The following is a 144,179-nucleotide window of genomic DNA, read 5'->3' as shown; positions in this document are numbered from 1 at the left end:
TTACTTCCTTTATATTGTCATGCAGTTATAAACACAGCATTCGTACTCTTCTATAAAACGACACCGTGCAAAGACGTTGACAAAAAATAACATCACACGTTTAACACTTAAGACAGGCTCACGCCATGTTTGTAAAATAACACAGTGTTCACGCTGCTTACATCCTGACAAAAGTTCATACTGTGAGTGTACATTTACTTTATATTCACTGTCATGAGAAAATTAAAATGGAAAACAACAGTTTAGGAACATAAGGATTGATTGATTGATTTAGTGTTTTATGGCACAAAGCAGCAAGGCTATCTGCGCCAGACATTCGGTAAAAATGTAAAAAAAAATAAATATATGTAGTAATAGACATAAATGGAAATGAAGGTAAAACAAAAAAGTATAAAACCAATGTTGACACCTAGTCTACAATGTTAAGAAGGCAGAGTATAAGAAGTTGTAAGGTATTTACTCAAGCAAAAAGGTAATGATCATAACCTGACTAACAGGTAAGTTCAAGAACCACCATCAGTCACCTGAAGTTGGTCTTTCCAGTCCTGGTTCCAGGTTATGAGTCAATATGGCCAGTACTAAAAAGTTAAGTAGTAAAAGTGTGAAATGATATGCAGCAAAAGTATAATAACAACTCGCCAGGACAACTAACGAGTAGTTCAAACGGATAGTTCAAACAGTAGCGTTAGTCACCTGAAGTTGGCCTTTCCAGTCCTGGTGTTGAGTTATTTAATGTTCTGGCCATTGTCCAATGTCAAATTGAAGGAGAGAGATTAAAACTGTAAAAAAGGAACCACAATTAAAAAAGGTGTAATGAATAAATATGCAACACTTAAATGAGATTAAAAAGATTAATGACCATTAAAAAATTAAAAACATTATCAAGGTAGATAGAGTCACCATCACCAATAACTCTGTCCAATGTTACAGACTGACCATGGGAAAAAATATGTTTAAAATATTGCCGTCGTTGAGAATTGTAATGATGGCAAGAAAGTATAACGTGGCTGATAGTGAGTTGAGTGTTACACAAACTACACACTGGTGCATCAGTTCCAGATAAAAGAAAATGATGAGTTAAAAAACTGTGACCAATGTGTAGTCTAGTTAGAACAACTTCCTCCTTCCGAACTTTATGGAAGATAGATGGCCAAGTCCAATTTTGGGTTTGATTTGAAAAAGTTTGTTGTCACGTTGCTCACTCCAAGTGGACTGCCAGCTGGCACGGAGCCGAGCCTTGAAGACAACACCATAGTCCATGTACGGAATAGGCATAGGAGTGATGGTGCTGAAGCAGACATATTTAGCTGCCATGTCTGCAAGCTCGTTCCCGCGAATACCAACATGGCCTGGTATCCAGAAAAACTGGATTGAAGTAGCTGCTAATGAGAAATGGGCCAGTCGGTTTCGAATATCAGCGAGAATAGGATGTGAGCTAACGTGTAGCGATTCCAAGGCAAGTATAAAACTAAGCAAATCAGTATAAATAGTGCAGTTGGAGTACTGCTCAGCTGCAATATGATCCAGGGCAAGAGATATGGCATACAGTTCAGCAGTGAACACAGAAGCTGTAGAAGGGATTCTGCGCGCAACTACTGACCCATAGCAGAGCCCACTGAATTACCTGATTTGGAACCATCTGTATAAATGGGAACTGAATGATTGTTTGAAAGATATTCATTGAATAAAAGACGGTACTTCCAATCTGGAGTATCTGCCTTTTTTAGGTGACTGAAAGAAAGGTCACATTTGGGGGCTGTAATAAGCCATGGTGGGATGGGCCAACCTGTGGAATCTGCAATGTTATCCAAGGACAGACCCAATTCATCCAATTGTGCCCGGATGTGAAGGCCAAACGCAGCAATGACAGATAGTCTGTTCTGAAAAAGTACTGCCCACCGAGGAAAGGAAAACACATTTCCAGGTGGGATGCTTTGGTAAGGAATGAAGTTTCGAAGTATATTGTAAAGATAGTTGAAAACGGCGAAGGTGTAGAGAAGGTTCATGAGATTCAATGTCTATACTTTGAACTGGAGAGATACGGAAAGCCCCAGTGCAGATTCAAAGTCCTTGGTGATGAATGGGGTCCAGCATCTTTAAGGCCGAGGGTCTGGCAGAGCCATAGACCATTGATCCATAATCGAGTTTCGATCTAATAAGAGCACGATATACCTTTAACATTGAACAGAGATCTGCCCCCCAACTAGTAGAAGAGAGAACACGGAGGATGTTCAGTGCTCTTGTGCATTTGACCCGAAGCTGCTTTAAGTGTGGTATAAAGGTCAGTTTATGATCAAAGATAAGTCCAAGAACTTGGTCTCCGGGACCACTGGCAGCAAAACTTCACCAATATGAAGTTCAGGATCAGGGTGAATACCCCGTCGACGGCAAAAGTGCATGCATACAGTTTTGGAGAGAGAGAAATTAAAGCCAGAGTCCACTTTGCACACAATTGAGGGTGGTTTGTAATTGCCGCTCAATATATCTCATGTTTGACGACTGACATGAGATGTGAAAGTCGTTGACATACAGCCCATTCGCAACAGTGAGAGGGAGTTGTTCAGTGATGGCATTTATCTTTATACTGAAGAGTGTAACACTCAATACACAGCCTTGAGGGACTCCAAGTTCCTGTACAAAAGAACGGGAAAGTGTCAAACCCACACGAACTTGGAATCTCCTGTCCATTAAATTTTTTTAATAAACATGGGCAAATGGCCACATAACTCATATGTATGGAGGTCTCAAAAACGCCATACCTCCATGTTGTGTCGTAAGCCTTCTCTATGTCAAAGAATATTGATACAAGATGTTGGCGGTTGAGAAAGGCTTCTCTGATAGATGTTTCAAGACGAATTAGGTGGTCTGTGGTGGAGTGCTGTCGACGGAACCCATACTGGGTGGGCGAGAGAAAGTTGTTTGATTCAAGGAACCAAACAAGACGAGCATTAACCATCCTTTCTAATGTCTTACAGAGACAGCTCGTCAAAGCAATTGGACGGTAGTTTGAAGGAATCTTGGGATCTTTCCCTGGCTTAGAGAAAGGTAAAATAATAGCCTGGCACCAGGCATCAGGAAAAACATTCTCCTGCCAGATCCGGTTGAAAACAATCAGAAGGACATCAAGAGAAGCAAGAGATAGATGGTGCAGCATGTCATAATGAATATCATCAGGTCCAACAGACGTACTGGCAGACCGATGAAGGGCCATTTTTAGTTCCACCAAGGTAAAGGGACAATTATAGTCAAAGAAACAGTCAGTTTGAAAGGAAAGAGGTGATCGCTCTGCCCAAGTCTTGATGGCCAGGAAAGTGGAGGAACAAGCAGAAGTGCTAGATACCCGCAAAAGCTTTCACCTAGAGTGTTAGCGATGTTCCGAACATCAGTCACCTCCTGACCATCAGAGAGTAAGATCGAGAGGGGGACAGAACTGTAGTGCCCATTAACCTTTCGAATCTATTCCCATATGATCTTGGAACTGGTGGTAGAAGATATGCTGGTTGTGAACTTAATCCAAGATTCCTTCTGGCTTTGACGTCTTACCCACCTAGCATGTGCACGAGCCCGTTGGAAAGCAACCCGTTTGAAAGTGTGGGATATCCCAAAGGTATCCCAGGCCCGCTTTGAGCCTTCCGTGCTAAGTGGCAAGCAGGATTCCACCACGGACGAGGATATCGTGGAAAACGTGTCGAGGTTTTAGGAATACACTGAGCAGCTGCATGTGTAACACAGTCAGTTACCGCTGCTACACAGTCGTCTATTGATGGCTGATTTACGATGGCAGGATCAAGTTCTGCGAGAGCAGTGAAAGTGGACCAGTCTGCCTGATCCAGCTTCCACCGGGCACGCGGGTAGGGTGGCATCGACCACGGCCAGTCTCTCTCAAAAGGATCGGAAAATGATCACTGCCTAGTGGATTACTGTCAACCCTCCATGAAAAATGGGAGAATAATGAAGGGGAGCAAACTGAGAGATCAATAGCGGTAAAGGACTGACTAGGTGCATGAAAGTAAGTGGAAGAACCAGTATTGAAAAGAGAAAGATTGTGATCAGAGAGCATCCGCTCTACAGATTGGCCCCTCCCATCAATAATAGCACTTCCCCAGAGGGGATGATGTCCATTAAAATCCCCTAGGATTAGAAATGGAGATGGCAATTGTTCAACGAGAGCATCAAGATCTGATTGATCATATGTCTCTCCAGGGGACAGGTACAGAGAACAAACAGTGATGGTATGACCCAAGGAAACACGGATGGCTACAGCCTCCAAGGGTGTGTTGAGTGGCAAAGACAGGGTGGGCACATGTTGATCAACCAACAGTGCCACCCCTCCATGTACTCGACCATCACACAACCTGTCATTTCTGTACAGAGAAAACTGCCGAATGGAGACAGTATCAGTAGTTTTGAGAAATGTTTCTTGTAAAGAAAGACAAACAGGATGGTAGGAAGCAATCAGCATTTTGATATCATCCAGATTAGAACGTAAACCTCGAAAGTTCCATTGTATCAAGGTGGCCATTTGTAAGAATGGGTAGGTGAAGTGGCTGGAGAACCCTTCAGTTTACGACCACGTCTTTTTTCTTTACTGTCTTTAGTCGGAGGAGGTCTATCAACCTCCATGGATCCTGCTCTGTGTCAGGTGGGCAAGTTTTTGTTATTGGAAGGGGAATCTAGTGACTGAGGATGCAAACGAATAATTGTTTTGTCTCTTGTGGTGGGAGAAAAAGATGTATCAGAAGAAATGCCTGTATTTTAAACCGAAGGATGTGGATCTTGAGGTTTGTTGGAAGGTATGGGAGGAACAGAGATGGGTGTGGAAGTCGATTCATCAACCTTTTTAACCATGGAGGTCAAAAGGCTTTTCATTTGTTTTGAAAACGATTCTCTTGGAGGCACAGAGAGATCTGTCTGCACTCCCACTGTAGTTGTGGAATGAAGTGCAGCAGCATATGTCCGAGATGGAGTTGTGGACAGCAATTTCTGAGCCTCAGGATAACTAATGTTATGTGTCGTTTTCAAATGCTGCACCTCTTTTTCCTCCAACCATTTTGGGCAAGAATGAAAGTAAGAGGGGTGAGAACCATTGCAGTTTGCGCAATGTGGGTTCATGTCACAGTCATAGGCATCGTGGTCCTTGCTTCCACAACAAGCACATGTCAGGGAACCCCAACAAGATGTCTTTGAGTGGCCAAATCTCTGACATTGGAAACATCGAAGAGGGTTTGGTATGTATGGCTGAACCCTGCAAATGAGATAACCTGCCTTGATGGTGGCAGGTGCACTTGATGAAGTAAATGTTAAAACGAGGGTATTTGTTGGCAGTGTAACTCCATCTTTGCGAGTGGAGATGCACCTCACTGCTGAAACTCCTTGAGTGGAGAGACCAGTGAGAATCTCTGACTCGGGAATGTTCTTCAAATCCCTTTCAACAATAACTCCTCGAGATGAATTCAAGGTAGCATGAGGGGTAACCTCAATAGGTATATCCCCAATTGCCTTTGAATTCAAGAGGTGTTCACTGTGTTGGGATGTGGATGTTTCAACCAATATGTCACCAGATCGAAGTTTCTTTACTGACTTTGGAGAGCCAGCAAGTCCCTCTAGTCCCTTTTGAATTAAAAAAGGGGACATTTGCCCTAAAGGTTTTTCCGAAAGAGAATATAATATAAGAAAATGAAGTACGTGTGTTACTGATGTTGAAGATTGCTGTTCTGAGTATTCAAGACGTGGTCGCTTACCCATTGACTGTTTTTTCACAATTTTATTTAAATTTTTTAGAGGATCCATAGGAAAAGGAAAAAATTTCGGTACCCACCCACCATGGAGCCCTACAAGGGGACGCACTACAAAGTCACGCAAGGACAATGCAGCAACACCAGGGTCTCGTGAGCACTATACCCAAACACCAGCATCAGGCACAATGTCCACAACACCCGTTCAGAACTTCCAACACTGGTACTTGGTTGACTCTAGCCCAAGTGGACCAGCCGATTGACCCAAGGGGGGGGGTCACCCAAAGGCCGCCCGTCTACAGGAATTCGAGGCCAAAGTGGTGTGTTAGGGTTGGACCCCTCAACCACCAGGATCCTCTCCTCCCCTTCACGGGTCGCCACGCACGGCAAACACGTGGGTGGATGTTTAGATCCCAGAGAAGGTAACCAGATAGAACAGAACCTTCCCTGGGAGGTCCCCTCACCATGTACAGGAATCCACACCGAGGGGCAACATAATGAAAGGTGATGAAATATACTACATGTTCCAACAGAACATTGGTCTGTCTGTCTGTGTGTCTTATTTGGCTACCTGTTATTATACAAATATATCATACCTCTTTATTTAAGTGAAAAAAAACAATAAAACTTAGTATGTTTCAAATGGTAATTATAAATGAAATGAGTAACAGTTTAACTGTTGGTGGTTTAAAGACAGTTGTAAATGAGTATGTGTGTTTGACATGTTGGTGTATGTAAAAGCAATATTTTTATCAGTCATATGCTGCTATAACAATAATACAGGAACGTAGCAAAGTGGTTCTTTATTGTTTCCATGGGATATTTTTGCCCCAAGTTATATGCTAAACTTCCACACACTATTGTTAGAGAGATGGTTAAAAAACACAACTGACATCTATTCCAAAAAATGAAATAATTTTTAGCACCCAAATATTAAGAAACATCATTAAAAGTCATATTGACGACACATTTACACTTCTAATCTATTCATTATGCACACTTTAAGTTATCACGTAATCATATAAAAACTAGAAACAAAAAGACCCTGGTAAATGTTAAAATTAGCTTTGCAGGTTTGTACAAATATATAATCATAACACATAAACTTAAATAAGGCTTTATCTTTAACCATAAAAAAAACAGTTTCTTTAATTTATTCATGCATATATCAGGTTCAACAATACATTTCTATATTACAAAAAAATTGATTTAGTATGTGATAAAAACAAGACATAAAATAAAAAAAAACAGTATCTTTAAACCAATCAGATGACAAACGAGTCACTTTCCTTTTCAAATAAAGCTCAACCCTTCTTATCATGGAGTCACAGGCCCACCTGACAGAACAACTCATGAAAGGTCCACTTGCTAAACGTATAACATAAACACTTTTTGTGCCGAGGAGCCCATATGGCAATACTCAGTTCATGTAAGCCCACTTCATACATACATAGAGAAGTTTCAAAACACAAAAGCCTTCCTGAAACCTACAGGCATGTCATGAGGGGTGTAGTCCCTTGTTAATTAACAAATGAAGGCATTCCCTTCCACACACAGACAGACACCCACCATGTTACAACACCATATGATCAAAAGTGTGGTTTTCTTTAAATTATGAATAATGTAGTGTATTTTAAAGTAGGGAACAAAATATTCTTCCTCCAGCAATGTAATTAATAAATTCTCAACTGTGCTAAAAAGTATTTTCTAAAAGATTAGGAGGAAGATCTCCAAGTATTGTTTGTTTTAGAACAAAAGAGCATTGGGCTTTTTGCTGTGTTCTCAGATTTTAGTGTTGTAAGTCTGTAAACTTACTGTTGTCCCACCAAGGGAACATTTCTAATTACTTGTGTTATCCATATACCCAACTTGAAGCAAATTTAAGCCAACTAAATAACTTGGAAGATTTTGCAAGCTAATACAAACAATTACAGTGGATGAATTCTACTAATCTCTGATTCAAGTTTCTGTAAATATGCAAGTTGTTTCACATATTGAGTACATAAATATATCAATTTAAAAAGTGTGGACAATAGCCACCATGTCATAAACTATACTTAAGAATATATATTCAAGGGACCTCCTAAGTTCAAAGGTGAAAGGTAAATAATTTGTACTACAAATAAGAAAGGTCATCCTCATTCTGTACCAAAAGACCATTCTAAAATTTGAACTATAACCTTTGTTAGTACTTAAGAACTATTACTCTAGATCTAACTTGTGTACTTTAAAATCTCATGTGTTTTTAATTTGCACAAATTACTATTTCTATGTGCAAATGTGCAAACCACACTACATGTTGATTGACTAACATATCAAAGTGAGAATTTGTTTTATTAAATGCTCCATCTTACTCTGTAGATGAAACTGGTTCTGGAATTTAAATAATTCTTACAAAACCATTTTAACTCAACTGTTGTTTGTTGCTCTTAAGTACAAAGCTACATATTGAGTTACCTGTGCTGTGCCCTCCTTGTGTATCAAAACCCGTTTTCTAGCAATTGCTTTGTATTTTGGAAATGTTTCAGAAAAGAAAAAAAAACTAAACATTTTTTATTATTACAAAGCTAATCTGAAATACATTCTTTGCTTTCACTCACAAATTTTTACAATTATGATCTAATTTCTCATATTATTGTTACCTAAGGTTTGCGTTAGATCAGGTGATACAACTGAATTATCCAGTCTGTCTCCTGCACTAATGTCAGAAGTCAACTTGTTCATCAGATGTTCGTATGGAGAAGGATGGAAGTTAGTTTTCCCTCCCATAGTTGTGGTATTAAGAGGATGTGCAACTGGAGGTCTGAAAAGAAAATATTTATATTTGTGAGATCTCAATAATAATAAAAAAATACCATTGTAGAATTCCATTCACACTGTCTTCAAAATGAGCAGAGTTTGAACTTATGACTTCAAGTTTTTCTTTTATGCAGCACTGTGTTATATCTATGTGTGTGTGTGTGTGTGTGTGTGTGTGTGAAATTCAGAATAAAAGTTGTATTTTAATTAAAAGTCACAATAAAGATAAAAAAATGAAATAAAATACATAGTTATGAAGGAGTAAGTTAGTGTACATGCTTACAGAAATACCACCTCAGTCTGTACGTTCATGATACTGGCACTGATGTAAACGTGTCAAATACAGCCTATAGAATACTCACCGTGAGAAAGTGAAAAATGCAAAAATATGAATGGGAATCAAAACAATAAAGTTATTACTTTCATGAAACCTGGAAAAACAACATGATGAGATGAAGGTAAAATAAAAAAACTTTATCAAGACCAGTAGTGCATCTTGAAGCCGAAAACAAAACCAGCCGTAATGTGCTCGTAAGGGGACTAATTGTTTACAATTTCCAACTTGGATAAGACTGAGAGAGCCTGATCCCAGAGAATAGGCATCCTGATCAATAAAAAGCCAGAAGCAAGTGCATTGAGGAACAATTAAAGAAAACAAGGCAGAAAGGAGAACAGATGAGTATGGCCTTCCTCGGTAAAGCTACCTGGGTAGTGTTCCACGACCTCATTAAAGATACCAAACAAAGAAAGTTGGTAAGCAATACAGAAAACAAGGTTCAGTGTAAAAGAGAGTTAAAGTAGGGAGGGAAGAAAATCTCAACACTGGGTAAAGGGATTTAGAGGATAGAACGAACAGAGCAACACATATAAATACAAGCCATAGAGAAAAAATTTTAAGTCTGGGGAAAGCATGGCTATCAAGAGTCAACACAGAGAAAGAAAAATCAAAAACACTGCAGCAACCTCGCAAGGAAGAAAGAGAGGAAAAGTTTTAGGACCTTAGATGCTTGAACTAAGTTCACCAAAAAAATAGTAGAAAGAAGAGTAAAAAAAAAAACAAATGTTGTAAACCTGAGTTATCAGAGCAGTGAAGAACAAAGATGGGTATCTCCTAATCAGAAGCAAAGGCAAGATATTAGAAGAACTGTTTAAAACAGGCCCAGAGCCCAGATAATTATGACAGAACCAACCACATAATGTGGTATACAACCATACCATGCGTTTTCCCTTTGTAATAATATAGGAATATTTCGAAATTTGTATGGCATATGATGCAATTTTCATACAACACATTGGTCAAGAATGTCTATAAATTATTTTTACCCTGGGTCATTAACCTAGAGTGAGAAAAACAGATGCAGAGTTTCTTGTTGTGCAATGAATTTGCAGTTGACTTTCCTACTAGCAGAGAGTACTGACCTCTTTTATGTTTCATTTGGAACTACCAGTCACATGGGTAGTGCTAGTTGCTCTGGGTAAGTCTGAAGTTAAAGTATGTAGCAAGTAAAATGATATTTATTCAGCCTTACTTACATCCTGGTTCAAATAGGTTAGACCATGTTTAATCCTAAGTCTTCAGTAAATGTGATTATCCACAGTAAAAGTACATTTTTCACTGTTTATTATTCCCACTGTACATTTGTGTTTGCTTCCCTCTACTTTGTAGTAAATATCTTAATGAATCTCCAATTAATCAGCAGATCTACCTTATCACTCTCAGAGAAAATCAGTGTGATTTGAAAATACCACAAAGCAGAGTGGCATAACACTGCTCACCACCAATAACACCACAAAGCAGAGTGGCATAACACTGCTCACCATCAGTAACACCACAAAGCAGAGTGGCATAACACTGCTCACCATCAGTAACACCACAAAGCAGAGTGACATAACACTGCTCACCACCAGTAACACCACAAAGCAGAGTGACATAACACTGCTCACCACCAGTAACACCACAAAGCAGAGTGGCATAACACTGCTCACCATCAGTAACACCACAAAGCAGAAAGGCATAACACTGCTCACCACCAGTAACTCCAGTTGTCATTTATGAAAAAATAAGACAACTCTCATGGAACAAAATCTATCAAAACTTCATGAAGTTTCACAAACATGGATATGACTTGTGAAACTAAAGTAACAGAAACTATTATTACTAGTTTACTGTTCTTGTTTTTAGCATCTTTGGTACATCTATGTTACTTAAACCTTGGTCATTTTTGCACTGTAGAAACTCAGAAAACTTAACAGCTTCTAAATACCCAAACACTGAGTTAAGGATGATGAGAAATATTCCTTTCAAAGAAATTATATCAGACTTTGGAACACATGTCCAAAAATCTTGTAGTGTGAGCAAGAGAATATGTCAAAGTAATGTAAGAAAATATGATAACTCATAACAGAATCATTTTGTTTGCACTGTTTCCCAATTCTAACTCACATGACCACCTTCCATCTTGTATGTGTTTATGTGGCTGGTAATCAGGCTAAAAAATTTTTTAACTTCTCAGTAACTTAAACAGTAATAGTATATTACTATGAAAATAATAATAATAATGCTTTCATCAAATGTAAAAGTGTTTTTCTAAGTGGAAATTTCACGTTTTTTTGCGTTATGAACTCAATTTCTGAATACATTTGTTAGCTTATCTGATTTAAATGAAAGCTTATCTGATTTAAATGAAAGCTTATCTGATTTAAATAAAAGCTTATCTGATTTAAATGAAAGCTTATCTGATTTAAATGAAAGCTTATCTGATTTAAATGAAAGCTTATCCGATTTAAATGAAAGTATCATTATCATTTAACAACTCAGAAATTGTATCAGTAACAATACAACAATACTAGATATATCCAAATAATCACCATCAGCTCAAACTAGAGGAAAGGTATTGAAAAAAAGTTTTACAATGTCTTCCTGATGTAGAAGAAAACTACTTGATTGGAATTTTAATTGAATAATGATAAGCACTCCTAACCTAGAGCAGTAATAGATCCAACTGTAGTGAAAAATTAGAAAACATTGTAAAACTTAGAAATATTCTAGCTTACTGTCTCTGCCATTTTCCTGTGACAGGATTAAAGAACCCTTTTGGTAGTGGAGGCTCTCCTCTGAGACGCCTTTGGTGGTTTCTTCCATTGTAATGCTGCTTTGCTTGAGTCTCCGACGTAATGGCAACATCACAAAGTCGACAAAATGCTTCTTCTGGTTTGTCTTTCTAAGCATGAAACAACCATATTACATTGAACAGTTCGATCCAAATACCCAATTTTTCATGTTTTGTATAAACCTTAAGAAGAACGAGACCTCTTCTTTGTATGTTGTTTTGCATTCTCCCTTTTTACACTGTAAATAACATTATACCTTTTACAAAACAAATACACATACTTTCTGCTTAGAATACTTTAGTATTGTTATACCTAACACCGGTCAAACAAAGTGGACTTACAGGGTTGGCTTAACAGACTGTGAAACGTTTTACTTAGGAGTAGAGAAGTTCACTTCTACGCCAGTGACCATATTCAGACATTTTCTATCTTAGATAATGAGAGCATATAAAAAAAAAATTACTTCAAGTCTATTCAGAATAAAGTTCAAAGCATTTTAAAAATAGCAAATACTTAATGGAATTTTATTCTTCATCATGATGGTTTTTAATGTCTCAAACACCATGCTTCAAAGAAGTGTTACATAAGTAACACAGGCCTGTGATGGTTTTACTGTCTTGAAATTTCTACATGTTCTACAATAATTCCTGTATGCTAATTCTGAAAATAACTAATTTTATCCATCACATACAGGTTTTTCACAAAAAGTCACACATACTGTTACATAAGTGAATCATCTTCATTCAAATCAGGTACAAATTTGTTATGTTTAAAATACAATCACTGGCCATAGATTTCTCAAGACCAATTGTCACACGAGTCTTACTGATTGTTCTGAAACTCAAAAATAATAATAATAATAATAAATGTCCGTTGTAGTAAACAAAATAATAATTTGATCTAAGTAGGAGTTTTCTTGTTCCCGATTTCTAAAAAATCGTCATGTGACAGAAAAAAAAAATTATTCTCCAAATCTCTCCAGTTGGAAACATCTGTTATTAAAACCAAAACAACATGTATGAAGTTTAAATTCACAGGCCTGTGTTATTGGGCATTATAGTTTTACACTGTGCTAAAGTGTAAATGAGTTTAACTAATGTATCTCGGCACCTTATTAATAATGTGTTCTAGCAAGACATGACTGTTGTTGTTGTGAAGTAATGAGACTTCAAACAGTATTACTTGTGAAGTATATAAACATACCATGTATATTCTATGTACTAGTTATTTCTAAGTATGTGCAATTAAGTTGAGTTTGTTATACCTGCTTTGTTCAATTCTATCAGATCATCCCATAATTAATGTCCAAAAATGTAATACAGAAAGTGCATCATTATTTCTGTCTTTGTAGAAGGCTTTAATGACTAAAATATGTAGTAGGACGTGTATAAAAATGTTCAGACAAATAAAAGAAACCAACCCAACTCCACTTTTTCAGATCATTAATCAAATAAACCCTTATGAAGATGGATGTGTCTGAGGAACACATTAGGCTTATAATGTTTTATGAGTTTTGAAAAGGCAATAGTGCAGCAGAAGTTATACAAAACATTCAAGGTGTTTATAGTGCGGAGTCTCAAGGAAAGAAAGTGTCGAAGGTGGTTTCAGAAGTTCAGATCAGGTGACTACAGCTTAAGTGATGCTCAACATTTAGGTCGTCCTGTTGAGTTTAATGATGACTTGCTGCTTGCTACACTTGGTGAATATTGTGCTGTAACAGTTAAAGAACTAGCACAGAAGCTTAATACAACCCATTCAACAGTTCACCGTTATCTGAAACAGCTTGTAAAGGTGTCAAAACTTGGAAAATGGGTGCCCCATGATTTGACAGAAGCCAACATTAGAGCAAGACTGGACATTTGCACTGCTCTGCACTCTTGTGAATGTAATTCAGCTTTTTTGGGCAGGTTAGTGACTGGAGATAAAAATTGATATTTTATAAAAATGTTAAGCACTGCAGACAATGGCTCAATGCAGGTAAACTGGCTAAAGCACAGCCCACAATGGACCTCCACCATAGGAAAGTTTTGTTAAGTATTTGGTGGGATATTGTTGGTGTGATCCACTTTGAGTTGCTGCCACTCAATGTAACAACAACATCAGACTTCTATTGTCAACAGTTAGAGTGCTTGAATGTTGCACTAAAAGAAAAGAGGCCTCCTTTGATCAATGGTAAAGGTATTGTGTTACACCAGGATAATGAACAGCCCCATACACCAAGGATCACATCTTTTAAGATTGAAGAACTAGACTGGGAAAAACTTCCACATCCTCCTTCTTCTCTAGTCCTTGCTCCATCTGATTATCATCTATTCCAAAGTTTGCAGAACTATCTTGATGGAAAAAACTACCCTCTCTACATTTTTACCTCCAAATCCCAAGATTTTTATAGAAGTGGCATTCAGAAGCTTGTGAATAATTGGCAGGAAGTAATTAATAATAATGGAACATACATTATTGATTAAATAACATTAAAAGCATCTGAAATCCTTTCTCTTTTTCTGAACCTAAAATCAGACATCACTTAAGGGATGCCCTTGTAATTCTCTACAGATAACACCTGTTCTCCCATGAGAGGTATAGCTATAATGACATGCTGTGCAAGGATGTCAACAGAAGTTTCCTCCATTAATCAGTCAGGTGATACCATGTGATTACAACCTGTGTGTGTTTCAATTGGATTTACTAACAGTGACACAGGTGACACAAACATCCTCTGAATATAGAATTACAGAATTTAGTATGTAATATTACAATGTCTTAGTTTCTCTATCAAGCTCAATCCCTCAGTTTGGTAAGGGAAGTTGAATTCTGTTCTTTGTAAATAGCAGTTCTTTACTAATGCTTAATCTATAATTAGTTCTTAATAAACATCTTAATACATTGTTAAGAGAGTTTAAAGAAATAACTATATTGTAACAATACTGTCCTTTGCCCTATACATATTATTCAGATTGTGTTTGTGAGTTTCAACAGATTTTTACACTGTTTCTGTTAATTTTTGTGAAATCTCTTTCTTTCTCAAATTCAGTCAGAGAACTCAGAATCACTTCATAAGCATCTTGTTTAGTCTGTTAAATCTCTTCCTATTATTCAACAAACCTGTTGCACTGTTCAGAATACAATCAGTTTCACTGAAGAATGTCACATGTTCTTCACAAAGGATGTGACAAATGTTTGAACAAAATATTTTTGTGTTTAACAACTATCAAAAGACCACAATTTTTGAAACCCTAACTTTCAAAAATATACAACAATGAAAGAAACAAACACACATATGGAACTGCTAAGGAGCAGGACAAAAACCTTGAATACTAAGACACTTGTAATTTTTACTAAACATGACTGCAAATGAATGATCATGTTGAAACACAAAATTACACAAGTCTGCAAGTTTAAACTTCATAAAATTAATTTTAATTTTAATAAAAAAATTTCCATAATTAAGCTAAACAGAATTCAAAAATAATATTTTTTTCTATCACATAAAGATTTTTTTACAAACTGGAAATTAAAAAACTTACATAGATCAAATTTATTACAAATAGAATATGTCTGGGTCATTTACACAACTTTTTATTGCCATAGAAAAAAATAATTTATATTGAAAAGATAAAAATAATCTCAAAGTACATGCACAAACAAATGGTATCCAGAAAAAACACATCATGTGGCTTGTTAACCGTCTATATACCATTGGTGTTTCTTGTGGGTTCTAGAATGATGCTAAAGTACATACGGCATCTTGTATCAAATCTGTATGTAGTGGAGAAAAAAAAAATATTTTGGATTCAGCATAAAGCAATTACTGTAGAACAGTGGGTCCCAAACTTTTTGTTCTCATGGCAAACTAAGAAAGTAATGTTAATTTTGGGGCACACTTTTCTGACCCCACAAGCGAAAAGTGTCACCATGCATATGGGAATTTCCCAGTTACTCTACTTTGATGCCCTATGTGAGGATAATAAAGCCACGTTGGCCCAAATAAAGTTGATTTCATGAAGAACCATAACTTAATGTCATACATTTACAAAATTTTGCAGCACAACATTTGAGAACCACTGCTGTAGAACATGGAAACATTTCAAGACAATAAAACCACTGAAGGAATATGTTGTTAATGTTATCTGTAAAAAAAGAAAAAAATATTTGTCTGATATTAAGGTATTTTCTTAATTTAAATATAAAAATGATTTTCAATGGCTATCCAAAACTTGCATGTAAATGACATGAAGTCCTGAGAGATGGGGTTATATGACTTGTGTGTACTTTGTATAACAATAATAATGAAACTTGTATACTTAATAAAATCCAATCATTCAGATTGGTATGAAGTGTCCAAACAGTGTACAGACAATCATACATTACATTTAACCACTAAACAACTCTTGAACTCTGAATTTATAAAATAATACTAAGTTAATACAGATTATGAGAAATAAAATGTGCAAGGTTTATAAATTTTTTTGTAAAGTGTTTGTAAAAAAAATCTCTTATTTTTATTTGATGCATAATTCTCCCTATCTACCCAACTTACAATTTTATAAGTTTAATACCATACTAATACCATACAAGTTATTATTTAATGAATTTTTGGAACAAAAATGTCTGATTTTTGCTGTGAGGAAAAATGTGGAATATATATATAATTTATTTGTAATATAACATAAAACCATTGTGAAAATTCTATTATTTATAAAAAAAATTATATAACACCATCTTTTAGAACTTTTAAACACTTTTACTAAATAAATTACTTTGTACCAAGTTACAAATTGAGGAAAGTTATTTACACATGTTCTGATTTCATCAAAATAAACATTCTACCCTTTTTCATCTCTGAGTCTACGAACAGATAGAACCTAACTTACCTGATCGGCTTTTCCTTTGGAGTTAGAACTCGGGACAGGAGTCGTAATACCTTTTTCTAGTCGCAACTTTTCCAAATACTGCTTTACTTTTTTTGCATGATTCTTTCCTTCATAGTGAGAATCTGCTTGTAACCTCCCATTTAATTTTGCATCACACAAGTGACAAAAAAGTGGTTGAGTTAGTTCTGATGGAACTTTCAGTTCTTCAGTAACTTCCTGTTTTATATTGTTTTCAGTTTTCTGATGTGATTTTCCTTCTCCTCCACTCTGTACGCTTTCAAGATTCGATGAATCTTTTTCTTTATTACTTCCACTACCAACTGTTACATCAGAAGTTGTTGTTTTTTTTATTCTCCGTTTCCTGCGTCTTCCCCAGTTCCAGATCTGGGGATCTTTCAATATTCCTCGAGAGGAAGTGCTGTATGGAGAAAAACCATAACCGAATGCTTCCATTCTAGAAACATTTGGAAGCCTACCGTTTAAATTAGATTGAGAAAAGGGAAAAGCTGACAACCCATAAATATCTTCAGATGGTGATAAAGTGTCCAAGTCTTCCATCAGTAATCTACTGGATGCAGAAGAAAAATACTGTCTCCTTCCAAGTGGTATTGCTCCTGAAATATTAGAAAGAAATTATAAAACTGAACAACATTCTTGCTTCAAAAGTTGTTTATATATCATTTTTAAACTATAAAAAAATATTATTAATTACTACCTATGTGGCTTGTATAATTTTTATATAAATACCATATTATATTTCAAAATAAAGGTGTTTATACAAAACTCTATGAAACTTCTTGATCTTAATTGTCTGCAGCTTTATACTGTCACTATTAAATAAATTTGTAAATACTATTGTTTTGTGATACATAAACACCTTAAACATTACAGCTTTCAGTAGCTCATCCAGCTCTTTGTAAAAAACAGATAGTATAGCAGTAACTGATAAACCATGGTGTGAAGTGATGACTCCATGTTCAAGTCATCATAAACCTTCATCCATAACACTTTACTTGCCATATATGTGAACATTATCTTTACTTATTGTCAATGTCTATATACATTGTTGACTAATGGTTCCTAGATAGTGGTGCATCATGTCACTGTTTCAAGTGAATGTAATGGTTTGTGCATTTACATAACTGTAGAAACTTGAAATATATTAATTAATTAAAATTATGATCAGCTTAATTATAGTTACAGCCCTTGCAGCAACCAAACCTTACAAATTTCTACTCAGAATATTATTTTTGACATAACTTTCAGTTTGTTCTAAATACTTATATGTGAGATGTACATATAACCTGATAACAACTGTCAATTTATTGAAATGTTTTATGTCCAACCAGTAACATAAATATATTTAAAATTATATATACTTGTTCAATGTAGACATTAGTGCTAATGTGAATTCTCTGTGATTGCTGCCTATATTTAGACTCATAAGAAAAGCTTTTTGAATTATTCATCAATGAGCAATATACCACTTATAATCATTCATCATATTTATTCTTTAGATGTTTTTTTTAAATTTATCATGCTTAAATTATTTTAGTCACACATACAAGTCAATTTTTTCTAGCAACCACAAAGTTCATTTTCCATCCTTCAAAAAGAACATAATTACAATTAAATTATAAATGTAGCATCAACATAAATCAATGTTTGCTCACTTTGTCTACTAATTCAGTCATCTTTACATGTTAATCAATATGCCACTAGATTTCACACTTAATGTATTTGGCATTCTTAAATATTAGTTTTACACTACTTCATCATATGTAATGATTAACGTTTCACTTACAATACAAAACATTAAAACCAAAGTCGTAAAAATAATTTAAATTACAAATTGTACCACTGAAAAGCTGAAATTTACGTAAAGCGTTGACTATAATATCCTATTTACTCAAAACTGTTTGCACATTCCTTAGTTTAATTCAAAATCATTTCCTTCTTATACACGCTGTTCTGATAGTAACATACGTTTTTAAAAAGCTTACCAGGATTCCTTGTAGCCATGAAATAGAACTTTCGACTGTTTAAACTTAGTTTAATATAAAATTTCACTATCCTACAGTGTCGCGACTCTCGTTCAGATTATTACTGTTAAATCTAACTCTCCTTTAGTAAGTTCTTATTAACTCAGTAAAACATTTACATTAAACTCGGAGAATTGTGATATTAGAATACTATAAACTGTTCAATGTTGTGTGTGTGTACATATATATATATATATATATAAAAGTAAATCAAATCTATACACAAAGCACGATAAGCCTAGACAGGTTATATCACTATCATTCAGGCTTCTTGAATTAGGCTCGAAATCATCAGAAAAACAAAGATTAATGCAAAGTTCCCTATAATTAACAGCCCTATAGCATAAGTTTAAAGTATTATGTTTTACAGCCTATACTCCTCTAATAGCTTAACTTCAGAATTGTTTCTGTTTATACACATATATCTGAATATACATAAAGACTGAAAAGTAATACTCATATGTTTTCAACGAACAAGTCATTTCAGATCAAAACTAGCAAAACTTAAAGAGACACCTCGAGTTGAAATAAAGAATTTATAAATAACACAATTGTGAAAAGAAAAAAAATCTCCGCGTTGTGTGTTTTGTAAGCAACTTTGTTGATATTACTGTGATATGATCGATAAAAATTCATTTTCTCTTTTCTCAAAGAATATCTCAAATTTAAAAAAAAAAGTATTTCCACAGTACTTTACACATCCTTTGAGCCAGAATCGTAGAAAAATAAATAAAAATTTATCTCAAAATGGCTGGTATGGGTATTAACATTTTTATTGAAATGGAGGGAATAACATTTCAACCTTCCTAGGTCATCTTCAGAGATACATTTTCATTTCAAGTGAGTTTCTCATCATCAAGAAAAACAAATAAATGTAATTATATGTAAAACTTTTCATTAAAATAAATATGTTTGTTTGTTTTTTAATTTTGCGCAAAGCTACACGAGGGCTATCTGCGCTAGTTGTCCCTAATTTAGCAGTGTGAGACTAGAGGGAAAGCAGCTAGTCATCACCACTCACCATCACTTTTTTACCAACAAATAGTGGGATTGATCGTAACATAATAACGCCCTATGACTGAAAGGACGAGCATGTTTGGTGTGGCATGGATTCAAACCCGCGACGCTCAGATTACGAGTCGAGTGCCTTAACCACTTGGCCATGCTTGGCCCGTTAAAATAAGAAGTTTCATTCTAAATTAAAAGTACATTACACTTAAAGCAACAACTATAATTGCCGTACTCTATGATGTTATGGGAATATTTAGTAAATTTAGAAAATGTACAACTAATGCAATAAAGTGTCTTAAATGCGTCAATCGCAATGTATTACTTTATTGTAATTCATGACAGTCTCTCTTATATATTTATGTTTCAAATGGAAAAGCATCTTTTAAATAATCTGATCATTCGTATAGTGCTGTTAACTAACTCATCCAGTCAATTAGTTCAGAAGCAAAAATGACTATCTTTGGATTATCATTTTGTAGCTCTGTACAAAAGTCTGAAATTAACCCAAACGTTCATGTTTGTAGCAGATCCAAAGGAAATTATGCCACTGTTTCAATAGTTAAATGGGTGCGTATCAAAATCGGTGAAATTATTACTGTCCAATCAATATCTTTTGTTGCCCTACACATATTACTTTTGTGATATTTATTATACGTCATATTCTATCTTTTTAGTAAAACTTAAGATTTATCAGTTCAATATTATAGACTAACTTTGGTTTGAATAGTTCACGGTCACCTACATACAGCTACAAAGTATAAACCTTTTCACTTACGGCTTGTAATCATTACACTATACTCTCTTATTGTTAATCTAAGTTGTTGTGACTAACGGATTAGCTTGTAAATAGGCTAGTATTTTAAGCAGGTTTGTTTAGCGCATATTCGTATTTTGCCTGATTCGATTACGAAATGTAAGAATTAACTGCGAAGCCAGTTTTAGTAACAGAGATTCAGTTGTAACTTTTGTCACTTACTGTCTTGGTTGCCTGTTTTCACAGAGAACAGACATGTCAGTCTTAGTCTCTTGTTTCTTCTTACGTTGGTGTGAAACAGACATACTGAATAAAAGTTCTGTAGTTCCAGTTATTAAATAAAATAGTATAGCGATGATACAGTATCTTTCAGCGTTATAGGAAGGACTTGCAAGGTAGGGGTGCTTTACCAGACATGCAGATTTTACAACGAGAGACTGAAAGTGTAAGAAACTGCTAAAAGCATAAAAGTAATATAACGATATAATAAACAGTTGCCCCCCGCGAGAACAGCGATAAGTCAACGGACCTACAATGCTAAAATCAGAGGTTCTATTTCTCTCGGTGGGCTCAGCAGATAGCCCGATGTGGCTTTGCTATAAGAAAACACACACACAATAAAAAGTTGCTATATAAGTTAAGTATGAAAAATGGAGGTGTTACAGTACCCCTGGTTCTAACGCCTCTGTCTTTTTAATTACTTAACATTAAGGAAACATTTCGTGTCCCTTCAACCTATACCTGACAGTTTTTTTTTTTTACTCCAAACCTAAGAGGCCCGGCATGGCCAGGTGGTTAACACACTCGGCTCATGATCCAAGGGTCGCGGGTTCGAATCCCCGTCACACTAAATATACTCGCCCTTTCAGTCGTGGGGGCGTTATAATGTGACGGTCAATCTTACTATTCGTTGGTAAAAGAGTAGCCAAAGAGTTGGCGGTGGGTAGTGATGACTAGCTGTCTTCCCTCCAGTCTTACATTACTAAATTAGGGACGGCTAGCGCAGATAGCCCTCAAGTAGCTTTGCGCGAAATTCCAAACAAACCAATATTTGTTTTCTGTTGTATCTAACATCTATTCTACCTAAGAAAGTAATGACGTAAGAAAGAAAATCGAAGTTTAAAAGATTAACACTATCATTTTTTACTGGCTGTGTAAGTGTTATCTAAACTGAATAGCCAACCAATGTTGTGAGAGAACAAGGAACACGAGGTAATGCTACTGGACATAGAAACCGAGTTTACCTATTCATTTCAGGCGCACTTTCTCGGTTTACTTCTACTTGAAGATTTTCGAGACAAAACTTATTCAAAAATATCATATTTACTTCAACATAAAATGATCGTGAGAAAAAAACTTTTAAGTTTAAAACTGTTTACTAGAAGCTACTTTGATTGTGTCTGGTTTGATTTTCGCTTAAAACTACACGTCCCTAAGGTAACAGTGCAAGAGTAGAGGGAAAATAGCTAGTTATCACGACCCATCCTCAACTCTTGGGCTATTATTTTGCCAAGGAATAGCGAGATTGACTGTCACATTATAATCGCTCCACAGCTAAAGGGGTAAGCACGTCCGCTGTGACGGGGATCAAACACGCGGTCAGCGGAATATGAATCGAATGCCATAACCGCTTGGCCATGCCGGGCCGGTAGTGCCTGACCAAATACGTTTGTTGTTTACTCTTTCTGTCTGTCAAATAATAAATACTGTTTTCATTTCTATCAACTTCGTTCTGTCTTATAATTTTACACTAGGAAAACTATGATATCTTATTGGAATTAGAATCACTCTATTTTCTAAATGGGTCTGTAATCATTAGTGGCTTCATATATCTAATACTTTTTTGAGAAATGACTAGTTATTACTTGAAAACACCACAGTTACATAGTGCAGTTAGAAATATAGTAAATTAATAAAATAAGTGTTTTTAAAGCTTATTCTACTGTTAATGATTAATATGTGGTACCCGGTTGTTTTGTTGTTGTTGTTGTAATATGCTTGCTTAACTCAAATGAAGTTGAGTCAGTATTTTCTTTCGGTAATATATATATATAAAAAATTTACTACTTGTTTTTTGTTTTTGTTTTTTTAATTTCGCACAAAGCTACTCGAGGGCTATCTGTGCTAGCCGTACCTAATTTAGCAGTGTAAGACTAGAGGGAAGGCAACTAGTCATCATCACCCACCGCCAACCCTTGGGCTACTCTTTTACCAACGAATAGTGAGATTGACTGTAACATTATAACGCCACCACGGTTGAAAGGGCGAGCATGTTTGGCGCGACCCGCGACCCTCAGATTACGAGTCGAACGCCTCAGCACACCTGTCCATGCCGGGCCATAATTTAGTACTAATCAAAAAAGCCTGAAAAGTTGATGCTTCATATATTTCATTTATTCAAACGGACTCACAAAAATGAAGTTTTCATTATCTGAAATCTTTATTCATGTGGTGACATCACATTTGACAAATTTTGGTAAAGTTTTTGCTTTATTATATCAAACAGAAATAATCCATCTACATTTGTTCCAGTTCAGGAGAGCTGTATGGTTATCTTACAGGTAATCAAATATCACTTCTAAAGCACCAAACAATTGACTAATTATGGTACAAAATGCGGTCATTTAGAGAGTGGAAAATAATGGTCCTTTGTTTTGCTTCGTCTAATACACCATATTTAACGAAACGGATTTAAAGATTTACGAACATCAGTCTTTGCTTTTATTGAACTACCCAACAATCTTATTATAAAAAAAAAGGACAAGTTTGTTTTTCCAGATTATTTCCTTTCCTGTAACGGTTACAGTAGGAGAGAAATCACCAACACTGAATTATATTCTTGTCCTACTTAAAAAATCCTGAATCAATAATGTTACAAGTCAGCTAAAATTCTACTAGTGATAATTACTGTTTAATAACATTTAGTCCTAATTACAAGTAAATGAAAAATTCCATGACTGATCTGCCCTAGAACATCAATTGTGTGTCCTCGCTGCTAGCGACATCTTCGGTTCATAGTCCAAGAATACCTGACGAGGTTAGGCCTACTTAGCGATAATTGTTGTTAGGTTTAGCATACCATACGTCCCGGTGTGAAGGGTCTGTCTCGGTGCGGTATCCCATCCGGTTTACTAATTTGTCATGGTTGACAATGAATTGTCTCGGAATGTCCCGATTTTTGATGTAAAGGCATAAAGTCGAAAAAAAGATGAACGGAAAATATTACAATCTGCATAGAGTCCTGGCTTGGTGTAGACAAAAAATAATTTTTAAGTTTTCGTTTTATTAGTTGATGGGTAGAGGGAGACATAGTGCTGTAGCACGCAAATTTTCAAAGATATCAGACGAAATTCACAAACAGGTGATACGGTATCTATACAAGTATAATGATTCATTAGTGGGCGGCTACTAGGAATATGCGCGTAATGGCAGCTGATCAAGCGGCGAGCGGCAGCACACGCAAAGCTTTCTTTGAGCAAGTGTTTGTGCTTTGTGATTGCTTTATTTATTACAATATTTATTATATTAGTCATACGGTACATGCTGAATTATTTTCGTTCTTTTATTTTAGAAAATAATTCTAGTCATAATGTCCAAAGCTGGTAAAAGAAAGTTCACATTCAATAGTGAATTACAAAAAGAATATCCATTCTTGAAAGAATTTGTGACAAGGAGAACAGAGTCAAATGTTTGCAGTGTTCATCTGAGTTCTTTGTTTCACGTGGTGGCCGCTCAAACATAAAAGACCATTTAAAAAGTGCTAAACATGCTAGTCTTTCAGTAGCTGCTTAAAGTTCAAGAGTTGATGTGTTCTTCAAAAAACTGTGCCTGAAGAGAGTGACTTGTTAATAGCTGCCAAAGAAGCAACCTTTACTATCACAGTGCTGTCCATAACATGAGCTTTAAAATAGCTGATTGCTCTTCCAAATTGATAGCAAAGTTATTTGAATCAAAGTTCAGTTCTGCAAGAACGAAGAATGAGGCTATTATTTTGAATGCAATTGTTCCTTTAACAGCAGAAGAATTGAAGAGAGACATAATGGAGGTCCAATTCGTTTCACTTACACCAGATGCTTCAAACTGAAAAGATGCCAAAATTATACCTGTTATGGTGCGATATTGTTTGCCAGAGGAAGGAGTGAAAGTAAGACTTTTAGACTTTCAGTCGGTTCCTGGAGTGACATCAGAAATTTTGACAAACTGTTTAGTGTTCACTTTAAAAAACATGATTTATCAAAAAAAATTGTTGCTTATTGTGGTGACAACTGCAATACAAATTTTGTGGGTGTAAAGAGAAAGGAAAAAACAATGTATATAATTGATTGAAGGAGGAACTTGGCAGAAATATTGTGGGTGTTGGTTGTGGTGCTCATATTTTACATAACTGTCTCCAAACTGCAGTTGATGTTCTTCCAATTGAAATGGAAAGCTTAGTGGTCAAAATTTACAAGTATTTCTATATTCACACTGTGTGTGTTACACACCTAAAAGAATTCTGTGAGTTTGTAGAAATTGAGTACAAGAAGGTTCTCCAATGTGGAAATACGCGATTCTATTTTTGTTATCAGCTGTTGTTTTTATAAAGGGCTGAAGTCATATTTTTGTTCACAAGAACAGTGTATATTATTAATGTAAAGGTGTTTTGAGAGTAAATGTAGAGAAATGTATATATGTTTTGTTCATGGACAACTAGGCTTGTTCAACAAAATGATTTTAGCCATCGAGAAAACAAAAGCAACTGCAAGTGATATTGTTGCAGAACTTGATAAGTTGAAAACCAACCTGAATGAAAGACGAGATGATAACTTTATTCCCCTTGGTGCAAAAAAACAACAAACAAACCAGTGTGCTAGAAGAAGAGAGATGATGACAGGTAGACTTGATTAGAAAGGAATTTACCAGTTTTTGTGATTACTGCCTGTCTTTTATTGAGTTGTGGGAAAACAGTTTTGGTGGTGGGAAATACTTTGTTTAGATAAAAAACAGTGTTTTCGTGTAGCGTGACGTAGAAACAGCTGCTGAAAAAATTAATAAAACGCTTGGAAATGCTGCAATCAATATTGATGATCAATTTGATGAAGTTGTTCTTGTTAAGTCATTGTGGTCATCAAAATGTGACAAGTGGAAATAGGTTGTGAAGAAAAATATATGGAGCATTTCAACCATTTCAAAGATCAAAGTATATCTATACCTAATCTCAGGCAAGGTATGCAGTACATTTTGTGTTTACCAGGCACTTCTGCCCCTGTTGAAAGAGTATTTTCAGTAATAAATAGCATTTGGTCTCAAGAAAGAGGTCTAATGAATAAATCAACAGTAAAAGGACTGTTGCATTGTAAACACAGTATTGACTTGAGTTGCAGTGAGTAATTTGAAAAAATAAAAACATAATGATTTTTTGAAGAAAGTTCATTCAAGTGAAAGATATGAATGGTCACAAAAAAGTGTTCAGTGAAAAATGAATGAAATCTTGATGTTTCTTGTCTTGCTGAATTTAAATAAATGTTAGAGATATAAACTACCAGTATTCCTTTTTTTTTTTGTGGCAGCATTAAAGCTTAAGGGTAGTTAGATTATGAAAGCACTTCTTTATTATACGAGTACCGGTACCTATAATAAAAACTGAAAACTCTCCCGGTTTGAGGCTTGGAAATTATGGTAAGCCTAGTTGTTGCTATTTAACAAATTTAATGTTATGTATTAATATAAATATAATTAATGCTATAACTAACTAGAATTATGTAACTTTTGTAAATAAAAACTACACATACAACCTTGCATATTACTAGTAAGTGGAAAGTTTCAGTTAAATGTCTACAGACTCATTTCAATCCACCGCAACATTTGAGATTGGTCTCATAAAAGAAAGTCTGTTTCACAGCTGGATTGGCAATAGGCAGTTTTTATTACCTCTGCCAGCGAAGTTGACAGAAGTTATGTTTTCACTTCTGTGTGTATGTGTTTTTCAGCAATATTTCTCGAAAATGTCTAAATGGATTTGGACTGTGATTAGTTTTTATAAGGCCGAAGAAGGTCGAAACGTTGTTCGCTCCTCTACATAAGGTTTTCTCTATCCATACCAGCCGTTTTCTCGCCATCACGGATTGGTCTTTTATATACATAAATATTATGTTGATAGCAATATATCAATTTCTTCAATTATAACATTATCTTACCCTAAGTAAAAAGGGTAGAGCCACTGTGCTAGTCTCCATTTGGGGAATTCTGTTGATTAACTATGCAGACACGATTGACAGAAAAAACGAACAAAAAAACCTGAATCCCACAGTGGAAATAACAGCCAGCAGAGAAAGAAAATTCACATCAGTAAAACTTAAGAGCATGATGTCAATTGTCCTGAAGCACCCTGACACATCAGGGATTATTACCTTAAAGTTCGGGGTTCAATCCCCTGCATTTAAAGAAACAAACAAACGGGAGAAACACGACTGAAGCTTTGTAAATTATTTGCTCTTTAGATAGAAGTTTTTCAAATCGTGAAAAATGATCTTCAGCTTTTGGTAAAGGATATTTTATTTTACTCAAAAGGAATTATTAACACTGTATAAGAAATGCACTAGGTTTTGTTGTGTTTTTTCTTCGTTATTTACTAAAGTTAACTCTTAAATTTCACAAAACCTAAAACAAGATTCATAAACACAAACATATGTAGGTTTTACGTAAGAGATTGTTAAAAAAGAAAAGACAATGTTTTCCTTTCGCAATAGCTACTTATTATTACGTACCATTCACTTAAGGTATTACATGCGTTTTCTTTTAGAAATGATCGCTTTGTGTGGAACATACGTCTTAAATATTATATGTTTGTTTTATAATTTCGCGCAAAGCTACTTAAAGGCTAACTGTGCAATATATACTCGGTTTTGAAGTAATAGATTAGACGGAAGGCAACTATTGGATTACTTTTTACCATCAAATAGTGGAATTGACTGTCACTTTATATCGCACCTATGTCTTCAAAGGGCAAAAATATTCAGTGACGGAATTCAAACCCACAACTCTCAGATTGCTATTCAAGTATCCTAACCATCAGACAATGCTATAAGGAAGACCAATGATTTTTCCCACTGGTGGGTCACATGGTGGATAGAGGATGGTTCCTCCCTAGTTTTATACTGGGATTACATGGTGGATAGAGGATAGTTCCTCCCTAGTTTTATACAGGGATTACATGGTGGATAGAGGATAGTTCCTCCCTAGTTTTATACTGAGATTACATGGTGGATAGAAAATAGTTCCTCCCTAGTTTTATTCTGGGATTACATGGTGGATAGAGGATAGTTCCTCCCTAGTTTTATTCTGGAATTACATGGTGGATAGAGGATAGTTCCTCCCTAGTTTTGTACTGGGATTACATGGTGGATAGAGGATAGTTCATTCCTAGTTTTATACTGGGATTACATGGTGGATAGAGGATAGTTCCTCCCTAGTTTTGTACTGGAATTACATGGTGGATAGAGGATAGTTCCTCCCTAGTTTTATACTGGAATTACATGGTGGATAGAAAATATTTCATCCCTAGTTTTATACTGGGATTACATGGTGGATAGAAAATAGTTCCTCCCTAGTTTTATTCTGGAATTACATGGTGGATAGAGGATAGTTTCTCCCTAGTTTTATACTGGGATTACATGGTGGATAGAGGATAGTTCCTCCCTAGTTTTATACTGGGATTACATGGTGGATAGAGGATAGTTCCTTCCTAGTTTTATTCTGGGATTACATGGTGGATAGAAAATAGTTCCTCCCTAGTTTTATTCTGGGATTACATGGTGGATAGAGGATAGTTCCTCCCTAGTTTTATTCTGGAATTACATGGTGGATAGAGGATAGTTCCTCCCTAGTTTTGTACTGGGATTACATGGTGGATAGAGGATAGTTCATCCCTAGTTTTATACTGGGATTACATGGTGGATAGAGGATAGTTCATCCCTAGTTTTGTACTGGAATTACATGGTGGATAGAGGATAGTTCCTCCCTAGTTTTATACTGGGATTACATGGTGGATAGAAAATAGTTCCTCCCTAGTTTTATTCTGGAATTACATGGTGGATAGAGGATAGTTTCTCCCTAGTTTTATACTGGGATTACATGATGGATAGAGGATAGTTCCTCCCTAGTTTTATACTGGGATTACATGGTGGATAGAGGATAGTTCCTTCCTAGTTTTATACTGGGATTACATGGTGGATAGAAAATAGTTCATCCCTAGTTTTATACTGGGATTACCCTGAAAAGAATAACATTATAAATCTGTTCCTATTACAGTGTTTTCTTAATCTCAGTCAGAATGTTTTAGGTTATTCTTACATAATTCCTTTAAATAGTTACTTATAGATTTACTCAAATAAAGACACGTGTCACTCACGCATAATTTTTTCCCACATAAATCTTGTTTACATTGTCCTTTAAGTTGTATTCAGTCTCTTTCCTTTTTACAATTTAGTCACAAGATTCTAATTTACTCTCACAAAACGTCTTGTTACTTTGTGAATCACACGCTGAATCTAAGTATAATGCTTCGTTATGGGATCACTTTCAGGTTACCAGATTCTATTGTTTCTGTAGCATTGTTTATTTATATAATGCGCAGGGATATCATATGTTTTCTAATTACTTTTGTTATGTAATTTTTATTTATTTATTTTCATTTTGGGTCATATAATTTCCGTGCTGTACTGGCAGTGTTTCTGAAGTTCGTTGACATAAATTTTGTTTAAAGGAAGATTACTGATAGTTGTTTGCTCTTCCCGTTAGGGGTGATTTTGTTTGTTTGGGAATTTTGCACAAAGCTACTCGAGGGCTATCTGTGCTAGCCGTCCCTAATTTAGCAGTGTAAGACTAGAGAGAATGCAGCTAGCAATCACCACCCACCGCCAACTCTTGGGCTACTCTTTTACCAACGAATAGTGGGATTGACCGTCACATTATACACCCCCACGGCTGGGAGGGCGAGCATGTCTAGCGCGACGCGGGCACGAACCCGCGACCCTCGTATTACGAGTCGCACGCCTTACGCGCTAGGCCATGCCGGGCCTAAAGTTAGGGGTGATAAAGAACTATTGTTTTCCTTCAGTCCCGCGCGTGGGAAAGTTTTTCCAGTTGTAGTTATTTTCGATTAACTACTTGAAATCCTGTTGCTGGAAATTTGTTTTGTTTTGCGCAAAGCTACAGTTACGACAGAAAGTGTTCGTACACCTGCGTCCCGAGTGGTTTGTTGCTCATAACTTAAAAAAAAAGTATTACGATTTTATGTAAATTAAACGATAAATAAACTGCTTATAAACAAATAACCAAAAAATAGGAGGAGCAGAAAGTGTTCGTACAGTTCAGAACGTGTGAAAAAACTGATATTCCCGTAAAAGTTTGTTTAGTTTGGCGAATAAACTACATTATACCATTCCAGAACTAGACACTGGGTTCATAATTATTGGAATTTAGCCAGCAAAAAATGTACTTCCGGCAATTTAGCGCCGTTTCCGTCATTATCTGCTTGGTCATCACAACAAACAGGAAACAACTGTCCAGTGATTTTAAAAAACCGAATTATCGTAAATAACAAGTCTCGTGTGTCTCTTTCCGGTATTGCTACACAACTTGATATGCTGAAACCTACTGTTCAAAGCATAATTGCCAAGTTTAAGCTTACAGGATCAACTGCTAACCTTCCTCGTTCCGGACGCCCCACTAAAATTCCAGTGAGAGCCAAGAGGAAAGTTCTCAGAGAAGTTAGTAGGAACTCTCATTCAACACGTAATGACATACAGAATCTGGTAAGGGAAACTGGAGTTGAAGTAAGCACCTTTTTAGTTATAAACATGTTAAGCTCTTCTGAGTTCAAAGCATGCCTTCACTGCGGAATCATGAAAAAAGAAGAGTACGTTGATATATTAGGCACTTATATCAAGAATGATGCTCGGAACTTGCGGCTTGGGCGTCGTTGGATCTTCCAACACGACAATGACCCTAAGCACACATCGAAATATAAGAGTTCTGGAGTGGCCATCGCAGTCACCCGACCTCAACCCAATTGAAAACGTTTGGCATGAATTGAAGACCAGGATTCATCAGCGTCATCCAAAAAACTTGCAAGAGTTGGAGGCCTTCTGTAAAGAAGAATGGAAGAAAATACCAGTCGAGTACTGTCAAACGATCATGGAGGGCTATGAGGAGAGACTGCGCCAAGTAATTCACCTGAAAGGCTACACAACTGATCATTAGAGTAGACGCACGAACACTTTCTGCCCCTCCTATGATTGGTTATTTGTTTATAAACAGTGTATTTGTCGTTCAATTTACATAAAAATTTATGTAGACGTGTGTTAGTGTAATATTTATAATATACTATACTTTCATTATCCTTATCGTGATACTTTTTACGTTATAAGAAAAAAACTACTCACGACGCAGAGGTACGAACACTTTCTGTCGTTGCTGTGCACAAGGGCTATCTGCGCTAGCCGTCCTTAATTTAGCAGTGTAAGACTAGAGGGAATGCACCATTCACCGCCAACTCTTGGACTACTCTTTTACCAACGAATAGTGGGATTGACTATCACATTATAACGCCGCCACGGTTAAAAGGGCGAGCATGTTTGGTGTGACGTGGATTCGAACCCGTGATTAGCGATGTTTCTGGTGTGCAGCCTGTGTGTTTACTGGCAGTTGGTTTGATATATTGAGGCGCGTGTATTTTGTTTCTCCTAACTTCACTTCAGCCTTCTTCACAGTCTTCGTGTGTTTTCGTCGTTCATTTGTGTGTTGTTGTTCTTTTTTAATGTGGTTAATTGTCGTTTGTTGCACCATTCTAGATTTGGATTTAGTGATTCTGGAACTTTTGCAGTTGCAGATTGTGGGTTTCTAGATATGCTCCAGACGGCTATGTCGTGGATGTATTGGGAGTGACAGGCATATATTAAATTGCAGAATGGGATTTAATTTACCAAAATTATCTGTAGGAGTGATGAAAGAAGTTACTCTTTCGTTACTCCTGCAGTAACGTCAAATGTTTCAGATATATTATTGTTTACTTTAACTTGGGCTTTTCTATCGGACAGGAAATTGGATAACCATCTGATTACGATATTATTTATATTCAACTGCTTTAGTTTGTATTTGATGGCAAAGAATACTCCTATGATGGCTTGATTATTATTAAATTACTTGTAGACAGATTCTGTTGGCTGATTGGTTGTTCTGGAAGTAAGCAAAAAGCTACAGAAAGGGCTATCTGTGCTCTACTCACCACGGTTATCGAAACTCGGTTTCTAGCGATCTGAGTCCACAGACATACTTATGTGCCACTGAGGGAGCAGATTCTGTTAACCTCGTGAGATTATCTCTTATTTCTCTGTTCTTTCTTGAAACATTTAGAAAGTTTGATAATAAATTGTTTGTTTCACAGAATAATAAAAGTATATTGGAAATTATTTTTCCATCAGTTTCCCAATACAGCTTAACAAACTAATGGGGTGAAAATCGGATCCAGGTCAATGTGTCACCGGACAAAGTCTCGCTAGACAATGAATGTCTGACCTCTATGATCACTGACTATCGTTTTGAAACAATCTAACTTTCGGTGCTCCATTTCTATTCATAAATACAGTGTTTTGCAAAAAGTAGGTACTTTGTTGCGAAAATTTGGCGACACATTGATAAAGCATAAGATACATACTTTGTGAACAATTATAACTATAAGACGTGATGTTGGTAATCAAATGAAGTTGACCATCAAAATATCTCTCATTTAAAAAAAAAATATTTAAGAAGTATTTGTGAACGATGTTTCAGTTGTGGATAATTGCTTCAAGTTTTTCTGTATTTAAATTGAATCGTAATTTTTGTTTTGTTTTGTGTGTTAGTCAAAATTGTTGTTTGTTTGTTTTTTCCGTAAAGTATGCCATTTGTATTTTCCAATCATTCTTTGAAAATTTTAGTTTCTCGTATTCGACTAAAATTTGTTTGACAATTGTTTTATTGAAATAGAACCGTTTCTTTCTAATAATATGTCAGTTTTATGCGACAAAGTACCGACTTTTTTGCAATAATATATAAATTATCGTCTTGGAAAATACAATCTAAAATTACCGAATAACCTACCTAATTAGATTCTCATTTGGAAACAAATACTCTTTTAAAGTAAGTTTTCTGATATAATTAGGTTCTCACTTTGAAACAAAAAACATTCAAGGTGTTTTTAAAAAAGTAAGAAAAAAATATATAAAAAGATAGACCATACAAAAAATATTTGGGTGAGACTGTTTTTTTGTGTTTAAAAAAGAGAAAATTGTATTCACTAGGTGTATTTATGTTTTACAAAAGAGTAGAGATTGTGTTTGATAGGAGTGTTTGTGTTTTTAAAATGAGAATGGATTGCATTGCGGTTATTATCCGATTAAAAATGATAAGTTGATTACGTTCCTGAGGTGAGATAAAAGTAAGTCTGAAACGTTTTTTTCAGAACAACATTTCTTATCCCGAGGTAACCGTGAGCCGAATCTTTACGTTTTTATGTTCATATATACTATGTTCATAATTCTTCAAAAGTGATTTTTTATATTCTTGAGATAGTGTTCGTTTGTTGATAAGTTATTGTTTGACTTGTTGGATGTGAAACGCGGAGTGAAAATTGTTGGATTCGTGTTGAATCCCCAAACCCGAAATTTCATGAAAGGAATTTAGTTTTCAAAGGAAAGAAACTTTCCTAAACTGAGACATTTAACCATATTAGTATCCCTTTTCGCTTTTATCCTAATTGCAGCAGTATGTAGCATCCGGGTAACATCTTTTACTGACTGAGGTTAACGTTGTCGAAAGGTAACACCTGACCAATGATACAAGAGGAAAAAGTCACGAGGTGACGCTATCGATTGAACAAAGAAATAAATTTAACGGTTAAAGTCAGGCGCGCTTTCTTTGGGCAGTTCTACTAAGTAGTATTATGATGTAATCAAATAATTACTTAATTTTACGTTAGTCGTATGTGATTTGACGAAAGTTTGCTCCTTAAGGAGGTGGAGAGCCTAGTAAATACAACTGTCTTTTGAATCTTTGTGTGTGTGTGTGCAATAAAAAATTGTTTTTATTTTATCAACTTTGTACTGTCTAATTATTTTACTTAACTAGGTTAATGTATTCGATTCAGATCACTCTTCTTATTTCCTGAATGATTATGCAGGTGTTTTGGGATCTATTAATCTGATTTCCATTACACCAAACATGCTTACCCTTTCAGCCGTGGGGGCATTATAAAGTTCGATCAATCCCATTATTCAATGGTAAAAGAGTAGCCCAAGAGTTGGCGGTGGGTGGTGATGACTAGCTGCCTTCCCCCCTAGTCTTACACTACTACATTCGAAAGGACTAGCGCAAATAGTCCTTGTGTAGCTTTGCGCGAAATTAAAAAAATATATATATATAAATTTGGAAATACCAACATCACAAGTTAATTTTAATTTAATTAGTTTTGTTTGTTTGTTTTTGAATTTCGCACAAAGCTACTCGAGGGCTATCTGTGCTAGCCGTCCCTAATTTAGCAGTGTAAGACTAGAGGGAAGGCAGCTAGTCATCACCACCCACCGCCAACTCTTGGGCTGCTCTTTTACCAACGAATAGTGGTATTGACCGTAACATTATAACGCCCCCACGGCTGAAAGGGCGAGCATGTTTGGTGTGACCGGAATTCGAACCCGCGACCCTTAGTAAATAAGAAAATTAATTTGTTATGAAAGTGCATTTGTTAAATGCATAATAGTACCTTATATATCGATATTACAAGTATATATACCCAAAATTATATGCAATATGTGTATAAGTCTTCCAATCTATTTTTCTTGTTGAAGTATATTATATTATGAATTACTTAACATATCTGCTTTAGAGAGTGTTTGTAAATCATCGGCCACTACATCAACGTTGTTTAGGTCTTTGTATCCACATTCAAAATCTATTATTTCAATTTTATTATGTTGTTTAAATGATAATTGAATTTCATAAGAATAAACGACTACATTATTTTATTTAATGTTAGTTTCTAGGTATTGTAAAATACGTCTAAAAGAAACTGATATAACATAAATATTGAGTTATAAACTTAGTATGAAAAATTATTACCCTCATTTGGAAAAGGCCTGAATGATATAATCAGGTTAGTTTAACTGTAAGCCAATAGATGGCAAAACTAGAGCATTTGCTATATTTTCTTCTGTTCAATTCACCAATAAAACTCAATTTTGTCTCTACGTCATCCACGAATCTATTCGGCATTTCCTTTTGAGGTTGCAAGCAGTTGAACCTTTGTTGGCAGGGAATTATATGTGTATTATAGCAGTGAGTTAATGGAATTTAATCGATAGAATTTTGTTAACCATTAGTCTTAGCTTATTGAATAAGCTGATTTGCTGGAATAATTTGATTAAATTCTTAAATAGTAATTAAAATGTAGCTTGGCGAATATATTGTGTTTCGTTAGTAGTGATGTTTGAAAAAAGGCTTTTATCTGACGCTTGGGAATTTTGTTGGGCGCCATATTGTATTAACAGCAGGACAAGGAATAACTGTTGCCACACTTGTGAATTCCAATTGATTGTGTGAAATTTCTCATTTCTCCATTTTATAATACAATGTCAAAGGATATTTACGAAATGATGAATATAACATATAAGATATTTATTTTGAAAGCACCTTGTTTTTAAAGGTTGCTGTTTGAACTTCGAGCTAAAACTACAATGCCACGTTTCCATGAATTTTGGTAGAAAAAGTTTATCAAATAAGGTCTTTTCAATACATTTTTTAAAATCACGTTTTCGGTAAGAACTTAATTTTGAACTCTGAGGTATGTTGAAATACTTATTGTAATTGCCTTTTGTACATATTCGTAAGAATTGTGTGCAACTGCAAGTTGAAGAATGAGTGTTATCTGTTAGGTATCAATTGGTAATAAATGATTGATGATTTTAGCTATAGATTATGAATTTTAATGATATAGCTGTGATGGTATACCTTACGGTAAGTTTTCCGTGATTTTTTTAAAATAGAAGTATATTTCTGCTTTTAATTCAGAATAAAATTAAAAGCGCGACATGATCACATATTGAATAGTCTTCGACAGTTCAAATCTTAGAAGTAGTTTTTAATCTCTGAAAAAAAATTATATTTCGCCTTAATTTATAATAATAGTGACTGTTTTAAATTTTATTCGCTGAATAGTTGGTCTTGAGACTGGTGTATTAGATGTTTGTTAGTTTCCTTCAAAGTTAATCGATTACTTAAGTTGAAACTTGTAAGATGTGCAAGTTGGTTAAAGTTCAGATTTGTACAGATTCCCGAAACGTCATTTTTATGGAAATAAATTTGTTTTCCGACATTGTCTATTAAGATGTTATTATATTACATTATTTTTTTATTTTAATTGTTTAGTACATTCCACTGTATATGTAACCAAAAAAACAAAGTGCATCACATGATCTGAAACAGAAGCTATAGATATCTTGCAAAATTGATAATATTTTATAGTTTTTATTTAAAATTTTATACCTTTTCTTTTAGCTAAAACTTTAGAATGTATCGAAGATATTTTAGAAACTGTAATAACATTTTTCCTCGCTATTGTATATAAATGGGTGAGTGAGATGGAAAAAATTGAAATGTATTTACTTCGAGAAATATAAATAATTATATATTACTAAAATCAAATAGTAAAATTCGAGTTGAATTTATTTGTAAGGGAATGTTTAAAACAATGAATAAAAATGAAAACAGTTTTAAAGAGTCGCGCATGATTAATCTGTATTTATAAGCAGAAAATAGTGGTTGCCTCATCCTTGATTGTTGCTCTAAAATAAGGCTTGTGGAGCCACATTCGCATTCACTCGCACAGCGCGAGAGGTTGTTTAAAGTATAACGTCATTTGAACAGTGGCTATCGTACGTGTTGTGCGATCCCCAAACAAAATACATCGTGTATGAATTTGTCAGATGGGTTGTGTGAGAGGAAAGACACGAAGACTTAATGTGGACCCTACCGCAAGATGGTTAGAGAGACTAGACACCTCTGGATTGGAAATATACCGGATAATATTCGTGAGGAAAGGATATTGGATCATTTTAAACGGTACGTTTCTGTGCACTGTCAAATTTGGCGGATTGTTGTGCCTCGTTTAGAGGACGTGTTCTTACACTTACAACCTAACCGCTTGGTACGTAAACCCTTCGTAGAGAAAGCTTAAAAAGTGGGATGTGGTGAATAACTAAATGCCATGATTTCCACGGTATTTAGATTTTAAAATGGAAATGAGATATTGCAACGATGGAAAATTTACGTTTATATTTTTGGGCATTTTGGAATCGTATGGATTTCGTGCCGGCATGTTTTGCTACTCAGTGTGTTTAAAGGATACCCGCGCAAAAAGACCCTTGTGCTGAGATGCATTTTGTGGTCAACTAATTTTAGACTACTGTTATATTGTTTCTTTGATAATCCATATAACCTATTTCATTGAATTTTTCTTACGTTACAGTGATGTAAAATGAACAAGATTTACGCCTTTCGAATATGTACTTATAGCATTTTATTTTTTTTACAGCTCAGTCGTTTACAGTACAATATAATTTAAACTTAAATGACATTACAGAAGAACATTGATAGTTTGTTTTTTTCGGATTTGCACGTCAATAATTTTAGCTAGTTTTTCTCTTTTAATTTGCAATGCTTGTTATATACCCCATTTGGCATTAGAGACTAGAGACGTTCTTAAATTCTATATATATTAACATTACGAGATGTATCATGGTTTTATAAACCCCACGCACACTTGTTTTTATTTTTATAAATATAAGGTTCATTCCTGTTTTCGTATATAACATTTGGGGAGACAACCTGAAAAAAGGGCTTTTGTGTCGCAATGTACAAATTGAGCAAATAACACGTGTATCCAAACATTAATTAATGTTTCGAAAAGTAATATAAAAATATTGTCAATTGTATTAATAGTTATCATGATAAGTTACAAAATAACAGTCTAAAGTAGAATGAAAATGATTACCAGTTATATCCTTCCTAAAACTGTAAAAATACAAATATTTCGTAATTATTACTTCGTCTTTACCCAGTTACATTCAGTTATTTTTTGTATCTCGAAAAAGGCTTTAAGTGACACGTTGTACCGGTACCTCGCACTTGTATCGATTCTGCTTTCCATACCTCACTGTTTTAACACGTAAACATTATGTTGTTATTCATATTTTACTGTCTGTATTTGGACTGTAACACAAGAATAATCCGATGGATAAATAATTTGAAAGTTAATCTGCGATAACGTTCTGTTAATATTTCTTCATTATTTGGTTAATGGCACTAAAGCTGTCAAATAAAACGTTCATATTGATAACACGTGTAAAATCTGAAAGCTAGTAAAACCTTTTCTAGGTTGCTAGCATCTGAATTTATCGCCCTAAATCTGTCAGAATATTATCGGCTGGAGATATTTGTTTTACTCTTATACTTAAAGAATTCTCTCGCTATTATTTAATCTTTACTTTGGAACGTTGGTATTGAAAGCAATATTTCGGCCGCATCTTGTATTGTGTGTTACAAAGTATTGGTAAACAAAATTATTCACATAAGTGTACTTTGTAAATAACCTCTTAAAAATTGTTTGCACGATTGAAGAATCGGAAACTTTGATAGACAAAGGAAATTGACCGCAGTATACGAAATAAGTGATAAATTAAAATGTTAGTTAAATATTTAGAAGTGTTATTTGCCATTGGACTACTCCATTTTTGGTTTGGAAACATAAAATAGAGAATAAGGTATGTGCTTTGTTTACGATGAGTCCCTAAGTAGCACAGCTAGAAACAGAATTTCGATACCCGTGTTGGGTAGAGAAGCTTTGTGTTTAATTACAAATAAACCAAATATTTACAATAATAGCCATATTTTACGGGTATTTTTACTTTTGAAAGTATTTTGATATTGTTTGACATGAACGTATTTTAAATGTAATATTGTTCTTTTAAGTTCATTATTTGCATTCAGTTTAAAAAAAAACCAAAAAACTTGTACATAAACAAAATATATTAACAAATATATATTACAGTTATAAAACTTTGAAGAGGACCGAGCGCTTTCGAACCTTTACGTTAAGTGATGAAAAATTAAACTTTTTGGTTGTCACGTGCTTCAGAATTTAAGTGAAAATAAAATATTGAACGAACAATCTCTTATTAAAGTAACACAAGTCTAAAATGAAACAGAATAGAACATTTTTATGGTACAAGTAATGTAAATATCTGCTGGCTGTAACTGTTTTGAATTTATTTATACGCGGGCACATCGTCATTAAGACAGTCCTTTGTTGTCTGTTGTCCTCGCCATCCATTGTTAGCCCATCGTTCCCACACAAACTCTCTGCCTCCGGGTATCCAGGAATGACTAGGCGATGATATGTGCTACCTGCAGTATGTCAGTGGTTTGAATGTTCGACCACAAAACAGAACAAAGGACATAAAAAATAACGAGTGTCGGTTTGACTTTGCATTAGGACTAGTGTTAACTAAGAATATCAGTAATCGTATAAAATATATGTATTAACATTACATGAGACATAATTCATATAGTGGGGAAAATAAATAAAAAACGTCCAGAATTGTACTTTAAAAAAAAACACACACACACAGTGTACATTGGTTTGATTACGTCATCATATAAACAAAATTAGGGTTAGGATTAAACATGGAAAACAATGTTCATAAGTCTCGGTACTAGTATCGCCGTAAAAATTAAGTTCACGTATCCAGCACCTACAGAATTTCTTTCCTGGTTTTCGTTAAAGCCAATAATTGTTTATATGTATTTGGGAGCGAAACAAATCCATTTTTGGGAGTTATAAATTTAGAAAAATCGTTTATAATTGTAAAGTTCAAACATTGAAGCTGATGTACAAGTAATAATAAATTAGATGTTTTCGAGTTTTATTATACTTACTGATTTAAACATTTATTACATATAATTTTCGAAACTTATTCATGGTGTGATGGTTAGTGTTCTGTATTCTGAATCCATGGCTTATGTCTCTTGTCAAAAATATATTTGATACCCCAAATGTTTGTTATAGGAAGGACAGAAAAAAGAAAATTTCACACTTTGATGTCATGGGTGCGTTTTAAGGCTAACATTCAAATCCTGATGTTTAATTAGCACGAATCCAGTGGTAGGTGCTGTAGGCTAAACCGTTTTTCCTCTCGTCTCAAAGTTTAAAGTAGGGATATCTAATTAAAGGTTGCCGTTGTTTTAGTACGAATATCCATTGCGATATAAACGAACCCAAACATATATTTCTAAATATATGGTATTTTGATTTTATCTTTTGTAAGAAATAATATTACCGCTACTGAAAGAATATTCGGTGCATGTTTTGAGCGTTCTACAAAAAATGTCCCCTCCAAACGTACGTAAACAAACAAGAATAACATGGGACAACTCGTGATAACACGGGTTTTCTCAGCGTAAAATCTTGTGAAGTGGGTATGAAAGTAGCATTTGAACTTCTATACTGACAATTCTTTTAATAGAAATATCTTCACAAATGTATGAATCTTCAGAACCTGTGAATAAATAGCTACAGTAATTTTAATTAACACAATGTAGCAAGTGTTTTTTAAGTTGCTGTTTTAACACAGAAAGGTTTTGTTTTTTAAAATATTAAAACAAAAATTAGTGCATTAATGTGGCAGATTTTTTTGTTATATTTTCCCATCCGTTTAAACTATTTAAAAATAAGCTTTACGAATCTACAACTGACAAGACACCTCAAAATTTAATTAATAATAACTGGACTTTAATGGGAACTTAAGTAGTTGCACATAGACTGGGAACTATTTTGTATAGCGTATATAATTTAGTACAGTTAGAACAAATCCACTGCTTTACTTATTTGCTTTGTATGAAAAATACGCTTCAATTTTATTTGCAACCAGCTGTCTTTGTATATAGAAAGAATGGTCGTTAGAAGTGTGATTACACTGATATGGAAAAGGCTGGGGGGAAACTTGACGCAGTTTCCATGAATGTTTAGCCAGGCAGCTCTTTGACCCGCCTTCTATGGGTGTCGTGTGTTAATACTAGATTGGTCAAGCGAAAATAAGCGGTTCGTCGCTCCGCCTACCACGATGACTAAACAGCGAGTGGCTAGTAATAATACTTTTTTTGTGGTAGTTACTGTTTAGGAGCTTTTAAAATGTCGTCTTTTAATACTGGAACCATAGAATATATCATGCTATAAATAGACACATACAACTACATATGTACAATAGTTTACTCATTAGTTATAAAGTTAATATGTGCAAACTTTTTGGTAACTTGAAAACTACCTAAGAGGGTTGAAACGTTGTTGTGTACTTTAATTAAAGTTTTAATACCCATATCAGCTGTCTTGAAAATGTAAAGTTAATACACAATTATGACGCCTTGAGTATTGCAACATTTCATTTAGTGTTATTAGTAATAAAGTGAATTTTTTGCAAAATGTATTTTTTAAAAAGGTTCTATTGTTCAATTTGGTAACTTGTATCATAAAATAAACCCAAATATTAAAAACGAAGAAAAACTAACATACTTTGTGTGTGTGTTGGCTGTAATACTTTATTCTCACGAAGGCCTGGTCAGGCAAAATATGAAAAAAGTAGAACACGCCGAGGTAAGATTAATTGCGTTTTTAAGCTTACTCGGGAACACTTATTTGGTATGTTTTACAGTTAGCACCATCGATTGTTGACATGTGCACCGCGAGAAAATTATACGTTCGTGGAAACTTCGTTTCGTTGTTCACTGAGGTTGAATCAATGTAAACAACATGTACGTGGAAGCGGTACACATCCATGTTTAGTTTGTAAGGGAGGAACTAGTTTTGAGATACGCTCAATCATATAAATTTAACTTGTATTTCCGAAAGAAATATGTAACTTAAATAAAAATTAATTTTAGTAGAATATATACGAAGATAATTATCTGGCGAATATGTTATTATTATGTACTGTAACTTATATTATTCTAATCCTTAATTATATCGTGTATAGTATTTCGTTTGCATTTCAAGTGTTCGTTATGACAAGGTTCAACGAAAAGATTGCTTATAACGTTTGCCGAACTTACCACAGCAACAAAAACCGCCTTCAACAATGATGTACTTGGATAAACTACAATAAAAATTGACATGTCTAAATGTAAAATTTTTCTAGTTTATTTTGAGCGATGTTTCAAGCAGACAGACACCACCCTTTGTCAGGTAGTAATGACGGTATTACAATGGAATTAGGCTTAGAGAGAACTGCATTCCTGTATATTATTATTTGTATGTCAATTCACGGTACAAAATAATTCTGTACTCATATTTTTTTTAAACGATGAATAATATCCTTGGTTAGTTTTGCCAGCACAAGTTTTAGACAAGTAATTAGCTAATTAATACCTAAATTGATATTTTAATTAATTGTCTTCATTCATAATTTAAGTGCCCCCCGCTAGTGCAGCGGTAAGTTTACGGATTTGCAACGCTAAAATCAGGGGTTTGATTCCCCTCGGTGGGCTCAGCAGATAGCCTAATGTGGCTTTGCTATAAGAAAACACACAACACACATAATTTAAGTTCTGAAAGTAAAGAATGTTTTTAATGCTTAATATTATTACAACTTGTAGTATTATTAAGTATTGGTCTCAACAAAATGAATTGAAATGCATATTTTCTAAATGGTATATACGTAACATTTTTACCCCAGTTTATTGGGATAAAAATGTTGCAGGCACACGAGACAGACAACATATTTTTCTTTCATATATGCGAGAACAATATAAATATTCTAGTTGAAACTTTAAAAATATTAATATTGGTTTATTCAAAAGAACAAAATTAGTGTATGTGTTGTCGTGTAATGTCAGGTTTCAAGAACTATTTACGGAGTTGTGTACCATGAACGTTCAAGGCAAACGTATTGAATATAATACTTGCTTTACTATAAGTCAAATATGTCAACCTGACGAGTTTGTGATGTACGAGTTAAATAACGTTATAAAGATTAAATAGTTTGTTATATTAACTTATTGTTGATTATGAAAATCAACAAGTTATGTGACAAGCACACCTGATACAAGGTTGTGGAATGGCGTGCATTATAACTACGTTTTGGTATGGCTTATAGTTACAATGGTAGTGTGATGTCACGAAAACTTGATGGATTTTGGAAACAGTATGTTTGTTTGTATTTGAATTTCGCGCGAAGCTACTCGAGGGCGATCTGCGCAAGCCGTCCCTAATTTAGCAGTGTAAGACTAGAGGGAAGGCACCTAGTCATCACCATCCATCGCCAACTCTTGGGCTACTCTTTTACCAACGAATAGTGAGATTGACCGTCACATTATAATGCCCTCACGGCTGAAAGAGCGAGCATGTTTGGTGCGACGGGGATTCGAACCCGCGACCCTCGGATTACGAGATGAACGCCTTAACATACCTGGCCATGCCGGGCCTATAAAACAGTAAGTAACAGTTCTCTTGAACACAGATTGTTTATATAGATGTGTTGTCGATCGGAAATTTAGAATTTTCATGTTGCAGCGTGTTCTCAACACCACTGCAGAACAAAGGAATATAGATCAACTTGAGTTACCCGGACATCCAAAAAGAAATCTACAACAATGATAACCCAGCCGCAATAAGTAAATTGTAGTGGCTTGTTAACATATGAGATTCCACGAACATAAAAGGTCAGAGACAAAGGTAGTTCACGTGTCTCAGGCAGTATTACGTAACCCAATTGAGAATTTCCATCTGGAAACGCGATCAGCAGGGTGTGGGCTCGCCAAAATAAATATTCCAATCATGCATCCAGTTCAGTAGTCGCGTATCTCCGGCACCTGGAGAATGAAACCGAGTGTTCATGCTATGAAGTCTGCCGACAGCAGTGACTTTAAGATCAAACTGTTGAAACGGTCGGCGTCGTACACTAGATTGATTGTAGGAAGGAATGGTGCAATTTGAACATGACAGCACGTAACTGAACTCGGCGAAGTGGATGTGTTGGCTCCAAAATCGATTTAACATAACGTACTAATCAGTGTGTATATAATACATACGTTCTCGCGCGCGTTTGGAAAATTATAAATATCTTAAATATTCATTTCTGATTTTCACTAAAATAATAAGTAAAACAAACAAACTCGTTGTAAATTCTGAAACATCTTGACATAATATCAGACGTTTTTTCTTGAAGCGATTATTCATAGTGCGTGTGTTTAGCACTTGACACATTGGCTAACTCGAGAACCGTTACTTGGCAACGTGCCGAACATTTACTGTGCATAAGAATATCAGCTCGTGTGAAACAAAGCTGACGTGGCAAGTTTTTCATGCAACATCCAGGCTTTAGGGTCTCGTGACAAGTTATAGTATTGCAGGTACACTGTTGACAGTTGACTGCGTAATTGGCAAAATATGCAAACGTATATTACGTTTTTGAAGTCTGTTTTCTGCCTAAAGTTTTAACTTAAAAATATAACTATCCTCACTAAAAATAATATTTGCGTGTGTTGTAAATTTATTAGGATTTTCCAAAGTTTGCCATTACATCTATGATATGCAAATACTGATTTGAAAAAGTACAACTCCTTTAAATAATGGGCCGTGCATGCCCAGGTGGTTAAGGTACTTGACTTGCAATATGCGGATCACGGGTTCGAATCATCATTCCAACAGATATGCTTGCCCTTTCTGCCGTGGGGCGTTATAATGTAACGGTCAGTTTCCATTATTCGTTGGTAAAAAAGTTGGCGACGGATGCTGATAACTAGCTGCATTCCCTCTATTCTTTTAGTACTAAATATGAGACGCCTAGTGTAGATAACATTCATGTAGCTTTACGCGAAGTTCAAAGCAAACTAAATACACGATGACTCATTCGAACGTTTTTTTGTGTGTGAATGGTTAAGTGATATTTAAATAGGACTTGAAAATCGTTTCTTAGAGACTAGCCGTCTCTCAATGAGACAGTATATCATGTCTTCGGGTTTACAGTGCTAAAATCAGGGGTTTGATTCATTTGATGGACACAACAGGCACATAACTCAATGTGCCTTTGTTTAAACAAAACGCACACACACAGAAACTAGTCTTTGTTTTCGAAACTGGGGTCTTCGAACAATAAATAGTTCTGTTCTTTTGTTTGTATTTTGTCACCTCAGATTTACTTGTAAATGGGTTTATGTGTATTAATCACTAAAGTAGAATATCTTAACTTTTTAGAAATAACTGTGTATGTATATAGATGGGTTCCTGATCACAGTGTGTTATATGTGAGCAGGTTTCGTTTCGGGAAACCTTTAATTTTTGATCTAATTAATATTCTTATGATGTTAAAACAAGTCCTGTGGTATATATATAGCAAGACAACCCCCAACCATAATCGCTATTTCATGATTAATACGAGGATGGTCACCATATGTTAACTTAATTAATACATAGATTTCATATTATAGTTTGTTGTGTCCATCGTTCTAGAAGTATTCCTGATTGCCTTAAACTAAAAACTATTGATGTATTAAACTTATACAAATACATACAGATGTATATTTAATTTTAAAACTATATATGTGTGTGTGTGTGTGTGTGTGTGTGTTTATGAAATCGACCACAAGAGACCGTGCTATCTCGTTATGATGGCAGGTCAGTATTTATTAAACCGATTGGGCTGAACAACTTTCAGACAGGGAATTTATAAACGTTTATGTAAAAATGACCATAATATTTTCTAGAACTTTTAATTTGATTATGTACTGCTAAGTGAAAACAAAGGTAGCTGATAAACTTAACTTCATCAGTGAATCGAGGGAGAAAATGTGAAAATGCATTTAATAATATTTGATCAAATTTCTTTTGTTCTGTTTTGTATAAAATAGAAAGAGGGCGCCAAAGAATATTTTGCGTTTTACTACGGTAGTGTTTTACAACTTTAACCAAATGATCTAATTTAACAATTGACTCGCCAGGACTTGAGACACATACAACATACAATCATGTTCGTATTCACTTGTATACGATCTCCTGTTTTGTTGAATATATTTTGATCGCTTAGTTTCACCTGGTGCTATCGTGCGAAGTGAATGTGACAAAGTAGTACAGACTATAATAGTTAGTTAGTTAGGCAGGCTAGGGCTAGTATGTGATGAAAAACAGTCGTATCATATCCTGCAGGAGTTATTGTACAGTCAGACCAGTTACTCAAGGCCCTTTTTGTTACGCATGGCCTGGCGTTCTTAACGTGATCGCCCGCGCTTGAACTGCAAGTCCAGTTCAATACAAGTCTGTAACGCTTTTGACGTTCACTCAGGGCAGCGGTTTAAGCACTGTTGCCGGCCTGGTTTCTGAAAATAAAACTACATGTGTATTAAATAAAAAAAACTGGTAAAACACGTTTTTGTATTTCAGCGTTTTTTTACCACAAGTAATAAAGTTTTTATTTTAGTCACTGAAATTACTGTTCAGCAGACAACAGAAAATAAAATTATCATGATATAAACAAGCGAAATCCACTTGCGACTGATGGTAAATAGGGTTAACTGTTAACAATTATTTAGTACGTGATATGTTTATGGTACGGTTGATAATACATGTATATGAAATAATTTAGAATATAGGCATCATGAGAACCTCAACAGTGTCATGAAAAAATATTTAAAAAAAAAGGTATTGGTATAATGGTTGATCAGTCTTTCAAGCTGTGTGCTGTTGCTAGTGGTAGGGAAAATAGGATTTGGGGTTGTTGTATATAAATATTGAATACGAGTTTAGAGAGGTTTTAATTTAATTTTGTGGGTCGCTGGTTAAACCACATTGGAGTATTGTGTTCGGTCTTGGTCTCCTTACCTCAGGAAAGACGTTGAATTGTATAGAGTTCAGAGGCGGATTACTAAAATGATATGGTTGTTGTATAGAAGTTAGGTGGATTACTAAAATGATATGGTTGTTGTATAGAAGTCAGGTGGATTGGATTACTAAAATGATAGGGTTGTTGTATAGAGGTCAGAAGTGGATGCTAAAATGATATGGTTGTTGTATAGAAGTCAGGTGGATTACTAAAATTATATGGTTGTGTATAGAGTTCACAGATGGATTACTAAAATTATATGGTTGTGTATAGAGTTCAGCGGTGGATTACTAAAATTATATGGTTGTGTATAGAATTCAGAGATGGATTACTAAAATGATATGATTGAGGAGAGATTAAGATCCTTGAAACTGTTTTTTTGTTGATAAAAAAACTATTTAGAGGAGATCTGGTTGAAGTGTTTAACCATGAAATGAACTGGTAATCTTAATGAAATGAACTGGTAATCTTAATGAAATGAACTGGTAATCTTAATGCATTAGATTGTTGGTACTTAACAGTGAGAATTACAAAACTAGGGAACACAAGTATTGGTTAAGGCAAGGTAGACGTCTTATTGTAATGGGTTGTCTTCGGATTTTGTAGAGGCAGTAAATTTGAGTGAGTTTAAAAGAAATTTGATTGATTTATGAATGATAAGGGCTGGCTTTAATTTTTATTTACGTAATATTTTAGTTTGTCTTATAGTACGAGACAGACAAGTTGGACCAACATGACCCTTGTTTTCCTTAAACATTATATTAAAATCATGAAAACCGAAGATTGCTGGTTTCAGTTATAAATATTCCGTTTCTAAGCTGAAAGCAATACAAGAGTTTGTACAGGTTGTTTATTCAAGCTTCCTCTTGTCTACAAACACATGTGCAAAGCTGTTCAGACACTTTTGTCATCAGAACTTTTCGGTTTTGCAAGACCAGCTGAAAGGTTGTAATTTTATGTTGGCTTCCTCCAGATTTTATTAGAGAGTATAAGATAGATTTTGTTTCAAGAAATAAACTTATTATATTATTATTATTATTAATAAACTTAGAAAAAACAAGTTTATTCTAAAATTTGACTTGGGATATTTTTCAGTTAAAATTTCGTAAGAACGATAAGTATTTTTGCGATGTTTCTTTGCAGGTAATTCTGCTTTTCATATACCGGAACGTACGTTTCATTACCGTGAAATGAAAATAACTGGTTTGTTTTATGAGCTTAAATCCCCACCGTTACTTAACTAAATATCATACACAAGCGTAGGAAGAAAAATACTTTATAGTTTGTTTTTGAATTTCGCGCAAAGCTACACAAGAGCTATCTGTGCTAGCCGTCTCTAATTTAGCAGTGTAAGACTAGAAGGAAGGCAGCTAGTCATCACCATCCACCGCCAACTCTTGGGTTACTCTTTTACCAACGAATAGTGGGATTGACCGTCACATTATAACGCCCTCACGGCTGAAAGAGCGAGCATGTTTGGCGCGACGGGGATGTGAACCCGCGACCCTCATATCTTTTTGAAGGTACTTTTGTTAGGTTGGGCAGATTTCGTGGAAAATATAAATAATAAAGAAATAAATAATTTTATCAAGGAATCAGATTGATATAGTTCAAATGTAAAAAAAAATAATAATTAGAAAGCCTATATGTCTACGTTTTTGGTTACAGTAGATAGAATTAATATATTGTATAAGTTGTCTTATTTCAGATATAAAACTATAATTATTTTGAATCTATCTATCTATATATATATATATGAAATTTTTATATTTACTTATTTAACACTCCTACGAAAAGTGGAGCAACTTGAAAGGTTATTAATATTAGGCTAATAATTTTGTATTTAAATGAAATTGCCATTTAAATCCATTAATGAATGGATTAACGAGATTCCCACTGTCCCTATCTACTATCTAGCGAAACCACAGCCAGGGGAACGGGCTTGGAGAAATCAGGACTAGAAACGTCTTTTCGTAGTAGTGTTAAATATAACTTTAAGAACAAAAATAAATAAATTAGATTGTCCCTTGATACCAAAAACAATAGAATGATTTTAAAAGACAGTATTAAAACATGAAAACTTGTATAAATATTTACATTGTTATATTTACAGCCAGTAGCTTTTTCAAATTAGGAAAACACATTATTTTAAAATAAGTATGTGTGAAATATTGAAGAATGCGTGTTACATATGTGACTTCCATCCACATTCGTATGTGTTTCATAAAGAAGTTACAGATTTTGTTTGTATAATGAATTATATGGTAAGTATACATGTATATCTGTACATGTAAACACACAAACAGTCACACTTAAGAGATTAAGAGATGTGAACGTCACAAGTTCTTGTAGCAAAATGTTTTGATAAAACTGGTCATAACTAGAAACGAAAACAAGTATCTATCACTCATTAATTTCGATTGAAAGAATAGAATTATTTAGCGAGTTGAACATAACCGTTCCAATATCATGTTTGTTTTTGTCAGTAGCGTCACTATATTTGAACTGCCTTCATCGTAGGTTCGTTACACGTATATCCCGTTTCAAACGATCTGAATGAGAAATGTTTCCAGTATCAATTTCTCGAGATGTACTTGTATAAAACCATTTTATTGTGAAAGGAGGCCCGACATGGCCAGGTGGGTTAAGACGTTCGACTCTTAATCTGAGGGTCGCGGGTTCGAATCCCCATCGCGCCAAACATGCTCGCCCTTTCAGCCGTGGGGGCATTATAACGGCACGATCAATCCCACTCTTCGTTGGCGATGGATGGTGATGACTAGTTGCCTTCCCTCTAGTCTTACACTGCTAAATTAGGGACGGCTAGCGCAGAAAGCTCTCGTGTAGCTTTGCGCGAAATTTAAAAGCAAACAATTGCGAGAGGTACAGAAACGCAATTGTTACAATAATTATTATTTTAACTTGTTACACTTATTGTGTAGTTTTATATTAACTGTTTATATTAGCTTATATACAGAAGCGTGATAGTTTTGCTTTAAACTTCATACATGAAACTAATATCCTATAGTTATTTATCGTGTGTTTGCACAGTATTTTTTGCAGTAATTAGTTCGTGTTTATCTTTTTTGCATCATGGTCAACGATCACCATTGTATTATGAGTCGTTTTTGTTACATTTGGAATGTTTTCACTGTTTAACGCGGTCCACCTTAGTGTAAACATAAACCTCTGTATTGTAATAACATGTTCTATCGTTTGGAGTATTTTTGCAGATTGCGGTGCAAATATTGCAAGGCTTAGTCTACGTAAAAATAACGAATTAGCTTGTTTTGTCCAATGACGATCTACATACTACATAGATGTTAAAACAAATTGTAGGCCTACATTTAGATATATAAACTCGCAGTTAAATGTAAGCCTAACATGAAATACGCGGGTTCAGTATAATCTCCAAGACGTATACAAATATTAACTAATTTTGTTGAATTATTAAACATGTAATTCACCAACTAGCTGAATATCAGAACAGATAAATAACTCTTACTGATTACTAAACAATAACTCTTACTGAACGAACTATATTTCCTTACTTACAAGCGATGTACCTATTTAGATTTTAGTCACGTTTGCTAGACTTTTTTTTTTTTTAAATTTAGGTTACAACATTGCACCGTTCTTTGATTATGAAGGCCTTTGAGCACTATTAATACAAAATAAAACTACACTAAATTGTCCATTCGCTATCTTCTCTTGGTAGTGTCCTTCTCTCGGTGTTTTGGTACACAGATGGGGTGGACTCTTGTCCATTGTTGTGCTGTCACTTTGGAAGTGCGCCTTTTAGTCAAGATCTAAATTCAAACAATGAAAATATAGCTTATAACAGTAACACTTCTTACTTGTATATATATTTATTAAAAAGTTGTTAATGAATTTTATGGATTTGAAACGCTGAAATATGGGGTTTGGTCTTCTGTAGTGGACACAATAGCCCAACAAAAAGAAGGTGACATGGTGGGTTTATATATATATATCAAACATTGTGGACCTCGAAATAAATTTATCTATTTAATAAGATTCAGTATATGTGTGTCACGTAACTATTAAACCTCTGGTATCAATCGTCCTTTATCTGGTAGTTTTCACAAAAGCAAAATTTTCTACCACACGCCTTGGGAAACCCGGGAATTTCCCGAGAACTCCTTTGCATAAACTGCTGGACTCAACAACTTAAATGGTGCCAAACGAATTCGTGTTGGCCCCAAGGTTTGCACAAAAGTAAAGCTTTTCACTCAAACCTCTAGGGAAGCGGGTATTTCGTGAAAACGCTTTTACGGGGATTTTCCGAAAGTGGACCTCGAATTAATTTGATATTGATTTACATTAGAGCACGTAAATAAGTAAGCTTGCTAATTAACGTTCGTAACTTTGTTAAGTAAATTAAGTTTGAACTATGGTAGCAGATAATTAAGTTCAGGTTTCATACATTTACGTCACATTGTAGCGACACTGTAAATATAGGCCATAGTCCTACAGGTTCGCTAGTGACAGCATACGTAACGTTTACTCATGTTCGTTTTTTATCAAACACATCAATACACGAAGAATTATTTTATCTCTGCTCTACCCACAAGTGTGTGCGTGTGCGTTTTCTTGCAGCAAAACCACATTGGGCTATCTGCTGAGTCCACCAAGAGGAAGGAATCTAACCCCTGATTTTAGCGTTGTAAATCCGTAGACTTACTGCTGTACCAGCGGGGAACCCCCAACAAGTATCGAAACCCAGTTTCTAATGGTATAAGCCTGTAGACGTACCGTACATTGAGGGCCTCAGATTCAGTCAGATCAGTACGTAGATTGCGATTCATAATATCAGACATAACTTAATGTTAAGTCATCAACAACATTGTGTGTTTTATTTCACTTACACGAGCGACCTCTTCTTCACGAGACAACGTAATTTAATTCATTAATTTGAAATCAACATATAAATTAACGTTTGTATATGAATACGAGATGACGTAAACACCAACATATGTTCAGTAATTAAAAAAAGACCACTTTAGGTAACAGCTATGCTCTTTTATGTATTAAATAAGTAACAGGTTACGAAGTCCATGTGCAGGGTGTGTAAAAGTCCGTAAGGTGTTTAGTCTTAGTGGGGGGGGTAGTTTTTACATGACGTCAGCTATGTGTAAATATTAAGTCAACGTCCTCCAAATGCTATTAATAACCAGTCTGAGGTCAAATGTATCAAGACAAAGACGTAGAGAATAATATCACGCCATAAACCTTATTTCATAATGAAACTACAAAATAGACGGCAACTGCCTGTTGTGGAAACACAAGTGCAGAGGACGACGTTTCGAAAGTCTTCCGCCTTTCGTCTTCAAGTCCGAAGACGAAGTTTCATCATGAATGCTCTGCCTAAACAATATATCAAACAATAACCTTGTTTCATATATGGATTTCGCATAAATTTGCATAATTTTTAATAAAAAATTTTCTTTGTGCATAAACAAGAATATAAAACGTATTACTAAACTTCACAATCTCGCGATGCGGGAATTTAAAGACAATACCCAACAACTCACGTATTCACTGTATCGAGTCTAAACCGTGGATACGACAGGAAGATGGAAGTTTCATGAAATTTGTCTTACTCAGTAAAGAATAAAATTTGATATTTCATTCGCACAAAAAATTATGCCTTTCGTGATGAGGGAGATCAGAAAGAGATTGCCCAGTGAAGTATGGTGGGTGTATGGTAGTAAAAAATATGAGTAGGCGATTTGGGTGTGAGGGGTAATTTTGATTGGTCAGGTATATGTTTGAGACGCCATTTACACAAGGTCAATCCGGCTGTTCGTCACTGATGTAAGAATATTATGATTAACGTTTGTCTCAAACTAAAATTGAATAAAGCTTTTAAAATGTACTACGATTAACCATAAACGCCTGTAAAGTTTTTCTTTTATACAGATTGTAATTAAGGAATATTTGTGACGTTTCACGTGAAAATAATAATGTCCACTCCAAATATAGTATAATATGTAACTGAAAGATTATATACTTAGAAATATAGGAAGTTTAATTAACACAATTCGCCAACGATTATTGGTAAATCCATCGAGATTAGAACAGTGGAAGTTTCAGACAACGCGTTGGAAGACTTGGCATTGTTATCTCTGATCGTACTTTTGTATTTAGTTACAGAGGTAAAAAGTATTTCAAAAAACGCTTGAGATTACATGAGCTCATGTTCGCTGTCGTATTTTTTCCATGCTGTTTTATCTCTGTAACCTTAGCGTGTGAGACCCTGTATTGGTTGTGTTTTATTCGTATTGCAAACAGCGCAGTAGTTGCTTCCTGCCTGCGTTACTATACGTCAATGCAAGGCCTTTTTGTCAAGGCGAAACACGTCTATCGTAAACTACCAGTGCTGGCCCCGGTCGATAGCCTGTGCTTTCATTAGTTTGTTGCGTGACGTGTGCAAAACGCACCCTCAAGCCCTTGTTTCTCTGGTTTACAAGGTCACGTGATATTCTTCGTTTACATTAGCAACGAGAAGGTCGTTCAATACGAGTTTCGCAACATGTCAAACGTCTTACGAAACATCCGAATTCGGGGTGATCGCAAGCAGTGTTGTAAACGTAATACAGACTCTGAAAGTGTGTGTGTGTGTGTGTTTTGTTATAGCAAACTCACATCGGGCTATCTGCTGAGTCCAGTGAGGGCGATCGAACCCCTGATTTTAGCGTTGTAGATTCGTAAACTTACCGTTGTACCAGCGGGGGACATTTTGAAAGTATATTGAAAAGAAACGATACAAAGTTTTATTATTTTCACCATGTGCATATTATCCTGCCTCAGAAAGGAGCTAGAGTGTTATTAGTTGGGTTCCACCCCCCCTCACTAAAATCGTGTTTCATAAAAAGTGACACATCGTGTAACGAAACAACTAAGACAACAGTTTGGACACGTTCTGATAAATAACCATGAACGATTTATTTGTAATTAAACAAAAAGCTGCACAATGGGCTATCTGTGCTTTAACCACTCTGGGTATCGAAACCCAGTTTCTAGCGTTTTAAGTTTGAAGACATGTCGCTGTACCACTGGGGGTATCATAAACGATACTTTCACATTTTATTTTTTTAATTTACACAACTGACAAACTATAGTTTAACTGATTAATAAATAGCAAATACAGAGTATTTTATTATGTTGTATAAAAACAATGCAATTCATTGGTGGACAAAAGTTACCTATTTAAAGTATTTCTGGGAAGGATGTTTGAAATATGGGTAACAAATTACCCCAGACCAGCTCGTGTCATGCTCGTACTTTTGCGAAAGTACATACATTAAAGCTTATACAACAAAAACTACGTATGATTGATATAACTAAACCTGTACTGGAAAAAAACAAAACAAAAAATCGTTAAAGATGAGTAAAAATCATTCGTGCCAACTGTAACGTATAGTCTTGACGTATTTATATAAACTGCTATCGTTTTTATGGTGAATCGGAGATGGTTTTGCAGAAACTCTAAATGTCCTTCACTTCATATATGCAGTTAAGACTCGAGAGTGGACACTATTCTCTCACTATTTTTAAGGAAAGCTTTATTTTCTTTTGCTAGTTTTTGAAAGGTTTGGAATTTACTGATTTATTTTCGTGTTTATTAATTCCCATATATTTGTGCGCTCACTGTTTTCTGTAGAATTGTGTCTCTGTTGATATACTATAGCATGTATAGTCCATTGAAACTACGGTGTAATGAATATGTTGTGTACTTTACCTGGCGTGGAACAGAGAAGTATTTTTAAGCACTATGAAAGTAAAAATAACCAGCTATGGCATTACAAATAAACGACAGAAAAATTAGGTATATGAGCTGTACACGAGTGGATTACTAGCTAGCTAGTCGATGAGACAAGAGACAACCCGGTATGTTAGGCTTAAAAGTAAAGGTATCAGTGGGGAGCATTTTGAGCAGTACCAGACAATTTTTTTCTCTGCAAAAGTACTGTGCGTGTTGTGTCGCAGTATTGAGCCAGTGAACAGGCCTGTTATAAGGTTTATTGTGATTAATTTAAATGTGTTTAACCTCGATTGTTTATGGAAGGTTAAAAAAAACCGTAAAATAGTGATTCTTTTATGCTAAAAATCATCGAAGTATTTAATACATTTACAGATTGGTTTCAGTTATTTTATTGGAATGTTATTTTTTCTTCTGAGAGAGAGAACTGTTCTGCAAATCACAGACATTTTTCTAAGTTCGTGAGTTTCTCATTAAAAGTATGTTTCTGCCTATTTTAGACAACTTAAGATTAGTTTTGCTTCTAACTGGTGTTTACGTGAATTCGATGTGCACGTGCAAAGCTAGTTTGCCGTGATGATGTATTAGCTAATACAAGTTTGACGGGTAACACAACTACTAAACCTATAATTAGATGGTAAGAGGGTGTTTTTTTTGTTGTTTTTTTTTTAACCACATATTGAACGCATGCGCATTTTAAACTATTACACTTTTTGTACTCGCTGTTTGCTGGTGGGTTGGCTATGGCTGTCGCGTTTTGTTAGAAAGTGAATCTTCGGGCGACTAGTATTTCTCTGTTAACTGGTTTCTACGGCTACGGTATTAAATACAGCCTTAGGGAAGTGGTTGCCTGATATCACGGATCTTGCGTTTGAAAGATCTTATATATTGTGGAGGTCACCTTTCCCGCGGCATGTTGGTTTTGTAATACATCAGTGTGTTAAGGAAAGTCGTACAGACAAATACGTTGATGTCTTCGATTTTTTACGTTAAGCTGTACCTACTAAGAAAAGTTGATTATTACAATAATCCCAAGGTGTTACTTGGAACAAACACAACACTGTAAAGTGTTAAGGTTTTTGAGATTGTTTTAACATACGGTTTCACCTGTTCTTATTATTTTATGTCAATAGACGGCACAACGGCTCTGCATTATGAACTTTGCTTTGAATTTTTCATTGTCTTGTGGTAGGCCTGCTTGATTTTCAAGATGTCTAAAGCTGTGTTTTTTCTATGTCTCTGCAATCAACTCTTTATACATTTAAATTAAATACATTAATTGTTGTAAAGGTGTTTATTAAGCAAGTAATCCGTATAATTTTTTTGCAGTCGATAACGTAGAGCCGAAATTTTACTTTTTAAGCCTAAATAAAAACCACTTTGTTTTGTTCATGTTATTAAGCACAAATTGGAAACTGAGCTATTTGCTCTCATTTTTTCACAAATATTAGAAGCCCGAGTCTTAGCATCATGAGCCATCTGTATCAGAAACTCCGTGTTTAATTAATAAACATCGTTGAGCGCGAGTTCTGACAGTCCAAGCGTCATCATCATCGACACAATTTCCCGCCAAAACGTAGGGTAGACGCGAGTGTGAATTTTATTTTTTCTTCGACACCTGCTTGGTGAGAATTGTTCTGTCGTACTTGTGCAAGTGAAGATAACTCGTGCAGATCGTCGACGTATTTCCTTGTCGATGTTTTACACTTTCAAAACCTGTTCTACTTGTTCTATTACATGTTTACCACTTAATATCACAAACTCACTTATAAACCGACAGAAACGTAACTTGTTATGTATGGGGTGAACGCCTTCTGTAAGCAAGCGAAGCATGATTATAATTAATTATACTTGCCGTAGGACATTAGTTTTATCTCTATTATATGTGTAAAACTGCATTCTATTTTCGGTCCCTTAGGGTTTTGTCCGAGAAGTAAAACGGACAGCAATGTTTTAACGACAACACAATGCTTGGCATATCCATTGCCGACGACGTGTAGTTTCGCTCAAATACAGAGCTCATCAACAATTTCCCAGTTACTGCTATGTTTGTTATGTCCCATCTGAACAGATGAGATATGTATTGAATACAACGTGTCGTCGAAAGTGCATGTAGTGAACATAGTGTGGTTGAAATACTGTTTTAAACTTTTGTCTCAGAGATTGAATAAATAATATGGACAGAGGAAAATAGCGCGACAACAAAGGAATAATAGGAATATTTAAAAAAATATTTAAATATTAAAGTCTTCTTTCATTCATATATAATTATAAAGAAATATTGGTGTATTTCATGACGTTAGGCACACATACACGCGTAATAAAAAAACACGTTGAATTCTAAAATAAGTATGCGCGTTAACTGGGCATGTGGCAATTTGCCAGCGAGATATTTGATAGAAATCAGGAAAATGTGGTGGATTTTTTTTTAAATATGGATTTGTTTTTTTCGCGAAGTGAAATAAAATTGGAAGGTTATAATTGGCAGTTCCGTCATATGATTTTAACAAACCTTCGTTACAAAGTAACTGTGTTTGGAATGCCTTTCGGTTCAAAACGCTCTTTAAAACAGCCCAATCTCTAACGAGAGGTAACACTGGTTTAGGTCAATTTTTCTTCTTTGACTGTATAAGATTCTTCACTGTTGTAATATGAAGAATCATTGTTAAAACGGACAGGTTGGGGTGAACGACCTTCATACGTGCTTATATTACCCGGATGTAGCAACTTGTAATGTCGTGTTATCTGTATCATACAAACCTTTGTAGAGACGTCAGAGAGAAAATAATATATCACAGTTAAATATATATGATGTGCAGCTGAATCTAACTGAAAGGTTAATTACGTTCGGTCATTTAAAAGACAGTTAAAAAAATCTGATGTATTTTCAGTACACTGTCTCGTTCTCTGAACTGTCTATACCAGTCACCAGTAAGTAATTTAAGCTTCAATTTTGTACATTAAGTCATAGTTAGTTGTTCATGAATTATCTGTACCGTTGCTTCGTTTTTTTCACAAAGGTAAAAGGGCTTCACACAATATTTGTGTGTGAAATATTCATCATTCGTAGACGTTAATTATGATACTATTACAAAATGTTTTGACGAGCATATAGCACGAAGGAAGTCATATAGTTTAATATTTTTTGGTACCCCACCTGTCGGTAAAAATTTTAATTGTCTGTTCCACGTATATTTCAGTACAAATAGGTAAAAAATTATTTTAAAACACAACCAAAAATTTCATTTTTTAGAACAACACTGTCTGTTCGTAGGAGAAGACCGATATTGTCTTGTAGCGTTCTTCGCGGACGTAAATAGGCTTATAACAATATTAATAATATGTTAAAGAGAATGCTGACACTGATCGTTAATAACGCGATTTGTAGCTTGGTTTTACATACAGTGATTACATACAAAGTATGTTTACCGATTTGTAGCTTGGTTTTACATACAGTGATTACATACGAAGTATGTTTACCGATTTTTTTAACTATCTATTTTTGTTGCTGAAAGTGTGTAGAGCAACCCTACCGAATCCAACAAATAAAGTCATATTTTATTTAAATGCCATAAATAATTAAAGTAATAAAACAAAACATATTTAAATCAGTTATACATAATTATACAACGGGATGCTACAGGCAACTCACTTTAACAAAGAGTTCGTCGACGCTATGTGCATCTCGCAACTTGTGTTGGTCGACGGAAGAACCGTAAGACGGTGGCAGACTTTCTTCGGGTTGTCAGCTGGAATATTTGTCCTAATTACCAACATTAAAAACGCTGAATATACACATAATGCCACAATAATTTATAAGGTGTTTCCAATCTGTACATATCATTTATTATTATCAATAAATGACTGAATTACACGTTTTTGGTTCATTATTTTACTTTTATTATTTAAAATACGTTTTACAAAACGTTCCATTTTTTTGTACACTCATGTATGTGTGATGCTATCACACATTTGTGTTGTCAGTGTGTAGAAGTAGTACATTGACAGTTAATAACTGATTTAAATAAAATGTGACTTCATTTCCTTTCGCCTCCTACCGCTGGACTTAACTGTCGTATGCTTATTGTTCATTTGGATGTGTTTTACAAAAACCTGAAATGCTTGCGCAGAAATTTAATGTTAATTCTACCTTTGATACATATGTTCTATGTCACTTTACGCAAATAATATTTTACGACCTCTCATGTTACTCGAACAAAAATCGTATCGTAGTTACATAGTAGTTCAACAAAATGAGTGTTTTGTGTGTGGTCTTCCAACTGTTTCCAAGGTGTGTTTTCGTTATGTCCACCGGAACTTTAACTGGTCTGTCCAGTTATCACGAGTCCTTCAACCTGTCGTGGAATGCTGTTTTTCCAGGTTCAGAAACTGCCTGCTTTGTGACCGGGTTGTGGTTATTATAGCCAAGCCCTCTGTAATATCTACGCCTACTGTCCACGTGGAAATACAAGTACCCATGCTTTCAGAATGCGAGAAGGGTGTGTTTTAATATAGGTCACTGTACTCACGAGATTGACAGGGTTTTGATCGCTTGAATATGGTGTATGTTGTTACTTTGTAAAGCCCTGTTTTCAAATCTAAAAAGCCTGGGGAATTGTAATGTTAAAATTCGAAGATCGACAGTCGGGAGGGGACATATTGAAATTCACATTGTATAGGTAGGAGAAAGCAAATTTTGAATACCACACGTGTACAAATAAATTAGTAATTAAACCGTCACACGCTTTTAGGTACCGACCCGCAATTGTATTGTGTGCGTTACATACGATAGCCTTCGCTGAATTATGAGGTGACGTGAATTGTTAGTTACTCTGAGGGAGGAAACAAGTTAAAAGAAACAGCTGTAGGTAAACTGAGAGGCTCTGAATTTAATACTACAGGGGCGACAATAGGCTCCATATGAGTTCAGGTTATATTATGTTAACGATTTCCTGATTGGCCACAGATATAGAGAGAGGTTTTCATATAATTTATAAGCGATAGGGAGAGAGGGAGGTGTTGAACATTACTGGCATTACAAATTTATAGGTTAAGAATGACTTTTGTTTTTCTCAATGTTCTTATAATAGTGATTCGAGAACCCGGCGTATTTTCACAGGTATTATGCATAGTAGCCGTAAATTTTAAAAGTAAGCGATTAAACCATAAGGAATTTTGCGCTTATTTGTGAATTTGTGTGGCACGCATGAAATAAGTTTACGTAGAAAACCGCGAACAGCCGATCATAATTCATTGTAAAATAATTTTGATATAAACCTGTCATCACAGAAATATTAAAATATAAATTAAATAGTCAGTATTCGATATAAAACTGCCTGTTTTCCACACCAGTTTGGTTCAGTGGTAAATCTTAAGGCTGGTGACGCTAAAAACCGTGGTAGGCACTACACAAATGTTCTTTGTGCGGTTTTGTACATAATAAAAAATACCAATGACGTAATCAGAACTTGGAGGTAAGTCTAGGTTGAGTGAAATAAATAATGACGTAATAAAGTCTTTTGGGGTTTTTTTCCCACCGCCTTTTTACACATTTTATGAAACACCTTTCAAAAGATAGAATATGCTCCTACATTATCCTGTAGTAATTTATAACTAATTTGTTACGAAGCGAATAATTAAACGAAATACAAATTGGTTAATAAGAGAAATTGAAACTTGTCAATGAATGTTTTACTTATGGCTTGTAAACACTGAAGTCGTATTTTCTGTTTTCTCTTCACACACACATATATATATATATATATAATTTTTTTTTTTCATTAGAAGGGAAAGAAAGATTGCAAAACATCTACGGTGAAATTTTTATGTTTCATGCAACAGTACATCATTAAACTTTAATATGAAGGATTAGCTGCCGCTAAAAATGTTCACTTGTTTTAGCCCTAACGTTAGTTTAGCTTTTACTAAGCCCAGCTATATGCTACAAAGAAACATTAACTCTGAAACGTGGAAAGTTTTTCCTTTAGTTTTTAGTTGAGGCTAAACTTTTATCATGCTTAATAATATCAGTAAATACACTGTTAATGTCATTATACGACACAGTGTTACACTTTTTTTTTTTAAACTTCAAGCTGTTAATATGTTGCACAAAAGTCTACTGAAGTGTATTTATGTCCGCCTTTTATTTAGTAAGCTGGAGATATGCATTTTCAGAACAGACAAAAACTGAATATTATTATAATAGACTAACTTTTAGCTGTTAAAAATGACCAGGCAAGCTATACCACCCCAGCCCCTTAGTATATATACCCTAATCTTGTATTTCGTAGCTAACTGAAATAAATATATTTTACGAAATCGGGCCTGACTGATAGAGAACAGTAGCCATCCAAACGTTGGTAAATTATTTTATGAACAAATCAAAATTAAGATCAATCATGAAATTCGTGACGTATTCTTAGAATATTTACTGGTAAAAAATCAGTTAGATTAACAATGTCTAATACATAAAAAATCGAATACGTTGTGGTAAATGTTCCAATAATGTTTTTTTATATATTGTCGCTTAGCAACAAAAATATAAAGCATAATATTATTGTTTATAATCCAGAATTACAAGCGTCCCTTTCTCTATGTTCGGCCTGGCATGGCCAAGCGCGTAAGGCGTGCGACTCGTAATCCGAGGGTCTCGGGTTCGCGCCCGCGTCGCGCCAAACATGCTCGCCCTCCCAGCCGTGGGGACATTATAATGTAACGGTCAATCCCACTATTCGTTGGTAAAAGAGTAGCCCAAGAGTTGGCGGTGGGTGGTGATGACTAGCTGCCTTCCCTCTAGTCTTACACTGCAAAATTAGGGACGGCTAGCACAGATAGCCCTCGAGTAGCTTTGTGCGAAATTCCAAAACCAAACCTTCTCTATGTTAAAAGACTTATTGCGAGCTTTCAGCCCCTCTTACCAATATTATTGCTTAATGAAGACTCTGATAAGAGGGCCGAAATCTCGCAATAAGTCTGTTAACATTGTGGAAAGGCCGTATAATAATTCGGCATACTAATATTGTTATTGCCGAAATCATCCACTGATATGACGATCGTCTTGGGTCGCAGTTTTCTTATGAATGTACGAAATTATGTATCAAATTGTTACATATTATAATTTTCGTCGGAAGAGTTTCCGATTTATTACGTTAAGTATTACGATTTCAGATAACCGGAAATATGAGTTAGAATTTAGAAGTTAATTGAATGTCGATAATATTAGATTTATGATGTTTGTCAATTAGATTGATACAATTTTCTTTTATTGACACAAATATATTTTAATATACATACAACAATACAATTCATAATAGCGGTTATTACAAATAGTTATTTACAAGTAATGGTTTATATACAAGAGTTTTACAAAGTTGCAAACTATACTGAGTCTTCTACCTGGTCTAAAACTTAATATCTTATTGACGGTACACGAGAAGAGAATTAATTCTGAGTTGATATTGTTACACTTCGCTTAAGCTAACTAAATGTCTGTTCTTGGCTGGCCTCACACCACCTACAAGCTGACTTTTTACTGACAAAGATATTTAATGACTTCGTAGAAATACAAACTTCGGAAGTTATAATTCACTGAAGTTGAACGGTTTCTAACGTTCAAAATCTATGAACGTTCCTGGTCAAATTCTGTAGTTTTCCGATTAATAAGCTTTAATCACTATTATAGCTTCCGAGGTTTAAAGTATACTGACTGTAGCTGACCAACAATATTTTATTACTGTCTCATGGCGCGTCGATTTATAATATTTAGGCGAAGTTCTAGAAAGTTCGGTTGGCCTAACAATATTCGAAGGTAAGCGTGTGCTTTGGTGAAACATATTGCTGATTCTTAATCTCGAAAATCTACAAATTCAAATAATTTTGGAATTCAAAGAAGGAGGGACTTGCGAAATATACGGTTAACAATATACGTCACATATACTTCTAAATAGTTATTAATTAAAATAATATTAAATCCGTTAAAATATAATGGTAGTTCTGGTTAATTATATGAAATCGATTTCTCTGTTTCATTAACATCAATCTAATTTTAATCGGAAGTTCTTAGCAGTCATTTTATAACTGCGTAGAACATACCCTCGGTTCATGTATTTGGGACATATATATATGTGTGTAATATTTATGTATAAACTTAGTTTACTGAAAGTTTGTTACAAGTTACATTTCAGTATAAATACAGGGGGCGCAGATTTCACTGGCAAGATAGATTAAATATATCACTGATTGCGTTTATAAAGCTCCAGCCATTCAGGCTTATAAAATGCATAATAACGTCTTAATCTTACTCTGAGTCGATCTGTGAATTCGAGAGTCCTTGGTTCGCTGTCCAAAAATAGGAACGGGTAGTTGTTTTTGTAGCTTAGCGCTGGTATTGGAAACAAACCAAACTATCTTTTCTCGTTTGTATCCTGACACACTCACTAGTGTCATATTTGTTGTCAGCAGATAGGATTTTTGTTATTGTAAATTATCATTGTTGTAAGAAAGAGGTATTCGTAATTATGAGAAAAAGAAAACTCATTATTTCATTCATAAGCCTTTTGGCAGTTTGAAATGAAATACAGCATGTATACCTCACTACTGTGACGCAACCAGCAATAGCTTATATTTGATTGAAAGTCGTTTAATTTTAAAGTAATCTGTGTAAATGAAACAGAACAAAGGTACTTTTAAAATACGTTACACAAAGTGCTGATCTTGTATTTTTGTTTAAATAATTAAAAAAGTTATTTATGTACATAAATGTTCCAGGTGTAACGCCCCCTACAATCCCGCACCAGTTTATACTCTCCCTAAGACGTGTCCGGCAATGGTCAGTTGCAAACTCTCTTTCTTAACCTGAAGATGACTTATGAAGGTCGAAACGTTGTTCTCTGCTTATCAATAAAAGTGTTAATACCCACACCAGCTGTTCTGAGATACAGTTTTATGTGGATGTATTTAATGCTTTATGTAATACCCATACAAAGAACTACAATGGTTTGTTTGTTTGTTTTTAAATTTCGCACAAAGCTTCACGAGGGCTATCTGCGCTAACCATCCCTAACTTAGTAGTGTAAGCTAGTCGTGACCACTCACCTCCAACTCTTGGGCTATTCTTTCACCTACGGCTGAAAGGGCAAGCATGTTTGGTGTGACGGGGATTCGAACACGCGACCCTAGGCTTATGAGTCGAGTGCCTTAACCACCTGGCCATGCCGGACATTTACCATGGTACATTCACTTATCCTGTATTGCAAGGTCACACTGTTGTGGTCAAATAACCACAGTTGAATTAACCAAAACACGTTTTTGTTTAAGAGCCACTGTTCCAAGTAGGTTAATTGTCACAGTTTTTTTAACGTAAACTTTGTTGATGATATAAACATAGTAACAATAAACAATAGAACAGAACAAAGAAAACACCAACAATTCCAGTGGAAAACAAATACGGATCTTCCATTTTAATATTGTTGATTAATTAAATACAAGTCCCCTTTTCTTAGGTGAGGGGGGGGTTACACCGGTACCCCCTATTTCAACGGTAAAATTATCAGTTTTAGTGTTATATTACATATTTAATACGCTACAAAATATTTTCTCTTACGTTTAGGCATTCAATGCAGCTTATTGAAGCAATACAACGCTAAACGGACACTTTTACTTCGAAATAGTTTGCTCCAACTCAAGTCAGGAGCAACTGCGCATAATATTTGGTTGTTGTATTTTAATACAACTTTTGTTTAAGTCATTAGCATTATTAAATGATCGAATTTTTCTTGTGAGTGACGTATAATGTGGGATTGATATTTATACAGTGTGAAATGGTTTTATGTTAAGAAGAGAAGCAATCTGACACTGATAGACGGAACGTAGCTTGACGAACTTCATAATATTTAAAACGTCAAATTTGACACCTTTTAAATCATTTTATTTTTATATTACAACATAATTTGGTTATTTAGATAATTATTAACAACTTCTGATCAAAGTAACAGATACCTTCACGTATCGGTCAGGCATGGCCAAGCGTGTTCAGGCGTTCGACTCGTAATCCTAGGGTCGCGGGTTCGAATCCCGATCGCACCAAACATGTTCGCACTTTCAGCCGTGGGGGCGTTATAAAGTTACGGTCAATCCCACTATTCGTTGGTAAAAGAGTAGCCAAAAAGTTGGCGGTGAGTGGTGATGATTAGCTGCCTTTCCTCTAGTCTTACACTGCTAAATTAGGGACGGCTAGCGCAGATAGCCCTTGAGTAGCTTTGCGCGAAGTTCAAAAAACAAACCTACAATTCAAAATCAGAGACAGCGTTGACTACCGCGCAAATATTTGAAACAAACTATAAATACATATAAATTTTGCCAAAATATTATTGCAAATCCTTATGTGTAAATCTTCGATAAAGCTCACGTGTGCTGAAAATACTAAACTTGGGTTCTGTTTTCACTGATTTCTTTACAATTGTCATCGAAGTGTCACAAAAAAAGTTGAAATACCATAATAAAACGAAAGAAAGCACGTATTCCATCGCTCGGCAAGAAAAGTTGTCTTTGTAACAGAGTAGCAAAAAACAGAAGTTTACCATAAGATAAACATGCACGTGATGAGTTGGCCAGAAGATATTAAAAAACAGCACGTGGCAAGCTCGTCAACAACACGTGTGGAAAGGAATTATTTCAAAAATTGGTTAACCAAACATCCTTCAAAATGTAACCTTCATAATGGGTGAACTGACTGCAAGTATTTATAATCGTTGGTTACGTGTCTTATTTATAAAATAATTGCTTAAAATAACGTTCAACTTACTATTATAGGAGTTAAAATTATTCTGGAACAAAATACGAAAGCACACACACACACACACACACACACACACACGCACAAAGAAAAGAACTACAAACGTTTTGTAATATCAAACATCCGAGTTGTAAGAAAATCAAATTCATAAAATACGTGAAGGTTTGTTTGTTTTTCTGTTTTGAATTCCGCGCAAAGTTACACGAGGACTATCTGCGCTAGCCGTCCCTAATTTAGTCCCATAGTGGGATTGATCGTAACATTATAACGCCCCCACGGCTGAAAAGGCGAGCATGTTTGGTGTGCCAGGGATGCGAACCCGCGACCCTCAGATTACGAGTCTCACGCCTTAACCCACCTGGCTATGCCGGGCCAAAACATTGATTTGTTGTCAGCAGTGGGGTGAATTGTCGGAGTTAAAACGCAACTAGTCAACTGCAGGTCTTTGGTTCTTCGTTTAAGTTATTAGAGTTCAAACCACTCTCATAACCACTAGTAGCCCTAAAGTGCAAAGTCCTCTGATTTGTCGGTAATGAGATTCTAGTCATGGACCCCTGATCTACGGTCTGGCTACATATTTTGAAAGCTGTAAAAAACGTTATTGTGGTATTTAGTGGGCATAAAATATTAACTCGTTTTAAACTTTAAAACCGGTAGCATTATCTTTCCAGTAGAGGATTCATTGTTGTTTTTAAAGCTGGTATCAACCGTGCCTTTGTCTTTCATTGATGAACCTTCTCAGCAATTCCGACGGCCGTACAAAGAAAAAACATTCCAACAGGATGTGGTGTGGTACAGTTTTTATATGCGCTATTTGATTGGCTGATGCTGCCGTGGCTGGTTATTTGCATCAGTTCATCTCTTGGTGCTTTAGGCTATGTGATGAAATACTCGCATACCATCGATATGCTTGGGGGTTGCTGGTTTCTTTAGAAATACAGGTCTCTGTCTGTTATTACACTATTCGAATTTAATTGTCGTGTTTTTCAAGTTTGGATATATTAGGTTAATGTACGTGTATTAATTTGTATTTAAAAAGGACAGTTTTTCTGTTAAGCAGTTGTATCAGTTGGTTGCAAAGCATCATGTATAATGCAGGGTCGTGACTTCAGTCCGGATTAACATTCACAGACACCAAGTCTTGACAGAACGAAGTTGTCAAATATATATAAAGCTCAGCATGACTGGATACATACACTAGATTTTTGTGACTGTGAAGAGTTATATTTCACAGGTTATAATATTATTTAGTTTGTAGGCCTTTTATTTTTGCACCGCAATTTCAGGGAACAGTCGTTCCCAAAGTTTCGGCTCTATTATGGGATACTCAAATATATAAACAGGTAGTAAGTAGGCAAGACATTAAAATAGGACTTTTGGTCCCTCTAGTTTAAAATAGGTTATGTTACTTATTATTATTATTATAGGTTAGAAAATGTTTAATAGGCCTATTTTCATATTATTTATTTAAAATAGGATCAAAACGGAATGTTCAGCGTTGAACCTTTTTTTTTTCTAATGAATAAAAATGGCTGAGAATCAAAATAAATTGTGAAATAAAGGTTGTATTGTAAGTAGAACTTACAGAGTTTTCACGATTTTCAAAGTGTGAAATTAATATAGAAGTTCTCATTAAATGTGAAATATGTTTCCATATTAGTAAACAAAATTACGGGTAACCATGGTAATATTTGGATGAAGGAACAATTTTTTTTTTGTCACACAGTAGATGGGTTTTAAGTTTATTTGACTGCTTTAGTTATGTGTACGCTCTAGTAACAGTTACTTGCTACATTACATCTAGTAATGTTGACAAAATTCGACAACACATGAGCGTCCCCCAAATGTCAGTTGTCTAATGTTTTTGCCAACATATTGCGTTGTCTTATTAGAATCATGTGTGTCCAAAAGCAGTTTTATAAGAGGGTTAAGATTGTTCTGTTTCAACGTGACGAGACGTATTTTGTACAGAATGTTTTGTGATATTTAAAAATGGGCTGTTTTTATATACTACCTTGAATTGTTTACACAGAGCTGGTAATTAGTGAAGAAAAAGGCGTTACTTACTTAGGCTTTGCCACAAACGTTTACTATGATTTAAAATTATATCTTCCCAAATAATGGTCAGTAATGTGATATATGTTGTGTTGAGTACAAGGTTTTCACCTGTTATAACAGTAAATTGTATAATGTCAAGTCTAAGGTAGCGTTTCCCTAAGTGTGGGGTTCCCCACTGGAGCAGCGCTGAGTCTCCAGAATTACACTGCTTATAAGATCAGGGATTCAGTTCCCTTCGGTGGACACAATAGATAGTTCGGTGTGACTGTTGTTAGAAAACACCCACAAGTATGGGACGCGCCTTCTCAGGGGCTGCAGTTGATCTGTCAAGGGGGGTGAACGATTAGGGTAAAGTCAAAAGTGCAATTATCCAAAATTGAACGTTTTAATGAAAATAAAAAGTCATTACAATAACACACAACATTTTACCGTGTATCCATGTTATATACCTCGTCACTCAACTCTCTTACGCATTAAGAAAACAAGGAGAACACGTGCAAGAGACCATATTCATGAAAAGAGGAAGTCGTTTGTATATGTACGTTGAAATACATATTTGTAGAACGTTGTTTCATTGTTTCAACTTACAAGTGTAAAATAGTACAATAATACAGCAGAAGGAATTGGCAACATATACTTTAGTTTACCGTGTCAGGTAAATGTTGATGGGTCGAACATATCTTCTGGAGATTAGCCAACTATTAAAAAACGATGGAGTTTTCAAGTGTTTCGAAACTTCTAGAAATAATAGACTGTTGATTAGAACCTATTTGTTATAAGACGTCTTGTACACCTTTATACGTATTAATTAAACACATTACTTTAAATTATGTTCAAACGAGACGTTAGAGTTCAGTTTCACGTAATGTTGTGAGTTTACAATATCATGTGATACATCTCACCGTTACGGTTATGTACGAATAAACGTGTTTCGTTAAGTTTTATTACAAACGCCATATATCCCTTCCTTGTGTTTAGATGAGATAGTTACTGTACTGGTTTTAATTATTTCTTTAATGGTCAGTAACACACAGTACTCTTCAGAAATAACTTGGTTTTATCCTTTAATAACCATAAAATACGAAGCGAAATCACATCAATTTTTACATGATAAGAAAGTATTCGAATATTAAGTGTAAATAGTTAAAGACAATAGTACGTTACCAGCTACTTTGCAACATTGTTGTCTACTTAATACTTAAATTGAATTGCAACAATATATATTAACATAGTTACGGTTTAAACACCAAAAGTTGCGAAATGTTGAAAAAAATAATAGGCCTAATAATTGTTATGAAAACAAGTTAACTGCACAGTCCTCTCAATTTCTTCATTGCGACTGTAAATGAAAGGTGTTTTAAAAAACAACATATATTTTCGTCTCTCACAGGTAACTGTGTACTTGAATTTTTATTCGATAATAAAACTTATCAGTTGGGTTGGATTATGTGAAAGAAAAGATCCGATGAAATGCTTTAACCAGTTCAGTTCAAATGTCGAAAGCCGGCTAAATAATGAGAAACTAATAGGCCTACTTCGTGGAAAAACTGACGGACACGGTAATTTAATACTGTGTAATATGAATGATAGATATGGAATGCTTTTATATGTCTGTGATTTAGAATTCGAAATGGAATAATTCAGAGGAATGTTTCAAAAATATATTTGTTTAAGTTAATCTTAGAACAAATTTTATTTTTATTCGCGCTACGAATTTACATTACCATATAAACTATTTAATATAAAATATTATTACAGACCTAACGCTAAAAGTACAAATAAATATGCTTCATAATTCACTGTAATCGTTCTATTGTTTATTACGTTCCAGTATTGATGGTATACGAAATTAATTCGTATTGTACCGAGAATCTCAAGTTATTTTGTTTACTTTTATTACCGATAGGAGTGTTTGAAATGGTGAATTTCCCACCTATACATGGGAAAGCACAGAACATTTATTTAGGAATGACTCAGCTGTTGGCGTAATAAATCTAATTTAATAGCATTATCTTATTTTCTTTAACAGTTTTTTTCCGTATAAAGTTCCTTGCGTAAAACGTCATTTGTGTTAAAGCATAATGAGAATGTTATCTTATCTTTTGTTTAACGTTTCCTCCATACAAAGACAGTTCAAAAACACAACTTCCCCATTCATGTAATTAATTATGTAATAAGCATCACAAGCTTGGGTCACTATTTATAGGTACAATGATTTATGATGTACGAAAATTAAACGAAAAATATATTTAAAACATTAATAGTTATTAACAGAAAAACATCTTTGTAATATAAAGTTCCAAGAGCATAATGTTAGAATGTTGTTTTGGTTTATGCTATCCAAGATAGTTATAGTTTTTTTTTTATTAATAATAGTAATATGGCTTTCGCAGAAAACTAATTTGTAACGAACTTCTTTCCTTCTTGTAAGAATCTGGTTATTGATTTAGTTTGGTTTAGAATAATAATAAATCAAATCACTTGAGATAATCGAATCTTAATAGCAACCTTCCAGAACTCTTACGTGAGGAAGTAATAACGTGTTTGTACACATAGGAAATAAACGTTTGCGACAACCAGAATTTCACTAAAGACGCCTCAGAACAAGATATTCAAAGTTTGCAGCTTTATGAATTATAATGCTATAATTTTAGGTTGGATACGAGCAGTGGTCACAGCGCAGATCACCTTTTGTACACAGATTTGCTTTGCTATTTCAAAACTGAACTATCCAACCTATGAGGCAACATATCAAGGTAATGAAAATTTGAGCTTTTGCCTATCACATGTTGACTTCGTGTTGTGACAACCTTTAGATGTGTTGGTTCACTACTGACCCTCAACAGTTGAAGGATGAAAGAGATGACGCGTACATCATGCGACGTTAACCAGTGCATCTAGACGAGCATTTTGAACCTCTGGATGTGTAAATGAGTGATTTCTGTTTCCTGGCAGATAATTTGTATCGAAAGATGAGAAACTTAAAGCACTAAAATCAAGTATATTATATACACGTGTTTCTTATTCAGTGTGGAATTTATTTTAGGGTTAGCTTCTAACCATAGATACGCTTGTCTTTGTTTCTGAACATGATTGAATGGAAACAAAACGCGCACTTCGTTTTAGGTTAAAGTATACGAAATAGAAAACCGTAAATCCGGCATGTGAACATTTATACGGCTTTGTTAATTAAATACTCTGTATTAGACCGCGATTTAATGGATATTTGTTCTGTTTACATGTTGTCAAGTAACTTGGATAAGTTTAATTCACACAGGAAATAACTGTAACCGTATTAATCATCACATGTTATTCCCCAAGCAGTTGTGTTGACGATCAGGTTGTTATATGTTTCACACTATTAATTGATCCAAGTGGTTTTCTTAATGTGTTAGCACTTGGCCCGGCATGGCCAGGTGGGTTAAAGCGTTCGACTCATAATTCGAGGGTCGCGGGTTCGAATCCCCATCGCACCAAACATGCTCGCCCTTTCAGCCGTGGGGACGTTATGATGTGACGGTCATTCCCACTATTCATTGGTAAAAGAGTACCTGAAGAATTGGCGGTAGGTGGTGATGACTAGCCGCTTTCCCTCTAGTCTTACATTGCTAAATTAGGAACGGCTAGTGCAGATAGCCCTGGAGTAGCTTTGCGCGAAATGCAAAACAAACAAACAAACATCGACTGGAGTAAATCACGTGTAAAATACATCTGGTCTCCTGTTGATGGGTTGGTAATTCTATGTGTTGTTTATAAAAGAGGAAATAGTGTTTACTGAGTTTATCTCACTTTACGTCAGCTGAATGGCTCTGTTTACTAAATATCCTCTGATCAACCATCTCTTTTATCAGTTGTATAGTTAGGACTCTTTTCTCTGAAATTTAAGCATTGTCATTGGCATAAGGTTTGTAATATTCAACGAAGATGTGACGAAATGCCCTTGTTTCAAGGACGTGGGGTAGCCGGAAGTAGAGAAAAAAATGTTTTACATCTTTTAATCACAGGAAAGGTGATAGATAATTACCGGAGGTACTGAGTTCCGGTCACAGTAGTAGTGTGGTTAATGTGCTCAAAAATTCATATTATGTCTAAAGATTGCTCTAATTTTTGTTAGTGAGGAATTGTTTATCTTGCAAGCGGTTGAACAGTTTCATTTAATTATTTCGTTTAAAGCTTAATCTGACAAGTGACTATTTTCTATATATTTAATTGACGAAATATTTTAATGTTGTATAACGTAATAGATCTGAAATGTTATTTGTATACGCCTTTGATTTTGAATCTGAAAAGGATAAAGTTACAGAAGTGAGGTAAAAAAATTTTGTAAACGTTACTTTTATTTGAAATATTTGACATATAACAATTATTGTAGATGTCGCTTTCGCTAGGTGGCACTTGAAACACATTCCAAGTTTTCAAACCACATTTTTTTCGTGCCTAACTAATAACTTCACAACAGATCCAAGAAGCTTCCCATAAATGACTAAATACGTCTATGGAAAAATGTAGTTTCTTGATTTTAAGGTACGATTATTTCACCAGTTTTTATTTATTTATTCGTTTTGAAACCTGGTGTTCGTTTTGGACATGTGGACTACGCTTTCGCACACTAATTTGTGATATTAAATGAAAAACAGTAACATTCAAACACACACAAATTTAGGAGTTTTTGCTCTAACAATTCTCTTGGTTTAATATTTTTATTGTTGTAAATATTATATATAGTACAATATTTCCTTAGTCCTTTGTATATATATATAACAATAAAAAAATGCTGTTATATATAACTCGTTTTTTTTTTCCTTGTGTGTTCTAAAGGTATGGGAAGGTTCAGAGTGTGAAGATTTTACCCAAAAACGATGAAAACGCATCCACAGTGGCCGCAACCGTAGCGTTCATTGACATTCGATCAGCTTCTAAAGCGCACAACGCAGATAATAAAATAGACGAAAGGACGTTGAAAACTGATTATTATGAACCCCCGGTTTCTAGTGCAACCAGTTCTGCTACTTGTATTTACATCCACGAGAAAGACGACGCTTTAGGGCGGCCTGTTGCATCTTTGTACCCTGCGGCGAGGGCGCCAAGATACCCACACTGGTAAGTCATAGTGTTTATTGTTCTGCATTTTTGTGATTCTAATTCATGCTTGTGCGCTGTGCATTTTGTTTACTACGGAACGTTGTAAACCTTAAAACGTGCACGTGTCTTTTGTCGAGTGTCAGAAGATTTTATTATTAAACTTAAAATAGTTACATGTCTGTATGAACGGGCCCGGCATGGCCAGGGGGTTAAGGAACTTGACTCCTAATCCGAGGATCGCGGGTTCGAATCCCCGTCACACCAAACAGTGTTGCCCTTTCAGCCGTGGAGGCGTTATAATGTGCGGTCAATTCCACTATTTGTTGGTAAAAGAGTAGCTCAAGAGTTGGTGGTGGAGACTAGCTGCCTTCCCTCTAGTCTTACACTGTCAAATTAGGGACGGCTGGCGCAGATAGCCCTCGAGTAGCTTTGCGCGAAATTAAAACAAAAACAAACTATTTCAACGAAGTAAAACACCATTTATTAGCCAGGTTTATACACGTGAATATATTCGTGAACGCTCACTAGAACGCTTAGGAACAATAGTTGGAATTACATACCTCCTGTAAAAGTGAATTTTTTAAGTTTTTTGGTTTTTGAATTTTGCGCAAAGCTACAGAAATCAACCATTTGTTCTAGCCGTCCCCTAATTTAGCAATGTAAAACTAGAGAGAAAGCAACTAGTCATCACCACCCACCGACAACATTGGGCTACTCTTTTATCGACGAACAGTGGGATTAACCTTCAGTTATAACGGCCCCATAGTTGAAAGGGTGAATACGTTAGGTTTGACGGAGATTCGAACCCGCGACCTCCAGATTGTCATACTGGGCCATTTTATTTGTTTATTTATTGATCTAAAATCCCCAGTGGGGTAGCGTTAAGTGTTTGGATTTACAACGCTAATATAAAGGGTTCAATTCCCCTCGGTGGACATAGCAGATAGCCCCTGTGGCTTTGCTATAAGAAAACACACATATCTATATATAAAAATCTATTATAAAATTACATTTAACTGGGTAAAATACTTCCTTGTTTTGAGGCCTTTCCTTCAAATGCCAGGATTCGATAGTTTATCTTCATGATAAGGGTCGAAAGGTTCTCTGAAACGCTGGCTTTATATTGCTAGATTACTGTTTAAATGCAGAACGTTGTCGAAGTATTACAAATTAACAATTTGGTATTGATTGAAAGGCCTCTTGGGCTCTGACTTGTGGGAGACGAAAAATGAATATCTTATGTTGTTTTTACACACCCCTGACTCTTGAGTTTAAAATCAACAACTAAAATTAAAACGAATGTGGAAAAACAAAAGCATTTGCAGTTGAGGATATTTTTGTTAGAAATTTCAGACCGATTTAGCACCTAATGTTTCGCCAGTTTTGAGCGTGTAAACTTTTGTTATTTATCCTGATCAACTTTGTGTAAAAATTAGTCTCTTACGTAAAACATCATGTAATCAAGAAACAATGAATACATAAAACGTGTTCTTTTCTGTTTTAAAATATGTTTGTGATGCATCATGTACATTGTTTTGTTCACAAACAAGTTTCGTTTATAGTTTTAACAAATGTGCAAGTTATTGTTCCCGACTACGAATCATTGATTTCCTTAGTTTTACATTCAAAGTTTCAAGAGTACTTAGGTTTCTCTCCTTCTGTGCTTTAAAAATAAACAACAAAAACTGAAAGTTTGGTTTTACAGTCGTAACAGTTTGTTCAGTATGTGTTTTCCTACTTGTGTGTGTGGTTTCTGCTTCTGATTCGTTCTTGTCTCCTAGCTATCGATCTCGGATGCCTTTGTTTGCAAATAGACAATTCATATTGGTACCCCACGCCAACCGTAGTATTGTGTCAATAGTTGATTCAGCCTTTTAACGAAAGAAAAGATTCTTATTAATTTATTTACTTAAGAGTTCGACGAATTTGTTCTGTTTCATCAGTTTTTTGGGCTTGCAATTTTATCATGAACAATGTACTTCCCAGATAGTGTAATATTAGGGTCAATTTATTTTTGGTTACCCTCGCTACTAGCAGTTTTCAGCTCTTAACACAATACATGCTTAGCGCTAAAGCAGAATTTAGGTATAGATGTCGTGTATGCAATTATTTATGTGAGTAAACATTGACATGAAGATTGGCTTATGGTACAATCTAAACACCATTATTGTTAGTGGTTTGGGTAGCTAAGGAGGCGCTAATATTTTGACATTAGTGTTGTTTGTTGAGATGAGAAATTGTACATGAGTCTGGACTCCTGAGATTGTAAAGATGTCGTTGTTATAGTTGTGCTATAGGTTTAACTCCTGCTGGACAATTCTGCAGGCAGTTTGTTAAATCTAGTGGTACCATGGATCCCACAGGAATACATCCAGTTGTACATGTAATTACTTCCATTGAAGGTAAAATTAGATTGTTTACCGTTTTTACATTTCAAATAAAATTAGATTGTTTACAGTGAAGGGAAAATTTGATTGTTTACAATTGTTTACATTTCAAGTAAAATTAGATTATTTAGAATTTTTTTTACATTTCAAGTAAAATTAGATTGTTTAATAGCAAAGTTTTAAAACTAGTTTAGACACTACAATGATAGTGTACCTATATTATCTTCATTGGTATCATTCTCTTTGTATGCAATTCACGTTTATGAATGCTATAAGTATTGTAGTACAGTTTATGTACATTAAGTAAACGTTTTAACAGTTTTCAATGTAATTTTAAAAGTATTATTTTACTTTACTGAACTTCAGTTACGACCCCTCCACCTCCATAACCATAGTAATTTATCGTTAACGGAAAACGCGATACCTGACACTTGTTACACACCCCGTGTCAAAGCAAGCACGTTTCCAAAACTTCACCGTACCATGTTGGTACATTTTGAACTGCTACAACTGTTGTTGTTTTTTTTTTATTCTTAGTGTAAATACATACAGCTAAATAATTTATGTGATAACTTCTGATAAGAGCTGACAGAATTCTACAGTATTAATTATAATTCATGCCGCAGAAGCTTTCAACAAAATTACTATACAGAATATATTATCTTAATGAGAGTTCTGAATGTTGATCCTACGATACCAACAAAAATGGAACAGAAATTACAGCATTACCAACTAAAACAAGAGATCATAATTGAATTTGTTCGCACTAAGATGTCCTGTGTGAAGTTAAGATTCACAGAGAAGGATGTACACAAGATGTCCTGTGTGAAGTTAAGATTCACAGAGAAGGATGTACACAAGATGTCCTGTGTGAAGTTAAGATTCACAGAGAAGGATGTACACAAGATGTCCTGTGTGAAGTTAAGATTCACAGAGAAGGATGTACACAAGATGTCCTGTGTGAAGTTAAGATTCACAGAGAAGGATGTACACAAGATGTCCTGTGTGAAGTTAAGATTCACAGAGAAGGATGTACACAAGATGCCCTGTGTGAAGTTAAGATTCACAGAGAAGGATGTACACAAGATGTCCTGTGTGAAGTTAAGATTCACAGAGAAGGATGTACACTCGCAGTCGTTGTGTATGAACTGGTAACTTAACAATCAGTTGCTAATGAAATATATTAACTTAATATAGATATACAGCAGTAGACAACATACAGTTCAATAAAAAGATTTGTATGGACAGTTAGATGGGGTTGCTATGAGATTCATCTTAGCAACATATTTAGCTAACTTTATATTTTAATAAAAACAATGGCTTCAGAACTGCCTAGTAAAATTTAAACCTACATATTACCTCACGTATCTTGATTATATCTTTATTATCCCTTAGGATTATGGCCCAGCTTAGCCAAGTGGTAAGGAGGCACAGCTCGTAAACTTAGGGTCACGGGTTCGAATCCCCGTCACAAACATGCTAGCCCTTTCAGCCGTGGGGTCGTTATAATGTAACAGTCAATTCCATTATTCATTGGTAAAAAGGAGCCCAACAGTTGGCGGTGGGTGGTGATGACTAGCTGTCTTCCATCTAGTCTTACACTGCTAAATTAGGGACGGTTAGCGCAGATAGCCCTCGTATAGCTTTGCGCGAAATTCAAAAATCAAACCTTAACAGCATCTTGTTAGAAATATCCCTTCTCACCCCTGGTGACTTAGCGACAAGTTTGAGGGTTTCTTACGCTACAAATCGTGTTTGAGTATCTGCAGTTGTTTCAGAACGGACACTGAGATAGTTTATCGTATAGCTTTGCCTTTTGTAACGGACTTTCTCAGATATTGACATCACAACGATAATGGTGTTCTGAATCTTAGGTTGAACCATAAACCAACGTTCACGTACTTATTTGTTCATTTTGATAGGCATGTATCATTCGTATTTAACGAAAACTCACTAAAACTATTTTGTATCACGTTTAGAAGATCATAAATAACTGAGAAGTATTTAATAAAGAAGTGTTTAAAGTCAGAGAATATAGTGTACAATATACAAATATTGTATACAATATACAAATACACCAATTGCAGCCCACCCAACCTGCTGGTTAAGGCACTTGACTCGTAATCTGAGGGTCGCAGGTTCGAATCCCCGTCTCATCAACCATGCTTTCCCTTTCAGCTGTAAGGGCGTTATAATGTTATAGTCAATCTCACTATTCGTTGGTAAAAGAGTAACCCAAGAGTTGGCGGTGGGTGGTGATGACTAGCTGCCTACCCTAGAGTCTTATACTGCAAAATTAGGGACGGCTAGCGCAGACAACCCTCATGTAGCTTCATGCGAAATTCAAAACAAACCCAACCCAACCTGGTGGACATAACGTGTCCCCAGAAATAAACAAAAAAAAAAAAAAGAGAGAGAAATTGTCTCCAGTATTACTTATCTAGGAAGTATGACATTCATAAGAAAGGTCAAGGAACTAATTAATTAACAGAACAAATTCGAAAATTAAAACAACCGTGTTTTCATATTTCAGTACAGACATCAAAAACTTTCCGTTCAAAGATCGAATAAACAATTTACGTGACAGAACGGTCCATTTGTTAACAAGGGTATGTAGGAGTAGCTGGAGAATTTACTGGGAATAATCGAGAACCTATTCTTTAGAAACGTAAATCACACTCATTTGGAAGAAGGGTTGATTGGAACTTTTCGAGTAATTCACTTTCGTAAATGTACTTATCCAATCACTGTACGTATTTGTATTTGACTATGATTACAACACAATACGTGTCAGATATGGGGAAGGTTATGGCATGTTGACCACCGTATTTAGTTCCACGCGTGGTGAACTCGATCAAATTGCTCACTGAACCCTTCTGCCTGAGGACTACTCCATATAGTGTATGCCTCTTGAATCAGTTTGAATATTTATATGACTGTGGTTAATATTGTGACCAAATTGGCCAGGCCTGGCATGGCCTAGCGCGTTAAGGCGTGCGCTCAAACAAACCAAATTGGCCGTATGGGCTGTAAGATATTGTGCACTAAAATTGTCATCTAAGTGGTCATTTCTCTAAAAATTGTATGCTTCAAATAAGCTGTCAGCACATATGAGCCTAAAAGAAACTCGACTCTTGTGGGAATAATGTTTTGCGGGTGACTGTCCGTCTTGTAGGAAAAGGTTAACAAGTCGCACATGTGAAACGTAGGCCCATAAACCAATCACGACAAACCGTGAGAATGTGGAGATAGAAGCTAATACATGTTTCACAATAAAAGCGAATATTTGAACGAATGAGAAGATAATGAAGGGATTCGTGAATGAAGAATCTACTGAAAGAGGTTTAGTAAATATTTTATGAGGTTCAGAAATATAGAATATTAAGCCTTTTGTTTTAAGAGTGTGCAACAGGAGTTAAAACACGATAGCCAAGCAAAAAGGTTTTGTCATTCTCCTCTTATGGAGACTTCAAAAGGAACTTAATGCCATAATCTATATATATCCTTACTTCCAGGTTATACACTTTTCACTTGTAAGGGATTGACTGATAAATGTTTATTTTAGTACCTACGCTTGTGTCTTTATAGTTTTCTTTTTTGTATGTGTCGTATATTTTTGACTGTGTATTGCACAAGTCCCACCTATTCTAGAAACGTGTAGAGAATTCTCGAAAGTGACAATCAACAATATTTATTAAAACGTGCTAGATCATTGTTGAAAGTTCTAGAAACTCGCATGATTTGCATAAAAGCAACGTGCCAAGACACGAGATTATTATTATTATTAGACAGCTACAGTTAGTGTGCCATATTCCTAGGAGGCTATAATTGTGATTAACGCCTATTAATCGGAAACTACAGATGTTTTACCAGGAACGTTTATATATTTCGAACGTTACAAACTGTTCAACTTCAGTGAATTACTTCCGATGTTATTATGTATTTCTACGTGGACATTAAATATTTTCCTCGGTAGAAGTGAATTTCCAACCGGTGTGAGGCTAGCCAAGAAAGATATCGTTAACTTAAGCGAGGTTCGACAATATCAACTCAGAATTAATTTGGTTGTCGTGGATCTGATCGTCGATAAAATATTCAGTTCTAAACCGGATATAAGACTCAGTACTGTTTGTAAGTTCGTAAAACTCTTGTATATAAACAATCATTTTATAATTACTGTAAGTAATAACTGTTATTATAAATTGTATTGTTTTTAACTTTGTATATTGAAATATATTTGTGTTAAAAAAGGAAATTGTGTGTATCTGTCTTGTTAGCAAATAACATAAATTTAATACATATTAATATTTAATTAGCTGCTGAGCTCCACTAAAAATTTATGGTAATTTGAAGTAGTAATACGTAACGTACATTACACAGTAAATCTTAGGCTTTTCAGGGCCAGGTGGTTAAGACACTCTACATGTAATCTGAGGGTCGCGGGTTCAAATCCATGTCACACCAAACATGCTCGCCGTTTCAACCGTGGGGGCGTTATAATGTTATGGTCTATCCCACTATTCGTTGGTAAGAGAGTAGCCCAAGAGTTGGGGGGGGGGAGTGATGACTAGCTGCCTTCCCTCTAATCTTACGGCCCGACATGGTCAGGTGGTTGAGGCACTTGACTCGTAATCTGAGGGTTGCGGGTTCGAATTCCCGTCGCACCAAACATGCTCGCCCTTTTCAGCCGTCGTGTAGCTTTCCGCGAAACTCAAAACAAAACAAACTTAGACTTGTCCGAAATAAATATAACACGTAACACACTGTTAATGGTTCCAACAAGCTGAGTAATAGGAATGATATAAACTTATCTTATCTTGTTAGAGTACTGCTGTACCTTTGTTTCTTTTGTTCGCACAAAGCTTTTTTATTTTTAATTTCGCGCAAAGCTACACGAGGGCTATCTGCGTTCGCCTTCCCTAATTTAGCAGTGTAAGACTAGAGGGAAGGCAGCTTCGCATCACCACCCACCGCCAACTCTTGAGCTACTTTTTTAACCAACGAATAGTGGGATTGATCGTCACAGTATAACGTCCCCACGGCTGAAAGGGCGAGCATGTTTGGTGTGACGGGGAAGTATAAAGCTACACAATGGGCTATCAGTAAGTACTGCGCCCAATTCGAGTATAGATCCCGGTTTTTAATGTTGTAAGTCTTTAGACTTAAAACTGAGCCACATTGGTGTTGTGGTTTAATATTAATATGTACTGTTGCATTTTGTAAAAGCAATTATGTTTGATGTTATGTTGTAGAAAAAGTTGTGTACCTTACTTCTCGTTGATAAGTTGAGCGTGAAAACGTCACGACTCGAAATACCTTCACAGCTTTTCCACTGTTATTATTTTCCATTGTTGTTTCTCATACTTTTATATTGCTATAAATTTCGTAGGTTTTTGAATTTTAATTATGCCCAGATTAACGTAGCCTCTAATTAATACCTTATTGTGACCATCGTTGTTTTTGTTATAAAAATATTTCTAAGTGATAATACGAACTAAATATATGCTGTAAAGTGAAGAGCATTTGTACCGAACAAAAACGAATTATCACATTTTGGTAGATGTAACAAATGATGACTTAAAGCTACCTACGTTTTAACAACACGAATGTCACCGAATGTTGGTGATTAGTGACTTACTGTTATTAACGTTAACCCATCACTGCAGTTTTAGTTATTTGTACTCTCGATAATAATACTAGATTTATTTGACTTATGCAAGTTCAGGCATGCGCGAAGCCTGGAAAAGAGGCAAATACATGGTTATAACAGTGCCAATAAAACAGGTAAATGTGTTAGATGTTTTATTTTTTAACACTGTATTCAACAACAGCAGGGAAATAACCGAGGAACTGCTTCTTGGCTGTAATTAAACTTACGTTAGTCTCACTGCTATTGTATATTTCTGTTTCATCGTACATTAATATGGATCACATTATTTCACTATTTTGCTGTTGTGCAGGTGTAATATATCTGTGTCATTGTTCGATATCGGTAGTGTAGGTCTTTTCCGTAGGTAGCACATAACTGTGTCGTTGTTCGATATAGTTTCAAGTTTGTTTTTGTTTTTTCTCACAAGTATCTTACAACATTACCACATAGTAATTCAGAAACAGGAAGATGACGTTGGCAGCCTAAATTGTAAACTTCATAGTTTGTAAACCCAAAATTATATATTTTTTTCAACAATGCTTTTAAATGTTGCGCATTCATTTATATATCTTATATTCGGATTTATCAAAATTCGAACAATTTTATCATCTTCCAATTCTCTGTTAACAGATGATATTGATAATTTGGACAAACAAAAAACTGTCCAAGATTTACCCGCTAGTAATTTTATGATTCATTTTTTTATTTATTTATATAACATTTTAAAATTAATAAACTTCAATTACAGTAATTACAGTATTTCATATTTACGAGCAGCATTTATAATATAGTTTTGAAAATCTAAGTGATATATACGCCCAGCTCTGTTATTTTTAAATTTTAACAATACTTAAATTCGTAACGAACTTTGAGCTAACACAGAAGAAAGAGATTGTTAATATGTGTAAATAAACCATGTTTATCTGGTATGTAGAAACTCTTTAACTGACAGTTACTATGATATAAATGTTATGGTTTAGAATTTTTACGACAAAACATTTTTATTTGTGAACTTCATAATTACATTTAATTTAGTGTGTTTGTCAGGTTAAAGAATGCTTTTTGTTTTATAAAAAAAACAACAGGCTGATTGAATATAGAATAAGTCTATATATTAGGCTCTCTGAATAAGCTAAATATTATTACGAATAGTTTATAAACAAATTGTTTTGTGTTAAGAGTAACCAAAACGGGTATGTAATATTTAAATTTTATTATACGGATCAGTTGATCTTTAAATTAAAATTTGACATAATTAAGCTTGACTGGGTCCATTGTATGTTTTAGACAATGGATCTAGATCGCTGACTTCATTTATTTTACTGGCGGATAGGCCTAACGTTGAGTTAGGACTAAACAAACACAACACTAACACTTGGTATCGCTGTATCAAAATTAAAAAATAGTATTACGTTAGAGAGTTTTATTAAGTTGTAAAGTTTTATTTTGTTATCACAAAGTCGTCCAACTTGGATGTTATAGTATCATCACATGGCTGGGACTGTTTAAAAGTTTTTGACGTTTAACATTACCTTAAAAAAGGCCAATGTCCTAAATCATGGTGTGAACTTTTTGTTGCTTGGTCGTTTGACTTCAAGCTTGTACCACCGTGCCTTATATGACTTTGGTATTGATTTCTAGGGTTTGGTAAGGGTACTGGAAGAAGAAAAGGTGTTAGTAATTTAAAAATATATTCACGCTAAACAAATAATATCATATATCATTGGCTTTTAATATAATTATTCCCACCTCACTTTGTTTATTCATTCAAGAACTAAAATTCTACGACAACTAAATGCGATCCGATCAGTATAATTATATTTTAACGAAGTTAGAAATAAGATAAAACCTTTTAAATATTCCTAAAATGCAGCTAATGAAGTTGAAATTGTTTATACTTGCTTTTAGTTACTCAGGATTTGAATATCAAATTTCACAATTCATCGATTAATGTCGGGGTGAACATTTTACCTTATAAAAATATGTGAAATTATGACAGTTTCTTTGCTGTTAAGCGCAGTTTGCACAATGTGCTTTCGTACTGGGCTCACCACGAGTTTGGAACCCAGACCTAACGATAAGCCTCTGGGAAAGGGGGTATGACTCTTCAACCGGTTGTAGATATACATAACCAGTGTATCCGTTATTAAAACTGAGACTATCTACTATTATTATATGAGAATTTCGGTGTTAACTGTGTATGGATAAACTTTCAATTACAATGAATTTCATAATTTTATCCAAAACAACCCTAAACTCTGGAAGACGACATTAGCTCATTTTTGTGGTATTTCCATCCGCAAAAGTTTCTTAATAACAGCATAGAATTTCGACTTCCTATACCATACCATATTTAAAAGATGACGCACTAATCTTTCTTTATAATCACTGTGTACATTGTTGTCGAATTGTACTTTAGATGAACAGGTGCAAATTTCGTTTATTACCAACTATTTTTAAAATCTTTGTGCATTTACGTATCAAAACCTGCTTTTTTTAGCAAAATTTTAACATATACTTTTTTCCGACTTTATGTAGTGTGTGTGTGTGTGTTACTTATAGCAGAGCCACATCAGGTTATCTGCTGAGTCCACTGAGGGAAATCGAACCCCTGATTTTAGCGTTGTAAATCCGTGGACTTACCGCTGTATCAGCGGGGACTTTATATGGTCAAAGGTTATACATTGAAAAGCACATTGTGATCTCCATTTTCCTTCATATTTCCATCGGTCCAAATGAAACATGACACTAAGACATCATGCCAGATACCACAGAGACTAAAGTAGGTATGTGTGGGATTCGTGCCTTTCGTTTGAGTTTACAACAGTCATAACAAACAAAAAACATTGTATGTGTATTTTTTGAACTACTGAGAAGAATGAGGGCAGTAAATCAGCAGAATCCACAACTTAAAATGTGAGGAATATTTTGTGGTATTGTACAGTTTCGAACCCGGGTATCCAGCTCCACAATCTAAAACCTTCCACAAGTTCAACCCACTTTCCAAGGAGCAATGAGACTACAAACATTACATGGGGTTGTTGTTGATAGCGATTTGGTTCATACAGTGCATGAAATTGCACATAATACGTCGAAGAATAGGAGTTATCTGCCTCCAAATTATTCGTAAACCTTTTATATTTTGAATAATTGAATTTTCGCGGAATTTGACAGATTTATTTATGATAAGACGTATTTTGTTAGGGCTCTTTCCCAATAATGTGCATGAAAAGAGATATTCTGTTGTTAGTTATAGTTGGTTGATGTGATTTCAGCATAGAAACAGTAAAATTAGATTGTTTTGGCGTTCGATTTTTTTTATTGTTTTCTATGAGGTTTTCTTACTGATGAGTTAGTGTGTGTAGTAATTAGTTGAGTGATAAACAATATATAAGGTATTGACCTACATATAGCAAATTAATATAATCCTGATGTTTTTGTAATTTCTTTTTCTTGAATGCCTGGTATCCCCTACTGACCATTGGCCAAGTGTTTAGGGAGCTTGACTCGTAATCAGCCTGTGGATCGTGTGTTCGAATCCTCGTCACACAAAACATGCTCACCCTTTCAGCTTTGGGTGTGTTATAAGTTACGGTTAATCCCAATATTTGTTGGTGATGACTAGCTGCGTTCCATTCAGTTTTACACTGCTAAATTGAGGACGGCTAGCGCAGATAGCCCTCGAGTAGCTTTGCGCGAAAATTCAAAACAAACAATTATCTGCTTATAATTTTAAGAGTAAAGAACAGTCAAAGGCATCAAAGAAACCCAAATGATTGGTTTTAATAACTGTCATTAGATAAGGAACAGTCATTGAAACTCCAAACAGCGTGCGCTTTGCAAAGCGTTTATGTAAAAGGCGTGCAAAATGTATATTACATGTGTTATTATAATAATTATTAATTAACATAATTTTAGATCTGATATTTTAAGGCAAATCACCTGTTCTAACAGTAATTCGTGATTTTAACTCTGAATTGTGTTTATGTTGTTATTTGAATGATATGCTAGTATTGTTCGTTACGTTTGTTCTATTTATTTTAAGTTATTTTGCGTGTTAGGCTATATCATTGACAATTGTTGTACACCAATCAGAGCTAAACACGTTGCATTATAGGTGTATGTTTTTGAATTTCGCACAAAGCTAGTCGAGGGCTATCTGTGCTAGCCGTCCCTGATTTATCAGTGTAAGACTAGAGGGAAGGCAGCTAGTCATCACCCCCCCCCCCGCCGACTCTTGGGCTACTTTTTCACCAACGAATAGTAGGATTGACCGTAACGTTATAACGCTCCCACGGCTGAAAGGGCGAGCATGTTTGGCGCGACGGGGATGCGAACCCGCGACACTCAGGTTACGAGTCGCACGCTTGGCCATGCCGGGCCATTATAGGTGTAATTTTGGGCTTTAAAATTTATGTTTTGAACGAAGCTGTAATGGTTTCAGGTTATTCCGTATTTAGAATATACCTGTTAATAGTTATTTAATAAATAATTTTTCTGACACTTAAATATGTAGGCATTGCAACAGTAACTAATTGATTTAATCTTAAATTGCAAGTTAAGTATTATAATGACAGTATGTTACGTTTTTGCGCCCGGCATGGCCAGGTGGTTAGGGCGCTCAACTCGTTATGTGAGAGTCGCGGGTTCGAATCCCCGTCATACCAAACATGCTCGCTCTTTCAGCCGTGGGGGCATTATAATGTGACGGTCAATCTCACTATTCGTTGGTAAAAGAGAAGCCCAAGAGTTGGCGGTGGGTGGTGATGACTAGCTGTCATCCGTCTAATCTTACATTGCTGAATTAGGGAAGGCTAGCGCAGATAGCCCTCGTGTAGCTTTGCGCGAAATTCAAAAACAAGCAAACAACTCTCATTCAAGAAAAGTTGGTACTTAGAAAGCAATATAAGCTGTTAGTTTACACAGTTTATCTGAAGAGCTTTCATAGAAGATACGATGCTGGTGTGACAGTTTCAAAGAAAAACAAATCTTAAACGACCGAAATGTTTATTCGTTCAAAAATAATTCCATTTCTCCATAGTTTAAGAGTCTGTCCTCACATTGCGTTACCTTTTGACGTTCGAGTTGTAAATCAAATATTAACTATACGAGTTTCCTTCTCTTTTTTCATTTTTAGAAGTGAGGTGACATTTTCAGTTGAGAGTTCACACGTGAGAGTTCTAAGGGGACGACATTTGTGACCCATTTTCGGGGGTTAAATAGTTTTCAGATAATATAAATAACATTAACTCGTATTACACGAGCAGACGTTTACAAGATGGTTGTTTTAAGAAATTTATCGTGTTCTTTTATTTATTAAATCTTGGTTTTTTCGAGTGTTTTTTCATTCCCGAACATTGTGTGAATTTTGTAATTTTAATATATTATATACTATTTTCAGAGTACGGCAGTGTGAGATAATGGTTTGTATCTTTTATCATTCGTGGTTTGTAGTTGTTTTGTTTTTGTAAGAAAACAGGAAAGCACGTTTTGGATAGAATAGATAAGGTTTCGAAAATGTACTTTCATTTTTTAGAAATTAATAAACAAGCTCTTGTCACTGTTGAAATAAGTTGTTTTTTTTATGAGGCCTCACATGTTTAAACGTACACGTATTCAGTAAATAATATTTTTTTTCAATCGACTTCAGTTGAAATTATCCCCACTTGTCTTCCTTATAGTGTACCAGAAGATAGGTCTTACGAACGGCCTTCTCTTTACTACGAGAGGGAACCTTATTTGAGGCGCTCCGTTGGAATTGGTTACCATGACGACGAAAGTTACCAGGCTAGAGGAAGATCACGAGATAGATTTTTACGCACGGCAGCAGGAAGTGTGTATCCGGACGGAACAGAGCGGTAAATATTTTGGTTTTTACCCGATATGACCAATAAAAAGAACTATCGCTTTGATCGAAATGCAGTAGCTTGGAAATAGACTTAAAAAAAAAAAGACAGATAGAATGAGTGAGAGGGAACTATGCAATGCGACTGTGAAGAAAATAGCAAATAACCAAAGCTAATTTTATCACACTGAAGTATTTTAAATTTGAACAGCAACTTAAGTTGTAAATTATGTTGAATGGCTGGATTTTCATGTCAGTTGAAAATGACATAAGTGACGACATACCAATGACATGTATTAAAGAGTTTTGTCCAAACATTGCATAGGTGATATATACAGCTTACTTTTCTTTGTTGCTAATCCCAAAGCTTCACAATAGACTGTCTGTGCTTTTCCCACTGTGATTTCCAAAATCCATTGAGTCAATATATATATTGCAAGTAGGTACGAATAATACCAATTCATAATTAAACACATGAAGTGTTTTTTTTATATTATTTGTGAAATAAATTAACCCAAGTGTTTGCACTTTAGAACTTGCATAATGAAGAATATTCAAGTTGAATGAATATTAATGAAATGCTGTGCTGGTTTTGGGCAACTTATCAGCTTCCTGGTTTTAATATTCAGTATACATTTTCTGTGCATCTAGAGAGGTTGTGCTACTGTGGTAGATGTAAAATCAGAAACATCATAAGTATTACACATATGAATAACTTCTTCACCTGGAAAAACAGTCAGATAAAAAACATTCGTATGTGTCTTTAAAAATATGAATTATTGGCATAGAATAGGTCTTGTTCTGCCAGCAAATATTTCAGTGTTCCTGTTTGTATTTAGTGAGAGATTTGGTTTAACTGTGACAGTTAATTAAGAATAATATATCTGTTTATTAAATTTATATTGTGAGATTTGTTTTTATCAAAATGTAGCGTGTTATTATTATTCCAACATTACAACACCAGTTTTAAAATTTTAAAGTAGATGCAGTGTTTCAGGAGCTTATATGTTTTATATTTAAAACTTTATGGACTGTGTCCCTGACTAAAGTACAAACTAAGTACTTTAATACACAGGGTACTTAAACCTTTCAGTGAACATAAGTGGTACATGTTTGGCTCCTGTCCTGACTTAGTCAATATCAAAGTCTAAAGTTCTTTTCTGGTGACATTTCAAGCAAGATTACTTCCTTCGTAATAAATTATCATGTGCTTGATTATGATATAAACACATTAAAGAGTTCTGAAGTATTATTATTTCCAAAGGTTAGGATCAGTACCACAAATTATAAGAAATCTCAATTTTGTGATTAATATACTGTGCGATGGATAAGTCTGTTACTAACTATATATATATATTTCCAAGGTAATAACTTCCATTCTACATTTTGAGGGGTAGTGTGCTTGTTGTCTTCAAGGAAGCTCTAAAAACTGTTTCTGTGTTGAAACTTGCTGGGGTTTGATCCTGGTTCTTCTTGATGGAAGTCTGTGTTTTAGCTACTGGTCTGGCTGGGGTCACCCAAAGTAGAACTTGAATAAACTTTGAATGTTTTAAAAAGGGACAACCAGGGTTTGCTGGCCTCTGAACTTGGTTGGCTCAAGTGTGTTACAAGCTAGGTGGATGTAGACTTCTACTATAGCATATTCTGTTATTTTTAGTATTATTACAGTCTTTTTTGAACGTGTGTGTGTGTGTGTGTATATATATATATGTATGAACTAACCATGGTATTTATAAAACACAGGTCATTGATGTATGAACTAACCATGGTATTTATAAAACACAGGTCATTGATGTATGAACTGACCATGGTATTTATAAAACACAGGTCACTGATGTATGAACTGACCATGGTATTTATAAAACACAAGTCATTGATGTATGAACTAACCATGGTATTTATAAAACACAGGTCACTGATGTATGAACTGACCATGGTATTTATAAAACACAAGTCATTGATGTATGAACTGACCATGGTATTTATAAAACACAGGTCATTGATGTATGAACTGACCATGGTATTTATAAGACACAGAAGGTCATAATGTACTTAAAAACTTGAAAAATAAAAATGTTTTTGTCTGAAATCATCTTAAAAACATTTATACTTTCAAAATCTTGTTATTATCTGTTTTGCAAAAATAATGGAAACATTTGTGACTAAGTTTGAAAAACTTAGTTGAGCCTGTTTCTGTATACATCCTTAAGTCATATTAAATACATGTGTAAGAAAACGGAGTTAACATGTATTTAAAACTGTTAATAGCCTTCTACATTGACTTGTGATCATAGAGCTGCTCCAAATTTGTATATATGGGATTGAATTAGGAGAAAAATTCCATCCAGAAAAGTTATAAATTAGAGGTGATATAAAATTATTTTATAATTTTGAAGTGCTTGTAGACAGTTTTATATTCTTATTTCACATCATCTAATTACCAAAAACTGAATTGTTGTAAGAGTTCTCGAGCAATTTTTACTAACGTTGTTTGTAATATTGGAATTATTAATCTTGTGTTAGGAACCAAGGCCATTTTTCTCGTAGTCACACACAACGACACCAGCGTTATCCTTCACCACTTGACCAATACAATGATGAACCAGCAGCAGCATCTACTGGAGCAGGGAGACTACTACGAAGATCAGCAGTAGTATCTTCATCGGTCAGTTCAACTGTTGATTCTCCACCACCACCACAGAGTGGGAAGCGACAAAGGCTGTCAAAACAGTCACCACACTCTCATTCAGGCTCTAGGTCAAACTCTCAAACTCGATCACGGTCAAGCTCTCGTAGTAGTGGGAGTCGGTCATCTAGCTCATCATCAAAACTCAGAAGCAGTTCTGCTAACAGCAATAGTAGGTCACCATCACCGTCCAAGTCTCAGTCACCAGCGTAAGTTTTCTTACAACAAGAAAGTAACATGAGAATAAAACTGTAGGGAAAATTTTGAGAAGTGTTGTAAGATAGCCATGAAAAATGTACTTATTTCTAACACTTCTCAAAATTTTCCCTGCAGTTTTATTCACACGACCAAAATAATCCTCATAAAAATTCAGGATATGAAAAGATGTCTCTAAAGATTGGTTTATTTGTCATGTGCTATTGACAAGAATTGTATAAGGGGCTAAAAACTATTTAACAGTAATCAAGTAGATGGATTTTTATGTAAAATTGTAGTTTTTATTGGTATTCTAATGAGTGTGTGAAATTTTATCAATCCAAAAAAGCTTGAATGTACAAAAGAGAAGATATTCTGCTTTAGACGGAACAGTAGATGATGCCTCATAGATATGACAAAATAAATAAATTTGGCATTACTGACACTAGATTCAATGTACATTACTTGGTTTGTAATTCACCTGAGAATCTTCAGCAAGTTACACTGAACAAATGTTACGTCAATAGAAGACACTTAGTAACTGTTTAAACCAGACCTTTAAAAGGAAACAACTCGTACAGGAAAGTCACGTGGATGTCAGGATGATGCTAATATTACACAGTTTATTAAGTAGATTGCATGGGATTGGATAATTTGTTACCTTTAGGAACAACTAGAGAAAGCTAGAAGTAGCAGTTAACTGGAAGAGAAACTTGTTCTGAGGTGAACTTTGGGAATAAGACAGATGACAGAATAAAGGGAGGGAGGCTGTCTTTTAGATGTTTTTCCTCATTCAACATCAATATGGCAAAATTTCAAGAATAAATTTTAATTTTGAGCAAAAACAATAAGTAAGTAACTGCCTCATTTAAGAAGGCACAGACTAAGTTAATTGCTTCGTGCTGCTTGGGAGAGGATTAGAATATACTTAAAAATTTGTTTTAGAGATAAAACAAGTATTCCCTTCTTTGTGTTCAAGTACTCCCATTGTAAGCATTCAGCCCAACAGTTGCTGCAGTATTTAGTGTTCAAAAACCATTTTAAAACAGTCTTATGGTTTTGGTACTCACGTTCTGCAAAAGTTTATGTGCCAAACTTTTCACATCTGTAATAATAATAAAAAATGCTTACATTGCTTTTTTGTTAGTGATGAACAAAATCGAGGGTATGTGTGTGTGTATGTGGAAATTCAGAAATCTTCTAGTAAATTTCATGTGACTAAAATTAAGAGTAGGCAGAGTTGGTGAATGAAAGCTTCTAGAGTGTTTTAGAGGTGCAGAATTTTAACATAAAGCAAAATAAATTTGCTATCTTTGGTTTTGAGAAGAGCAAATAAAATGTGTATTTTATGCACATTGAGTAAATTGTATAAAGAGAAGGCTAAAATTGTTATTTCCTCGTTAGCTTTTCTGTTTTGGTTGCTAAGCTAACGTTTTGTTTGATTCACAGTACTTCTTTCGAGAGTCACGAAAGTGGAAAAACGGGACGATCTGATAGACCTAGTAGCACAGTATCAACGTCATTTCTGCAATCTGCTGGAAGTGTTGGCAGTTTGTCTGTGGGAAATCAGTCGCAACCCTGCTTGACCAACCCTGTAAAAAGCTACAGTGAATGTGATGAACGAAGGGTGTTGGGCATCTGTGTACGTAATTTACCCATACGGTCAACAGCTAGGTAGATGATTGTAGGTGAATTCTCTCTAACTCTTTGAGTTACTTACAGGAAGTCTCAATGTAAAGTAGGTAAAGAACTATTGAAGTTTTAAAAATATGTTCCTAAACAATTAAAAATATAGTATTTATTTGTTGTTATATGTTGATTTGAGACTTTTACCATATCCATTTCCATGTAAGAACAGCTCTTGGCTAGAATTAGTTTGTGTGTGTAACTGTGGTTGAAGAATCAAGGCTTTAAATAATGTTCTAATGTAACTTTCATGAAATGTTTAGCTTAGAGTTAAATCATCTATATGTTAAAGTCTCACACTAAACTGAATTTTGTAATTCATAACAGGTATAACCATCTTCAAAACTTTTTTTTTTCTTATTGTCCACTTTTCACTTCTTGTTGAGTTCAAAAACTTGCAATGAGAGTTACTTGATGAAAATTATAAATGTAATCAATGTAAATTGTTTCCCTAACTATGTTCTCCTGTGGGTCAGCAGAAGGTCTGTGGACTTGAATTGCTATAATTTGAGGTTTGATTTCTGGTAGGGGACAGAGTATATATGGCACATTGTGTAATTTTGCACTAAAATAAAAACAAAGAAATTGTTGATGTATAAATAATATAGTATGTATTTATTTACTTATAATTATTATGCAATGGTCATGCTTGTTTTTGCTTGTAAAGGAAAGAGAATGTAGGAACTGTCTCTCTTTACCATGAGAGAAACTTTAAAACAATTACTCCAACCAGCCAAGAACAAAGCATTACACATAAAAAATAAATAAAACTAAGATGTAAGTTACAGTATGATAAAAGTGTAATATATCTTAATAACAGAAGTATCTGCAGAACTAAGTATTACCCAGTAGTTGGGATACACAGAAGTAAGGCCCTATGCAAGTAATATACTGCCATATGGACTTTTAATTTTTTACAGTAAAAATGACTTTTTTTTTCTGTTTTAGAGATTAGAAGTGAATTTTACTATCTTATGAAAGTCATTATAGAAAACTAAAAATAAATATCTTGTGTTACACTGAAATGCATCAGAATACTAACCTCATTTTAATTAGTTTACTAATTCTGAATCATATAATACTAAGATATGACTTCTCATTGAGGAATAAATGTCACAAGGACAAGTGTTTTTATTCAGAATTGTAATATAGTACTTTGAAGTGTTAGAAATAAGTTTCAGTATAGTGGAATTTTGATTATTTTTTGGTATTAATTGGCCCACCATGGCCAGGTGGTTAAAGCACTTGATTCGTAATCTGAGGGTCGCGGGTTCAAATCCCCGTCACACCAGACGTGCTCACCCTTTCAGCCATGGGGGTGTTTATAATGTTACGTTCAATCCCACTATTTGTCAGTAAAAGAGGAAACCAAGAGTTGGCAGTGGGTGGTGATTGCTAGCTGCTTTCCCTCTAGTCTTACACTGCTAAATTAGGGACGGCTAGTGCAGATAGCCCTCATGTAGCTTTGCGTAAAATTCAGAAAACAAACAAACAGTATTAATTTATAATATTCTATTCTGTAGTATAAAAATTTTAAGGGTGGTGAACTCTCTCATCGAGATAGAATTCTTCTATTTTTCACTTCTTTATAAAAAAAAAAATTCTAATTGCAGTTATATTTTATTTTTATGCTTCAGTGATGTCTTTAACTATGAGGTATTGTTAGACTATGTGCTATTTTTTAATAAATTAAACATAGAAATGTAATAGATTTTATATGTCACATTGGTATTTCGTATGTTTTTAATTTGTACAGAGTGTTAAATGATGTAATTGTATAAAAAATAACTTTGCAAAATCATGCACACACATATCATGAAACTTACTAAAGCATAGGCAACAATGTATAATTATTTAATTTTATAAATTTATATGTAGGTAATGTTGATAAAGTTTATAAAATGAAACAAAATCAAATGCTAAGTGTTTACAACAGTTGTGATTTTATAATATTATAACATAATGAGTTTTAACATTCTTTAGGCCTATGTCCTTTATTTATATATTTGCTGTATTACTGAATTGACTTTTGTGGTATATTTGAACTTCCTTTAGATACAAGCTTAAAGGATGGACTATTTCATGAATACAAGAAACATGGAAAAGTTACCATGGTAAAAGTAATTGGTCAAGGACCTGACAGATATGCCATAGTTTGCTTCAAAAAGTAAGTCCATTTCACCACTTATCACTCATAAACACTTGGCTAGGTAGAATTTTGTTTAATTTAATAACTATTTATCATATAGTTAATTTTTTTGCTATGCTTTAAAGAATGTGAGAAAAGATGTAAAATTGATTGGCTAAAAATGTTTATGGAATTCATAATAATATTATTATATTGGTATATTTTGCATAAAAAATTATCAGAGATTCAAAACATATAATAAACTTAAAGATTCATTGTATTCCTTTGAGAGAGAAATGTTAATTAAAATGTTATAGATCATTACACATATCTGATGTGAGAATTCACAAATATACATTACTGTTAACTTAAACTGAGTTTGAATGTCTTATTTTAAAGTTGAGTTTGTTAACTATTTAGTACAAGGAAATTTTCTTTTTTCAAACAATGTTGTGTTTAGCATGTATGATATCATGTAGAAAATTGAAATGTGAACTTAGTGATATCTTTTTTTCATGTGGAAAGCATCATTATTGTCAAATTGCTTTTCCTTAGAATAGTATTTTCTTTAATTTTTTTAATGTCCTAAAATATGTTAGAAATGTAAGATTTTATTTCAGTGCATCTTTAATTACTGTACATTGTAACATGGTACTTTAGCCCCACCACTCAACCTGATTGTCTTATCAGATCTTCTAATCATAGTTTTACTTTATGTGAATCATCTATTTGATTTCAGACCATCTGATGTAGAAAAGGCTTTAGAGATTTCAAAAGAGAAGTTGTTTTTTGGCTGCAAAATTGAAGTCACAGCACATGAAGGTTTAGATGGTGAGGATAATGAGTTTCGTCCTCTTGAGGCTGACCTTGATGAATTTCACCCTAAAGCAACAAGAACATTATTCATTGGCAACTTAGAAAAAGATGTTACTCATTCAGACCTCAGAAAACATTTTGAACAGTTTGGTGACATCATTGTAAGATTGTGTTCACTTTGTTTAATACAAGTGTTTTAATTGTTTACTGATTTTCAGGAAATACTCATGAATTAGTGAAGCACTTAATTCTGGGTGGGAGGATAACTTTTAATTGTAATGAGTAATAGTAGCACCATTATATTTTTGTTGTTTTACCAATGTGTTAGTAAATACTCAGACACTTTTAGTGACAGATAATTTATTAGAATTTTATCTTGCACATTTTTAAGTGGTACTACATTCAACAAATAAATTAGACATGTACTACATTGTAAAATGAGTTTTATATGTTTATTTGTTAATACACACACACACACAAGCAGTAATATATAAGTTGCATAAGCTCAAATTCTATTTTAAGATACCGTGAAGTACTTGTAGGTTATATCTTTGACAAATCAGTTACTACCAGAAATTATTTTTAGACAGAATAGTGACTAATCACTTGAATATAAATGGCCATACTGCATTTCAGAATGGACAAATGAAATTCTTTAGCAACTTGATCAAAACACTCAAATGATTAGTCACTCAATTTAGTTTGGTGTTTTATGGTGCCAAGCAACTGGGCTATCTGCACTGTCACTAATTTAAACATTAGTATTTTGAGACTGTTAATGGTTTCAAAACAGGCATTTGGGTGCCCCACATTTATCGTATCAATTTTTTAAGAAATTTAGAATAAGGAAATAAAAACTTTATCCTCATTTATAGACCTCTATAAAATTTATCAGATATTAAATCAGACTAAAAATGTAATTATTGTAATAGAGAAAACACAGTTGAATGTGATTGTGGTTGTGTATACACTGATTAAACTTGAAATCTAAAGTGTAGAACAAACAGACATAAGAGAAACGTTAAAAGTAAGTAAAAGAACAGCTATTTTGGTTCAGTGTGACAGCTATAAATATAGAGAATCTTCAGAAATAATGAAACAGACCAGAAAATAGTTATCATATGTTGAATAAGGATGGAGAGTTGGCAAGTCAAAACATATGCAGGTGGCAGGATATTCTATAAGTTCTGTGTGTAAATTTAAATAATAGTTGTATTTGGTAGCATGTGTATTGGTTTTGATATGTATGTTTTTATTTATTAATAATGAAGATTATGTGTTTGTGTGTCAAAATATGTGTAGAGTGTCTGGTTTGAGGCTGTTGGTGGTTTCATGATAAAGGTTTTAAATTGAGTGCCTTAAAACATTTAACTTTTGAGTGTCTTAATAATTTATTTACACAAATACCTGGAATGGTTAAGCCTTGGTGAAGTCAGTCATGTACTTTTTTTTTTTTTTGATCAGGAAACTGATATAAAAAAACAAGGAGCAACCAGTATGTCATTGTATGCTTTTATCGAATTCTCGGACATTGCTAGTGTCGTGAAAGCAATACGGAAACTAGATGGTGAAAATCTCTTTGGGGCTAACAGAATAAAACTAGGGTTTGGTAAGAGCATGCCTACATGCTGTGTGTGGATAGACGGGGTTGTGGACTCTGTGCCTGAGAAGTTTTTCAGGCGTCGTTTTGGACCAATCAGAGATGTTGTGATAGATAGGGAAAGGGGCCAAGCCCTAGTGTTTTATGATTCAGTAGACATTGCCCAAAATGTGATCACAGAAATGAAAGGAAGAATGTTTGGAAGTAAAAGGCTGCAGGTAAGCTTGCAAAGATTTTTTTGTTCTTATCTTATAAACCAGTGACTCATTTTTTCCATTCAGATAAGTGGTCATCTCTGTGTGTGTTATATAAATAGATATTAAATAATATATTTGCAGCTTGTTCTAGAAACTTTTCTGTAAGTTTTTTTTTCTTAAGCTATACTAAATGAAATAGCTGTAATAGCAGTAAATTTTTTTTTGCAGATTTATCATTTTACAGTTTCTTGATTTACAAAACTTTAAGTCAGTTATCTGAATTTGTAATGTTTAAACTTTTTTTTTACAGTTTGCTTTAAGACATTAATAATCAGCCTATTACACTTTTAAGATTTGTATACTTTATCTAGTCTATCAGGGATATTGAGGAATTGGAATAATATATTGTAACAGTATTCTGGCCACACTATGTCTCTCATATCCATTGTCATCAACATAATAGGCACAATACTGATGTCTTATGACAAGCATAATTGTAATTATTTTTCTTATTTGCTTATCTTGTTGCCAGTGAATTGTATAAACACTGATTTACTGTTATATATTTTTTGGAAGTATTCTCATTTGTAATGTTTCTGTACAAGTGTTTGTTTTTATATATTCATATAAATTTGATACCTTAACAAAAATTAATCTATGACTGCTTAAGTGCCTTAGTTATATCAGACAGAGTTACAGTAGAACAGCTTGTGAACCTGTGTTATATTATTGAATGTATTTTAGTAAACAGGATAGAATTCCTACATTACAAGCTATACTTTTTTCCTAACTTCCAAACAAGGGTTATCTCATTCCTATTAATATTTCATGGTTTCCTGCGATCAAAGTTGGAAAAATTTGAGTATTTACTATTTTAACAGGAAATGTGTAGAATGTGTATTTTATTTATTTATACACAAATTTAAAAAAAATTAATAGAAGAAACAATATTTGACTTTTTTACCTAATTACAAAGAGCCAAAGGCTATAACATCCTGTATTAGTATCTAATATATATTATAAAGCATTATTTACTATGTATGTAATAAGTAAATGCACATCTAACATTTTATTTGAGGCATGATGTCGTAGCTGGAAGTTGCAGTTGAGACTGCTTGACACAGGTACAGAAAGTTGCCATTTTATTTTATCATTACCAAATGATTCACATATATTTAATACCTGGTTGGCAATAATCCAAGCAAATCCTTGACCTAAATTACTTAGTGACTTGTTGGAAAAGTGAAGAGGCACAGTAAAATAAAAAACAACAGTTGCACAACTGGTATAGAAGTTAAAGAACCAGTCTAATATATATGTATTCCCATGATATTTTGTATTTCAATATAATTTATCTAACTTCTATTTAGTCTGGTTTGTGAATTACGTGGGGAGAGGGAACCTATTAATGAATTGTTTATTACTGTTATTATTATTATTAATACATGGGTATTAATGCAATGGATTGGCAGTGGAAGTCTAAAGTACTGTATGCAATGTGTCTTTTTATATATATATCAGTGTTAAACTGAACTTTTTTAGTAATATGGTTTCCAAAACAAACTAAAAAATTAATAGATCAAAATAACAAGAACTATGAATCTGTTTTACTTAAATAAAACTAAATGTTTATTTTGTAATGCAAATGGGTCATTAAATGTTATTACTTAAGTGGTCTGGTACTTTTAGCATTTGTTATTCCTTCTTTTTCTCAGTAAAATATGAATTATGGGTAGAATTTCTGATGTTCATTTGATATAAAATTATTAAGACACTTTTCTGGTAATATGAAGCTGTATAAGTGTCAACAGTAAGCTATTCAAAAAATTCTTCAAGGGCACAGGAAATAGGCATCTTGCCAATAAGGGTAAATTATTTAACAGATCTGGGTTTGTTTTTTTTTTTTTTTAATTCTGTTGTTTGAAGCAAAACAAAATAGAAAATATTATGTTTCTAGCTTGTGTTCTTTAATTGTGTTTTATTACTGCCTCTATTTGTTCTACTTCTTCATTTCTAATTTTAAAGAAAATATAGTTTTATTTCTTTTTTTCTAAATATGTGATACCTGAGAATTTTTAGTATGATGATGAAACATGCTTTATTAGCAAATGGGTTCGTATTTTGTAATCTTATTTATGCTGTTTAATTGCAAGGACTTACTGAGATTTGGATTAAATTGAGTCTTGTTTATCCTATTGTTCTACCTTTTCGTTCATTTACTTACTCGAGACATTGTTAACTTAGATATTTTCCTACCCATGGACATGACCTGTTTATTTCAAATTGGAGTTAAATAATAAATAGAATAATTCAGATAAAATAAACTAACATTTTTTTTAACTGTATGTTTCAATCAGAAATAAATTAAAAGTATTATTTTTAGAGATTAGTTAAATTAGGGTTTCCCAAAACCTTTTGAGTTGTCAACACCTTAATAAACTTACAAAGTTGTTATTGACTCTCCAATTCTTAAAGTATAATTTATAAATGAAACTTCAGTATATAATAAACTTTTATTCATCATAATACAATAATTTGTAAACACAAGATGTAATAAAGAATAGTTTTAATCTTATCTAATGAGATGGATGGGACTTAATAAATGTATGAATATTGAGCTGTTGGTTTATGAGTTTGAGTCTCAAGTCTCTGTATTCTTTAATGTTAAACCTGTTTCTGTGTTTGCTCAGAAGACCATTCACATGGCTGAATCTGGCTCTGATATAGTATAACTTAGAAAGGTGTAGGTTGGTTAGTTTTGTTGGCTATCCTTACCTTAGGGGCCATTGTTTACCCCTTACTAACCTTCTGTATTCTTCATTCTTCTAGCTACACATATCCTCAATAATGGTGAGGAGTCTCAACATGTTGACAGCCTTAATGACCCTGGTAGTTGATAGACCTAAAGCCCATATAACCAACTGTGGTAGCATTGTAAACTGGACAAATGATCCAGTATGGTTGATAGCCTGAAAATATTGCCCCCTATAAATATATAATGTATTCCTCAGATAGATTGAAAAAATTAGAAGGAACATTGATCTATATGTATTTTTATCTGGTATTTATCCCTCTGCCATTAATTGTCACTAAATCAATAATGTAGGATAAAAGAAAGTGATGTTACTCTGACATCAAATACATAATATCATACTAAATGGCACTCTGTAAAATGTTATGTAGTTCAAACTACTACTTAAAACAATTAAAAGATAATCAAAATTTGCAATATAACTATGACAAGACAAAAACAAATTTTGCAAGACATCATTTTATATGGAAATTAGGCACCTTACAATAAATTATGTGATCTGAAATGGAAGTGATTGGTCATTCAGCCTGTGCTCATAAATGAACACTTGATAGCTTTAAAACTTTTACAGTTCATGATATTTCACTTTGGTATGGAGTTGGTCACTGAAAACATCAAAGGGATCCTGAAACCAGTGTTGTATGCTTAGAAAGCCAGAAATTGATGAGGTCCTCAGTGATCCTTGACCTCTCTTGAAAGAACTGTTTCCAGGACCTTTTTAGATGCACTTGATGGAAATGTGATGCATCTCCCATACTTGCTTAATGGCATTCAAGTTTGATGAATGTCGTTGCTACTCCATTCTGTCAGTCTTTCCTTCAAGGAATGTTTCCATCAGATTAATGTGGCAAAATAGGCATCATTGTCCATTAGACTAAAGTCAGAGTTACCTGCACCAGCACAAGGTAGCTCAAAAGGTCATATGTTGTAGTTCCTATAAGATCTGTTAATAATTATACTTTTCCTTAGGATACAGAAACACTTACATTCACTCCATTTTTCCCAACAAATGGCTTTCTAGTTCTTGTATCTGAATAGGATGGACATGGTTTCATATTCTCTACAAATAAAAATGTATATCAGAGCAACTGGTATGGGTATTAACACTTTACTGATAAGTTTGCAAACTATCTCTTTCTTAACCTGAAGATGACCTAGAAAGGTCAAAATGTTGTTCTCTCCTTATTAATAAAATTGTTAATATGCATACCAGCCATTCTGAGATACATGTTTATTTCAAGTGGGTTTCTCATCATCAAGAATTACTTCATTACAAATAAGTAAAACCTGTTGTCTGGCTGCAGGGTAGAGTTTGACTCTTCTATAAGAATAGAACATTACTCTACCTGTGTTTGGCACTATTGTAGACAAACTTGTCATGAGTAGAATATATCTGACTGGGACTCTTAATATACAAATTGGCCTCATAGAATTTGTTTCTAACCCTTTGTGTATAAATACAATTTTCTACTGCAACTGTTTGGATCAGTTTCATATTCAATACACTAAGATTTCAGCAAGCTAAAATTGGCATATGATGGATTATCTGTGTTTGTGATGGATAATATCCAAGTGTTGGTTTGAAAGTGCCCCTGAATTCTTCTGATATCTCTTTGAGACACTTTTGAGTCAACTTAACCAGCCTGCCATGACTGGCTAGCTTCTAATGACTTGCAGCATGCATAACACATCAGATGTCTTTTCTGAACTCTATCCATGATTAGCGAACAACTTGTAGTACTTTTAAACTCTGTGTTACTTCAGAATGATGACTGAAATATGACTGTATGGGACCACTTTATGTAGTAAAGGCTGAATACATACTGATCATTTACATTTTAGAGTCACATGACTGATCATTAGATCCCTGATTTTTATAACAGTGACTTGAGGAAAAGCAGGTTGACACCATTTTATAACAAGAGTTTAACCTTGTAATAGCTATAATAAATAATACAATTTCCATCTATTTCTTTAACCCATTCAATGTATCTGGGACATATATTTCCCAGTGCTCCCACTTCCTCACACTGCAACCTGGATCAAGTCAAAGTTCAGCATTGGTTTTTGATCATTTGATGATAAAGAACTAATGTTCTGATCTTTAAAACAAAGAACTTTCAGGTTTCTAGTAAAGCTGCAAACAAAGAAGTGAATATAAACAAGAAATTTAATTTTTGAACACTGAAAGCCCACACTCAAATATTACAAAAATTGATCCCATGAAGATCTGTTTTAAAAACTAACTATACTTCAGTGAAAAATCTGTTTGTATTATAGAAGGTTTCAATCTCAAATCAAAAGTTGTCATAAGCATAATAATTACATACAGGTCTTTTTCTAGAGCATAGACTATCTGTGTGACCTATCAAGTCTTTGTACAGGTACCAAAGCTCTCAAAATATCACCCTGGTTACAACAAGAAATGTTAAATATTACTGTTTATAACATCACATTCTGTAGTAATTTTTCCTAAGAGGGAACACCATCATGTCTTTCATGACTTGGCTAGTATTGTGAATAATTATGGCTGAGAGAAAATTATTAGTTCTCATGAATAAGATTCTAGATTAAGACCAACTTAAAGTGTACTAAAAACTGAATGTTTTGCACATTAACTAATGGGACAGAAAATGTATGATGCCTTTCAGTACTCTAATATCTTATTGAGGCTTCTTCAGTTTTCCTATTCATAAGGTAATTTTAATGGTTTATGATTTTGGCAGTTTCTGTTGTCATAAACTTGCCACAACTATTAATATGTGTAGATTACACTGCACAACAAAGTTATTGCTTCTTCAACACTGCTGGGTGTTCCTTATACATTCTTGGCTGCTGATCACGAAAATTACATCCAAGTTTGCCCATCACGTACCATTTCATCAAAATCTTCGGTTTCACCTGGACATTGCTACAATGGAGAAACGATATCAGGGCAACTGGAATCCGTCAATGCTTGCTGACTACTGTCGGCACTGCAACGTGATGCACCGGACATTGAATACAAACGAAAATCGGGAGCAAAACACTTTTAATTATGTTGAACTTAATATTGTATTAGAAACACAAACACAATCAAATACATTATTGCCAGTAAACAGTTAACTGTCTATTTCTCAGAGTTCCTACGTGATGAAGCAAAACCAAAACTATATTTGTGCATAACCACCAAGTATCTATCAGAATCAGCAAAAACCTTTCAGGAAGCAAAACTTTTCAAAACATTGTTGTGCAGTGTTGTTTGAGTCAGATTTTAAAGTTTCTTCTTGCTGCACATATATAAATAGACTTACTCTTCACATTGACTGCTTAGTCATTAAACACTTCAGTTTAATTGTTTTGTTATAAATTTTTACACTTGTAACTTTTGAATTAATTTAGTGAAACTTCATGTTATCTCTTTATCAAAACCTTGATAATATTGTGCCATTTTATGATTTCTTGTTTGTTTGTTTGTTTGCTTAGTTGATGAGTTGACACTGTCATGTAGGTAGTTTAGCTATATGTTATACATAATATACAGAAAATTGATATAATTAATAAATGTTATTAATTTTCTCTTTTTTTTCCTTTTTGTTTTTCTTTTTTGTCAAGAGAAATGTTATATTAACATTGGCTCTTCTTGATAGGTTGACTTTGCTAGTTGTGAATGCCAAACTGCATTCTGTAACAAACTTGCATTACCAGAATTGAACAGTTTACCAGATGATAGACCATGGGAGCGAAGGGACAGGTGAGAATTTGATTTACTTAGAGATGAAGATTGGTTATTATTAACCTGATATGGTCAACTATTAACCAATATGTTCATCAGAGTGATTGTTTATATTAATATAGTTTCATTTGTTGTTTTGGCTAACAAAAGCTATTTTAAGTTTTCAAGATCTAGATTATTTTTTTGCACATTATGTCACATTGTCAGTATTTGTTTAAGCCAGTTGAGTTGTGTGATGTTTTCATTTTTTTGACATATCTACTTCTTTCTAGTAATGTTACATTGTGAACTTGTCAGTATGTTTTTTTAAGGCAGTTATGGATGGAAATAAGGTCAAACAAGATGGTCACATTAATTCTGAGTTTGTTAAGAACAAATTTGGAAGTGTAAAGAATAAGGATCCTTGGTCAGATGATATTTTCCCGAGGATTTTAAAGGAGATTAAGGATTGTGTATGTGAACCACTTGCTACTATCTTTTGTCAGTCCTTGAACAATGGACAAGTAGGTACCAGAGGATTGGAAGCTGGCTAATGTAACTCTTTCTTTTCAAGGGATGAGATAAAAATTGTCCCAGTAATTACAGAGCCATTAGTCTCACTCAGTTGTGGGAAAAGTTTTGGAGAGTCTGTTGAAAGATGCTTTACAAAGTCATTTAACAAAGCTTACAATTTTAATGGGTAATCAACATGGTTTTACTAAGAGAAAATCTTGCCTTACAAATTTTTTGACATTTTTTTGAAAAGGTTACTGCTTATGGAGATGAGGGTAAAGGTGTAGATTTGATGTACCTGGATTTTCAGAAAGCATTTGACAAGTTGCCACATAAAAGACTTGTAAAAAATATATCTGTAGGTGTAAGGGATAAGTTAGCAAACAGGACAGAAGAGTGCGTGAATGGAAGAAAGTAGAGGGTTTCTATAAATGGAGTTCGGTCAAACTGGATTAACGTCAAAAGTAGGGTATTTTTAGGGCTCAGATTTAGGATCTTTGCTCAGTTTACATCATAATGTAGATGAAGGAATAATCAATAGATTACTTAAATTTGCAGATGATGTTAAAGTTTTGGATGTTGCTAACTGTGAGGAGGATGCTGCTGATTTACAAAAGGATTTAGATCATTTAGCAAGTTTGGTAAATAAGTGGCAGATGGGTTTTAATTATAATAAATACATGTGGGTAAACATAATTTTGAAACGTATGTACAAGTTGGATAGAAATAACCTTATCACTGTTACAAAGAAAAGGAATCTTGGAGTAATGGTAGACCAGTCTCTTAAGCCATCCAAGCAATGTGTTATTGCTATTGTTATGATAAATAGGATTTAGGGATATATCAACAGAAATATTGAATGCAAGTTTAAAGATATTATAATTTTGTTGTATAGGGCACTTATTAGCCCTCATTTGGAATATTGTGTCCAGTTTTTTGGGCTTCTTACTTTAAGAAGGACATTGAATTCTTGGATGGGATTCAGAGAAGGGCTACTAGGATGATGCATGGAATGGAGGGGATGTAAGGTAAGGAAAGGTTTAAGATCTCTGAAACTGTTTTCTCCAGACAAAAGGAGAATTAGAGGGTATCTGATAGAGGTATTTAAGATGGTTAAGGGAATCGGTAGTTCTGATGCATCATTTGTTTCATACTTAATGGTCAGATGGTGGTACCAGAGGCTCACAAATTTTGGCAGGGCCAGAGACATTTTCAGCTAAGGCAGCTTTAGTTTTCTAACAGGGTGATTGGCCCTTGGAATGGGTTGTCTTCAGATGATATGGAGGAAGTGAATTTAAAAGAGATAACTATATGAATAAGGACAGGCTTTGTGGGTTTTATTTTATTTATTTCTTACAAATGGTTTTAGTTCAGAGGATGGGACAACCTAGATGGGCCCAGTAAGTCCCATGTTGTATCTAATTATTGTTATGTTATATTCATGTCTGATTGATAATCTCTTGATATATTTTACTGTTTGTGCTGTGTTTTGTTGTTTGTTTGTTTATTTCAGTGTGTGGATATGTTTAAAATTAGCAGTTTTTGATGTAACTTTTGAATTAATTTAGTGAAACTTCATGTTATCTCTTTACCAAAACCTCGATAATATTGTGCCATTTTATGATTTCTTATTTGTTTGTTTGCTTAGTGGTGACTTGACACAGACATATAGGTAGTTTAGCTATATGTTGTACATAATATACATAAAATTCATATAATTGATGTATTTATTTATGTTTATGGAATTTGTGTTAGATTGGTAGTTTCTTCTTATAACTTATTACAGATTTTTTATTTAGTTAGTTTTATTTTGTGTTTTGCACTGGCCCTAAATACCTTTTTTTTTTTTTTAATGGTGACATATCCTAGACAAGGCCAGTATAAAGTTACTGGTGAGTTGATTCAGTCTAAACTAAATCTGTTGTGCTGGTGTAATCCAATAAAGTTAGTAAAGAATTAATCACTGGTTGATATTATTTTTCTGTGTTTAAACTGCTCTATTTATTCAGTTTTATTTTTTTAAAACAAACAAACAGTATTTTAATACTTTAATATAAATAAATAATACAGCTGGCATTACTGAAGTTTGGATGTTTTTAGTTACTGGCTATTGATTTTTGTTTTCATGTTTCATGAAAGAATGATAGCAGTAATTGAATGTTTATGTACAGGGGTGGAAGATTAGGATATGTTAGTAGACCTTATGGTCACTATGATGGTCAACAACGTTCTGGTAGGGAAAATATCAGAGCTATGCCCCGTGGGGTCTATAACAGTCATAGTCGAGGCCAGCCATTCAGTGGGAGATATGAGACTCACCTTAATGATATTTTGGAGAGGAGGCACTGGTGAGTAGACTGTATTTAAAAGGGGTATGAACCTGTAATGTGGTTAAATTGTGAAAAAAATAAAATAAACTCATACAAAGCATTTAATGTATGAATGGGCAGATGAAGAAGGTGAAATATTCTTTTGTTCAATGGATGCTAGTTTATTGTTTTATCATTATGATACACTACTTAACCTTGATGAAATATTCTTTCGTTCAATGGATGTTAGTTTATTGTTTTATCTATATGATACACTACTTAATCGTAGTATTCATTGATATTTTAAAATATATCAGTTGTTTTTTTTGGGCAAAGTTCACTTTTTTCCCATTTTGTCTGTACACTGTTCACCTCATCGTAAGAAGTAGTTCTTCATTCATTTAGCCTTAACATTAACAATATTAAGACTAATATTTAAGAACAAATTGCCCAGTATGGCCAGGTGGTTAAGGCTTTTGACTTGTTATATGAAAATCGCACCAAGTGTTTCTTCACCGATTTAGTTTCCTGTCATTCTTAGCAAAAACCTATTCTTGGAAAATAAGGAAGAAAATAAGCATTTTTAATGTGGCTCAATTTCATGGTCACTTTATTAACTGTTATGAGTTACTTTTTTGTTTCTAACTATTTCAATTATAGGAACTTTGCAGAGGATTATAATCAAGGTAATTTAGAAGATTCATATGAAGAAGAACTCAGAGAGTATGGTTACAGTCAACGAGAACGGAGAGAGTTTGGAAGTGAGGAGCACAGTAACATTAGAGAGCGAAGCTACAGTCCTTTACGAAGAAGAGATGCTAACAGTATCAGTCCATCTAGAGAGAGAAACACGGATGAACGAAGTACTAGTCCCTTGGCTAGAAGTGAAAAATTATCAACCAGAGGAAGTTTCAGGGCAGCAGATGGCCATCTTTCCAAGTGCGTTTCTTCTTTTGAATTTCTGCATTTTTTGTATATTTAGATTTAGTCATTTTGTTCATGCAGTTTTATTGTATAGAAATAACAGAATAGAATTTATGAGATTGATAACTTTAGACATAATTTAGTCCTGTAATATCTAGTATAATTTATTTTTAAATATCTAATGCTAGTATGAACAAGTACCTTTGGCTTCAAATCAGGTAGATTAATTTTTACAATAGTAAAAGCTGTTTCTTTTTGAATTGGAGTTATGCTGTCAACAGTGATCATATTATGAATGTTTCTGACAGAATGGGAAATCATCTTACCCAGAATTCAATTTCCACATGTTGCACAGTACATTGTGGACCTTCTTTGGGAGGAGTTAAAATGGAGGGATATAGCAAGTGTTGGTCTTTTCTGATCATCAATATATTAATGCTGTTATTTTCATTGTTTGTCTGCTTGTGTCTCTGGCATGTTTTATGTTAATGTCATTATTCAGTTGGGAAACATTTACTCTTTTCTCTTTAAGATAATGGTAAACAAATGTTTTTTAAAGGCCTCTTTATATTCATTGTGTAGAAAGCAAGACTTGTCAGCCAGCCTTAATTGCAAAGAAGTTTTTTGTTTTTGTTTTAATTTTTCTCCCTCTTGGGTATGTTCTGTTTTTTAAAACGTTCCTTTGGTGAATGGATACCGTTTACAGAAGAGTGCCTTTCATTCTGGGATCTTCATATTGGTCTAGTATCTTATGAGGCTGATATACTCCTAGATTCTCTCACAAGTCTAATCCATTGAGTTTTACACTGGCTCTGAATTTTAATCACACACTTCTTAACAACTTAATACATTTGTTGTGGTCTACCTTTACTACCTGTCTGCTAAAAGAGTCTTCCTTATGACACTCTAGTTCCTTTCTCCATTACATCTGGATATTCTGGCTTTTGGTGTTTTGGAGATAAATTTATGCAATTTTTCTATTTTTGTAATTAATTTATTGTAGGTACTTATATTTAAAATACATCTATTAACTTTCCAACAACCTGAAAAAATATGTTATATCATCACAAGTAAAGGGGAGGGAGGGAATCTAGCTTACAGTAGAAAAGTAGAGTTTTGTGCATATCTACCCAATAAATTACATGAAAAGTGGATTAGTGATGAACTATGGGTAACATTTTTCATGGTGTTAAAAACATTCTTAGTTTGAAGAAAAGTGGTTGTTGAAAGTTAAAAAATGTAACTAAAAAAGTAGTTGTTTGAAAGTAATTCTATTTCTATTGATATTCCTCCATTTACACTTGTATTTTAAAAGCAAAAAAAAATAATGTAGCATGTTCTTAAAATCATATTGAATGTACAGTTTATAAACCAAGTTTGTATAGATAGTATTTGAAATTATTTTACGTTTATCTATTTCAAGACACACTTTTTACCAGTTGGGAAAAAACATTTAGAATTTTAGATATTAAATCTCTTTGAATTTAATATAACATACAAGTATTATATATATATTTATAGATATGGTGGAAGAGAGGAAGTTTCAGAAGATGGAGTAAATAATGATGAAAAGGAGTGTAACAAGCTGTTGGAAGCTGATGTTAAATTGGAGCGAAAAAAAAGTAAACAATGGAACAATACCAGCAATTTGGAGAATCAACAGAGTCAATCTCCAACATGTTCCATATTTCACAGTAGTAGCAAAAGTCCTCCTCCCCCTAAAGAAAGGAAATGTTCCAAGGCATGGGAAAAGTTAAATAACCATTTAAAGGGTCTCAGCAGTGAGACCCTGAATTGTCCCAGTACAGATGATTTTTTTAATGAGGGGGTCATGAATTCTGTTAGCAAAGAAACCTATGATGATAAAAAAAACAATAAAATGGACAAAAACAAAAATGAACTCAAAGAATCTCTTGTAACATCCTCCTTGCTACTAACAGAAGTCTCTCACGATTCTGTGGATAGTTTCAGGATTGAAGTTGGACACCATAGAAGAAAGGTACACAGTAATGAGTGTGTGGAAGAAAATTCAGTGAATGATCTCATGGGCCATACAGAAAGAAAGCACAGACTTCTGAGCCATCTTCCTCTCACAAGAGATGTGTCTTCTTTTAAAATTCAGTCTAAAGAAGATGCTGAAAGTAAAGTAGTTAACAATACTGGTTCTTCCACAAGGTGCGAGACACCGGAGACATTCATTTCGTGTAATGAAAGAAACAACTCAGTTGAATGTTTAAAATCTGTTATCATACCTGCAAATGTAAACCCCATAGAAAAACCTTGTAATTCTGAGACTACAAATGTCAGAGACTTAGAGCAAGAACATGTGAATATATTGGAGCTTCTGGAACAAATTCAAGATAAAGAAAAGTCCAGTGACATTGATTGTTCCAAAGCCAATGGGCAGCAATTCAAAATAAAAAAGTCACAAACCAACATCAAAGCAAATGTTTCAGGTACCAGGGAATGCATCAAAATCAGTACCAAAGACTCCCTAGGTGGTGACAATGATGGAAAGTCAAATTTGTGTACAACACCAGAGACAAGTCGTACAAAAATCAGTGAGAGTAATGGGTTATCTGAAATTGTTAAGTTGGTAGGTTCACAATGGCCTGTAGATCCTCGTAGGTGTGTTGAGCATCACAGTGTTTCATCTACCTCTTCTCTTAACATTCTTTATGGTCTTAGGAGACCATTACTGCATCACGTGGATCACACTGTAGACACAGCCACCAAGAAATGTCACGAACTACCCACTACAAATTTTGCTGCTGTTGAAGAAGAGGTTGGTTCTACTGTTGACTCCTCCACCAATACTCTTTTCAAGTATCACTCAAAACTAAAAGAAGATGAAGTTTCATCTTCTAGTGACAGCACTGCAGTTTGCCATTCATCAACAGAGATGATTGACTTAATCAAAACGTTTTCATCTAGACTGCAGTCAGTGTCTGATAACTCAACACTTTTAGCACATCAAACTAAGAAAGAAATGATCCCATTGTCACTTCCTTTGCCCAAGTTTGCTGCTTCTTTACGATCCCCTAAAACATCACCAAATTCATTGACTTCTCCAAAAGCCCCTGCATGTAGTCCCAAAAGTGGGCAGTCTCCATCTTCAGCATTAGGAAGCAAAGTTGTTACTCCTCGTATTCTTCAAGATACAGCCAAGCCAGAACAACTTGATAGTCCAGATCCTTTACGAGAAAATGAGGACAAGTTAAAGATTGAGGGAATAAATACCTTTCTTAGTGTTTCTAGACCAACTGTGAGTAGTACGGATAGCTGTATCGAGGAATCTGTGATACCTGTTTTGCATCTCAAGATCGAAAAAAGTACAGAAAATATTTCAGACTCTGAGTGTTCTCCTATCTCTTCCCCAAACTGCCTTGAAAAAAGAATTAAAGCCCTCGATGAGAGGTTCCCAGCATTATCGGCTTCAACTGTTCACACTGAAGCACCAGCGGAAAGTTTTATAACACCAGTTATAGACTATCAAAAGTATACCATTAAAAAGAGACCCAAGTTTGATTACATGGCTCCTAAGCCATCAGAAATAATGAAGACTCTTCTTGCAAAGTCTAGCATTTTTGACCAGGATTCAAAAAGACTGGAGCACATCAACGAAAAATATGAACCAAAAGAAATAAAATTTGATGACTCTCCAAAAATAAAACCTTTCTTTAGAACAAAAGCTGCTGCAAAAGAATTTTCAAGTCCAATTCAGCCATTAAACAATCTTTCCAATGCTACTGGGCAAAGTTCTCTAAATGTGAATAAGCTACCTGTAACCATCAGTACTGTTACCATCAGTACACATTTACCTTCTCTAACAACATCACCTACTGTGGCTAGTACAGCAACAACTACCACCACATCAGTTAGTCATGATGTAGTAGTTAATCATGACACCCAACCACCTCCATGTCATTTCGTGCATTTTTCACAGTTAACACCAGAGTCAACCAAGACAACCCTACCATCAGATCTTACAAATGTTTGTGAAAATGAACTACCAGAAACTAAACTTAGTAAAGAATACTTCACTGCTTCAGTTTTTGAGGAAAACACTTCAGACTCCTCTAGCCACCTTACTGTGAAAAAAGAACAATCACTCAGTCTCCCTGTTGGTTTTGGCAGATCAACCAGCAGAGAAAACTCACCATCTAATGTAATGAATCACCTCTCTTCTGTAACAGCAGTTGCCACACAAAGAAACTATCTTCTGAACTGTACCAAAAATGAACCAACAGAACTAAGGAATTTTTCTTTTGAAAATAATGAAAGCTCAGTGAAAGGTATTCCAACAAAGCAAGACAATGCATTAGGATGTAAGAACAATGATTATAATATACTGAATGAAGATATCAAGAAAGAGTCTTCTCTATCAAAAGAAACCCAGTCTTTCCATAAAGAATATTTACAATCAGAGCAAAAGGAGCACCATCTCAATCAAAAAGATTTGTGTAGTATCACTGAAAGCATGGAAAAGGAACCAGTGCAGAATAGTTTTGATAAAGAAATAAGCCAAGCAGATGAATTAGGTGGAAATATCAAGAAAACCCCTTCTTGGGAATCGGACTCAAAACAGTTTTCGAAATTCATTGCAGAGACCAAAGCTGAGTATAAAGAGACACCAAATCATCAGTCTGAAACGAAAGATAAAGTCAATGAACCTGAACCAAAGAGACCTAAAATTCAACATATATCTCATACTAAAGACATTGATGGAAACTATGATAAATCTTTGTCACCATATACTTTGTCATGCAAAATGGAGAAAAAGAACAAAAGCTCCAAATCTCAAGAAAAATATAGGTCATTACCTACAAAAGCAGAACCTCAAACACCTGCTCCTAAGAAAGAGGAACTTAAAAGAAAATATGATAGTGGGAAAGTGAAAGATGATGAAAAACACAAGGCAAAGAATAGCAGAGAACGTTCAAAGTCCAGAGGCAAAGTTAGAGGAAACTCTGATGTTAAAGGTTCTGAAAGAAGTTATGGCATAAAGTTAGAAGACACCAATAAAAAAAGAGAGAATGTTGATAAAGTTAAAACAAAAGCAAATAGAAAGCCATCAAGTCATTGTGGGAAAAAGAAATTAGATTCTAAATCAGAAAAATTAATAGTTCAGAAAGAAGAAGCACCTGTTTATTTCTCTATGTATGACAAAGTTAAAGCTCGTTCCAGTCAGAATCAAAGTTTAAAAGATCAAGCAGTTTCAGATACATTGAAAAATAAATTTGGTCAGCTGAAGAGGAGTCGTGCTAAAAAAGACGATAAGATTAGGTCTGTGGACGTGGACAGTGACTCTGATGGTCATAGTTTAATGTCTTCTGACCTAGAATCTAAATCCAAGGTAGCTAAAAAAGGAAAGCAAAGTAAGAAAAGAAAACTTTTTATTGAAACTTCCTCTGATGATGCTTGTTCTCAGGGTGCATTTCACTTTGAAACCAGCAGAGGTACAAAATTTACAGGAAATAGTAGTGATCTCTTCTCAGAGTCAGATGAAGGAACATATAAAGATACCAGCTCTTCAAAAGTTATACCAGCATTAAAGAGAAAGAAGACAAAAAATAATAATTCTAACATAGGAACTTCAGTTTTCCAAAATGAACAACCTCTAAGTTATTTCTTCATGAAAGATAAAAAAAACAAACCTAAATCAAAACAAAATCTTCCAAAATCTTTGAAATCTAAAGTTGTTAAATCTGAATTTGAAACTTCAGATGATGATAGGTTAATGAAGCCAAAGTCCAAAAACGGAGATTGCAAAAAGAAGAAAAAGAAAAAAGATAATATTGTTGAAATGAACTCAGAGTCAGAATTTTCTGACAGTCGGTTTTCTTATTTTATGGCAAAAGAAAAAGTAAAATATAATGAAGTTGTAAGTACCTTTAAAGAATCAAAACTTGACTTGGAAAACTCTGACAAAGAGGTATTCTATCCTGATTCCAAAGAGAAAAATAAAACAAATATATATGCAAAAGATCCAGAATCACATTCTGATTCAGATTTCTCTATTAGTGATATATCTCATTTTCTACAGAAGGTTAAAACAAAAGAAAACAGTAAGAAACAGTGTCATGAGCTAAAGTCTGATTCAGATTTTTCAGACACTTCTACAGGATTTCCTGATCAAAAGCACACAGAAAAAAATAAAGGGAAGCTGAAAAATGAACGTATTTCTGAGAAGGAACCTCCATCTTTTATTGTTGTGGAACAGAAATTGGATTCAAAGGTAGCAAAGAAAGAAAATAGTAATTCTAAGAAAGACAGTAAATCTGCAAATGATGGTCAAAACAACAAACAGAAGATATCATCAAAAAAAAAGAAGAAATGTCTAAAATCATTTAAAGCGAAAGAGAAGAAAGTCACTTTAGTAAAAGAAACTTGGGAGGAAACTAAATATTTAGCTGATAATTTGAAAGAAAGTATTTTTACTATCTCCAAACCTGATGCCATAAATAAATATGCAGGTACCCCAAATGAATACACAGAATTTCCACCTCGATTGAGACCAAAAATATCTTCAGACGGCAAAATAAAATCAGACTATAATCATCGTGGTCAATTAACTAATAAACTGATTGAACAAAACAATGTGAAATTAAATGAAAGAGGAACCAAAAATATCTATAGAGATAAAAATAGCCATAATTCTATGAAGCTGGATTTGAAAGACAAAACTCTTGAGGAAGAAGATCTTGGGCCTCCTCTCTTACTGGAAAATGTTGATTTTGAACACAGAGAAATTGGAAATGAATATAAAGTTGCTGAAGGAAACTCAAAAATTGCAGTCCAAACAAATAAATCTTCTAAAGACAAGACTGTAGCTGAGTTGGAAATTTCCTCCTTTACTTCAACTGGAAATGAAAGTGGCGTGAAGAAAAAAAAACATTCCAAAACAAAATCATCAGGTGAAGAAAGACATGCTTCATCAAAAGGTGAAAAACACAAGAAAAAAAATAAGAAGCAGGCTAAAGAGAGGAAAAAGAAACTAAATAAGGATGGATCTAAAGATCAAGAAGCATCTTTAAATGATAAAAACCAATTATCTCAAGCAGAAAACTTACAGTTAGTAGATGAAGACAGTAGGTTATCAGAAGATGTGAAAATAGATGAGGAAATTGTGGAGGAAGCTAGAAAATTAGAAAAAGTATTGCTTGCAGGTTCTCCTACTGACTCAGAGGGAACGTACTGTTTTGGGGAAAGTAATGGGTATTATAGACAAGACGATAAACGTGAGGAACGAAGAAAATATGAGGAAGAAGCTGAGAAAGAAACCCAGAGATTAGAACAAGAACTGTTCTCTGATGCATGGCACGTGAAGGCTAATAAACCATTTGCAGATGAATGTCTTCATCCTGTGAACATGAGTGATAATTCTGTCAGTGGTTCTAAATTATCTAATGGTAAAACTTTGAAAGATCAAGATTGTTATACTGCTATAGAAATTAATCCTTCTTCCCCGAGATATCCAGAAACTTCACCTTTTCTTTTGCAATGTCCAGAGCAGGCACATTTCAAACTTTTAAAGATTGGCGTTTCGGAGGAACTAGACAAACAACAGAAAATTGAAGATGACCTTGCAGTGTCTGCTCTCTTGCAAGCTATGAATGAAGACGAACTTCCAGCTCATGAACATCAGAAAGAAACAGATTTTTTAGACTCTCTCCTTCAGCCCCACCCTGAAGAACATACTTTCAGTTACCTTTTCCAAAACTCCAATTCAGGTGTTCCTGTTCGAAGCTCAGAACCCAAATTAAAAAACTCAGAAATAAAAGGTGATAATGATTCTCAACTTTTTGCCCAACAAATTAGTCCAGTTTTACAAGAACTGGCATCCTTAAATGATTCAGGTTTGCACCTCACTACCAGAATTTGTGAGGAAAAGCCTTCAGTAGTTGAGAGTGAGGAGAAAATTGAACCAAAAGCTAAAATTACACCAGAAAATGAAAGCACTGAGAAAAGCAAGTTAGTCGTAAAACATAATAATTGTCAAACAGCAAATAAGGATGACAAGCTTTTACTGAATGAGAATTCTCTCTTAGCAGAAAGCAGCCCTGAATTACTTAGTACAAAAGTTCCTGAAGCATCTGTTGAATCTTTATGTGGATATTTTGAAAACTCCTTTCAGAAATGTGAATCAAATGACAGAGACTCTAAGATCAACCTGCAGTCATCTACTCTACAAGTTCAAGAAACAAAATCACATTTTCAAGACACTGATAAGTTTGAAGTTATAGAAACATTCAAAACTCTTAATCAAGAAACTGAGCATCTAGAATCAAGTGACAGAGACTCTGAAGTCAAATTGCAGTCATCTATTCCACATGCTGAAGAAACAAAGTCATATGTTGAAGACACTGATGAATTTGAAATTATAGAAACATCACAAATTTCAGTGCATCCAGAATCAAGCAACAGAGGTTCTAGAATCAACTTACAGTCATCTATTCTCCATGCTAAAGAAACAAAGTCACATATTCGAGGCACTGATAACTTTGAAGGTGTAGAAACATCCAAAATTTCTGATCAAGAATCTATGCATCCAGAATCAAACCACAGAGGTTCTGGAGTCAACTTAAAGTCATCTCTTCCACTAGTTGAAAATACTGATAAATCTGAAGTTATAGAAACATCCATAATTTCTAATCAAGAACCTATGCATCCAGAATCAAAGAAGAGAGACTCTGTAATCAACCTGCAGTCATCTCTTCCACAGGTTAGAGAATCAAAGCCACAAGTTGAAAATAGTGATGTGTCTGAAGTTGTAAAAACATCCATAATTTCTAATCAAGAATTTATGCATCCAGAATCAAATAAGAGAGACTCTGTAATCAACCTGCAGTCATCTCTTCCACAGGTTAGAGAATCAAAGCCACAAGTCGAAGATAGTGATGTGTCTGAAGTTATAGAAACATCCATAATTTCTAATCAAGAATTTATGGATCCAGAATTAAAGAACAGAGACTCTGAAATCAACCTGCAGTCTTCTATTGAACAAGCTACAGAAATAAAGTCACACATTCAAGACCATGATAAATCCAAAGTTATAGAAACATCCAAAATATCTTATCAAAAACTTACATGTCCAGAATTAGATAATAGGCATTCTAAAATAAACATTCAACCATCTTATCTGCAAGCTAAAGAAACAAAGTCACATGCTAAAGACACTGAGAAGTCTGATTCTGTGAGAACGTCCAACATTTCCAATCAAAAGCATGTGTATCCAGGACCATGGCAATCATTAGAATTTATTAATGAGGGTGATCACAAGTCATCTTTATTTTTAGAAGCAGAAAACGCTTTGGAAACTGAGCTTAAAACAGCACTACATAGAAAGAAAAAAGAGAAAACACAAATTAAACACGTGTATAAAACTGATGTTGAAAAAACTTCCCGGTCCTTTAGTGAAGTGGTGGTTAAAGAAAATCAAAATGTTACATGTTCTCAGTTAGACTTACTCAAGCATGTGGAAATATTTCCTTCTTATAAAGACTATAATTGTATACCATCCTGCATTAGTGATAAAAAAGATTTTAAAATACACAATCCAGAGAAATTGGTGGAAAAATCCACGTATAAAAAAGATCTGCTAAAATCAGATCAATCAGAAATGCATGAAAGTATCTGTCCAGTATCTCAACAGGCTGATGTTCTAAAAAATGAAGTCAAAGATAATGGTAGTATAGGTCATGCTTATGCTGATGGCCAAAATGACAGTAAAGAATGCAAGTCTGTAAAGTCCACAGAAAAAGAAACTAACACTCTGCAACGGGGCTACTTAGAGACAAAAGAGAAAGATGTCATAATAAAACCAGTGCTCTCTTTAACTGAGGACAAAATTGCAACTGAAAATGATTTATTCTCTGGGTCAAAGATTCCTGCGGAAGCAGATTTGGTGATAAACTACTTACACTCCGAATATACCGAGCATGAGAGTCAAGGAGCTGAACATCAGACAAACCATGTATTAACTGAAAGACAAGAGACTACAACTGAAGAAGATGATAGTGAAATTCCTTTTGAGGAATGTTTGAGTAGTACAGTAGATTCAAAACACAGGAAACCATTGAAAAGACTGAAAAGAGGCAAACGATTTAAGAGAAGAAAATATTCAGAATCTTCATTATTTTTACCAAAATATGAGATGGAAAAAGCCAAACAAGTGTCACCTTCTATCACAACCAGATTGTTGGGATGTCGGGAATCACTGTCATCAGTGGATAAGATTAAAAGAACTGTGATCTCAGACTCCAAAGAACCATTTGAATTTGTTAATGAACCAGTTCAACCTTTGGTTGATATTGAACGTTCTATAAATGAGCCACAGTTTAAGTCATCTGCTCAGGATGTAAACAGAATTTCAACCAGTGAGAATGAAGGTTTGATGGTTAATTCTGAAGTCGGTAATAAAAATATTCAATGTACTACCAAACCAAATCCAAGCTACTGGCAAGAACACAGCTCTGATTCTGCTACTCAAGAAAAGAGTCACGAAATAATTAAAAAGCAACCAGAAATTATTCAAATGGAAACATTAGGTGAAATTGTTAAACATGATGAACCTAAGAAAAGGAAGGGACAAAGAAAAAGGGGTTCTACAGATCTTCAGCCTCCTTTACCTCCTCATATTTCATCTTTTTTGAACTCAGAAAAACTTGAGACAAAATGTGGGGAGTTAGAAAACAAAGACAGTAAACCCAAGGAACCCAGGCTCCTTTTGTCTCTTTCAACTTCAGAAAAATCATCAGACCAGAAGTCACAAAGGGTAGATAGCAATGCTTATGATGTGTTTGAATTCAGGGATTCTGAAGATGAAGAAATAGCATTTGAAAAAGATATTCAGTGTAGTTTCAAGGAAAGGATGCAAGAGCACAAATGCCATGAAAATGAGAAAGAAAAGAAATCTGATAATATTAAACAAAAGGCACCCCATCTTGAAGACAAAGATATGAGTGGTAAAGAGTATGTAACTGAGCTCGCTCATCATGGTAAAATTGCCATCACCATTCGTTTGCACCAGAAAGAAGGACATGATGGAAGCTCTTCTGGCACTGCTGAGGTTCTCAAGACTTCTCAAAATGTATGTGTGGAGGAAACAAAATCTCGTCCCAACACTGGAAAGCAGAAAGAAATGTCGCCATCACTAACATCAGATGCATTTCTTACAGGTCCATGTAAATCTACTAGAAAAGCAGTTCAGCTTCAGTCACAAAGTTCCAAAACATCTGTGGATGAGGTAATTGAAGATGTGATTAAAGGTCATTTTGAAGGTGCAGAATTATTTGAAGAGACTACAGAAATCACAGGTGTCAGTCAAAGATTAACTCGTAGAACTCATGGTCATCATTGTAGTGCAGAAGTTCTTCCCAGAATAGAAGAGATGCAAGAAGAGAATCCTACAGCTAAATCTGAACCAGTGTCTACCATTTCTGATAGCTTTGTGAAGGACCAGCCAACAGGATCACTAAAGACACCTGTTTCAGAGGGTATCATCTCAAACCTGATGGATTTCTCGGGCAGTAGCTCAGAATTTGAAACATCCAAGCCAGAAACCAAAACACTTCTTCGATCCTATCGCATTACAAGGTCAACATCCAAACTTGAGTCTAGTCATGAAACAGGTGTATCACCTCAGAGTTTATCTGAACATTTAGTAGAACAAACTGTTAAACAGTCAGATAGTGAGGCATTATTTCCTTCAGAAGTTTCCTGTGAAAATGAAAGTTCTTTAACTGCACTTCCTGTCTTAAAGGTTGAATCTGTGAAACATGTTAAAATATTAGAAAATAAAAGAGAAAACACTTCTTCACTCCTCCCAAAAGAAGATGAGATTAATTCTCTGTCAAGTCCAACTGTTCTCATTGATCCAGTCACTGGGTTTCTTACACCAGTCAACAAGAAAGAAGAGCCCACTGGTGTTATTAGGGAGACTTCTGATGTGTATGATAAATCCATTAGCAAACCTTTAGTTTTGAGTGTGACCACTATTAATTCACAGTTAACCACTACTAGCACAACAGCAGGATTAACCAATTCTTTAGAACATTCACACCTCATCAAATGTACACCTGGACAAGCAAAGCCCCACACATCAATTTCACTCTCTGGTGTGATAGAACCCAAAAACCTGAAATCAGAAAAGTCTTTATCTTCTACCCTTGCACCAGTCATTGTCCAACAAACTCAAGAAACAACTGCAAAAATTCCAGTGTCCACTACAGTAAGTAAACCACAGTCATCAGAGTTTGCATCAGTTGAAAGTATGACTGCAAAACATACCACAGTTGTTTCCTCAGCAGTGTTGGAAACCACACCTAATTTGGTTCAGCCTTGCATTACAGTTACAGGTTCATTTACTACTACAACAATTGTGTCTTCTCAGCATGGTGATATGATCTCCTCTTCAACTTTAGCAAGAAACGACCTCGCTGTAGGACAGCCATTTGTTCAGATAGCTCAACCTATGCTTGGTTTACCAAACACTTGCTCTTCATTGTATACATCTCCTATACATGTCACCTCATCTCAAAGTCATAGGACATCCAAGTCATCAACAACAGCAACTGTGCACAGTTCACAAGCATCTCTAACTAGCCATCAGTCTGTACTCAAAACTAAAGCACCAACAGCACATCACCATGTAGATAACCCTGTCAAAGAAGATTGCCAAACTGAAGTGAGTTAATTTCTGTTTGACTGAAGTAACAAGTGTAGAACTGTATGCCTGTAAGGCATGGAAAGATTGTAACCTCTGTCAGACCCACACTTGTACATAGCACTATACAATGTTTGATATTAAAATAAAGTAATAGAAATTGTCTAATATCAAACAGACTACATTTTTAACTGATCATTCAGAATAAGTGAACTTTATTTAAAGTCTGCAATTATTTGTCTTACTAAATTTTTTTTATTCTTTTAGCATGTAAACAAACTATACTGGTTTGAGTGTAGGAGAAATTTCTAAAATGTCCTGATTATTTGTTGGTATTTTATATTTATAAGATATATAAGTTAATTGCATATTTTTTTAAAAATCAAAATAATTTAACTTTTTTTTCAATCTATACATTTCTCTTACAAAAGCTGTTTCCTATTGTTACAGGCTTGTTGCTTTCATCAGTGTTTATATAGTGTTATATTTTTCAAGGTTGATATAAGGTAAGTTTTTGTGTTATGTGTTTCTTTTCTAGGGAAGTGTAAAAAGTGAAGTTGGAGGAGAGAAGTCTGATTCACTTGTCAGAACTAGCACATGCATTACAACAACCAGCACTGTCTATTTCCAGCCTCTAGTAAGTGTAAAACAAGAGTCAGTGTACCATGGAACTGTGCTGCCTAAGTTCAGTCAAACTCCTTCTGTAGTAACATCTAGGATTGTTCAAGAAATGGCTTCAAACACCCCACTCCTACAGACTTCTGTCACAGAAGAAATGAGCCGACACCCCATTTCATCTCCAGGCAGTAAGGAGTTATCTGTAGCAACAAGTTCAGAAAATAAAGAATACCCTTGTCCTCCTAAACACAGTCCCGGTTACTTCCACCAACCTGGTATTCCAGTGGGTTATGAAACATCAGTGGTTAGTTTTTATAAATTGTTTTTCTTTGTATTCCTGTTATTCTTAACCTAAAATCTGAGCTGTTTCCACCATGGCACTACTACTGTAGGAAATTTAAAACTAAAAAAAAACAACTCATTATTGTATAAAAAACAGTCAGGTCATTCCATGTCAAATCATCCAGATTTTGGAAAATTTTCCAGGTGACCCCCTCAGAATGTGCTCATCTACCCATGTAATGAAAAATTGCCAAAGATTAGATCAATATCCTTAATAGTTTCTGATTTACAGCCCTGTAAAATGTAGTTAATTTTGTTTTAAATTTGGCGAATTCATTGTCGGGCAACTTTGGCTGCTTAAAGCTGCAAGAATAATGGTAGTAGAAGGCTGAAATATTGCTACACTGACTGAATGAATCTCACAGAATTCAAAAATGGTCTCAAACCAAGTTTATCTCTCTTAGAATTTTCATAGTGAGGCTGTCAGTGATGACGAGAAACCCACTTGTTGAGAAATTTATATGCAAAAGCGGCTCGTTTGGGCTGAAAAACACTTTTACATAGAAGAAGCGAACAACGTTTGACCTTCTTGGTCATCGTCAGGTTCACAAAGAAAGAGGTAACTGACGGAAGCTGACCACATGTTTGAAAGGGGTTGTGTAACTGTGTGTCGTAATGTAGAGGCGGTATTAGATGTTTGAATATATAATTTTATTTATTTTATTATATTAATATAGGTATAAAGGCGTTCCTTTATATTGGTTTATTTTGGGTTTAAGTTGTTGTATAAGTAAGGCTTCTTTAATTTTGCGTTTGTTTATGTTTGTTTCTTTATTTAGTATTTGAGTGTTTTCTATGGTTATGTTGTGTTTATTTGACTTGCAGTGTTAGCGTGTGAAGGTGACTTTTATGTTCTTTGAATCTGGTTTCCATTTTCTACTTGTTTCTCAATATAGAAGCCGTGGCAGTTATTACATTGTATTTTATAAATAATGTTGGTGTGGTGTTTGTCAGTGTAGTTTTACATAGTATAGACCTCAGTTTTGTGCGGGTTTTGAATAAATTTGGTATTAATTGGAATGTCATATTTTGTTACTAATTTTTGCCAAATGTTGGTTATTTGTTTGCTGATGTCAGGGATATATGGTATACAGCAGTATATGGTTTTGTGGTTTTTTGCAAAATCAACCAACTAAAGTAAATACAGCTCACAAATCAAAAAACCACGAAACCATATACTGCTGTATACCATATATCCCTGACATCAGCAAACAAATAACCAACATTTGGCAAAATTAGTAACAAAATATGACATTCAATTAATACCAAATTTATTAAAAACCGCACAAAACTGAGGTCTATACTATGTAAAAAACTACACTGACAAACACCACACCAACATTATTTATAAAATACAATGTAATAACTGCCACGGCTTCTATGTTGGAGAAACAAGTAGAAAAATGGAAACCAGATTCAAAGAACATAACAAGTCACCTTCACACGTTTTCGAACACTGCAAGTCAAATAAACACAACATAACCATAGAAAACACTCAAATACTAAATAAAGAAACAAACATAAACAAACGCAAAATTAAAGAAGCCTTACTTATACAACAACTTAAACCCAAAATAAACCAATATAAAGGAACATGCTTTATACCTATATTAATATAATAAAATAAATAAAATTATATATTCAAACATCTAATACCGCTCTACATTCACGACACACAGTTACACAACCCCTTTCAAACATGTGGTCAGCTTCGGTCAGTTACCTCTTTCTTTGTGAACCTGACGATGACCGAAGAAGGTCGAAACGTTGTTAAGCTCTCTATGTAAAGTGTTTTCTCAGCCCAAATGAGCGGTTTTTGCATATAAATAGTGAGGCTGTAAAATCACCTGAAAACCCAAAATTGTAAAAAGCATTGGTTTATTTAATAAGCCATATCTCTAAGACCCAATATGATACAAAGCTGAATTTTGTTTTCAAATATCCTATAATATATCAGTTGATAAATCAGCAGTTGTTGTAATTAAAAGTCTGTTAGATCTCCTGTAAAAAATGTAGTTGCATGCAACTTTTCATGATTTAGCTAAAAATAGCCCTACTTCAGGCCACAGTTTGACCATGTCACCAGTTATTCAGTCTTTTCAGAGTTTACTATATATTCTTGTATCTCTAAATATGATCTACAAAAAAAATCAAGATGGTGTTCAACCTACTTTTTGAGTTATAATTTTTTAAAGTATCCCTTGACCATGCGTTGTTTACTTGACAAACAAAAACTTTAATTCAGGTGTGTCACTGTGTGCAGATATATCCATACAATTTTGAAAAAAAGTATGAATCCCATTGAAATATTCTAATCAGCCTTTACCATATATTCTTACATCTCTGAACATGATCTTCAAAAAAATCAAGGTTGTGAAAAATAATAAATTAACAGGCAGCCTAAATAAAATAATTGATTTATTTGAATTACATATTTATATTAAAAAAAAAGGTTGTTTGGGAATGTTGAGATCTTATTTCTACAGTCAGTGTAGGAAACCATGGTCCTATTGATTGTTTCAGTTTTACTCAATGTTTTACACAATACTTAACTTCTGGTAAAAACTTTCACTTCAACTGAATATATAAATACAAGAAAGCTCAATGGGAAAAAGTACCAGAAGTATTTGCCTATTCCTCAGCAAGCTGATATTAGTTTAACTTCAGGTAAACAATACATCTGCAATATTTATTTAATTAATTATCATATACTGCATGACCAGTGACTTTTTTTCTTACATCGTCCTGAAACATTAGAAATTTGTCCAAACACATTTGGTTACATTGCACAAGAATGGCTAGATTCTTTTAATAATTGAAGAAATCTTGATGATGACATAATCATAATTTATTGCACAATAATGGATCAGTATAAAAGCCAGTGACGTAATCTCAGGGGTCATCAGACCATTATGACCACTGAGATGGAGGGTATGCATCATTTACCTGAGTGCAGTATAGGAACTCATTTAGCTGATTCATGTCACTTAGAGAAGTATTGCCATAAAACTGGACCATATATTTGCATTGCCATGTGATCTAACTAGTTATACCAATAAACTTGTTCAGAAATGAATTAATTCTTTCTTGTTTCTTACAACTTCATTATTTAACATTGTGAAAGGCTGGTTAGAATATTTCTGTGGGATTCATAAAGTTCTGACAGGTATTTTTCAAAATTGTATGGATATATTTGCACACAGTAACACACCTGAATTGAAGTTGTTTTTTCAAGTAAACAACGTATGGTCAGAGGATACTTTAAAAAATTATAACTCAAAACGTAGGTTGAACACCATCCTGATTTTTTTTGTCGATCATATTTAGAGATGTAAGAATATATGGTAAAACTCTGAAAAGGCTGAACAACTGGTGATATGATCAAACTGTGGCCTGAAGTAGTGCTATTTTTTAGTTAATTCATAAACAGTTGCATGCAACTACAACTACATTTTCTTACTGGAGATCTAATAGACTATTAATTACAACAATTGCTGATTTATCAACTGATATGTTATAGGATATTTGAAAACAAAATTCAGCTTTGTATCATATTGGGTCTTAGAGATATGGCTTATTAAATAAACCAATGTTTTTTTACAATTTTGGGTTTTCAGGTGATTTTACAGACTCACTATGAAAATCCTCAGAGAGATAAACTTGGTTGGAGACCATTTTTGAATTCTGTGGGACTAATTCAGTCAGTGTAGCAAATTTCAGCCTTCTACCACCATTACTCTTGCAGCTTTAAGCAGCCAAATGTGCCCGAAAATGAATTTGCCAAAAATAAAACAAAATTAATTAAATTTTACAGGGCTGTAAATCAAAAACTATTAGAGATATTGATCTAATCTTTGGCAATTTGTCATTATTTGGGTAGATGAGCGCATGTGAATTGTTTCAAGGCATTCTGTGGGGGTTACCTGCAGCCCCCTGGATGATTTGACATGGAATGACCCAGTCTCAATATATTTTGGGTAAAGGACTTGCATCTAAGCATTATTTGGAATGACATTATTTAATTATTTTAGGTATTTAATGTATTTTTTATTTCATTATTGTTATTACCATAAGCCAAGAGGTTTTGAGCAACTGACAACACAGGTTGTAAGATTCCTCTTTTTCACCATGAGCTGAATTTTGATTAGATTCTCATTTGACACAGCATAGCTTGATAATACACTGTCCGTTCCTGAACCAGTCCGTCATTGTGTTTTGAATATTTAGCAAACATTCCAGACACTTCTTCACTTCCATTATTTTGTAGTTTTAGAAAGTATATAGAAATGTCTTCTGTCGTTGCCTATCAATCCTCTTAAAGAGGGTCAAAAGCAGTCTTTGGTATGAAAAAAAAGACTTAATACAAGATACCCAGATGATATAAACCCTCATTTTATCAAAGAACCTTTTTTTTTTTGTACTTAGCTTTGTTGGTGTTTTCATTTTTGTGCAGTTTTAATGAACTTTGATTATTTTCTCTGGTATAGTTTTGAAGAAGAATAAATACTAATGTATTATTTTAATATTTTTGGTATATTTCATATTTTACTAGTGTGTTGCTTTTCACAACAGCACAATTTGGCTGAAAGTATACTACTATTTTATAGCATCCAGGTACAACGGTAATGATATCAACTTCTAGTGGAGGAGTAATTGCTGAGCTTTTGCAGAATCCACATCTGATAAAACAAAGAAAGGAGCACTTAGCAGCTCAGCATTCTGTTAGTGCACCAAGTAGTAAGATTTCAGAAAGGATGAGCAATCAGATTGGACGCTCTCCTGGTCCTTGTGGTGGACCTTTGCATGCAGACATTGCTGTTCGTGTGGGTAATCCAACCCCACCTCACACCCCGACTCCACCAGTAACATCGTCCCATTCTTTGCAAGCACAAGAATTCCATTCAGCACACGTACCACAAGGGTTCCATCTTCGTCACCCAAACCAGCCTCCTCTAATAATGGCTCCCCCTCATCCCCATGTGAATATACACCCATCTGATCTTCCTGCCTACATTCACATGTATGCTGCCTCTCATCCTCATTATACAGCTTTACTCCCAGAAGTACGAGCACAGGCTAGAGCTGCTGTTGCTATGGGCATGACGCCACAGTTTGGTTTCTCTCCAATTCCTGTCCCAGCTGGATTTAGACAACCAGTAGATTCTCTCATGGTACATGCTGTTATGTCAGAAAGCAAGGTAAAACAGGGGAAAGATGATAAGTTGTCTGCCTACAAGGCAATTAAATTGAAACAAGATATAACAGAACTAAAGGTTCTAGAAAACAATAAAAAACATCAACCTCGCAATTCAGTTGAGGTTACTAAACAGCACATCATTACATCAACCATTCCTGGACTTCAGTCTTCTGGGCACCACGAACAAATAGTTCATCAACTAAGTCCTCATATATCAATATCAAACCATGAAAGAAACACAGACTCCCCCGTATCTGGTCAGCTAAGGCATCCACCAGCTCACCTGTCTGGATCTAGAGTAGAAGAACTTATACCACCAGAAGTTTCTTCTAGATTGATACAGCCCTTCAAATCTGAGGCAGAGAAAGAAATTAAACCACCTGCTGCTCACCAGAACCTACCCTCCACAATTCCTTATCATACATTGAAAATCAGAGGTATATCTGAGAAGTCAGCCTCTGCCATTGGAGCTGCTACTTCTGGACATCTTGAAGGTCGGCCAGTTCAAGATCGAGCACACTCTGCTGGTGCCCTATCACTTACAAGAGATGTACTTTCTTGCCCACAAAAACAACTGGTCTCTCACCCAAATACTGACTCCCAAAACAAGACTCCAGTCTCTTTAAGACATTATACTCAACAAGGACCATCTGTTTCCCCCAAATCTCTCAGCCTTAGTACTACTGTATCTTCACTATCAGTAACAAGTGGTATCTCAGCTTTGACCCCAAGAAGTACAGTTTTATCTCCACGGCCTCCATCAGTTTCCTCTTGTGGCGGAGAGAATGTCAGTTTGAGACAGACAAGTATTCAGCTGATGCCACAGACAGGGTCAGAGGCTCCTGTTTCAGCACATGCTATGTCCCATGTTACAGGGGTGCCTCGGATACACCTAGAAACACCACCTCATGATACTCAAGTGCCTTCACAGGGAGATTCCCTTCTTTTGCAGGTATGGTTGTTTTTAAAATACTGGTTCACTTTCAGTTATGATTATTGAGACTTCAAAAGACTCATAACTACTTTTATGCCCTAAAACTAGATTGCACATGAATCACCATAAGCCAATGTTGAGTTAACGTTTTGCTTGTTTCTTCAGTTTAATGGTTTTTATTCTGGGTATATTTTCTGAAATTATGCATACCCTATTGCACTACATTTTAAATGTTCCCATTCATGTTTTTTTTTACATTCACATACTGGTGTTACTTATTAGGGAACAAAAGTTTTGATGTTAGACATTGCTGTTTTGAATTTTTAAAAAGGTGTGAATTTCCATTTAACTTGGTTAAAAACAAGTAATTTTTTTTCAAAACTTAACTTTTGAATGTTTGGAGTTACATAACTATTTCACCATCTCAGAGGTATCCAGTGATGTGGCAAGGATTGCTAGCTTTAAAGAATGACCAAGCTGCTGTACAAATGCACTTTGTCTCAGGAAACCCTCTCATTGCACAAGCATCTTTGCCCATTATGACAGAAGGGGGTACTCCTCCAGTAAGAATTGCCCAGAGGATGAGATTAGAACAGAACCAGTTGGAAGGAGTTGCTAGGAAGATGCAAGTATGTTCTTCTGCTAATATTTTTTGGGGACTTCTTGATAATAATTAATGTGTCACACACAAATATAAATGCATATAGTGCTAAGTACTAGTATATTAGAAACATTTTCCTAAATTTTCTCTAAAGTAAATGCATTTTTGTTTTCTTTCTACACTTGGGGATGTTTATAAGTCATTAGTATAAAAGAAAATGGATTTGTGATTGTAGTCTATTAGTCCTATCAATTTAAGGGTTAGCCAAAATTTTTGGATGTAAAGCACATTCAGTGGAAGGAATTTAAATTTGCAACCCTCAGATTTGAAGTAAAGTGCCTTAATTGCTAGGCTCCACTACATTTATAACATAAGAAATTAAAAACTCTAGTTTTAGTAGTTTAGCAAAGGAATTTACCTCAATGGCATGATAATGACATAAGAGTTTAATATATAGTTCTGAATAAATGACATTTCAATTAGCAACTGAAATAAACATAATTTCAGTTAAAACTTTTGTAATCAGATTGATCTTATCACCTGTGGTGATGAGCAGGAATCTTTAGCAGTAATACACAACAGTAGGACCATGATATACTCCTTGATTGAAACTGGTAAAGAAGGCTACATTGAAAAATTATAAACAGATAAAGATACATCAGTTTTGCACTGAAATTAACTTTATTACATTTCTTTTTACCAGATGTTAGAAGAACATTGCATACTTTTGGCCTTGCCATGTGGCAGAGATCACATGGATGTCCTCCAGCAGTCCAACAATCTTCGCAATGGCTTCATCAGTTACCTCCAACTCAAACAGGCTGCTGGTATCGTTAATGCTGCAGCTCCAGGCTTCCAGCAGGTAACTACATTTAGACTTGCAGTCAATAATTTTACACTGAGTTTCTTACATACAGTATTGAAGTACATGACCTGTAGCTTTCATGGTTTTAAATATTTCAGTGGAACAGAGGTAAGATGACTGACTTGCATTGCTAACATCCAGGGTTAATTCCCTACAGTGGACATAGCAGATATTCCAGTGTGACTTTTGTTCCAAAAACAAACATTTGATTTTATTAGTTTTTCTGTTAATGCCATCAACTTATACCTTTAGTTAGAAAAAAGAATAATTGATTCATCTTTTGTTGCTCTACAGTGGTTATTTCTTATGATACTTTCAAAGTACTTTTTTTTTCACATAACATCTTGCAGAGTTAGGCCTCTTTCTCTGTTGGTGGAATTTCTCTTATTTGAAAAAATTCACTCTCCTATTATTAAACACTGTTTTATATATACATGTATAGGTCATAAATGACCAATTTTACTTTTGATAAAATTCAGTTGTGTAGAACACTGATGTTGTAGCTTATAAATATTGGATAAATATAAAATTATAACTTTCCTATTTTAGGCTGCCTATGTGATTCACATCTTCCCATCCTGTGATTTCTCTAACGAAAATATGGCACGTATTGCTCCAGACTTGCTCCATAGTGTGAGCGACATTGCTCATCTCTTGGTAATCATTGCAACTGTGTAACCGTAGACAAGTGAGAAGGGTAGTCTTACTGTAGACAGACTTGTGTTGGGTTGGTCAACTATAAACCTATATTCCAAGTTTCACCATAAAATTATCTACATATTTAGTCACGTAAGAAGGCAGGCTTTATGCCATCGAACCAAATTTGCTGAATTGTTATAGAAACGTCAAGATTCCTCCAACATTTGCACTTTGAAAGAGAAAATTCTTTTGAAACTAAAGGCAAAATAGATTCAAGTCACTTAGTTTTATAAAGGCAGTATTGGTTTTATTCTGATTTGTACAGGGGTTACTGATGTTGATTAATAATGTACTTTGTACAGAGTCCAGAAGTACATGCTTGAAACAACACTGTCACTGGTGCTTACCTATTGCTCATTTTTGTCTGATTGTCAAACAGTAAACTTCACGTCAGCTCAATGTTGTTACAGCTCACTGCCATGACCGACTAGCTTGCAGTGCAGGATTTTTATCAGTATCTCAAAGTTTTGTTAGATTGTATTGCACAGTTTTACACATCATTTGTATATCTGTTGTTAAGAAAGTGCATGTACTAGTATTCAGTGACTAAATTTCCAAGTGTTAGTAAAACCATAAAACCAAGACGAGAGATAGAGAGGAAGAAATCGTCCAAGCAGAGAATTTGTTTGCAAAATTCAGAGGCTGATTATATAGTAGGATAATGTACAGTGTAAATATTATCAGATTAATGTAAAAAACAAAATTACACATTTCATTTGTGTACGTAAGTTAATTTCAGGGAAGTTTAATATAAGCACACAACTTGCATTTAACTAGGACCAAGTGCAGAAAAATAGAAAATACCAAGGTTTAAACCCAGGTGCGACCTGGATAGAACAACTTTGTGTATATTATTTGTATCTTCACTAGGAAGGTTCTGGGAGACCTTGTTAATGTGAAAGCATATTACAATTAATGGCAGTATATATACATGTCAAGATATTTGTGGTAACTTTGTTAGGGTTTCAATTCAGATCCACTTATTACTATTGGTTTTGTACAGCTTTTAAATTTCTTTTGTTTCAACTATTTATGTTAGCATAGGAGAAAACAGTAATTTTTTTCCCTCTCAAGTAAGTTTTTATTGCAAATTGTACAGGCATTGGAGTAATATAATTTGACTTTTAAGTAGCATGTGAATACAGCATAACCATGTTTTAGTTGAACAAATGGTCAAGTTATCAGTGTTAAATTGACATCTGTATAATTTGTATATACATGTATTTCTATCTGTACATTTATCATCAGACATTATTCATCATCACCATTTCATTTGCTTTCAAAGTAAGAAAAGCTTGTAAAACTGTTTAAAAAAAATTTCAGATACTTCCAGTCTCTTTGTCTTTATTTCTCAGTTATTTAAAATACAAGTTTCCAAAATTAAATATCTGAAAGAGGATAGAAAGGAAACTGTCACCATAATTGTAGAAGGATGAGTGTTCTGTTTGAAAACTGACCAGACCTTTACTTTTGTAACTCAGGTGTTTACTTATATAAAATGTCTTTATTTCTATCATATATGTATATATATATACACACACACAGAGAGAGAGAAACATGAATATGGATAAACAACCCAATCATTACTTCACAACTGAGAAAAATTTGGAATAAACAATACAACCCTCATAAATCACAATACAACCCGTGTGAAAATAAACAGTAAAAAGAACCACTGTTTTGAAGAAACATTAAAAATCATCAGAAGTGTGTTCAGTTATTCTACATAAAGTTTAGTAGCTACAACAAACCAGGATGAGTAAAGATATCCTGAACTGTGTTATACAACTTGGTAAGGTGAGAAACATATGGATTATCCACAGTAAGAACATTTTATAAAACATAAAAGCAATTACTGGCATTAAGATTTGTGCTCAGATACCAGCTCCTCTAGCAAAAAGGTTCTGAACTACACACTGAACCTCACAATGGAGTAGGGCTGTATTTTTCAAAAGCAGTATAATGCCAGGGTCTAAAAGGATTGATTTTAAGCATTGTGAAACTTACTCTTAAAATATTCTTTTATATAGTTATAATATTCCTATACTCAAGTGACTAAACACAGGAAATTATTTTTCTTACTTGAAAAAAATAATCTTATAATGTTGGTTGAAGCTATTGCACAATATTTCAACTTTATTAATTAGAAATTTTACTATAGTTTACACATATTCAAAATTGTAATTTTTACACTTTTACTCATACTATGTTTAAGTGTAACATTTTTCAGATGGTAGTAACCAACAAAACATAAATACTACAAATTAAAGCAATTTTATGGAATTTTTTTTGTGTTAAACAACTGAAGGAATTTTGTTATCCCTTGAAAGATGGTGTGTTTGTATTTTCACAAAGCAGAGCCATCCCTGGCTTTCTGCTGAGGCCAGTGAGGGAAATCAAAACCCTGATTTTAGCATTGTAAATTCGATTTTAGATATGGTAGTTCATTACTTAACTTCAAAACATCAGTGTATTTATTGAGATGTTCAAAACAAACCTGTGTTGTACATTTAAAGTAAAAAGTAAATGATGGTAATATTTTGTTGTGCATAAAAATTACTTAATGTACAATTTATCAATAACTTAAACTGCTGTATGTCAGTTCAAAACTTATGTGGACTTTCATTAACGAAGTAGCATTATCTAGTAAAGAAAACACCAGTAGAGTGAAGACTTTATCCCAATTTCAAAACTAATACATTTTAAACAAGACCATACAAATAGAATTTTGTGGTAATACACTCAGACAGTCATGAGCAAACATATTCCAAGTAAGTTTTAGAAGTCTGAACTTCAATCATGAACAGTAACTTTTTCTATCTAAACCATCAAAATGAAATTTGCGAGTTAAGAGTTTTCTCATCCAATATTTATCATGCCAGTTGAAATACATGTGATTAGAAAATGATTTAAATGGAACTGGTACCAGTAAAAATGAAACATTAACATTTTCTAAACCATATTCACCTTCCTCAATAATCAACAACACATTTACAACATTACTTATGGTACTCTTCACAAAACAAAAGATTTGTTTTTAGAACAGGTACAATATTGCAATCATTTTCACGTTCACAAGTCGAAAATGATTGAACCAGTGATAAAAAATTGTGCCTCTTAATATAAATCTTCCCTTACTGTATAAAGCTGTATCTTGTTTACAACATAATACAGAATTAATCAAAATAAGAGTTCTTCAAATCATTAGGTCAGCATTTTAGTAAGGAGAGGAAGAAAATCTTTCATAACTTCACTTTAATTTCTGCTGCAATAACATCGTTAGTTTACTGCCCACACCAGATCTTTTGGAAATTCAAATTAGTATGTTTATGGGGTTTTCCTTCATACACACATTGAGGTGATGGATTTCTAACTAATTGCATGAGCTCTTCCTAACAAGAATTACTCAAATATACATTAAAAAATGGCTAACAGTAACAAACCAATTCAGAAGTATCATCTACATGGTAGTCAGTGATTGTTGTCCAGTCCACTAGTTAGTACATTTCATTTTCATTGTTACATTTTTCTTGGTAAAACTACCCCAATTAACTAATACTTATACACATTTATAACTCAAATATGAAACATTTACTGCTGTTAATAAGGAATGCAATTAAAGAATTTAAAATGGAGTAATATTATATCTATCATTTACCAACTACAAGACAAATAAATAGTTTATAACAAAAAACTTAAATAAATTTAAAACAGATCATGTATTATATGATCTGTTAATACAGTCACATTATCAACACTAAACTCATAAAACCCACTTAAAGTTTTACTACATTATAAAACCATCCAAAAATTAAGTATTTCACAGAAGATAATTACAAAAACATTTGATTTTACCTAACAGTTACCCCTTACTAACACCATACTCCTACCGTTGTGGACATAAAAACAAACATTCTAATTGTAGAACATCCTGTTGAGATGAAAACAAAAATTGCACAACTTTCAAAATTAAATTTCTCTGATATTAATGTTATTAAAAAATTAACTGTGTATTTTGTGAAGCACTTGTGTTTTACCTAATGGGCATAAAAATATACGTTAAACTGATTCTAAAACTTCAGTATTGTCACTAACCTGCACTATCACTCAAGTCCATTATTATTAGTTAATATCCTGTGTTTTGGTTAACAACCTCTGGCTCAAAAAGAAAAAAAAAGGTACACCAGCCTTCCTAACAAGAAAACTAATAAAATTCCTACCCCCTGTCATACCAACATCATAAAGATAGCCAAGATGCAGGACAAAGTAATCAACAATTGTGTGTCTTAATTAAAATCTAGACTTAGGTGATTATACAAGCTATGAACCACAGAATCAAGTGAATGCTAAAACTTTACATCACTAAAGCTATATTACTTTCTCGAATCAAAATAAGCAACTTCTATTTTAACAGACACAAAACATAAATGAATCTAACACTGAATGAAATAAGTAGTTAGCTGTTAATGTTATAACCACATGTAAAAGCTCTGACATTTTTGAAAACAAATGTAATTAAAGACAGTTGTGAAAAACTGACCAAGTTGCATACAAAATCAAACATTTTGCTAAAACCAATGCAAAACAGTTTCTTACTAAGTTTTTATTTAAATACTAATTTCTAGTTTTAGTAAGACCTTTAAAGTTTTTTTTTGATATTCAAAATCCATTGTTTATTTGTTTTGCATATTATCTAGCAAATTCATTTAAAATATCTTGTTTTCCCACAAATTTCAATGACAAAAAACTTAAATTCATACCAATTCAATTACTCCCTAAATCACAACTGTATTTTGAAATGTTAAAAAGTTTATTTGAAGCAATCACTTTATAATGCAGTCTGGAATCTTGCCTCATTCCTAAATACCCTATACCACTATACCACTATACGAGTATTTTCAGTGAAAAATTAAAATATTTATTTACAAACCACATCAGTTGTATACCAAGTTTTATACAGTCCAGTTTGGCAAAGAAATTGTCTTCAGTCTTTTACAAATTAAATCTACCATAACCAAGTAAAAGGAAGTTTTTACTTGATCATGGAAATACTTAAAAATTTGCAAAACTGATGAAAAGCTTATTCTCACTTGTTTAGAGGAATGAGCTTTCAATTACATCTGTAAGTGGGGGAAAACCCCTACTTTTATTCTGTAAGGAATAGATATTTACTTCCACACAGCAGTGAATACTGACTTTTAAAATAATGGTACTGAACAAATTTAATTACATTTATAATGCAGAAAATATGTACAACTTTACACTGAAAAATCCTTTTAGGTGAGCAGATTACTTTAACAGTGGACTAAAATAACATTTATACATTCTTACGAAAAGAAAACTTTACTACATGAGCAGATGTACAAAAAAGTTAATTATTTGAGAGTTGACGATTCTTTATAAATGGTATTTTGCTCTCAATGTACCTTGCATATGGTCAAAAAATGTGTACTGTCTTTTAAAGAGTTCCTAATTTATCCAAGCTCAAAAGCCCAGTTGCAGTAAACCATCCTTCAAAGTTTTTTTTTTATACCCTATTAATGGTACGAAATAAACCCAATAGACACTGCAACTCATAACAATGTTCTTTGTTTTCTAATTTAATCTGACTACATGATGATTAAAAAAAACATAACATGATAGATTTATATAAATATCTAGTGTTAAACTTTTTCATCTGTTTACATTTTGGATGAAACTGAATAAGGAATCATATTGCATGTTCTGAAAACACTTTCACTTACAAAACTGTATTTAATCAAAAAGCACAAAGTTGGAAGAGTAATCCTTCCGAAATTGGACACAATTTCCTTTTCTTTTTTTTAACTTGTTTCCATTATAATAGCATTATTCAAAAAATTATATATAGAGCAGACCCTGTTTGAGAGATAGAAAGAATACTGTGTTTCAAGATTTGATTCCTTGTTTTAATATTAGCATGAAAATATATTATTCTCACAAGAAGCAAACTTAGTTATATCTATTATATATGTTTTTCTTCTTATGATCATATGGTATCAAAATACCAAATTTCCAAGATAACCTAACAGAAATTCAATACATCATTAACCTTTGCAACATAATTCCTTCTTCCCTACTGCCCAATGATTTTAACTAACTGAATTCAATTAGTAGCATTCTTGCTAGCAATTATGGCCTCTTCACCAACAGCAGACAGTACTGTCACCTACAAGGAAGAACAATGTAACAGAATCAACAGTCATGTTTCACTAAGTTTACTTACTGCTTAAGTATTATATTATTACAAGTATCAGCTTTTACAGTAAACATGCACTTTGACTAAGATACATCATCAATATACTTACAGCTGTACTTGTCAAGATGAACAGACAAAAATTTCTTCACAATGGCAAAACGAAAACTCGCATTAACATTTTTAAATACTAAACGTCAAAAAAATCCCTGGTATGTACCACTAAAATTAATAGAAAATACACATACAGTGGAAATTACATAAACTAGTTATCTAATTGGGTAATCCACCAAAAGCTAAGCACTCTAAAACTCCTAAATTTGACATACACCACATAAGACAACTAAATTACACAGTTAATTCTTTATCAAATGTAAACCAATTCCTTACTAAAGTAGTTACATACATTTAAAAAACACAGACAAAAGACACTCCACTATATAAAGGAAACCAAATCACTCGCATTATTCCATACACAGAAAATATCAATGTGTTTCTGTCAGAAATTTCAAAATGACTAGACATAAATACAACTTTCAACATTTGTTTTGACCCCAGAATGAAAATTAAATACACATTAAGAAAATTATATTAAACAAAACCACCCAACCAGAAATCAAATTTTTAACAGTTGTCCAGCTTTTTACATAGTTAACACAAGATTCAACTTCAAGATCAAGTTAAAAAAAACACCAAACACCCTTTCCCAAGTCCACAAGCATAAGTAAAAATAAACAGTGTGTGAATGGAACATCACAGTACTAAAACATGAATCTGACACTGAACGAAAGAAAAATCATAGAAACTTATCAATAAAACAAACCAATCCCACAATTAACAAATTCCCACATACACCTACATATATTTTTAACCATTACTACCCTCACACACTGCCAGTCTTATGCAAATATTTTGAACATTCTATATTTCTTATAGTTGGTCATTTTATTGTTCAAGCAGATTGATACAGCCCAATTAAATTCAAATATTGATTTAAATACTAAAACCCTTCTTCACCACAACAGCTTGTGTACTTGAGAATAATTACACCAGTAGCTGAAAAGTTTTACCATTACTGTAAAAGTTTTACCATTACTGTAAAACCAGTAACTTGTAATAAAATAAGAATCAACAATTATTTAAGATAGTTATGCCCAAAAAACACTAAATTACAAATTTATATTTCAGTGTACACTTACACAGCTTTTCAATACATTGAAATACCTTAAGACTGATCAAAATTTATTTTTAAATATTTGTTCACATGGGTCTTGGTAGTAACAAGACATAAAGCAGTTTTCTTTACCAAAAAATAAACATGTCAGTAAAACCACTAGCAACAGTAATTTCACCAAAATGATATCAAACAAGATGCAAACTCCTAGTTGTATCTTTCGCTACAGCAGTCATCACTTGCAAAAATTTAACTACAGAGAACACCAAATCCATTATAATATTAATAATCATCTGATAAAGGTCTTGAGCAATAAGAGAAAAACTTAGTACATACAGCTATGACACACAAGTGAATACTGTCAAAATAGTTCATACTTTCATTTACTCTGTATGTTATATACTGATTATACTGCTCCCATTCCCCTGTTGAACAAACTGTTGGCAAGCAGTTAGAACTTCTATTTTCCTACAAATTACATATTACAAACTTTTATGGTCCAGTGCCCATATCAACCTTTTGATTTGCTTACTTCGTTTCAACAACTGTTTAAGTAGCTCCACTTCCAATGCAATCAATGGACACTAGTGTCTACCTTACTGATGTTAAAGTAATAATCAAAACTGTATTTAAAGTAAGGTCACTGGCAAAATGCATACTCTATCATCAACTACCTCGTAAAGAACCTGCTGTAATACCTAACGTGACTTTCAGAGCTCTCTTTAACTGTCTCAACTACGACTATTAATAACAGTTTAAGCTTCGTGTACCCTTACCAACCTGGTATAAAGCTCCCACTGAAACATGGAATCTTTCATTTCCACATACTCATGCAATATATTATTCCTGAAAGCCTTTTATAAATTCACACAATTACCACTAAACAATGTATAACTACCCACACTTTTAAAGGTTTTATACTTTTGTGACATTTTTTATGGGAAAAATAACCAGTCAAAGCACACTTTATCAACATGTGACAGTACTCTGCTACAATTCATTTCCATTAAACAGGTTGCAATCACCAAGAATGCCAGTACTACTTGCTGTTTTCATAATTATTTCCAATACTACACATATACAGACATGTTAATTATTACAACTTGTAGAGAACACACCTATCGCAATTCAATTTCATTCAACACAAAGCCACATCAAAAACCTACTTAAGATAAATTGTAGCCACAGTGAACATACACAAAATAATGCCCAATGCATAACAGCTTAACTCTTTTCAATATTTATAGCAATGCTACATTAGGAATTGCTTACTAAAAATATAAACACGCATGTTAAATATTTTACTTCACTTTAGAAAATTAAAATAATCCAGATTCAGATAACCATTTATATAAATTTACTTTATGAGTCAACAATAATTCTCAGCAAATTACAAAGCACACAAGTTAACTTTCCATACAAAACATGCTAGTTTTAACCCACTTTAAAAGTGAATGAAACTATACACACTTTAACTATGAATTTTGTCAAGTCAATCTCAGTAAAAGATTTAAATTAAAAACAAAAAAATTCTTTATATTTTCCCTACCCTAACACTAACTGTATCAAAACCAAAGAAAAATTCAAAATATCAAATATAATCAATATTTTTTTTTTATAAAGAATGATTCTAGATTGTAACAAAGTTATTTATCAAACCAGCCCAACTAACCATTTCACATCTCCTTGTTTTTAATTATTTTACAATGCTGTTAGACCCTTATCATAAGTATGTGATATATAATTAGCTTCAACAAAAAAACTGTGTATGCAATCAATCAGGTTACTAATCACATGCAGTTAGATCATACTGCTCTTGTGAAATTTCTCTTTTTAATCTAAGCTACAGTTTAAATTTTACAAGTAAATTACTTTTGTTATGAAGTACATACCAATGAAAATTAAAATTACATAAAAAACAAATTTTGGGCTTATATGGGGATTGAAGACTATTTTAGTAAGTTATGTTTGAAAGCATACTTCCACAACATTAGTTTCCTCATACAATGTTGTATTTAAATATGGATTTTAGAACACATATATACCAGGCACAACAATATAATGTAATGAGTCAATAGCATTTTAACTAAAATTTTATGGAAGCCACAAATAGACCAACAAAACTCCAATAGCTACTTGAAGCAGAAAAACATGAAATGAACAATGAAACTGACAATAAAAATTGACTTAGAGGTGTCAAAAGGAAATATTTTACATAAAAAGCTGCTTTTTATACTGGTTAAAAATAATCCAATAGCAATACAAGAAAGAACTGACATTTGAATATTCTGAGTGTATAAACTAGATTGTCAATCTCTAAAGTGTTTGTTTCTAATTAGGTTGATACTCAGGAAATCATACAAGCAAAACTGGTAATACAGATACAAATACACTAAGACAGAGAAGTGAACATTAAAATTATGTTCATATGTTCTCTTCTGAAATTAATACTTTTAGAACATATATATATATATTTTAAATCAAATCAACACTAAATGTCAAGCTCACTGATATACAATGATTAAGTTGTTTAATTACAATTTTGAATGTAACTGTAAAAAACATAGCAAAATGTTTATGACATTTGGTATTAATATGGTTAATGGTTACATTTCTTTGAACCAAAAGCATCAAATAAGATGTATGTTTAGCTTTCCAAAACCATAAGATACTTATAATTGTAGCTTTCAAAAACATCTTACTTTAGAAACAGTTAATGAACCTGTACCTAACAATTTCAAAGAAATAATGAAAAACTATTTTCACTCACAATAACAGTTGCCTCATCTTTTCCAAAATCTTCCCTTATTTTCTGTCCCAGCTCACCATCTGGAATCTTTAGATCATCACGAGTCTCACCTTTGTCATCCATCAGAGTAACATAATTATCGTCACTGATGTCAATAAGCTGTTAAAATAATTGTGAAGGTTAATAAAAAATATCACTAAAGTTGAGAAATCAAGCAATTTATTTACTAAAAAAAGGAAATTCTAATAGTAAGTTTTAGTACAAATTAAGTCCACCAGATTTGTTCCACCACAGTCTTACTTAAAATCATGACTCTCATTGTGGAGATATACTAAACTATTCCTCTTATAGACTACTAAAATTAGTATTTACTATTGACTTGATAAAACTGAACTTTTCCTACACTTCTATAAAATATTTTCAGAACTCAAGAAGAAAAAAAAAAAAAAGTTGAAAATTCTTCAAAGTATTTTACACATTAGGAAATAAGAGCAACCAATGCTAACGAATGGATTAAATACCTGGAAGTCACTGCGGTTCACATTAGGCACATCGATATTGTGGGTTGACGGACACAAGTCCTCATACTTCTTGTTAGTGAAAATGTCTATACCCACAAGATGAACCTGAAAATAAGATTTATATTTACAAATTTTTTTACAGTCATTTATCATTGACACACAAAACTGTCACTACAAATTATATAAAAAAAATGGATATACACAAACACTCCTTCAAACTTGTGCATTTCTAACTGTAACAAAATTAACACATTTAACATGACTCAACTTAAGCTTCAAATAATAAGATTCAAAAGCGAGAAACCAAAACAAAGAAAAACTATTTTAGTATTAACAATTATATAATATTCTTTAATTTATAAGAATAATAGATATATACAACATGATGAAACTCTGTAGAATTGTCAACAACTGCCTGTTGTGAATACACAAGTGTATAGGATGACATTTCGACAGGGTTTCAAGGATGAGTCTTTCAAAACGCTGTCCTCTACACTTGTGTCTCTACAACAGGCAGTAGCTGTCCATTCTACAAAGTTTCATCATGAATACTTTGCCTAAACAATCTAACAAAGAATATACAGCATTATATGAATTGGTTAATGAGGTAACAAAAACCATCCATTTAAAATGTATTCAAGTTCATTTGGGGAAAAAAAACAACTTGATATAATTACATGAATGAGATAATTCTAAGATTTACCTTTGCATGACCATGCTTTCCAGTTTTTGAAGTACTCATTTCCATAATTTTACATGGACGGCTCTTCAGCATCACATAACCGTTCTTACGTAAGGAGGAGCACTGGACTGGATAAGTTTGTGAAGCACCAGCACTGGCCTTGTCATAGATTGTATCATCTTCCATCTTACCTCCTTCTGGTTGCTCTGGTATAATCAGAAATTACAAATGGTTACCTTTAAAATAATGTACATTAAAAATTCTAACCTCACAATTTATGTAACCTCTAACTGTTGAATGGGACTTTTTAGAAAAATATATAAATACTACATGGAAAATGTACAAGCACATAAATGATTACCACTTGGATTTCATAGCAACATTTGTGACATCCTTACAAACAACAAATCTTCCAGTTTCCAATGCGTAACAATGAGCCTTGAGCCTTAAAACTGTGCAAAATGTCTTATAAATATTTAATGTTGTAAATATGATTTGGCTGACGTTTTTATACACCCTTATTTATTAACTGTCTTCTTCCATTAACACTAGTTTCTTAGTTAGTTTCAGGAAAGATAAAACTAAAGTTAACTGAAGTAAAAAATTCATATTTCATTAATTCTTACCTTATTATGATTTGAGACTTCCATATACTTCACTGACTATACAAGTTCTCACCACTACAGTTATTTAATTCAATAGTATCTGTCATACCCCTGCTGGGTTGACGAGCCCCAGTACTGAACAAAAGATCTACCCAGCACTGGATGTAGCAGACAGTGCATTTGGCATATTATGCATTCTTTTCCACTTTTACTCTTGAATTCTTAAAATTATATATAACACACAAGATTTAACTCCTTGATGTTAAGAAATTTTTTTCTAAAATAAAATTTTTAAAATCTTTGTTCATATGCAGGATACTAGTTGGTATTTATTGCAACAAGTATGCTATTAATATAATGAAGTTGTAGAACGGTGATTATTATGAAAAAATACATTACTGTAACATGTAGCTGTTACAAATTACATGAACAAAGAACACATGCTGAACAAGATAAGTACACTTGTTTTCAGTTAGTATTCTCAGAGAACCAAACTTCAATACTTATGGCTAATGACCTCACAGACAGCACAACAGAAATACGGTTTTTCTTATAATGATTATACTTAGATAAAACTAGTCATACTTTCAAACTTCAAAGACAGCAATATAAAAACAATTTAAACTTATTTTTAACAATTTACTTGAACAGACACCTACTTCAAAGAATTCACATTATTTGGAATTACTAAAATGTTTATGTAACAAAACCAACTTTGGATACATCTCAAAATAAAATTTGCCAGTTGGGAATAGTACAAAATGCAAGCCAGCTTTGTATTTTTCCAGATCATACCCTTGCAGGGCATAACTGTTTTAACTATTCAAGTTTATCTGTCATGACTTATGAAATTAATCAACTAATAAAGATGATAGTTTCAGATGCTTACCATGTTATTTTACTCCAGCTATTCATGTATTGGAGACAATATTTCAAATTCTAATTTTTTTGTTAAGTAAAGTTAAGCTCTGGGCTGACATTACCCAGTTATAAAAAATGATTGCCCTGTTGTGCGAGGGTTTCAAGTTTTATTCTCATTGTCACCAAACCTGTGAAATATGATAGCCCTTTAAGCCACAGGGGCATTATATTTGTTTATTGTCAAGCTACTAACGCTAGAAGTACCAACTAATGAATTCAATTTTAAACAAAGTGTGAATTTACAGTTGTTTTACTGTGTTACATTTAAATTTATCATTAGAATAACTTATTTGGTATAAACTATGAATTTCCTTCTGTGATGTGTATGTTTGTATGTTCATACCAACGAGGCAACCACATTCTTGATAAATATAAACATAGTTGTTCAAACAACATCAGAAACTCAATCCCAAGAACCAAATATATGTAACTCAGGGTATCCTTTACCAACCAGTAATCTCATTTATATGTAGCTATTTCCTGAATTATAACACCTCGTTTAATGAATGTAACATTCTTTGGAGGGTAGTTAAAAACATTTTAAAATAACTTTTTATACTTAATAAATTTTATTAAAATAAACAAAGCATCCTACAAGTTTTAAAATTAAAATAGTCTACATTTACATGCACTGGACATATTTTGAATTTCATTACACTATACAAAATAAGCAGTAAAGTGTGAACCACTTATTCATATGCACACAAAGTTTTAAACTCCATCACTATATGCATAAAAGAGGAGTCAGTGTCAATATTACTATGCACTGCAAATGGAAAGGCATCTGGAGAATGTCATCACTCAGTCTCTTCTGACACATCAGCATTTGTGTGTTAAGGCTTGTGTGTGCAAATGCCACAAGTATTGGATATTTTCTCTTCATAACCAGGTGTTAAGAGCACAATTAGATCTAGTGTCTTTTACTCGGAAAATTAGTCAATTGATTGTTATTTTGAATACAACATTTGGCTCAGTGTCTTTTGTACTAAAGATGTTTGTGTTATGTTTAGAAATAGGTTTAACCTCACAGTCACTGAAGTGCCAAGCACACCAATCAGATTTGTTCAGAACTACACTGCTCAGCAGGTCACAATTTATTTACTTTTAATATGGAGTATTGTCTTTACATTTTTGCACATTCACTACAAATCACCTGAACAAAATACAAGCACGAGATTTTATCCCAGGTTTTTAAATAAACAAGACTACATCAGGTGTCAGTTAAATTAACTGAACATATCTTTCATTGTTAGAAAATATTTTTCAACACATTCAAGAACAAAATCTGATGTTCACATAATTAAAAAGAAAGACAGTATGGTTATTGTAAAAACATTAATGGTAAAACCTTTGTATCTTTGGTATTTTAAGCATATGTTTAATAAAAACTGTCAAGGAGGATAAAATTATAATATACTTAATCATAAGAGAGAGCATTGGTTATCAAAGGTAGATGTGACACTACTTTAAATTATGGAAACATGTCCATTACAGAACAATATAATAGGAATTATCATATGGTCTAAATTCGTTTATAAATCAGAGCATCCTCTTCACAGCTAGCAACATTCAACACATTAATATCACATGCAACTTTCATTTCTTTACAATTCCTTCATCTATGTAAATCTAAAAGAACAAAGCACCTTAGAAAGCATCCTCTTCACAGCTAGCAACATTCAAAACATTAATATCACATGCAACTTTCATTTCTTTACTATTCCTTCATCTATGTAAATCTAAAAGAACAAAGCACCTTAGAAAGCATCCTCTTCACAGCTAGCAACATTCAAAACATTAATATCACATGCAACTTTCATTTCTTTACTATTCCTTCATCTATGTAAATCTAAAAGAACAAACCACCTTAGAAAGCATCCTCTTCACAGCTAGCAACATTCAACACATTAATATCACATGCAACTTTCATTTCTTTACTATTCCTTCATCTATGTAAATCTAAAAGAACAAAGCACCTTAGAAAGCATCCTCTTCACAGCTAGCAACATTCAACACATTAATATCACATGCAACTTTCATTTTTTTACTATTCCTTCATCTATGTAAATCTAAAAGAACAAAGCACCTTAGAAAGACCCCTGAAGTACCATACTTTTGCCAGCAATTATTCAGTTTGACTAAATTTAATTTGTAACCATCCTCTGCTTTCTTATACCCAGCCATTCTTCTATCCAATATACTAACTTATCCCATACACCTATAAAGACATTTTTTACAAGCCCTTTATGCAGTATCTTGATTTCTACAAATCCAGCTACCCCAAATCTACACCCTTACCCTACTCCACACAAGAAGCAACTTTTTCAAATAATTTAAAAATATTTGTAAAAGAAAATTTTCCCTTAGCAAAACCATGCTGACTATTCTATAAAATGCTAAACATTCTTAAATGACTTTGCAAAGCATCATTTAACAGATCTTCCAAAACCTTTCCCACAATAGAGTTAAACTAATGGCGCTATAATTACTGGGATACTTTTTTATTATTCCAACCCCTTTAAAGAGGGGTTACATCTTCCGGTACTTGTCTATTATTCAAATACTGACTTAAGAAAAAAAAAACAGCAGTAAGTGGCTCATATATCCAATTTTTATCAACTTTTACGTCCTTATAAACCCTTGGGGAAATATTGTCTGGCCCAAAAACCTTAGTTTTTTTAATTTTCCAACGTTTTCTTCACCAGCTCAGAATTGATGCAGTCATCTTGTTTAATATCGTTTCCATTTATTAACTGTTCCAGATATGTAATTTGCTACGTTTCAAATAATCCTAAGGCAAAAATATAATTGTGTCAGGTTTTAGAATCTGCTTCCAATATGGCGGTATAGGCCTAACACTACAAAGTTAGGCTTAACATATCAATGTTTATTATCTTATCAAATATAACTAAATAAAAAGATTGAAAGATATATTAATTCACAGTCATAACGAAACAAGTGTAAAGTTATAATTTCATTTCAAGTGATCGTTACTAAGTCTGTAATAAAAACAGGAAAATCAGAACGACTACTTCAACAATAAAGAACCAAACTTACATGTGACTCCGCCTGGCGCCGATATCAGAGACGACGATACGTGAAATAAATTTTTAACACTTCTTCACTGGAAATATCTGAACAAGCAAACGTGTCCTACACTAGTAAAGAAATGGCAGATGGCGCTAGATTAAGATATATAAATAGGTTGTTGTTGTTTTCTTTTCCTTTGTATGTGAAAAAAGTAAAATAAATATCCTTACTTGATTAAATCCAATAATATTTAACATAAACTTGTCTATTTTACTACTAATAATAACAAATCAGACTTAGAGCTAAATGTTTCATTTCGTCTTAGTTCCTGGGAAGCAAATTTCAATGTAAATGAATGATATACGTTATTCTTAAACGAAAAGCTTTAATTTGCTAAAATAATTTCATCTATGTAATTCACTTTACTCGGTTAAAATGGATGTTTATTACAGTAAAACAAGAGGAACTCATCCTAATGTTTGATTTTCTTTTTATCCTCAACCAATAAAACAAATGAATAAGAGCTATTACATACAATAAAAGTATAGGTCTGGTCTGATGTTTGTTTGACTCACGTTGTTATTGTTCGGATTTTTGCTTCAAAACGTTAATTACGCCAGAGAAAAATCCGCCCCGGTCTTATTTATAACTTCCACATTAACAAAATAATGAATAAAAGATTAAAATTAAAACATATAGTCTTCTATTGTTACCTTCATTTAAATAATAATAATTAGTATAAAACATCTGCTATGATATATTTAAGGATATGTTATCCAAGAATGACACAGATCAAAGAATAATCAATGATTACTTAAATTTGCAGTTGATATTAAGGTCTTGGGTATTACTAGCTGTGAAGAAGACGCTGCTGATTTACAAAATGATTTTGATCATTTAATGAGTTGGGCAAATAAATGGCAGATAGGGTTTAATTATAATAAAT

The 144,179-nt window shown here is 34.0% G+C and overlaps 3 protein-coding genes across 7 annotated transcripts in view; 1 reads left to right on the top strand and 2 right to left on the bottom strand.

Annotated features, from left to right (window-relative positions):
• The window catches only part of LOC143227837 (uncharacterized), a 20,190-nt gene extending 1,094 nt beyond the window's left edge, over nucleotides 1-19,096 (bottom strand). The window contains exons 1-4 of one of the 4 annotated variants that reach the window (XM_076459126.1): nucleotides 19,015-19,096; nucleotides 16,517-17,130; nucleotides 11,589-11,755; nucleotides 8,378-8,538 (exon numbers count right to left, since the gene is read on the bottom strand). In XM_076459126.1, coding sequence (XP_076315241.1) covers nucleotides 8,378-8,538; nucleotides 11,589-11,755; nucleotides 16,517-17,130; nucleotides 19,015-19,018 — 946 coding nt within the window. In that variant the 5' untranslated portion in view covers nucleotides 19,019-19,096. Of the gene's footprint in view, nucleotides 1-8,377; nucleotides 8,539-11,588; nucleotides 11,756-16,516; nucleotides 17,131-18,502 lie in introns of all 4 variants that reach the window. The other 3 variants (XM_076459127.1, XM_076459125.1, XM_076459128.1) reach the window with 3 other exon arrangements.
• Nucleotides 19,097-36,201: 17,105 nt separating this feature from the next.
• Nucleotides 36,202-128,663, top strand: LOC143228608 (uncharacterized). The gene is made up of 17 exons (XM_076459834.1): nucleotides 36,202-36,454; nucleotides 71,709-71,990; nucleotides 85,691-85,867; nucleotides 88,378-88,749; nucleotides 90,185-90,409; nucleotides 92,442-92,588; nucleotides 93,289-93,526; nucleotides 94,830-95,183; nucleotides 101,604-101,707; nucleotides 104,353-104,529; nucleotides 105,151-105,429; nucleotides 106,936-118,102; nucleotides 118,620-119,003; nucleotides 123,649-125,190; nucleotides 125,601-125,801; nucleotides 126,477-126,635; nucleotides 127,188-128,663. The coding sequence occupies exons 1-17, from the start codon at nucleotides 36,372-36,374 to the stop codon at nucleotides 127,314-127,316; spliced, it is 16,020 nt and encodes a 5,339-aa protein (XP_076315949.1). The 5' UTR covers nucleotides 36,202-36,371; the 3' UTR covers nucleotides 127,317-128,663.
• Nucleotides 128,664-128,821: 158 nt separating this feature from the next.
• LOC143227836 (eukaryotic translation initiation factor 5A-like) lies at nucleotides 128,822-143,398 on the bottom strand. 2 transcript variants are annotated; one of them, XM_076459123.1, is made up of 5 exons: nucleotides 143,261-143,398; nucleotides 138,699-138,883; nucleotides 137,996-138,100; nucleotides 137,496-137,633; nucleotides 128,822-133,524 (listed from the first exon to the last, which is right to left on the bottom strand). In XM_076459123.1, the coding sequence occupies exons 2-5, from the start codon at nucleotides 138,861-138,863 to the stop codon at nucleotides 133,462-133,464; spliced, it is 471 nt and encodes a 156-aa protein (XP_076315238.1). In that variant the 5' UTR covers nucleotides 138,864-138,883; nucleotides 143,261-143,398; the 3' UTR covers nucleotides 128,822-133,461. The 2 variants fall into 2 exon arrangements, with proteins under 2 accessions (XP_076315238.1, XP_076315239.1); XM_076459124.1 differs by lacking the exon at nucleotides 143,261-143,398 and adding an exon at nucleotides 139,304-141,872.
• Nucleotides 143,399-144,179: the final 781 nt, after the last annotated feature.

This window comes from Tachypleus tridentatus, chromosome 10, assembly GCF_004210375.1.
Source record: "Tachypleus tridentatus isolate NWPU-2018 chromosome 10, ASM421037v1, whole genome shotgun sequence".
NCBI lineage: Eukaryota > Metazoa > Arthropoda > Merostomata > Xiphosura > Limulidae > Tachypleus > Tachypleus tridentatus.
This window is presented reverse-complemented; position numbering and strand designations above follow the sequence as displayed.

Excerpts from the sequence above, each read along its gene's own strand:
- LOC143228608 (XM_076459834.1), top strand. The coding sequence starts at position 36,372 with ATGGTTAGAGAGACTAGACACCTCTGGATTGGAAATATACCGGATAAT. Across the intron at positions 93,527-94,829 it reads AACAGTTTGGTGACATCATT|GAAACTGATATAAAAAAACA; the intron begins GTAAGATTGTGT and ends TTTTTTGATCAG. Across the intron at positions 126,636-127,187 it reads CAGCTCCAGGCTTCCAGCAG|GCTGCCTATGTGATTCACAT; the intron begins GTAACTACATTT and ends TTCCTATTTTAG.
- LOC143227836 (XM_076459123.1), bottom strand. The coding sequence starts at position 138,863 with ATGGAAGATGATACAATCTATGACAAGGCCAGTGCTGGTGCTTCACAA. Across the intron at positions 138,101-138,698 it reads GAAAGCATGGTCATGCAAAG|GTTCATCTTGTGGGTATAGA; the intron begins GTAAATCTTAGA and ends TCTTATTTTCAG. Across the intron at positions 137,634-137,995 it reads TGAACCGCAGTGACTTCCAG|CTTATTGACATCAGTGACGA; the intron begins GTATTTAATCCA and ends TTATTTTAACAG.